We start from the raw sequence: 144,179 nt of genomic DNA, 5'->3' as shown, positions 1-144,179 counted from the left end.
GGTACTATGTTTAGTTGGAATGTTTGTATCTTTTAAATCAGTTGAAGGGCTTCACGTGATGGCCATATTCGATTTATTTCATAATTTAGAACATTTGTAAAGTGTATTATTAATTTACCATCGATTTATAAAACAGTATTTATTTTCTTTAACTAAAATAAGAAGGCTAATGAGTAATGGAAGTATCTGCTCTTGTTTCCTGTAGCTGCCAGAATCAAATTTGAAATATGCTTTGTGATCTTAGATGGACCCTGTTACTTGCCAGACATGGTCAAACCAAAGGCTTTACTACATCCAGTCCACTGCAGACTGCAGGATCCAGTCATCCAATTTGCCCATGCTCTTCCAACCCGATCACACGGCAATTCGAATACGAATTTTACGAGGTGGCTATACCAATCCATACGACCTCACTTGTACAAATTTGTATGATTTTTGCACATGAAAGGTGTCCACATCTCTAGATCCATGTCTCCTCATCCCTCAGTGGCAAAATGAGTACTCAATCACAATCAGATATATAGTTAAAGTTAATTTCTATACAAACTCTAACAACAACAAAAAGTTTTGTATTTTCAAACCTGTATGACTTTCTTCTGTGGAACATAAAATAAGACAGTTTGAAGAAAGTTTTGGTTTCACTTTTTGACGGTCCCTTTAACACATTCTGTTGACTATAAATAATGTTGCACCTATATGTCAACTAACTTAATAAGATTGTCAGTAGAGTATTAGTAGACTGCTAGTGTTAGGGTTAAAGGAGAACTCCGGCGCAAAATGAACCTTTGGTCTAATTACACATTGTTACCTAGTCAACCGTTATATGAGATTGGTTTTCATGATTATCGAATGTAAATAGTTTTATCTCTAAAAACAGTTTAGCCTATAACGCTAGTATAACGCTAGTATATGGGGCATTGAGTAATGACAAATAAAAATCGCTTGTTAATACCACTAACAAGGCTCAAAATAGCCCCACACTGACACGGCAGCATAATGAGGGTCCCTACCTTCAAACCGAAGCATTGAGAACTTTGTCAGTGTCCAGACAGTTTAATAAGAATATATTTTATACATACAGTCAACTTTGCGTATACAGGCAGAAGCCATCTTTGAAAAACAGTCTATACCAGTCGATCTACGAACGCCGATCCAAGTGCGCTGAACTGTGTAGAATCTCATATGGTCCAGCGCACTTGGATCGGACCCTCATTATGCTACCGTGTTAGTGTGGGGCTATTTTGAGCCTCGTTAGTGGTATTAACAAGCGATTTTTATTTGTCATTACTCTATGCCCAATATACTAGCGTTATACTAGCGTTATAGGCTAAACTGTTTTTAGAGATAAAACTATTTACATTCGATAATCATGAAAACCAATCTCAGATAACGGTTGACTAGGTAACAATGTGTAATTAGACCAAAGGTTCATTTTGCGCCGGAGTTCTCCTTTAAGTCGTCATGTAGTTGAATGTTCAAAAGGGACCATCCAAATAAAGTGTTACCAAAGTTTCAACTGTTTTGTCAGATTAAAAGTTAGTGTATCTATATGATGAAACTGTCTTTAAACACATACATTTCTTTTTAACATGAATTTTTGAGATTTATATTGATAAAACTGTCAAAACCACAAATAATAACATTTAGAAACCCTCACCTTCTGTTGTAAAATCACTGCAATGCTTTTGCATTGGTTCTTATTGGAGGTTCAGTTTCAGTACTCCATTACAATCTCAACACTCGCTGTAAGAAATCGACTGCATAAAATATAAATGTATGTAAATGCAACATGCTCTTATTTTGGTCCTGACAAAATGGTACGTACAGAACAGTCTTTTAGGTCTGGAAAAATATGTCTCGCAGAGCTGTATTTATTCCACAAGCACAACAGGCAGAGGCAATTTAGTAAGCTTAGCCCTGAGGAGCATGTGAAATCTCCCAGTGCAGCCGCACACTGTGTCAGATGTCTCATACTAATGATGAGCAGTCCATTGAGGAGTGCTCTGAGCAGAAGCTAGAAATATCCATGCCTCACCCTGCCACGGCTCAATATGTCACCGCCGAAAGGAGAGCAGAGCCTGAGCAGGGGGTGTGAAACTGACCACTACCCTGCATGAGAAGTGGGCCGCTGCTCCGCATCCCCTAAACACACGCTGATTAACGCTCGGACAATCGAGGCCGTGGAGGCCATGAAAGGCTTAGCGAGACGTGTCGGCCGATGATTCTGTGACTTATGGCGTTATATTTTTAAATTGCCCTCTCCAGAGCATCTGATAAATCAACACAGGTCATTAAATGGTTCATTATCCTCCTAATGTGATTCATCAGCGGTAGCGGCACGGACCGCATCGACGGTCCGGCGAGCAGCGCAGGCAGCGGCTCTGAGCCGAGCGAGAAGACAGGAGACGGCACTCTCATGCTGATTTATGATGTTCAGAAGCAGAACACCGGTGGATAGGTCGGTCAGATGGCGCACAGGTCAGAGGATGAGTAAGTGGAAACACTTCTTACTTTCTAAGCACACACACAAGCCTGTTTTCTGTTAAATGCGGGGTTATGAACAGTGTATGTGTGTTGAAATGCCACTTTGATACAGACAAGCAGACGTATACAAACCTGGCTTCTCCTAAAGATCTGGCTCAAGCCTGTTCAACTGAATACAGTGGAATAGGAACTGACTTTAGTAGCTCTTGTTATTATAAATATGACAAAAATAGTGACAGCTTTCCTCCATTTCTAAATGACCCATGTGGTCATGGTCTCTGCTGTGTTCTGTTTGTGCTGCAATTTAAACAGCCTGCCACTGCTCAGAGGATGAACTCTAAATTTCTTGCTCTAAGGGAGGAAACCGTTCAGTCAGATCCTCAAACATTCCGGTGCCATTAAATCATTTGGCACATAAAAAGCTCAAATTAATGTTTTAGTGTTTAACACAGAGATCATTCTATTGCCAATATCATAGATATCATAGAGAACAAACATCTCTCTGTGTTTGTTAGTCTGATAATCTATGTAATAAGATATATGTAAAAAGTATAAGTCAAATACAGACAGAATAGTGCCACTGGCCCACTGATCTGGGGGCAAGGAACATGTCACATAAACTAGCCTGATCTCATTAGTATTCATAGCTATTGGTACATAAGTTTAAACAAACATTTTGTGTTTTATATGATGAAACATGCAACATAAACAGATTGACAGCACCTAAAATATAAAGTATTTGTTATGATTTTTACATTTTCCAAAAGCTGTGCAAATGTAAGCATTGTATATTATATTTATGTTATAAATGTATTTGTATTGTCATAAGTGGACCGGTCCTCCCTCACTGATGCACTCCCTCACTCAAACTCAAAACTACAATTCCCAGCATTCCTTCTGCTTATCACCTGCACATACTTCGCCATCATCTGCACTTGATCAGCACGCTCATCACCACGGTATTTAAGCACACACCTATGGGCAGAGTCCTGCATGGGTCCGATTTTGTAAATCCACACCCGTATGGGTACATTTACACGACAACGATATGCTTAAAATGGAGACGTTTTTCCTTTGAGTTTTCCGCGTACAGACGACACCATTGTCAAAACGATCCCCATTCACACGGATCCGCGAAAACGACTAAAAACGCTGTATTCTGCTGCCAGGCCATTAGATGGTGATGAAACACTAGACTGAACATGCAATACGCATGTGCATGACATCATCGTCTTCAGAGATTCACATTTTTGTTGTTTGCACGGAGACCGGTTTCAAAAAAGTTTGCGCTTTCAGGCACCCAAAAAGTCTGGTATCTACTAGGTACATTTTACTATTAAATTTATATTTTTGAGCAGAATGATGACAGAATTGTATTTATGGTAACACTTTATATTACAGCCCGGAAAGTGGGCTACTGGTTAATTAAGATGAATTTACAGCGTCATTTTCGGTAATTATAGTGTACCTATAAAGTACTTACATACTGTATAATGGGAACATTATGTAATGCTTTGGGAATAAAGAGGTAACAACCAGGAGAATGAACAATATATGTATATATATATATATATATATATATATATATATATATATATATATATATATATATATATATATATATATATATATATATATAGTGCAGATGTTTTAGTTTGGTCTTATAAGTTTCAACTAAAACTATTGCAATTTTTTAAGATACTGGGGAAATGTACTCTTGTTCCATGTAGTTACAGGGTAAGTGGTGCTTTACCCTCTTGTTTCACGTAGTTACAGTTGTTACAGGGTAAGTGTGACATTGCGGGCCGTAAATTAAAGTGGTGCTTGTTACCCTCTTGTTTCACGTAGTAAATAAAAATACATACACACAATCTTATATCAGTGACTCGGAAACCTTAAAGGGATGGTTCGGCGTAATTTCAACCTATGGGTCCTTTGCACCATGACCTCGAGCCAAACACCCCCCCAGAAGCTTTTGTTCCCTTGGTTGAACATTATTAAAGTTAGAACTTATTTAGAGATGTCAGCCGAATGGCTTAGTGCAGGCGCTAATGGATCTGAATGTTGCATCTCGTAAATTACCCCACTAATAATACCTGGAATGGTACCAAACTTGTACAGTAGTACAAATAGGTTCTGTACTCATAAAATGAGGCATTGTAAAGTTTGTAAGTACATCAGGAGTTTATTTAAATAACACTTGCCTGATGGCTTATGCTACCGCTAACAGGGACGTCGAGTGATTTGCGAAAAGCCCGTAGATCTTCAGTGTCACATGATCCTTCACAAATTGTGCTCATGAATAAATTATTATTATTATCAATGCTTAATATTAAAATGGGAGCATTTCTTTGAAATAGAAATCTTTTGCAACATCGTAAATGTCTTTTGATGTCACTTTTGATACATTTTAATGCAGCTTTTGGAAAATTGTGTGTATGCTAGAACCATACTCAAATAACTATGATTGCTGATGAGATACTGCCTGCCTGACCACAATTTGCCCGCTAAAGAAAACAGAATATGCCCATAATAATTGGTTTATGTCATTGGAAATTGTTAAACAGCAAATAATGTGTTGTTTCTCCAGCCCAAAAGAAATTATAATGATATAAACGTACTCACACTAAGCTCCAACTGCATTCCAAAGAAATGCAATAGAGACATTATCTCTTTCAGAAAAAAAAACAAGTGTGTAAAATAAAATAAAAAGACCTGAAAAGGGATGCACATGGAAATCACTATTAACTTGCTTTGTGTATACCTCAAAACCAGTACTTCGTATTGACTCTGAAGTGCAAAGACACAATGACAAATATTCTGTATTTAATCACCCTCTAAACCCCCAAAGCAGAGAGTGTTACTCGATTCAGGGGGCGTCCTGTATGAGAAAGTGTCGCTCTTAAGAGCAGTCAAGCTTTAAAATCATATGAGCCTTTCCTGTCTGGAGAGGCTGTGATAGAGGGTGGTCATTATTCAGTGCTAGTCTGGATTTTTAAGTGAGCGGTTGGGCAGTGTAATTTGAAGAGGACAGACTAGTTTTAGTGGATTTAAAAAGGTGAATTAAGATGTTTCCTGGCAGCCATTTGCACCACATTGCCAATTTCACCCCCAGAAATATTACCTATTACTATTGGGAAGCATTAGAATTGGCTTCTGAATACAAATGTTGTTGTGCTAGTTGTGTCAGGCACACTTATAATCGATTTGCCTCTTAAAACTTCCAGCTGAAGTAATTGTCGCAGTAACATACTATGTGCGCTTGACAGCAATTCAATTTGTTAAGAAAACATCTGCCAAGGCTAATTCAACACTGCAAATAATGTAACACTGGGTATTGCATTTTCTCTCAAACAGGTCACAAATGCTTGTTTACTCAAGAAAATAAAGACTATCTACAGGAGTTAATTTTGTCAAGGAAGCAACATCTTTATGTTGTAGACCAAGCTTCTTACATTGCAATTTCTGAGGAGTTTTTTATCTTTTAGACACTCAAAAAAAGCAGTTCAACTTTTAAAAACGCATCAAAATCTTGTGTGTGTGTGGGGTTCACTATCCTGGGCATTTTAAAACACAAAAACACGTTCTGTGTGAACATGATGATACCTACTCTGAAGTGATACCCCACTTCCTTACATACCACTCCAAGTTATCCTAGTCAGGAACACAACTAACAAATGCTTAAAAACAGCAAAAACAAGGACATTGTGTCTTTGACAGAATAATTCAGTGTTAGATTACTAAATACTGAATTATTTTGAGTGTCCAGCGGGTTAACTGATGTGTGATTGTGCATAATATAGCCCACAGCATTTGTTACCAATAACTCTGATTTGGGCAACTGACTTACCTTCCACACCTCGATTATATGCCTGCGCCCCAAATATTATTCTTACTTACATGCTATTCCCACAAAGCAGTTTGAGCTCAATTCTCAGAGGTACACTAGTAAATGGCCCGTGCGAGTAATGAGGAAGAACTCGCATCCATGCATATTTAAGAAAGTTATATATTGCGTCTGTCACCTTGACTAGATGAGGCACATTATTCCAAAATGTCATGCAAATTCCTTTTATCCAGTTTCCCTTCATATAGTCAAATGAGAAGAGAGCTTTCCTACCGCTGTCACAATTTCTTTTCGTCCATGAGTGGGACATTTATTCAAAGCATGCCACATATCTTGCTCACTCTCAATTTTCATTATTTGCTCTATTTCAGATTGTGACTCAGAACATCTTCCTGCATATTAAGAGGCTGCAAGTACTGCCTGCATTGTATGTAACAGTAAATTCCAATCAGCCAAGAGCCCTTATCTATAAGCCAACAACCTGAGGGATAATACTCTCTTCCACATCCCACCCTCCTCTACTCACTTTCTCTCATTTTCCCTTTATTTACTTCGCTCTGTCTCCAAGTATTCTTTTTGTAACTATTTGTATCTAAACAAAGTGTAAATCCATTCTGAGTTTCAGCATTGCCGCTTAGTGGTAGCACTGTATTTAAAACGTCAAAAGCACCATTGGAATATTGTGCATGTTTTTAGATAATCTAATAAATAACTAACTGAAGGGCTCAACAATAAAGATTGCCTGCTGGCCTGAGGCCAGTGTGAGAGGGATTTTGGGCAGCGGATGAAGCGGCCACTGAAAATGTTACATTTATTGATCTTGTACATCCATTTTTATGCCTTGCAAATGTTAACATGTTTTTCTGTTATGTATATATGTTTCAGGTATAAAGTAAGAAATGAATACTTGTATTCAGCATGGATGCACCAAATTGATCAAAAGTGACAGCAAAGACATTTATAATTTTGCAAAAGAAAATGTTCAAATGAATGCTTCCACTAGGTTTACACTATAATATTAATCAGCACAACTGTTTAACATTGATAATAATCCAATTTATTTTTCTTTCTTGAGCACCATCAGGGTGTTGAATGATTTCTGAAGGATCGTGTGACACCGAAGAGTGGAGTAATGGATGCTAAATGCTTTGCCATCACAGGAATAAATTACATTTAAAATAGATTAAAATAGAAAACAGTTATTTTAATGTTTAATGTTCATCTTTTTACTGTATCATGTTATCAAACATACACAGCCTGTCACGGTGTGGGTTTTGTTCCTTGTTGTCTGTCATGTGATTCCCTGTTTGCCATGTGTCTTGTTAATTGTCTGATCATTGTTCCCATGTGTTTCTGATTAGCCACACCCCCTTGTTATCTTGTTTAGCTTGTTTGTCTGTGTATTTATACCTCTGTGTTTCAGTTGTTGGTTGTCGGTCGTTGTTTGCTGTAGCTGTTTCTTGTTCCGTTCTGTTCTGAGTTAAATAAAGTAGTGCGTGCATGTGGATTCTAGTGATGGGCAGATCGAGGCTTCGTGAAGCAATGAAACAGTTGAACCAAATGGTTCATATTGTTTCGAGGCTTCGAATCAATCCGACACCCGTCTCCACGGTGCCACCTAGTGGTCACTTGCAGGTGTTGATCTGAAACAACCTTGACGAGCCATTAAAATTGTTGTTGTTTTTTTATTATTGTACTTTTCTAATATGTGAATCTTGTAACCTATAGGCTCCTCACTGTGCATAATGTTATTTTGGTCCTGCAAAATGAATATTAATAAAATAAATCAAGCCACAATGTCTCGCTTTTTTAGATATTTTTATTCAAAAATATTAATTTCTCTGCTGTGGAAGGACATAGCCTACTTCTTTTTTTACAGATAATTTCTCCAGCCTTTGAAAAAATCCTCTCACAAGGGACACTTGTTGCTGGCATACAAATATATGTTTTAGCCATGACATACTAGGAAAGATTACTGCCGATCTCTCTTTCCAGTAAGTTAGTGGATCATGAGTTCTAGGCAAATACGCATCGTTGATGTATTTTTTCACTTCCACTGTGGCATCAGCTGTAGCATTGTGTATCATCTGGGTTTGATGGATATGAGTATCAAAAAGTTCCCATAAACTGTCCTGTGTTTACTGGTGTTGATGTTGATGGGTCTGATGTTGACATTTCTATCCCTATCTTTAATCTATCTATGTATCTATCTATCTATTAATCTAGCTGTCTATATATATTTATATCTATGTATCTATTAATGTGTCACTATATGTATACTCTGTGTCTCTAGGTCAATGTGTTGTGTAAATTTAAATGTAAGCCTAAATATAACTAAACAAATCGCATTATAAATTCACCAAAAATTCGCTATCTCAAAATCAAACTCCTCTCACAAAAACCCACGAGGTCAATATGCGTTGATTTCACTTTTATACAGATGTGCGATCGTGTGGTCTGTTCCCGACGGTGTCAATCAAGCGCTGATTCGGCGGATCACACCTGATGAAACACTTGTGAAACACTTCGAGGCTTCGTTTGGCCATAGTCACGTGACATGGGTGTTTTGAATCACGCTTCGGATCAGTGTTTCGAAACATCTGCGCTTCGGGATCTCGCAAAGCTTCGGAACGACTGTTTCGCGTCAGCCATCCCTAGTGGATTCGCTCTCCGCTTCGTCCTTGCCGAATCGTAACAGAACGACCGACCAAACGATGAATCCAGCCGCAGCTTTGGGGAGTCTACAGCCAAGAAGGCGGCCACGCCTGATTCTCCTTCCCAGGATGGCCGCTGCCACGTCATCTGAGAGATTGTCTGCGCACAAGATGGCCGCCGCCGAGCCAGTGTCTGCGCACAAGATGGCCGCCGCCGAGCCAGTGTCTGCGCACAAGATGGCCGCCGCCGAGCCAGTGTCTGCGCACAAGATGGCCGCCGCCGAGCCAGTGTCTGCGCACAAGATGGCCGCCGCCGAGCCAGTGTCTGCGCACAAGATGGCCGCCGCCGAGCCAGTGTCTGCGCACAAGATGGCCGCCGCCGAGCCTGAGCTCCACGTCAGCCCTGCCGAGCCTGGGCTCCACGTCAGCCCTGCCGAGCCTGAGCTCCACGTCAGCCCTGCCGAGCCTGAGCTCCACGTCAGCCCTGCCGAGCCTGAGCTCCACGTCAGCCCTGCCGAGCCTGAGCTCCACGTCAGCCCTGCCGAGCCTGAGCTCCACGTCAGCCCTGCCGAGCCTGAGCTCCACGTCAGCCCTGCCGAGCCTACGCTCCACGTCAGCCCTGCCGAGCCTACGCTCCACGTTCTTAACGTTACGCCTGCCCAGCCAGAGACTCTTCACGTCACGCCTGCAGACCCAGAGACTCTTCACGTTACGCCTGCCTAGCCAGAGACTTTTCACGTCACGCCTGCAGACCCAGAGACTCTTCACGTCACACCTGCAGACCCAGAGACTCTTCACGTCACGCCTGCCCAGCTAGAGACTTTTCACGTCAAGCCTGCCCAGCCAGAGACTGTTCACGTCATGCCCGCCACGCCAGTGTCTCCGGACAAGATGGCCGCCGCCATGACGCCTGAACTTGTTCCTGTTCCTGAGCCCGTTCCTGAGCCGGTGTTTGAGCCTTTCTGGCTGCCTGAAGGGTCGTCTCCTCCCTGGCCGCCGGAGGGGTCGTCTCCGCCATGGTCGCCCGAAGGGCCTCCTCCGCCCTGGCCGCCTGCACTGCCTGATCCGGCCTGGCCGCCCGAAGGGTCGTCTCCGCCCTGGCCGCCCGAAGGGTCGTCTCCGCCCTGGCCGCCCGAAGGGTCGTCTCCGCCCTGGCCGCCCGAAGGGTCGTCTCCGCCCTGGCCGCCCGAAGGGTCGTCTCCGCCCTGGCCGCCCGAAGGGTCGTCTCCGCCCTGGCCGCCCGAGGGGTCTTCACCGCCGTGGCCGCCCGAGGGGTCTTCACCGCCGTGGCCGCCCGAGGGGTCTTCACCGCCGTGGCCGCCCGAGGGGTCTTCACCGCCGTGGCCGCCCGAGGGGTCTTCACCGCCGTGGCCGCCCGAGGGGTCTTCACCGCCGTGGCCGCCCGAGGGTCCTGCTCCGCCGTGGCCGCCCGAGGGTCCTGCTCCGCCGTGGCCGCCCGAGGGTCCTGCTCCGCCCTGGCCTCTTGCACAGCCTGCTCTGCTCTGGCCGTCTGTCCAGCCTCAATCTCCAGGCCCTCTTCCGCTCCACGGGCCTGGCCCTCCATCCCTCCCCCGAGTCCGCCTCCGCTTCACCGCCCACCTGAACGTTCATGTTTTGTTTTTTGTCTTTGTTTTTTGTCCCTTATGGGCTTCAGGAGCCGCCCATAGGGGAGGGGCTATGTCACGGTGTGGGTTTTGTTCCTTGTTGTCTGTCATGTGATTCCCTGTTTGCCATGTGTCTTGTTAATTGTCTGATCATTGTTCCCATGTGTTTCTGATTAGCCACACCCCCTTGTTATCTTGTTTAGCTTGTTTGTCTGTGTATTTATACCTCTGTGTTTCAGTTGTTGGTTGTCGGTCGTTGTTTGCTGTAGCTGTTTCTTGTTCCTTGTTCCTTGTTCCGTTCTGTTCTGAGTTAAATAAAGTAGTGCGTGCATGTGGATTCGCTCTCCGCTTCGTCCTTGCCGAATCGTAACACAGCCTTGGTGAGCATGAGATACTTCTTTCTTTAAAAAAAAAATGGCTTAGTGATAGTGCTCAAAACATATGTGTTAAAATCCAAGAACCAATCAGTATGTTTTTAAAGTTCATTTTTAATTATAATAATATAACCATACAAAATCATTATTAAAAATAGAATCTTGATCTTTCTTTTTTTGCTGGGGCCAGTGAAAATTATGTCAAGGGCAAGTAGAGCTCAGAACTAAAAACACCTTCGTGAAATTTGTTAGTTTAGAATGTGCCCTAAAGTCAATAAAAAATGTCACATGACATAAGCGTTTTCAGCGGTAACACTTTATATCGATAGTTTACTTTAGATATTCTACTAAGTAACTTTGCAGCTACATGCCAACTAACTCCCATTAGAGGATTAGTAGACTGTCTGCTTAATATCTGCTAATACTTTATTTTGTTGGTACCCCAAGACCTTCTACTGACTATAAGTAACTTTGCAATTACACGTCAACTTATTCTACTGACCCAAACCCTAACACCTAACCCTAACCTAACACTCTACTGATAGTCTACTAATAATCTAATGAGAGTTAGTTGACATGTAGTTGATATAGTATATAGTTAGTAGAATGTCTAAAGTGGACTATCGAAATAAAGTGTAACCTTTTCAGCAGGAGTCATCAAGCTCCACAACAAAAGAGTTATTTAGCAAAGGCACAGGCATTACATGTCTTGCTGTAAAACTGTTAGCCTCTGTCACCTTCAGAGAGTGGGGGCAGACAAATAATAGCATGAGGTAATGGTAGTTGAGGATTGTAGGTCACACTTTCTTAGGTAATAGAGTGGACTGATGCAGCAGTGCCTTTGTGTGAGCCACTGGAAATGACTCCTCAGCAACAGAAAAGCCAATCTCTTTCAGAGCATTTAGCCACATTGCGACAGCGGAAGTGATGCCATTCATTCATGCTGAAGCAGAGACTGTAGAATGTATTGTGGCAGGAGTGTCACTCGCTCCGGCTAGTCTCTCAGTCTCGCTCCGGCTAGCCTCTCAGTCTCACATCTCAATTTATCAAAGGAACTATGAGTAACCAGAGCACAGAGCAAAGGCAATGAGAAAATATGTACCTAATATAGCTGAGTCATGGAGAGGAGAGGAGAGGAGAGGAGAGGAGAGGAGAGGAGAGGAGAGGAGAGGAGAGGAGAGGAGAGGAGAGGAGAGGAGAGGAGAGGGAGGGAGGGATGAGATGAGATAGAATAATCCAGGATGGGAGTGTGTGCTGCTCAGAGAGGTATATTAAAAGGATAGTTCACTCTAAAAATAAAAATTATGTCATTATTTACTCACCCTCTGTCACAATCTCCAGTCACTTTACCATCACAGTCACCTAAACACTACATTTCCCATAATCCCTCTCGGCTCACACAATGTTTCTATCACTTGAGGCTTTTATCTAAAATTAAACCTGTCTTATCTCTTAAGCACTTTGAGCATGTGATTCACGCTTTTATTTCAACTCGTTTAGACTACTGTAATGCACTTCATATTGGCGTAAACTTACTAAAGACTTACAATAGGTTGAATGACACGTCTGCCATAGCCTGACGGGGTCTGTAGCGTTTTTAATCGTACTTTTAAACTTTGGGTTTCGGGTAGTAACCGGCGAACAAAGAGAACTACAAAATTCGACTGCTTTACGGCATATACGTCACTTCCACCACCACCCCCACTTCCTTAAAATCGGACATGCGAGCCAAACTAGCGTTTGTTTGCCAAATGTTATAGTCATGGAAGAAGCAGCACAGAAAAGCAAGAAAGCAAAGGTTTTGTCGGAGGAAAGCAAAAAGAGGAAACGAGAAAGTGATCGCATTAAAGGCAGAACGAGGATCAACATTGTTTCTCTGTGGCGTGAGCTGAAGGAGGAGGAGGGGTGCCCGATGCCACCGTCCCGGTTCTCCAGGGATTGTTCTCTTTTTTTGAGTGACAGTCCCAGAAAATTCATATTCTTTCACGGGACACGAACTGTCCCGTTTTTTTGTGAAAATGTACTTCTAAAGTAGAATTTCCTGGTTTCAAATTAAACCATTTCCGTCTACTGTTACTGTGTTTTCTTCATAGTTGTGTACAGTACATCCAATCCTGTCTCCGTAAACGGGTAAAAACCATGGTAAAAACGGGTAAAACAGTGGATTGGCCAATGCCAGGCGTTTACTTTTATTTGTTTGGAAGCTCAACTTATCGCCTAGCAACTGTCTGTGCTGTCGGTCGGTCGGTCGCGCGCGCGCATCAACACACATCCAAGATGATACAGTGTGAGTTTAGTTGCTAGCTAGCTTTTTAAAAACTGTCTATTTACATCTATTGTGTGAAATGGGGGGAGAGACGGACGAGGAGGATAACACAACAAAATCGGATGAGCCACCAGTGTCAACGAAAATACTATTTACAACCTGCAACTCAGACCCCAAAAAATAATAATAATCTGAGTGTACCGGTTTTTCACAAATCAAAGGTGGCAACCCTATCGACCGATGCGGACTTTCAAATATCAAATGAAAGCCTATGTCTAAAGGGCGTGTACAAGTTTGGTAGGGGCTACATTCTTGCAAGTAAATACATAAGATGTACAAAATCATATTTTAGGATACCTAACATGTCTGTGATATTTGTTTATTTGTCTTACCTCAAGCTATAATGCAAATCGATTTGTAAAATTTGCAGATTCATCTATGGTAGCTTGATATTATAATATTGACGATATATGGTTATTATATCTACCACTCAAACATTGCATTGAAGTATCATATAGATTCAGTAAAACGGTAACCAATAGACTAGGCTACTATAATGACGCTGGCTTGTAAACGTAAGCATCGCGATCAATTGTCGTTTGAAAAAAAATAAAACCCATGAAATTATATTCATGACTTGCTGAAATATATGCCACTGTACCTGGATGAAGACATTTCACACGCGACGCAAGCAGAACACCTGCATGTGAACTCCTCCTACAGTGTTCAGGGTTATCATGGTTGTCAACAAATGCACGTGCATGTATGACAGAGTTTACGACAGTAGTAGAGGACAATACTGTTTCCCAACTCTAGGGGGACCCCGAGAGCAAAAGTTACCTGGTGTTACTTTAAATAACTAAATGGTTTGGCTCCTCGCTACATCTCAGACCTCGTACAAGTTTACACCCCTTCACGGTCACTTAGGTCGATTAATCAACTTCGGCTGGTCGCTCCAAAAACCAGGTTAAAATCCTGGGGTGACCGCACTTTTTCAGCTGCAGCCCCAAAACTATGGAATTAGCTTCCTCCACAGGTCAAATTGGCCCCAACCCTCGAATCTTTTAAATCTCGTCTTAAAACTCACTTGTATTCCCAGGCTTTTACCCCAGCATGAGAACTGTGTGATTGTATGTTGACTTATGTGTTTTATGTGCTTTTATGTGTTATCCCTTGTTCAGCACTTTGTAAACCTTGGTTTTTTAGATGTGCTATACAAATAAAAATGGATTGGATTGGACACATACGCACACTTCATAATCATCCGCACCTGCCATCATTCACCCTCATCAGCTCCACTCCATTTAATCAGTCAATCCCCTCGTCAGTTTTATAGTCTCGTTGTTGTATACATGCTTCAACTTACCTGACCACTTAGCTGTTGGACTATCCACATACTGATGCTAGATTTCATTCACCAATCATCTGTCTTCAGTCATCCATTTCCCATATCCAGTGACTCTCATGATCCCCACCATAGATATTATATAGAGACTAGATGCCCTATTGGCCGCTGGGCACTGAGAAATACGGCCGCCATCTTAAACCGGTCGTACTCCTAGTTTCGTTGCTTAGCAGCAGTCAGATTCCAGAGCACTGTGGAGCATTTTCCTGTTTTAATCGGCGGACCAGCGCAAATAGGGCCCGGGATTACTTTTAACAAGTAAATTTTAACATTACCGTACTTTTGGTTGTATTGTGTGAATAGAATATTACCAGATAATTGAGAAGGAGCAAGGATCTTTGATATTACTGTACTGAAATCTGTAGACCTTATGCCTCGGACTCTTGGTCCGTATGAATTAGCTCAAATGATCTATAGGGAATTTTAATAACTAATCATGAATATGATTAATATTCTGCATATTACTTTACATTAAATTATCGAAATTGAAAGTGGATTATATGAATACATGAATAATCAATCACAACGAATTATAATTCCTCATTCATATATCAATAATCTTACTTAACTTCGATTATGGGATAATCTTTAAGGGAAATTAATGTAATTATCAAATCGTCGTTCGTCCAGCGACCAACTGTCAGATTAAGTGATTAATTTCTCAATAAAGCTATCCTTTCTTATAAACTCCAAGAAATATTAACCTTCTGGCCTTGAATATTAATTTTCCTGTGTTTATAAAATTAAACTACTTAATGTAGTTAATATTGAGCGCGCTGGCAGCTCTTGGATCTTATCTCATTGACTCGTTTTACAAGCATTTCCGGGAAACAGTTGAATATATTGTTTTAATAAATGCAAACTACAAAATATAACGGAATACACATAGTGATTATAGTTTTGTACATATCTTACATGTGGACAAACAAGACGAATAACAGATGAGAGAGATAAAAAGAGAGAGAGAGATTATTCTGCTTTAAGCTGGTGCTCTTTAGCAGTGGTAACGCACACCTCGCACGCGCGGGGAGCGATTTACAGAGGTTTTTGGTCGTGCGTTTGAGAGAGAGAATAAGAGGGAGAGAATGAGATCGAGGGCCGGGGCGCGCTCGATTTGAATGCGGAACAGAGAGAGAGGGAGCGAGGGAGAGAGTGCTCTGGGGCCCGCGCTCGATTTGATTGCGGGACAGAGAGAGGGAGATAAAGAGAGGATGAGAGAGAGAGAGAAAATGGTCACGTGTGACCATAGAACAGCAAACATTACAGACCTTTGAGAGAGACATCAATCAAAACAAACCTTAAAACATTAACACTCGTCAGAGTTGGATACTTGCAAAAAGGTTCGTTTGTGTGTGATGAGCTGTGTCCAGCATGCGCGTGTTCTCGTGTCTGAGGCGCGTTCTCCCGTGTCGTTTCGGAGCAGGGCGCGTGCTCGTTGCCAGAGCACGTTTCCGCGGGAGCTTTGAAAGCTGGTTGCAAGGGAAGTTGCTGAAGGAATTCAGGCTTCGTTCGCTCGACAAAGGAGAATTTGAAAATGAAACAAAAGAAACTTTATAAAGGAAATAAAAAGGACGGACTCCAGAGGAGTCCGATCGCGGACTTCACATGATGAGCAGACGAGGGAGCAGGGGAGAGAGAGAATGGGAGAGCGTTTTTGCTTTTAAGGAATGTAAGGATACGCCTTTTCCTGGGACAAGAGCGAATCGGATCCTCTGATCTAGAGCGGGAGAATGTTCCTTTGTTTGTAAAGACACACCCACTCTGACTATGTCCTGTGAGATCAAATTTAACATTCATATTTAGAAGTATGGTATTTCCTAGAATAAATGCATATTATTGTGCCTTGCAGTCAAGATTCAACTCCGTTAGGTCTCAGGATTTAAAATAGTATCAAACATCTTCGGGTTACATTTAGGAATACAACATTTGATTGTTATGCATTAGTATAGACATTTTAAAGTTTAATTAATACATGCTATAATTGTAAACTGAACCCAAATCTGTCATGACACATAAATGGCAACACATAATACATTTGGTAATGTTTTAAATATGAAACGTTTAAGGAAACGTTTGTGTGTGTGTGTGTGTGTGTGCATACATTCCAGAGGGACTATGGTGGAAGCCCTTTCCTTTGTGCCTTTGTGGAATGTGGTGTCACGTTACATGTCTCTTCGTGTGTGTGTGTGTGTGTGTGTGTAATGGAGAAAGAGACAAAGCTCTCGTCCGGTCACACAATGAATGAAGTGTTTGTGTGATTCACTATTAGCTAATTTGGTAAGCATCTGTCATTTTCAATGTTGCTACATATTCCCCCTTTTTGTTCGATTAAGTCAGGGGATGGACTTCATCGAACAACAACTTAGCACAATGGATGACAGGTGGTTTCAAGGCTGTTGGCTCAGCTCACATGGGGTTGAGGTGGTCGATGGTGTGGGGTTCTGTAAGAAACCGCCGACGCGGCTTTGTGAGCTTGGCTGTGGATGTTCACATCTCGTTGAGTCTGGCACAGGGTGAAGGCCAAGACGAGTGTCGGTGCGTGGTCGGTGACCTTGGAAAGATCCAACAGTAGCAGCTGCGGTCCAGGTTTGGACACAGGTGAGGTATTCAGGCTTGGCGGTTGCCCATGCTTGGAGGGCTGTGTTGCCAGGAGCAATGTTCGTGAGTTGGGACCCCCTTTTCTCAAACCAGAGATCTCCTTCTGGATCTAGGGTGACGTTGTAGTTCTTAAAGGATGGGAGTTCCAGTGCTGTCTGGTACTCTTTGCTCGGAAGATGGTACCCTGACAGGTTACCGAGGTGTGAGATGGCACCTGTCAGTACTTGAGTCGGCATACTCGGGTTGAGCAGGTTGACACGGCTGGTTGTATCATGCTGTTCGTGAGTGACAGTGGCTGGGTGCGCAGGTGTGTTAGCCAGCCATCGTTCACCTACAATCTTTGCTTGTGTTTCTGTGACTTGTGTGCGAGGCTTAGCTTCAGCAGGGCAGCGTGTGTGGCTGACCAGGGGTTGCAACTTGTAGATTCCTTCAGTGTTGTCTCTGAGGACGGGCTTGCTAGGGCAGAGAGAGTGACTGTCTTTGGTCAAGGTGCACCCGTGCAGGTTTGAGGCCGGGTACAGCAGGGTGTCGCTGTCGTGGTAGGCCACTACGTCTGGAGTGCATATCTTGAACTGGGTCCTGCTTTTCCAGGACCCGATGTTGACAATGTCTTTGAGCCTGTAGGCTCGGTTTGACTCGATGATGGGTAGGTTTAGGAGAAAACCCACTTCTCTCTGCTCGGGGTTGACGTGAAGTGGGGTGGCGCAACCCAGAGAGTAAGCAAGGTGTGTTTGTAGAGGGTCAGCTGGCGTGGTGATGCTGGAAGCCAGCACAGTTCGCACAAGGCTTAAGGGTTTCAGGTACGGTGGGATTGCACCTGTGGCTAGGCTGTCAGTGGAGGAGCTAACCTCCCACAGCATGTCTGTCGTTAGTGCTGTAAACAGCGGAGTCTGGGCAAAGTCTTTCTGGAAGATATTAAACAGCGGTTTCATTGAGTTCACAGTCTGGTTCGCTGCGTTGACACTGGACATACCAATGTTAAACAGAGTTCTGGCGGCAGCTACGGCTCCGAGCAACGCTCCCAGGAACCGTTCGGATCGGTGGTTGGTGCTTAGGAGTCCTGATTGTGTAACAGTCACTTTCTCAAGTTGGTTGAGCATGTGTTCGACCTTGGCCTTGGCATGCGAGAGGGAGTCCTCTGTCCGTTGGGCACTTGCCCAGATGTATGGGGCTGCGGTGCTGGGGTAGTGTGCTCTGTAGAGCGGGCGGGACTGGATGAGTCGACCATACACTGGCTGAGTGTAGGTTCCGCAGTCGGTGATCAGGAGTCTCAGTTGTTCTCTCGGTGGCAGCTGTCCTCTGGATGGCTGACAGCACAGCATGACGACCCACAGCAGCAACCTGGTACAGATGACAGAGAGAGAGAGAGAGAAAGGGAAGGAAGAGGCAAACGAGGGTTGTCTTTGGTTGGACAGGGCAGTTCTTTTGCTTTGTGGGTGGCAGCTAGGTTTAGCTCGCCTTGGCCCATGTTTTGTCACATCTTTCTGCCAGCCGGTCGCTTGCTTCAATGTCTCGTCAGTGACTCTGGTGTTGTGTTGTGCCGCACATGATGCATCATAGATAAACATTGGCATGACCCCCCTTTTGCAACTGTTCACCACAAGCTTTTGCGCTGTGATGTCAACAGGTGCAGAACCCGTAATGTTGTCTGCATGCAGCGTGTGCATGTCATGCAGCGGTTTGAGGCACTGGCTGTCAGTGAGTTTAGACGGCGTGCAAGGGTGGCAGGAGGGGTATAAGTGGTGGCAACGCAAAGTCTTTGTTGTGGTGTCAGAAGCCCGCATGTCCGCTATGTTGGGTGTTGCAGACAGCGGAGCCCGCGTAAGCGGGACAGTGTTAGGCCGTGTAGCCTGTAAAAGTCTTATGCAGTGTGTAGTCGCTGCAACTGTGAGGGCGGGTGGGTGGGTCGGGTGTGACCACCGCTTTCCGTTTAGTGCGCCAGGCTTGGCGCGGGCATGAGTTTGGTCATGTGGCTGCAGGTCAGTCTTGACCTTGGCGCAGCATTTGTTAAAGTCTTTTGTGGGCTGGAAGGTGCAGGGTAGCGAACTTGAAACTTGACCTGTTGCTAAGTCTGTGTCGTTGTGACTGGCTGTGGGAGTTCCCATGAACTGTGTGACCTGGCAGTCTGGCTCTGTGGAAAGTCTCGTGACCTCTGTGATCTGACAGTCTGGCTCGGGTGGCCTGTGTGACTGGATGGGGAGAGGTTCTGGCACTTGAGCCCAAAGAGTTCGCTTTTTGAAGTCCAGTAAGGGCTCGAAACGATCCAGCAGGTCTTTGCCAATGATGAGTGGATGAGTGTTCATTGGTGAAACGTACACAGGGTGAGTCAGCGACATAAAACCTATTGACAGGTGGATTAGAGTTAGCTGTTCGAGCCGGATGCTATTTTGGCTGTATGAATGCACATTTAGCTCACAAGTGTGGGATTCAAAAGTTCGATTCTGTCTCTTAGCTTCGACTTTGAGTCTTTTGAAAAGTTGAGATGAGATCACAGTGAGGTCTGCTCCTGTGTCTATCAAGGCTTCAAGTTTCACTTCCTTCTCCAAAGTGCAGGCTAGGTAGGGTTTCCTGGTCACCCCCCTTTCAAGAAGGTTTCCCAGAAACTGTGGCACCGGGGCTGTTGTTGTCAGCCGGAGTGAATGGTAGGTGTTGTCAGTTTGTGATGCAACAATGAGTGAGTGAGTGGAGCTGCTATTTGGTGATGTAACAGCAAAGTTCATGGGTTGCGATTTGATAACAATGTCTGGTGGGTTGTCCCCGGGAGGGACGTGTGGCTTGCTGCGGGGGCAGCTAGCCGGAACAGCACTTCCTGGGACTTTGTGATGTTGGTCCCAGGTGTGATGTGTTGTGCTGTTTCGTGTAGTGTGTGCAGCTGTCAGCTGTGGTGCTGGAGCGGAGCTGTCACTTTGTGGTGTGACAGCTAGCTCTGTAGTCTGTGGGGGACGAGCAGTGTTCGTGGTGCTTGGCTCAGGCAGATGGCAGTCAGACAGGGTGTTGGTTTCAGTTCTTATGCTTAGACATAAGATGTCTGGTTCGTCCTTGTCTCTCTTGCGATGTTTCTTGTGAAGAAACTCTTTCAGCATCCTCACGATCTCTGCTGTCTCCGACGTGGCTGCACTGTGTTTTTCTGGTGTGCGATGAGGCTTGGGCTTACCAGTAGCATGTCGAGAGGGGTTCCAGGGCCGGCTTTCTGGGCTTGGAGTTCTGGACGGCGGGTGATGCTGGTCCCAGAACCTCTTAGAGCGCTCGCTCCGATGCTTTGGATGAGCACCGTCACGGTTGTGCTGCCCTTTGCTGGCTTGGAACGGTCTTGACTCTCTGTGGTAAAGTCTGTGACTGTGGTGCTGTTGGGCACCCTCTGTGTCTAGCTCTGAGCAGTGCTCAGAGACAGAGTCGATTGTGGGGTCTTTTACAGTCTTTTTGGAAATAGTCTTTTGCTTGGTGTAAGCTTTGTGGACCAAGTCACGTAGCTGTTGAGTGGACATGCTACGTGGACAGGCCAGAACGCCTAAGTGATGACTCACTGTGGGATGCAGATTTCGGAGGAACAGCGTCCTGAAGTTGACATCTTCTTCCATACCGGGCATGTTTCGTGCTCCGAAGTAGGCGTGTCGGAGTCGGCCGTAGTAGGTCTGTGGGTGTTCAGGTCGGGCCTGTTTGATGTCCATGGCGGCGATGAACCCCTGATCTGACTCTGGATCAGAGAATTCACGGATCAAAGCTTGTCGCAGCTGCTGGTAGTCCCTTTTGACAGTCTCTGGTTGACGGTCTAGGAAGCTGCGCACGTCACGGCTAGACGTAATTCTGAGCAGGTAAAACTTGTCCCAAGCTGTCACGTTGGCGACAGTTTGCAGGTGAAAGTCAATGTCTTGAAGGTAAGCATGTACATCATGGCCTCCTGCAAGGTTTGGAGTGAACGTGGGGATGTTTCTGGCCAACTTGTCAAAGTCTGTGGGGGAAGGGCTGTGGCTGGGGGCCCAATCCGTCTGGAGGGGATTCTGACCCGTTTCAGCTCCGCCCCCGTCAGCTTTGGGAGCCGTGCCGCGATTAGCGGTGAGTGTTCTCTGTGAGGCCCCCCCCCTTTCTGCTGACAGGGGTTTTTGTTGGCTGGCTGGTGATGTCTGGAACAATGGGCTTTCGCCCCCCTTTTCAGCCCTGGGTTGTTGGCTGAAAGGTGCGTACCAGCTGGTCAGGGGAAACTTTGTGGTGTGTGTTTCCCCTACCCGGTCACTATTAAGTCTGTAAGAATGTCTCAGTTCTCTGTGAACAATGTCAAGTTCGTCTCTGAGATCATGTCTCTGCAGAGTAAGCTCATGGATTTCAGCTCTGGCCACCTGTAAGTGTTTTTCACAGGCTGTGGCTTTAGCGTTTTTGTCTCTTAGTTCAGTCTTTGTTCTCTCGAGGAGAGCGTCACTTTGTTGGAGTCTTTCGTCGAGGTCTTTACGGGTTTCTTTCTCCGACTGTTCTCTTTGGTCTGTGTCGAGGCGAAGATCTTGCAGGGCCTTTCGAAGTCTTTCTACTTCTTTCTGTAGCTCTGGATCTGTGGCGTTCTCTTTCACGGTCTGGAGAAGAAGCTGGTCAAGATGACTTTGGGTGTGGGCCTGGTTCCTCCGGGCCTCCTCTGCTTGAAGCTTTAGCGCTGCTGCTTCCTGCTCCAGGTTGATGTGGCTCCTTTCGCTGAGCCGTGCCTGGGCGACGAGTTTGTGTGCGAGGCTTCCGACGATTTTGGCCCAGTCCTTGTAGCTGTAGCTCTGTGTCGGATCGTGGGTCCTCAGTTCGACCAGGTCGGTGTCCAGCTGTTCTCGGCTCCGGGGCTCTGTGTCGGCGGCGTCTCCGGGCAGGAAGTCGGTCGTCATGGCTCTCAACCACAACTCGAGTTCGTCCCACTGGGCAGCCATACTGGACGGCCGTGACCTTGGCACACTGTAGGCGAGAGAGAACACAGAACACACACACAAAAAGAGACCAATGCAAGTTCGTTTTAAGGTTGACGAGCTATGATCATACGGCTATGCCATTTATGAGAATTTTGGGGCTAACTGATGCCAACAGTTAGACAGTTCACGGAGCCAATTAACTTGGGTCGTCTGAGGACCTGCACTAGGGGTTGTGACGAGCAGTAGCCTGGCGGGTCACGTGGTGGCCCCGGCTGCTGGTGGTCACTCCACTACTTAGTTTCCTTGATGGCTCTCTCAGGTTACTGTTTCTAGGTGAAATGAAAGAAACAAATCACAACAGAACAAAGGATAGAACAGATCAAAGTGAAATAAAATCAAACAATAGTAACACGGTATGTGTCAGAGAGAATAAGGAGGCCTAAGCCTATTACCACTGCCAGAGTTTACGATAGGGCCTACAGGTGAGTGGGGGCTATCGGGGTAGAAAACCTAGGAAGATGGTGAGGCTTGGAGAAAAGGATAGGGGCCAAACACTTAAATGACCGGGGAATATCTAATATTCTGTGGCTTATACTAAGTGTATGGGTTTTACCTTATTTAGTCTGCCTGGGGTGAAATGAGGTCACTCAGGAGGGAGCCGGCGGCGCGGTCAACCTTCTTGACGGTCCCAAACACTCGACCACAGTGGACCCGGGCCCTCTGTTACTCTGTGTACCACGGTGCGACCTTCTCAAACAACTTGCGACCTTAAACACAACCTGGCAACACCAAGGTGTCAACTGCCAGACAGCACGACAAAATTGGGTTTTCCCTGGAACCCGGCCCCTGCAGCAGGCCCTGGTTCAGGTAATTGTCCCGAAATTGCCTTGTGTGTCAGCTGGCGTGGTTGACTTTACCCTTGGAGTGCTAAATTGCTGATGTAGCAGTTGCGTGCCGCCCCAATGGTAAGAGACAGAAGAGTCCGAGACTCACGCACGGCCGGTGTCGGTCGTGACGGCCAGGTGACCCCGCTCGCTGGAAACCAACCAGAGATGACCGTCAAATCACCACAGCGCCCTAGGGAGAACTACACATAAACACACAAAAAGGGGTAAACAGGTGAAAGTTAAAGTCAATTAAGGCTTTCTTGTTTAAACCAAGTTTAGTAATTATGTATGTAGAAATAAAGGCAAAGGCTTTGAAATAATGATAAAACAAAAAAGGGAATTATGATCATGTTGGTGATTATCAGAATAACCTAACCTAAAAGAGATAAGAAAATTAGGAATAAAAAAAAATTTAATAAATTTTTTTTTTTTTTTGAGAAAAAAAAAATTATTTATAAAATAAAATAATGGAAAGACAGGATGACCCCAGAAGAAGAGACAGGCCGCAGTAGTGGGTTTGTCCCACAAGGGGGCGTATCTCTTTTCAGTGGTCAACCTGGTTGGACAGACAAACTCATTCAAATTAAATTCAAACTGGTTTTAGATTCAAATTTAAATAAGCCTGTGCAGAAATGTAAAAATCAGAGTGATATTTTATAATAATCCAGATGACGTTAAAGCATCAGTAATTACTATGAAATAATCAGAAGGGAAAGATGAAATAAGTTCACACTTCAAAAGAGTGAAAGGGGAAAAAGAGTGGCACCGACTTAGTATCCACAAGGCCACGCGGTGGCGCTGTTTCCTTCTAGTGGATGACAGTGGCTGCCAGCCAAACAAGATTTAAATCCAAAATTTAAATCTGATTTAACTCGAATTTAGATAAGCGTGTGAGGGAATTGAGAACTCAGAATGATATCGAATAATAACTTAGATGCATTAAAGTATCAGTAATTATTATAAAATAATCAGACGAGAAAACAGAAATAAAGCAATTCACACAGAATTGGAAACAGAGAAGCGAGTTGAATGAACCGCTTTAGCGGGAGGCGGCCACTGGGTGGCGGACTTCCCTCTATGGGCTCTCAATGGCTGGGCTGGGATTTAATTTAAGTTTTAATTCACCTCTTGTTTGAACCAAACTCAAAGTAAATGTACCAGTCACAAGCAGGAAAATTGTCTAACACAAAATAATATTCGCACGAGCAAAGCTGGAAATGCCAATAATTATTGAGAATTTAGACATAAGCTAATTCACTATTCATCATAGAACATTTGAATTTAGCAGTATGAGAGCATTATCTGAAACGGCCACGAGATGGCGTAGTCGCGCTCATGCAGGCTGACGTCAGTGGGAGGCGGTGCTCACGCAGGGTGACGTCGTTGGGGCGCGTATTTTGAGACTTGAACACCTAAAAGGACCTCTGGTGTTTAGTCCGCGGAATTACAACCAATTTTAAATGTGACTCTAAAGAGCTCAGAGCGTTCAGCTCAGTCACGTGCTGATTTTCTGTAATAGAAATCACAAAGGAAACAAGATCTCTACAGATCTTCGGGTGCTATACTGCACAAGAGAGAACGTGTCAGGACTTCTTCACTGCACTTATTACTCAAATGTGAAAAAACAGGAATTATCATCTGTTGTTGGGTTCCCGTAAACATTTAACCACAATAGCACTTATGATTTAAAAATGTCTTAGGTTTACAAAATGGGTAGCTAATCCAATTTTCGACCAGGAGTTATCGTTATTTTAACGATCTAATATTATTATTAGGCCTATTATCGAAACGGAGGAGACTCGCTCTGTTCCAATCTACCGCGTGAACAAAGAAACTCGTTTGATTTCAAGCGGGCTAAAGCAATATTAATTACAGGCTGAACAGAGATTCTTTTCTCTAGGACATTTACCGGTATTGTCACTTCCAGCGTCTGTTAATATGCTTGAGCTGAGCTGGCTTCTGCGCCAGTCAGTTCTTCAGTGAGCGCGCGTGAGTTCGCACTAGGGCGCGCGCGTTTCCTCACTGAACCGCGTGGACTCTCGCTGGAGCGCGCGCGTGGGTAACACAATATTAAGAATGTACAGTCCGAGACATGTACAGAGATTCTGTTCTCTTTACCGAAACAATATTAATATAATACATCGAAGTTTATTTTAGCAATTAACAGGGGCTGAAAATGTTAAACATATCTAGCAGGGTCAATTTGCTTTGACTGAGATCGGCTTCGTGCCTTCTATAACACTCCTTCAGTGAGCGCGCGTGGTGGGCTCTCGCTGGAGCGCGCGCGTTACATTAATACACAATATAGACAGACTGAAACTGATTTGCTCGTAAAAACACAAAGTTTGAGATTGCGCGTAATTTTCTCCACCAAATAATGTAGACCTTATGCCTCGGACTCTTGGTCCGTATGAATTAGCTCAAATGATCTATAGGGAATTTTAATAACTAATCATGAATATGATTAATATTCTGCATATTACTTTACATTAAATTATCGAAATTGAAAGTGGATTATATGAATACATGAATAATCAATCACAACGAATTATAATTCCTCATTCATATATCAATAATCTTACTTAACTTCGATTATGGGATAATCTTTAAGGGAAATTAATGTAATTATCAAATCGTCGTTCGTCCAGCGACCAACTGTCAGATTAAGTGATTAATTTCTCAATAAAGCTATCCTTTCTTATAAACTCCAAGAAATATTAACCTTCTGGCCTTGAATATTAATTTTCCTGTGTTTATAAAATTAAACTACTTAATGTAGTTAATATTGAGCGCGCTGGCAGCTCTTGGATCTTATCTCATTGACTCGTTTTACAAGCATTTCCGGGAAACAGTTGAATATATTGTTTTAATAAATGCAAACTACAAAATATAACGGAATACACATAGTGATTATAGTTTTGTACATATCTTACATGTGGACAAACAAGACGAATAACAGATGAGAGAGATAAAAAGAGAGAGAGAGATTATTCTGCTTTAAGCTGGTGCTCTTTAGCAGTGGTAACGCACACCTCGCACGCGCGGGGAGCGATTTACAGAGGTTTTTGGTCGTGCGTTTGAGAGAGAGAATAAGAGGGAGAGAATGAGATCGAGGGCCGGGGCGCGCTCGATTTGAATGCGGAACAGAGAGAGAGGGAGCGAGGGAGAGAGTGCTCTGGGGCCCGCGCTCGATTTGATTGCGGGACAGAGAGAGGGAGATAAAGAGAGGATGAGAGAGAGAGAGAAAATGGTCACGTGTGACCATAGAACAGCAAACATTACAGACCTTTGAGAGAGACATCAATCAAAACAAACCTTAAAACATTAACACTCGTCAGAGTTGGATACTTGCAAAAAGGTTCGTTTGTGTGTGATGAGCTGTGTCCAGCATGCGCGTGTTCTCGTGTCTGAGGCGCGTTCTCCCGTGTCGTTTCGGAGCAGGGCGCGTGCTCGTTGCCAGAGCACGTTTCCGCGGGAGCTTTGAAAGCTGGTTGCAAGGGAAGTTGCTGAAGGAATTCAGGCTTCGTTCGCTCGACAAAGGAGAATTTGAAAATGAAACAAAAGAAACTTTATAAAGGAAATAAAAAGGACGGACTCCAGAGGAGTCCGATCGCGGACTTCACATGATGAGCAGACGAGGGAGCAGGGGAGAGAGAGAATGGGAGAGCGTTTTTGCTTTTAAGGAATGTAAGGATACGCCTTTTCCTGGGACAAGAGCGAATCGGATCCTCTGATCTAGAGCGGGAGAATGTTCCTTTGTTTGTAAAGACACACCCACTCTGACTATGTCCTGTGAGATCAAATTTAACATTCATATTTAGAAGTATGGTATTTCCTAGAATAAATGCATATTATTGTGCCTTGCAGTCAAGATTCAACTCCGTTAGGTCTCAGGATTTAAAATAGTATCAAACATCTTCGGGTTACATTTAGGAATACAACATTTGATTGTTATGCATTAGTATAGACATTTTAAAGTTTAATTAATACATGCTATAATTGTAAACTGAACCCAAATCTGTCATGACACATAAATGGCAACACATAATACATTTGGTAATGTTTTAAATATGAAACGTTTAAGGAAACGTTTGTGTGTGTGTGTGTGTGTGTGCATACATTCCAGAGGGACTATGGTGGAAGCCCTTTCCTTTGTGCCTTTGTGGAATGTGGTGTCACGTTACATGTCTCTTCGTGTGTGTGTGTGTGTGTGTGTGTAATGGAGAAAGAGACAAAGCTCTCGTCCGGTCACACAATGAATGAAGTGTTTGTGTGATTCACTATTAGCTAATTTGGTAAGCATCTGTCATTTTCAATGTTGCTACAAATCGTAGCCAGCTAACGTTAGCTAGGCTATGTTTACTGCATCACTCGGCATGGAGAGGTTGGGTAAAGTAATAATTACAAGAGCTTCTCGGTTATCAGATACAAGCATTCAACGGCCCTGTAGTATAAACATATATAAATATAGGTTATTTGTGTTTGCGCACGTGATATCAGGAAGCAATGTAATAACGTTAACGTTAGTTACCTGTGTAATACACACATGACGGCGTCGGCGATGCGCAAATCGAGTGTGTGTGTGTGTGTGAGAGAGAGAGAGAGAGAGAGAGAGAGAGAGAGAGAGAGAGAGAGAGAGAGAGAGAGAGAGAGAGAGAGAGAGAGAGAGAGAGAGAGAGAGAGAGAGAGAGAGAGAGTGTGTGTGTGTGTGCGTGAGAGAGAGAGAGAGAGAGAGAGAGAGAGAGAGAGAGAGAGAGAGAGAGAGAGAGAGAGAGAGAGAGAGAGTGAGTGTGTGTGTGTGTCACAAATCATTATTGTTTCTTCAACTTATTAAAATATCTTACTTTACTGCAACTCTGTTTCTGCTTCTTTATCATATTTATAGTGTGTGATTTATAAAATACCTTATATCCTACATCACATATTTTGATTTTGGACGTCTGGTCACTTTATATCTTATATCAGAATATTATATTACTGTTAAGCCTACTATGAATATTAAAATATGCCGAACCATGTGTCCTGTATCATAGCTACATGAATGACATTTGCAGAAAAAAACCCCGCATGAAAATCAGTTCGGTATTCAGTGAGATATGATTAATTAAATGCGCTGACAGCTCATTGCACCTGCCATACAGATTGCACTGAGTGGAGCGGGTGACCGGTCTAAGATGGCGGCCCCACGGCTCGACCGCGCTAGTAGGCAGTAGCGGTCGATAGGGCGTCTATCTTATATGATGTCTATGATCCCCACCACCTACATCACAAGAAAGAACTGTTACGATTCAGTTAAGTCTATGGAAACTATCTGACTGCTTCACCTCTTACCTGTTATCCTCACCAGCTGCTATTCTCCACTCCTGCAAATAAACTCACCTTTGTATTTCACTGATACCTGTGTCGTCCTCGTCTGTTGCTGACACCTTCATTGTCTTTATGCTGCTTCTGTGGAAAAAACGTTTAGTTTTTTTGGCCAAACAATAAAATATTGACTGTATAGAGTGAACAAATCTTTATATATATATATATATATATATTGTATGTGTTCCACAGAAGAAAGTCACAGGTTTGGAACAACATAGTGAATAATGCACTAATTTAATTTTGGGGTGAACACTGCCTAGAGCTTTTACATTAAAAATGTTTGTCCGTGTGACTAAAGTCATGAAAGCCATACAGCACAGCACTTATGACGGTTGACATGCAACATTCATGTTTTTCCATAAAGCTCTGGGCCAAAAGATCACTGTGTGAGCTGGTTTGATGAGGAAGATGGGGTCTCAGCGGAGCTTGGAAACATTTACATCTGTCTCCTTTCAGACATTGTGACTCTCCTAGCCACTCTCCCAGGGGCAGCGCAGTGGAGACTGAAAAAAATGACAAAACTCAGACAGACTGAGTGGTCGCTCTCTTGTGGCAGTGAGAAGAGCCGCCCCTCCACAGGGACAGATTAAAGCTGAGTCCCCCTGATCGGCCCTGTCTTCCTTACCGCATATCTCAGCCCTCATCTAAAGTGACACAAGCCACAATTTCCTTTACCAACAGCGCTGAAACTCCCTGAAATCACCTTGTGAACCATTCAAAGCACCATCAGTTTGCTCTCTACGAAAATAACGTAATGATTTGCAATCAGAAGTGTTACATAGCAGAGATATAGCGTTTCTTTATACTGCTACTCCATGTCAGTCAGCATGCATCATGTATACATTCTGCTGTGCATGAGAATCAATCAACTTACATTTTCCAGTTATTTTGATTGATGTGTAAATACAACACCGACTCGCATCAAAAGTTGGTTGTTATTCAGAATAAATTTATTCTAGATAAACAATTCTAAACATAATATAACAGTTACAGGTGCTGTCCCGATACACCTCCTTTTCTGCCATGTGTTGTGTACACCGCATACTGTTTCAGAATACATCTCCAGCCGGGATTACTCATGTTGTCTCACTCTATCACAACGTCCAGATTTTTGTCCCAGAACGAGGGTTCAACAACCCCAAGCCGCATGGACGTGCCAATTAAGAACCAAAGCAGAACTATCCAGAGGCCAATTAAGTAGCCACAAGGTGCCTTTGAAGGGTCCGCTGTGGAGCTGTCTCTCTGAGGACAGGCTAAGCAGGCTCCATTACAGCAGACAGAGACTGAACTGATAGCAGGGATAAATGATGTGAGACCCGTAGCACCGGGAACTCTGACTCTGATAAATAAACATGGTTAGATCTCTGCCATTGTTTAGTGTGGCAGGAGCGTGGATGGCTCTGAACCCACACAGCTAACCAGCAGCAGAACACAAGCTCATGAATAAGCCATGAGGAATGCAGCAGGGTTAGGAAAACATGTCCCTCTCTCAGAAAAAGAAACACTCTGAGAGCAGAGACGAGGATTGTGTGTGCCAAAATATTCAGTGCGTAACATAATGCATCGTGTGACAGTGGATCCACAATCCTCCGTGCTAATGGTGCGTGCAATAAGCCTATTATAATGTGTGTGTTGTATACAATAGTTTGCATGCAAGCGGCCAGAACTTCATCTCAATTACTTCTAAAATTCCGCCTGTGATACAGTGACAACACCTAGTCTCAACTGCATCACCTGAAAGTTGCTGGGAAAAGAGGTGCTTTACTGCCCCTGGTGGTGAAGGGAAAAGTGCCACCTATCCTGTTGTTCTCACACATCAATGGCTGTCCTTGAGCTCCTGCACACGCTTCTCACCTGCACGGATAATAACGGCAATGGCAATTTATTGAAAATGTGATTCAATTTAAAGCTTGGTACTCAACACCGACTGCCCTGTAGACAAGATGGGAAGAATATTTGAGTGCATGTGATAAAGCATAGACGTACTGTACTTTAAAATATCTTGAAGGATAGTTCACTTGTAAATTTAAAGGGCACCTATTATGGAATTTTGAAATTGACCTTTCATGTAGTGTGTAACATAGATCTAAGTGAACAAAAACATCCTGCAAAGTTTGAAATATGAAAGTGCACCGTATATAAAGTTATTGTCTTTCAAAAGTGAGAGTCGACTCTGAGTCATTTTTATGAATCGTTAGAAGACCGAAGCTTTTTCTCTGACTAGATGACGTCAACTTGTCAAGTTATTTGAATACGATACGCCCACTTATTGCGCTCCAAGGCCAGGGAAAATATCATGGCGACGAGACGCTGTGTTCTGAAGTGCGACTCAAGACAACTTTTTTCATCTGCCCAAGGAGGAGCATTTGAAGACTAAGTGGCTACAATTCACTATACCACATAAGTATAGTCCGAGCCTTGTGGTTTGTTCGCGTCATTTTGAAGACGATTGCTTTTTAAATGCAATCAAACTGGGATTCGCGAGCCGGCTGATATTGAAGGAAGGTTCAGTTCCAAGTGTATTTGCATCAGCTTCCTCCTCCGTATCACAACCTGTAAGTGTTATTAATAATTTTTGCTTTTATATTTTATGTAGCATGCTTAATAATTATTTTGTTTGTTGTGTAAGCACCGTTTAGCTTCTAGGTCTTCAATGACAATTGTATTGAGATATGTGAAGTGTTTGTCGTTGTTTTCGGAGTTGTCTAAAGAATAGAATAATACCTCGTAGTAACGTAACTGCATTTTTCTTTTTGTAAAAACATTATGTTTATGCATCGGGCTAATGCAAACAAAGACTGATTGTGCTTTTACAATATGAACTCTGGCCTATGCTCGCTAACATTAAATTAAATTCTTTATCTTATTTTTCGTTTTTTACTACAAACTACAAAGCAGTGGACTATCATTATTATAACACAATTTAATTGATAAAAGCATCATTGCACTCCGTGTTAAAAATAAGTATTATCTCTGTAAACACTGCTGGGTCATCTGACCAATCACCGCAGATTAGCGTCGCGCAAAGGAGGGGTTTGAAAAACGAGTCGTTGAACGAATCATTTGGGAGTCGGTGAGCAAATCAGGTAAAAATAAATGCATATTATACGAAAACAAAAGTGTTTTTTGTCATTGCATGCATGTAAAACTGTTGTTGGGGACTCCCACAACAACATTAGGAACATTTTAAATGTCATAATAGGTGCCCTTTAAATTCTGTCATTATTTATGTAGTGTTAAACCTATGACTTTTTTGTTCTGTGGAACACAAAAGAAAATATTTTATTTTTAAAGTATTTTTTATTTTTTATTCTTTGGTTCATATATGAAAACCCAATGTTCGTCAAAATATATGTTATGATTCACACACAAAAAAGAAAATCATGCAGATCTGGAAAGAGGATAAATAAATAGTGACAGAATTTTCCTTTTTGGGTGAACAATCCCTTTAAGAAAAGTAAAGCATTGAGTTATTGTGAGGAGCCTTTAGCACACTTTACCATAAGCTAGTGAGGTGGAAAAGAGACAAGTCAATATTGTAGTGTTCAAACAGCGAGACACATGATGACTGAGCGGAAAACTTGGGAGGGGAAGTGGTAACACAAACAAGAAAAGTCATGGAAAATGGGACTTAAGAGAGAAGGACTAAGAGTAGAGAGACAGCTAGAGCGATATTGCATCCTCATTGCAATAGCTTCAATTTGTTATAGGCAAAAGCTGTAACTGCGGTAACTCAGACAGCCAGTGCTGCTCCTTTATTCTGTGTTTAATTTTGGGAGCATGCTGCTCCTGTCAGAAATATCTCTTTCAATTCAATAGATTGCCAAACAACAACAACTGATATTTTACATCATATAAGTGATCAGTAGTGGTAAACAAGAGTGGTTTTGAAACAAATATTCTATATAAGAGATAATGAGTACCTCTTTTTTGAAGACCTTCCTTGACTGATTTCTTACATTCAAATATTGTGAACTTTATTCACATTTTAAGGATTGGAAAGTGGAAGAGAAAAAGAATATAATTTTGAATTCCCATTTGCCAAAAAAAAAAAAAAAAAAAAAAATCTACTATTGCATTTGTGCAACTTTCTGAAATAGGAAAAAGACATATATAGGCCATTATTGATATTATATATATAATTGAATACAAAGTATAGTTTTATAATTCCAATTATTAAATAACATATATAAATTATAAAATCATCACAGATCTAAAACACCAACCAACAGCAAACAATAGTGGTTTCTCCAAACATTTCAGTTTGGAGTTCACTGAATGAACAGGCGTTTGAAATCTGAACAAGGCATCTCGTTTGTGAATGAACCCTGTCATTTATATGCATAATTTACCTGTGACAGTCAAAACATCACCAAATAGTAATTGGGCTTGTCATTTAATCAAACTATTATGAATGGAATACAAAATTACAGGTTTCGTAATCCTCAATATAACCATGTAACGAATTAATAACTCCATAAGCATATCCAACTTTACACTTACACACAGTTTACTCACCTAAAGCATATTATATTGTTGGGTAACTTATTACTAAGTAATTTTTATTTTACTCAACAGACTTTTTTACATGGAATGCAAGAACAATGCAAATTAACACATTTTACATAAATATAATATAAAATATGACATTTCAAACACTATTAAAGACAAGTAAACAGATTGTATTAAAATAAGAACTACTAATTAAAGACAAGTAGCAGCACAAATAAACACAATAGAACAAAGATATAAAATAAATATACAGTGCTTTTCAGGTTTTCCAGGTAGATGTAACACTAGATACAGATTAGGTTAGGTACAGAATTCGAATAAAGTAATCAAATGTAAAATAACACTCTTCACTGTATAAATTAACTATAGATAGATCATTTTGGTGTTTGATTAACATTAAAAACATAGACAGAAGCCGGTATATTAGGCTGCTGTCACTTTAAGACAATGTTTAAAGCCTGAGAAAGTGACAGATGGCGCTCTCAGACAAGTGGAGGTGTATAAAGCTCAGCAGGCAATGAGATTATATCTGTGCTATACTTATTGTTTTACCTCTAACTCAATCACAGGCAACTGAAATTAAAGACATTTAGTCGCCTATAGTATGAAATTTGGTCACATGTGTGGGTAATTTACTCGCATTAGAGTGTTGCATTAAATACTGTATAGACTATGCAACAATTCTATATAAAACAATAGTGGGTCATCAAACATCAAAATTTAACATCTAATTTTAAAATGTGTGTTTGTATTAACCTTAAATACACCAAACCTTACTTTGGTCAGTTCAAGAATAAAATTAATACAGTTTTGAAAAAAATCTCTTTTAATTAAAAGAGCAGTTTCATGTCTATCCTTGTATTGTTCAATGGCTATATGGGATTTAGAAAGTAATTAGTAATAAGTAACACAATACTTTTTAGAAAGAGTAATTGTTACAGTAATCTAAGAACTCTGTTGAATATGTAATAAGTAGCTAATGAATTGCTTTTTTTAGAGTGATTTTCCCAAATATCAGCTCAATATTCACATTGTCTCGTGTTTAAGATATAAACTATCTCACAGATAATGCTGGATATACAGTATAGTATATCCGAATTTACCTGCATTCACACAGTACACTCAAATGCATATTATATATATAGCAAAATCTCAACTGCTTAAGTAAATGTGACCACAACTTAATGCATGAAAGTAAGATATAAAAATTAACATTATGATTTTCTGTAAAGCTGCTTTGAAACAATGCCTACTATGCAAAGAATACAAATAAAATTGACTTGACTTGAACTTGACTTGTTTGCAGAAAATTTTATTTTTAATGGTACATTAAGTACTATTTGTGCAACTGTAATGTAAGAAACTAATACTGACACAAATCAAAAAGATAATTGAACATGAACTAATTCATGTTGAAAAAGTCCCACGTGGTTGTATGTGTGAGCTCCAAAAAAAGATTTTGAAAAGACCCTTGCTGCCAGATCAGTAGCATCAATGTACCTACATTTAAAGGTATTTGGAGCCTCTCCCTTTTTCTGCACTGAGAGAGATTGGTAGCCAGTGTCTGATCTGTGCTCATTGATCAAGCTTGAAACAGGGCCATTAGTATGCAGGTCCTGCCCCCAGACACAAACCAGGGGAGAGAGCGTCTGTGCGTAGCCGCTGCGGATGCTACCGCTGGTTCTATAGCGCACACTATCCTCCAGAGCAACGAGTCTTTGCTAATGAAAGCTGACTGCACTTTCATATAAACGCTCACGCTCAACAGCTTTAAGCCTCTACAGACACACGCTGAAGCAGACAGTTATACACGCCCAGAGACTTAAATACACACCAAATTGCTCTCCTCTCGATCTCTCTGACACATATGCATACACACATTAATCCACAGAAGGAGGGTTGAAGGAGACAGTTTGCCAGGCATAAGTGGAGGAAGCTATTCTACAGTGCTTGACAAAAAGGTTCAATTTCCTTCCATTTAATCGTTAACCCAAATATAGAAATGGGAGGCACTTTATCACCTTGCCTCTTCACTGCAATCAGATCAGCCACAATTAATGCTTATCGCCGTCTGTCTGATAGCTTGTCTTTCATTCTCCTTTCCTTTTTCTCTCTAACAGTTAAGGAGAGCAGTATTCTTTGATTACACTAACCTTTAGATTCTTTAAGGTTTAATCTTTAAACAGTTTGTCTTCTCCCTAGATCGGTTTCAAATGCAAAATGGACCGCTTGAAACCGGTTGCCCCAATGACAACCTCAGTGTGTCTGTAATTCATCCACAATGATAAGGAGGCAATCAAAGAGAGAGATATATAAGCACAGAGAACAAGTGCACTTATCTACGATAATGTGTGCACAGAAATTACACTGGATGCAAAGGCACAGAGTCTCAAGAAAAATGCAGTCATACAGACAGTCCTCATTTCTCACAGCCTATTTTTTTTACAACACTACACATCCGTTGAACCTTCTGTGATGAATTATTAAATCACAAATGAAAAATAAAAATAATACTTTTTAAAAGTGTTACACATGTTCAATGCAACTAGTAAACATTTCAGTGGTTTTGTTTGTTGAATTTATGACTAAATTAAGGGTAAAATGTAAGTTTGCCTTGTAATTTGTGGATGTACTGTAAACGTTTATGATGCTTAAATCTTCTAGTAAATTTGAAGACAAAAGAATTTAGCTTGTTTAGTCATGAAGGACTCAGTGTTTTTGAATGAATTGGTTGACTGAATAATTCAATGACTCATTCATAAAGTCTGCTGTAACAATGAAACCGAGAGAAAGGGTCAGTGAACTAATTAGTTAATGATTCTTTTGAATCCATTCACCAAAAGTCACTGAAATAAGTCAAAATCAACACAACTAATTATCATCAATAAGGATTTTAATATTCATTTTGATTATTATCAAGTTGAATTATTGAGCAATAAACTTTGCGGTAAATGTTTAGTTGTCATGGAACAGAAGTGTGAAGACAAAAGGTATCAAAATTTGAGACACACACACAGGATGTAAACAGATAAGCAACTGGCAACTTTATCCACTCTGAAGCTTTGTTTGGTCACATGCTTTTTCTGCTGATGATTTGTTAGATATGGTGGAGAAAACAAGTCCGACAACCTGATGCCGCTAATGCGCATTGTATTAAAAGCTTCGAGTAATTAACCATTTTTTGCTATAATTTGATGAAAGCCTCAAACGTTTCAGAAAGTCTCGGTTTCCCATCACTACTGGAAAGTAGATTGTTGAGATGATACTGGCCGGGTAATGAATGTTCTTATCTGTTTGTAGTTGGAGATAACAGGTGACTGGAAGGCTGGCTGGCTTGAAGACGAGATGAACACAGAAGACTGAAGAAGACGTGACATTTCGAGCCACGATCGCACAAGAAAGTATTCACAGGTTGATCGCCAGGTACGTTTTCAAAGATGAACGACGAGACCAGACACTTTGATGTGGAGGCAAATAGTATTCTAAAATAAAATTAGTACGTCCCAAATCGTAGTATGTTGAAATTAGTGTTCCAAAGATACCCGGATGGTCTATTTCCGGTCAGAATCCGAAGTGCATATCCGTGAACACTCTAATGGCTAATATTGCGCACAACCCATTGCGTGTTGGACGAGTATTCGATTGGAACTACAAATACGAGTGAAAGGTGTTTAAAGGGGTCATGACATGTTTTTTTTTATTTTATTATTATGTTCCCTTAGGTGCAATTATAGTATTACTATAGTTTTTTTTACAAAAAACTTTTAAAATGTAGTGATTTATGACCTTTTCCCACCCTGTTTCTCATCCTCTGATTCAAACAGTCTGTTTTGGGGGTGTTTCCCCTTTAAGAGTTCAGTGTTAACGCCCACTGTTATGATTGGCTAACATCAGTGCCTATGCATCAATTATTAACGCCCCCAGCCAGAACATTTGCGGATTCAGCGTATTTAAAAAATAGTTGAAAAGTTTTAAATACATTACTTACAGTTTGCGTCGTCGTTGTTAAGCCCAGAATAGTCGGCAAGGACTTATCTTTGAGCAACAGTTTTCTGGCAAAGCCAGCATCATTTTGGGATTTGTTCTCAAAACAGTCATCCTTCAAATGTATAGAACAAACGCTTAAACTAACACTGCCGTGACTGAGACGTCCGCAAAAAATAAAGTGCATCCATTTTTCCCTGACGACTGGATCTTTCGCAGCGTATTCAAAGATGTTGTTTGTCCACAGCCAGGAACAGCACATCTGTGGCATCGTAATTTCCCTGTACACAGACCCACTCGCTGTCCGTCGACTGAACACTTGTGAGGCGCGCAGCGCGCGGGCGCGACAAAGATACGAAATGAGCGTAGTTGCCTTGCGCTTTAAGCGTAGTTGTCTTGGCTGGAGACGGTCTATATGCAAACGCTGGTACGTCACTTCGTACCGTGACGTCACTTCTTACCATGGATCCAGAACGAGCTGTATTTAGAGCTTGATTAAATAAATGATTTGTTTATAATGGGGAGGAAGTCTTAAGCTATGAAACTTGCAGGACGTTTTAATGGTACAAAGACCTCTTATATACCAAAAGATCAAGGCAAATTTGGTTTCTCATGACTGTCATGACCCCTTTAAAAAAAAAAAAACTACACACATGGAGGACGCGCGAGTCCGGCGGTTGTAGAGAGGTTTAGATAAAGGGGTTTTAGAGATTAATTATCAGTGTCTAACCTGACGAAAATGTATTTATTCAATGTTGTCCACATTATATTTAATCTGCTGCAGCATTGTGAACTATTGTAAAGACACGTTTAGCCATTAACTTTTAAATGCATCATTATTCAAATTGCAAACACATGAGGAGAGTCTCTGCATGAAAGACCGACTGGCAGATCAATGTGCTACATTTCTCTCTGAAACGGTAGGAAATTAAATGAGATTGAATGGAGGATTTTCACTGTGACAAGATGATTGACAAGGCAGTTTACGGTGACAGGATGCACGCAACATATCTGTCGGTTAAAGATGGCAAAGTAGTATGTCCCAAAGCTTGCCTACTCTTTTACTACACACTTATGTACTTTTTCTTTGAAAAAGAGTACATACTTTTAGGGTGTAGTATAAGTAGGCGAATTGGGACGCAGCATTTGATGTGGAGGCTGGCAGCTTAAATGGAGTGGAGCTGATGAGGGTGAATGATGGCAGGTGTGATTGTGAAGTGTGTGCAGTTCTCAGGAGGGATGATGGGATATGTAGTACGAGGTGACTGGTCTGGTGACTGAGGATTGTGACATTAGGTAATGAAAATCATGCTAAATTAATGTTTGCAAAAATAAAAACAATGACATACAGTATACAGTCACATAGAATCGTGAGAATGAGTGTAAAGTTATAATCTATGATGGTTTAGCTGTAACATCACACCCTGAATGGTTAAAAAATGTATTTTGAAGATCCACTTTAATGAACAATATGCATGAGGCACACAACTCAAGCAAAACCAAGCAAGTAATAATGAAAAAAAAAAATAGAACTAATTTGCATTATTTTAATATACCAAGCAATCTTGTTCTGTATTGTAATTGTGTAGCACATGGAATATATAGCTTGGCTTTACACAGAGCAGTGTTGTTTTATCATCAATGATAAACTATTTTAGTTTTTGTTAACTTTTTTTTATTATAATTTTTTTAGTTTTCACTTTTTTTAAAATAAACTTTTAGCAGAGGTGGAAAGTAACGGATTACATTTACTCGCGTTACTGTAATTGAGTAGTTTTTTTGTGTACTTCTACTTTTTTAAGTAGTTTTTAAAATCTGTAATTTTACTTTTACTTAAGTACGTTTTGTTTGAAGTATTGTAATTCGCTCCATTTTTAAATCATATCCGTTACTGAGTAAAAAATTAATAAAATAATAATTTACAAGGGAAAAAAAAATCGCGCTCCGGAAACTACTACATTGATTGAAGGGCGGGAGAACCGTCTATGGCGAGAACAAACGCGCAAAAAAGGTGATGCAGACCCAGCTAAAAGTGAAACGCTGTCGAATTCTTATGAAGCGAACCATATGGGCAGTATGTGAATACTTTAGATGTAGGAAAAACGCGTGGTTGTCCTCGAGGATAGATATCCAATTTGCAAAAAATGTGGACGCAATGTGGCTGCAAAAGGAGGAAACATAGAACACCATCCATCTGTGCAGATAAAGGTAACTTATGTCCCGTTTGCAGAGTGAATCCCCGAATTCAAAATCCAAATGAAAATTCAATTTACATAACGCAGGTTCCACGTAAAACACGCAATGATGTAGGCTATATGAATAAATTGAAAGTAGAGCTGTGCAATAAATCGCGACATGGTCTCTGAATATTAAAGCGCAAAAAGACTGCAATGTAAATATGCTTGTTCTGCGTGCCTCTGTGTGAATGAGCTGCGTCGCGTCTGTAGCCTACTACATACTCAAGTATGCCTGATGCTCATTGTGTTTTCAGCGTCTCACAAACAATATGAGGACATGAAATAGGCTACATGAACATTTAGAGAGCTGCTCTGAGAGAACGCCTAATGAGCATTTTCATCATTTTATTTGAGAAAAACCATTGTCAAATACACTCTAAAACAGGTCTTCACTAGAACCCGTCAAAATAAAAGTTTAGTGTTACTACACTGTAAAAAATGTGGCTGCGATTAGTTAAAATTTGTTGAGATAACTTAAATATCCAACTTAACCAAACTAAACTTAAGTTAACTAAACTTAATATTTTAAGTCAAGCTTGAACACATACTTTTTAAAGTTGAAACAATGTTGGATTTTAAGTTGTGCTAAATAATCGCAGCAATTTTTTTTACAGTGTAGGAGAAATTATGATAGAAATAGCCTACCGGTTTATTACTATTGTATGCCTACAATAGAACATACTTCTCAAAATAATAACAACAATAATTTGAATTTAAAAAAATTTAACATTATTTAAGGAATATCTTTTTTTGGGTCCATGGTTTAATTTAATAAATCTGTTCGGCAGAACTTTCCCAAAAAATAAAAGGATAAAGTTTACATTTATTTGTATTAATAAAATACATTTTCTGAATAAAATACATTTCATAGGATTATTCTTAAACATTTTAATATATTATTAATGTTAAAAATAGTTAATCTAATGGTCATTGGTCAGTTATTGAATTTAGTTAATTAGACATGTTTTATTGAAATTTTAATAAACAAAACAAACAAATAATTTTAAGTTTGTTATAATAAAAGCATTTGTTAAACCAAAAAACTGTTTTCATTCATTTAACTGTCATTTTTTTAACTGATGATAATAATAATAACAATAATTTAATGATACCGTTTATTTATTTATTAATTGATTAAAGGGATAGTTCACCCAAAAAATTAAAATTAGCCCATGATTTATTCATCCTCAAGTCATCCTAGGTGTATGTGAAATTCTTCTTTCAAACAAATATCGGAGTTATATTAACAAATATCCTGCAGTGAATGGCCGTTTCTGTTTTGAAGTCCATAAAAGTGCATCTATCCATCATTAAAGTGCTCCTCACGGCTCCGGGGGGTTAATAAAGACCTTCTGAACCAGAGCGATGAATTTGTGTTAGAAAAATATCCATATTTAAAACTTTACAAAGTAAAATAACTAGGTTCCAGAACATAAATGTGTGTTGGACTTAACTTACATCTTGTGAAAAGGGGCATAATAGGTGCCCTTTAAGTCTAAAGCGCAATTTATGCGAGGAATGCGACGTACTGCTGATATTTACGCTATGCCATGACGCACTACGCTACTTTGACGTCATAAATTGCGTAAGTTGTGCTATAGACGCAAGTAGACTGCGTTTGGCCGGAAGCTAGAATTTTACTTTGTAACGTTAAATATGGATTTTTTTTCTTAAACTCATTGCTTTGCTTTAGAAGGCCTTTATTAACCCCGTATGGAGCACTTTTATGGTGAATAGAGGCACTTTAATGGACTTTTTAAATATAACTCTGAAAGAAGAATGTCATATACACCTAGGATGACTTGAGGGTCAATAAATCATGGGCTTATTTTAATTTTTGGGTGAACTATCCCTTTAACAGTAATATTTTCGGAGACATTGCCATACTGTGCAAATCTCATACCGTTACAACCCTACACGGGAGAGCCCCCCACCCCACCCCACCCCCGCTGTTAAAAAAGTAACTAAGTAACTTTTACTCTGAGTAAATTTTAAATGAGCTACTTTTTACTTTTACTTGAGTTGATTTTTAGACCGGTACTTTTACTTGTACTTAAGTAAAATTTCATTGAAGTAGTAGTACTTTTACTTGAGTACAATATTTTATTACTCTTTCCACCTCTGACTTTTAGTATATACACACACACACACACACACACACACACACACACACACACACACACACACACACATATAAACATGTACTTTGTATAAAGTAATAGAAACCGAAAAATGTATGGTTTTAACGATAATAGCCCTGACACAGAGGTATATACAGTTTAATCACACCAGTGAAATACTACCAAGGAAGCATGACTACTAAATCCATGTTCAATATACAAGGGCTAATAATAGGTCTATTTACATCTTCATTGTAAAAAGACAAAGGCAGCAGTGACCAATCAACCAATCAGATGGAACAAAATTCCCTGCTATTATGGGTTCAACAGGCATGTGAGCAGCGGCAGATATTCACCTCACATCCCACATGCCCTGCCACCCTGGCATAATAGCTTTTACAAGAACAATATTGCCAAACATGACCTGCACATCATTGTCTCTGACCCACCTAACAGTGCAATTAAAGCAATTTCAACACACAAATGCTCCCATGAATGACGGTATAAAAAAATACCACATCCAACATTGCTAATTCACTTTGCCTATCGCATGACAGAAAAATAATTACTAGCCCTGTTCTCACCTACTAGACCTGGGTATTTAAAAGACTTTGTTATTACTATTCACAGAGATCACATAGCGAAATGTTGTGGGATGCAAGAGGAGCGTTTATTTAAGTGCTGAGGCTTTTTTAACACCTCTACAGAGACAGATTAACACTTGTTAAATGAACAAGGCTGCCGGTACCCCCTGCTGCAAGAATGGAGCCCGAGGTTCCACTGCTGTTCAAATGTGTCTAATCTCACCTCCTTAACTGCTTACTTTACATGACGCTTCTGCTCATTGACTTTAATTTATGTCTTGCATTTTTTATTAAATTTTTTGCTACTGCTTTGATTAATACAGCTTCATGCCTCTGAAAATGGGTTCCAGTGTAAAGAGAGAGAGATACTTGTTGAGGGAGATGGGAGGCCTGCCATCTGTAGATCCATTACATTTCCCTCTGGCTTTTTTTTTTTAAACCCTTCATGGTGCAGTTCCTCTGAAAAGATTAAAGTCATTATAGCAAAATAAACCCCAACAGGGTGATCAAGATCTGACACGGAGCAGATGACTGTATATTATCACACTTATTACACAACAACTGACCAAATAAATAAACACTTTGAATTGATTTGTAATAATTTTAATTATATAGCTTTGGCTGTAGAACATACAGAAAAAAATCATCAGATGTCTTTTACTACAATCAGTAACTTTACAGCTTGATGATGCCAGTTGCGTTTGTATGAAACAAAAGACAGTGATTATGAAAGACATGAAAGTAGCCATTTCAGTTATTTTTTTCATCCCACCGCACACACTGCTTTTCCATGTCTCGCATGGCACGATGTCCACAATGTGTTTTCATTCCACTACCCTTAGTCATTTTTAATGCAAAAATAAGTAATGTTTGGACAGCCCCTTATGTAATGAGCAGTCTGATATGCAGTTTTGCAGTGGACAACAGCAAACATTCTGACCACTGAACGTTGCGTTTGACCAATCAGAAATATAATGTGTGATAAAAAATTGTTAATAAAGACACATATGCTTTTAATAATTTGAAACACTCAACCTCTCAAGTCAAGAGATAGGTATTAATCCAGGCTTGTTGCCATTTGAATGGCTTGGTGGTTAAGAAAGGCATGATTTCATAATACTTTGTGTTGAGAAAAAATAGAAGAGAAAGAAAAGGCCTACAAGACATTCTTCAGCTATTACAGATCCATGTACTGTAAAGATACAATGAGCAGACAAACTGGACCGAATAAATCAAGCTGAAGAGTTTTAGACCACTGCGTATGGACTAGAAAGTCATGCCCTGAAGTCTAGGGCCATAAATATATAAAACAACCACCCAGAGACAAATGTGTTGCAACATCCATTTCAGACTTTGCAAGGGACACGTGGGATGCATGTTCAAAATGAAATGGAAGCCTGGTTGAATGTTAAGTAACCAAACAAGATATACTTCAAAATGCAGATGTAACGGTTTGGTGTGGAACTGCATAAAAGAAAAAGTGCCTCTGAACATTTAGTATAGTATTAGTATCCTCCAATGCACTGTGCTGAGGGACTTACTTTTCTGTTGTTTTGCTCTAGTTCTCTTTTATTTTGAATGCACCGCTGCAGAATCAATCTGTACCATGCCATGTGTTTCTTGCGTTTTTAAGGATTGTGGCAAAAAGATGTCACAGAGTAATCAAAGCCTGTGCTACACTATTAAAATGGGTATCAGCAAGAGGCTTGCTGCAGGATTATGTGAGGAAAATATTTGGGTTGATTTTTCTTTTCTTCAAAGGTACAAGTTCACAACTGTGAAATAGAAAAATACAAAAAAGGTCAAATCCGTGTCAGTGCAATGGGCTTTTTTCTGCTGTAATAGTTTCAATACTGATTTGACAGGTGTGTTGACAGCTGTAGTCGATGATAAGAAAATGCTCCTTCAAATCCAGTCCTCTTCTCAAATACTTCACTAGGTTTTCCAAGAACAGATAAGGACAATTCAACCCACTCAAACTGACTATTGTGTCGTGTGCGTTCACAATGTCTGTTACAATGACATTTAGGAACACACTGTTAATATCAATTTAGCTGAAGTTGTTCTCCAACTGCTTCTTGACCTATATGTCATGCCGCCTTAAAAATGAATAAAATTGATTCATATTATGTACAGAACATTCTGCCCATGTTTTCCAAATAAGCATAAAACAATGCTGGGTAGGTGGCAGCTTTTTCATGTCCCACGTTCCCATTGAAGGCTGAATGAAAGAGGTTGTTCACAGAGAAAAGAAAAAGCATCTTAAATTCTTTGTCAATTTGACACACAAAAGCGAACTGGGAGTTGGATCTGTGCTGGCTCACCACAGCGCTGATATGACAACTCTCCATAACACCGTGTAAGATGCCCTCGTTTAACACATTGTGTGTTTACATCCATCCCTTCAGCTCGACTCCCACTGACAGCTGACAGCGGCACAATGAACACGGCGCATTAGAAAGCACACTATGTACTGCAGCTGTAGCATATTCCCTCTTCTCTTTCAGACTCTCTAAAATGTTATCTATCCTGCAATGAGGCCAGGTGGACCGCTGACTTATCCATTTTAATGGAGGGGAGAAAGCTTCTTTCCGTGCCTGTATTGCAAGGATGGATTTTTATGATAGCATCAGTGATGTGGGCATGTCTTTTGGCACTCATTTCATACTGTGATGATGAGGTTCATCAAGGCATATGCCAGGAAGTCAGAAGCATTATAAAAGACAGGTCACTGCGGTCTATGCTGAATTAATACTTTCCACAAACATTTGTTTTTTGTATAGAAATACCTCCATAAGAAATGAACTCCGTAAAGTTCAAGTTTTAGTGGGTGTTTTTTAACCCTTTTTTTGTCACATTAACAATGAAAAGCTTGTCAAATAATCTTTTCTCCCTCCGAAGAACAATCTAGCAAGAACAAAAGACAGGAAAAGAGCATGAATGACCTTTATGTGTTATATTTTCGAAGATGAAGTGTCAGAGATAAATGCTTCTGCCGTGCTCTTTATAAAATTACAAAGGTTTCAGCAGGAACTATGAGAAACTCTGAATCAATGGCAATGACATACAGAGGACAAAAGAAAAAGAAAGCTATTCCGGCCACTTCGGTCCTGTCAGTATGACCCGTCCATGTGGAAAGCATCCTGTTCCACAGACAGAATTTCTCTAGAGAAACATAATAATAAGGAAACATCATCTGTGGTAACTCAGAAGGCCCATTCCAGCAAATTCACCAAAATGTGTTCTACAGATGGCGTCTAGATTATGTGTCTCAGGTGGGGTTTTTTTCAGTCGTTTTTTTCTGACAGGGTTTTGCATCATTCAGAATTTAATTGAGAATTCCTATTCATATAAGAATCCTGAAAAAAAAATGAGTATGATGTCCACAAAAATATTAAGCAGTACAAACTTTTTCAACACTGATAATAATGTTTCTTAAACACCAAATCATTATATCGGAACAAATTCTGAAGGATCATGTGACACTGAAGACTGGAGTAATGCCTGCTGAAAATACAGCCTTGCCATCACAGGAATAAGTCACTTTTTTATTGTAGGCCTAACACAGTCTCACCCCAAAACGTCACATACTGACGGGTCTTGACCATACGTCAACATACGACGAAAAGGGTACCCCTATAACGTCCATGTGTGACGATTCGGGTATGGTTGGGTTTAGGTATGCGTTAGGGTACCGCTTTTACAATATTACTCTTTTCACTGTATGTTTTTAACAAAAAAAAAATCTTAACAAGCCTAAACTTTTGACTGGTAAAGCAAAGAAAAGGAAGATGAATAAAATCCTTTAAAATGAAGAGAATGTTATGACAATATTTGTGTCAAAATAGACTTTAAATTGTTGGCTTGACAAAACTTATACAGATTTCTCACAACCCTGCTGAACATACCAGTGACACACCAGGGATGTATTTGTTATGAACGGGCAGAGGTGAGGGAAGGAGGAAAAGAGCATTTGTGGAAAACAAACCCAATCTGCCGTATGACAACAGAAATTAACATGAGTCCTTAAAGAGGCTGAAGAACGGCTGACACTAAGAAGCTTGATTGACTGGTTAACCAGCTGTAAATCAGATTCATTAACACACAGGACCTCGGGGGTCCTTGTAGGCTTCTGCCGCGCAAATACAACCTGGCCAGTCAACAGACTGAGAAGGGACACAACCCTTCAATGTAAGAATTCACTGGTGTCCCATTCTCTGAGTTGAACAGTCACACAGATGGTTGAGTGTGTCATATGCACAATAAGTTATAGTATTGTTATTGTATGCCAAATATGGTTTTCTACATGTAGTGAGAGAACGAGAGAGGGAGAGAAACAATGGAGGCGGTAAACAGCTGTCAATGCTTACTCTGTGGGTCTACTGAAGGCTGGACACTGAAATATGCACAAGCAGAGACTAGGGATGTGCAAGACTAACCGACTAGTCGATTAAACGAAATTGCTGCTGCTAGTCGACTTGGAAATACGGTACTAGTCGATTACTTCTTTTTTTTTGCACATTTAATGCTGTGCTTTATATTTTTTTACAAAGACTGTTTAAATGTTATGCCTATATTGTAAAAATTGTGTATCAGCAGACTTCAGCGGAAAACAAAATAATTTCATTATTTTACCTCAGATTTTGCATGGTTTCGTTTTCTCTCTGTAGCACTCGTGGCGGGTTCAGATAAATTTCCTTTCGGAAGATGAGCGAGGTTATTTTGTATTTTGAGTATTCAGGCTACACAAAACCTTTCAGTTTTCTTTGAGTGTCATGCCAAAACAATCAAGCTAGCTTATAGGCTTGTTATACTACCAGTTACGAGGGACAATATGGTATAAAATTGTATATCGTATTAACATCCTAATGAAGAAACAAATTCAGAACGATGATCAATTCAAAACCGATGGAATAGAGTTTATCAACAAAAGCTTCACATCGTTTCCTCTCCTGGGTTGACATTTCATTCGGCAAACGTCAGGCAGTTTTTATTTATATGCTGTTTATTGTTTGATGTTCACGCTAATTTACTAGTCGCCTAGTCGATTGCAAAATTTCCATTTAAACGGTAAACGTAATGGTAGTCATTGTGCACATCCCTAGCAGAGTCCCACCTATCCTACAAAATAAATGCATTCATCCCCAGCTGGAGAGTAAGTAAATAAAAGGAGCCAACTTCCTTTAATTTCATTCACAATTTTTCATGTACAGTGTCAAACGCACCAGGTGTCTATTGATAAACCAATATCAATGAATCACTACTTTAAAAGTCAAAATTGGTTTAGAGAATCGTGCAATTTCACTGGTATTTGTTCTGACTAGTGAAATTTTGGTATCGTAAAAACTAAGTCCTGTCAGATGATTGGCAAACACCCTTTTGCATATCTGCATATGTCATTAACATAAGCAGATGGCATTAGCAGACACGCAAAAGGAAGACCTTCAACTGCACTTGTTAAATGACAGCACCTCAAGTGAGAACCAATTGTTAAGATTTATTCAAATGTCCTTGACAATCTAAAGAATGTCAGACTGATGGTTGAGAGCCAGTGGGCGACAAAAACAAACAGCGGCTCGGAATGTGGCTTTCGGTCATCTCACAGGCTCCAGTGTCGCTCAACCGTGTTCAAATACCGCTGCGGGCCTACGGAGACACGCAGACTGATAGGAGAAGAGATAGAGAGTGACACATAATGTGTATGGCATATTCATCATGCCAGAGTCCCATCCATCTCTGCCCATATCCCCCCGTCGAGTGCGAATAAGTGACTTTGCTAAAAATAGACCGCTCGAGAAATAACAATCTGAAACTACAATGAAACAACAGCCACCTTAGTCACTGTCTATTCACCGGGACGATTTGTCTCACTTCCAGCTGCTAGGCCTCAAACATATCAGAAGCGGCCAAAGTCCTTTTTCCTGCTGACTCAGAAATATGTCTCATTATTTACTTGCTTCAGGTTACGAGGAGACTAGAGGCTTCGGTTTGAATATTCCTTGTGATGCTGCTGGTTGCTGATGTACACAAGCTGACAAAAGCATTCCTGAACTTAATACATTACACTTGCTTTTTAAAAGGGGGAAAAATATCAAATTTAGCTGCAGCCTTCTGGACTAGCAGCAGACAGTATGTATAAAGTATATGGATACTTAAACACACACACACACACATAAAAAATGGGGTCCAGAATGATTGTGGATTTTAAAATGCAAAAGAATTCTAACGCAATTTAAGCTGTATTGGTTCAGACAAAAAAAGGGGGGCAAAATCGTGTTCAGCCTCGCCTCTTCCAGCACTCGACATGCAGCGCCTGGTCTTTGAAATCCCCAGCCTCGATTCGCTTCTTCTCTGTAATTCCCATTAACATTGCAGTGAGTAATGAGTCTTAGAAGATTAAACATCTTTATCCCCCCTCACACTCACAGAAGAGTAATTATCTGAGCAGTACAGTGATACGTTATCTTCAGCAATGACAAGAAAACAAATAAGCCCATGTACGGTGTGCGGTCGCACACGCAGACGGGAGATATAGGCGAATGGTCTCTCGCTCGTTTCTGAACGGACTTCCGCAGAATCATCAGGGACCTGGTGACCGGACAGTGTCTCGCCGAGCCTTTTGAAGGATCGCTTCGGATTTTTACTTTTATGCTTCCACTATCCAACTGTTTTGGAGCTTTGGTCATTTCTAAATATATTTTGTCCATTTTTCTTGGTTACCTTTCTTCAGCAGAGTTTGTCACAGGATGTGTAGTGACGACAAAGACTCATGATCTTGAAGCACACACTTTCATCCAATGCAGAGCTTTCAAGGTATACATTTATCAATATGTGTGTTCCCTGCGAGCCCATGACCTTGGCACTGCCAGCACCATACTCTATTAGTTGAGCTGTGGAAACACACATTGCATAATTAAAAATGTTTATGTGATTGTTTTGTGATGTTTTCTTGTCTATGTGTTTTAATTAAGTCTGGGCTTCCTGAACTTAACTGCATACACATAATGAGAGAACGCAACACAATTTCAGTAATACCCTACTTACCTTTATTTCCCTTTAAAATTTAATTAAATTTTTATGTACCATGAATATTTTAGGAAAAAAGTAAGCATGAAGGTCCACCCATAATCCCTAGACACAACTGTCAGTGTAGGCAGATCATACAAAAACATACAAATGAGATTTGCCAAATTGTGTAAAGTTGCAAATTGAGAGTTTTGCATTTTTTACATTATTCACATCATCATAATAAATCACTATTATGCATCCCACATCCTCTTGTGTCCTCACATTATTGTGACCCCGACCTGGTCCACTCAACAGAATGGCTTCCATTTTGACTAAAACAAAGACACCTTTCCTACTGCCTTTAAAGGTAGTTTCTAAGTCTTTTCCCCACTCTGCAACCTTAACACACTATCTACATTTGCATCTCTGAAATGGAAACCTCTCTCGCCTCCTCTCTTTCCTCCTGCATGTGTTCCTTTCCCAGCTTTCTTTACAAAGAGCCGGCATCTCAGCTGGAGCTTTCCTCCGCGCATACAGAGTCTGATGCTCCTGCAGGGAAGGAGAATTCTCCTTTCTGCCGCCTCAACAGAGGAGCCACATCAAATGGCAAACACCACCACAGGCTGCATCAGCTTCAGAGAGAGAGAGATAGAGAGCAGGAAAAAGAGAGAGAGGGTGAGATAGAGGGAGAAAGAGAGCGGGAAGCATGTTGTTGTGATAAACTGTGCCCCAGCGCCAGCTTGTTTCTGCTAACTTGTGTCTGTGCACTATAGAGAGATGTGAAAATAGATGCACATGGTTTAGCACTATAAGGGTATATGTGACCTGCTACATCATTTTGAGACCCATAAACACATTTGAGTTTTATGCACTGAATAGTCTATGCTTTCTAATTGTTTCTCCAAGATGTTATTTAATAGTATTTAAATTTGAATATATTTTTAACAGAATTAGATTTATGGAAACAAACATTAAATAATCAAGACAGCATTTAAATTCTAAAGATCTCAAACCATATTCAGACTTTTGTTTTTGTTGAGAGAATTACATTTTTTACTTTTTTTATCAAACATGAAATAACCATATAGGGCCCTATTTTAACGGGCCCTATTTTAAGTATCAAACGTGAAACTTTGTGGGCGGATCCCGGGCGCTATTGCAATTTTACCGGCGGGATAAATGACTCTTGCGCTCGACGCAAATCTAAAATGGGTTCTGAAGTAGCTTTATTATTCATAGGTGTGGTTTGGGCGTAACGTGAAATAAACCAATCAGAGCGTCCTCTTACATTCCCTTTAAGAGCAGGCGCGCTTGTTGATGGATTTGCCAGGCGCACGTCAGAAGCGGTTCACAGCCGAGGAGACAGACGTTCTCGTCAGGGCCGTAAAATATAGAGAAGTGACAATGTATGGGGATGGGAGAAGCCCACCCAAATTAGGTTTGGGTAAACAGGCGTATAATTTGGGTAAATCTGTAAACTAGATTTAAGCCTATTTTTTTCACATCTTCATAAAAACAATGATTTCCCTCGTGTGTTAATATTTTTCCTTGTAATAATGTATGATTTGCAAAAATGAAACCTGCTGTTTAGATTAAAGAATCAAAGGGTATGCGCGTTGTTCACACGCTACATAATGGCCAAGCATGCGCACTTAAAATAGCATATGACTAACGCGCAATGCGTCAAATTGTTTTTTGAAACTGCAAAATAGTACTTGGGAACGTTTGCGCCGGAACACACTTCCTCTTTTCCCTGAACCGCCCCCGGGAGCGCAAGTTCATTCCCTAATTTACCGGCGTGCGCCTGTGGAGGGAAAAGTCCGCTGTGCGCGGGTGCAAAATAGGGATGATACATGTGTCGGTGTACAAAGTCAATTGCGCTGGGTGCAAGACAGGGCCCATAGTGTTGTCATACTGGGATTTCTAACTTTGATACAATACCTTTAAAAAAAAGTTACGATAAGCACGATAAGCCATGCCATCATGGCTAGAAGCATCAGACCAATTGCAACAATGAGCAGACATATTAAGTTCATTTCAGACAAAATGGCTGAAAAATCATACAGTCACTAGTAATTTGATTTAATGGGCTTCCATAGACTTCCAGAGCAGAATAATAATAAAAAATAATAGGAATGTCAACGGATACAATAGGTGCTTGGCCACTAATAAATATAGCCACAAGAGGCAATCATTGGGTCAAGCACCAATGGCCCATGTGGATGATTACATGATTCAATTGAAATGTATCTTATTCACATGTTTTTTTAGCAAAGTCCAACTTGAATCTTCACTGATAGTTTGATGAAACGGGTTACAGCAACACACATCGAAAGGTGCATCTGATTTCCAAAAGAAGTCATTAATATAGTTATTATCCTGTAAATAGAGTGTTTGTGCTCTCTCTCAATTAAAAGAGAAGTAAGAAAAAACGTAGGTAAAAAAAAATTAGTCGAAAGATGTGTGATCATAATATATGGTGTACTGTATGTGTGTACTAAATGTAAATGAATCATATGTCATAGGACAATTCACACTGCTGCGAATGAGAAGATATTTTTAGTTCGAAACTTTATTTATCAAAATAATTTAGAAGATATTTTTAATTATTCATGTGTGGCCTTCTGACCTTTTAAATTGTGTATTTATGAGAACTGTTGTGCTTAAACTGGTCTAATGTTATGTAGAAGTGAATCTAAAACCAACACTTGTTATATATTAAACAAATATATAAAACATGAAATATTTTTGTACAAATGATAGTATATATAATATATATATATATATATATATATATATATATATATATATATATATATATATATAATTATAGTAAAAAAAAAAATATATATATATGTATGTATTGCTAGAACCATCCCTAGATGCTGTGTGCATAATTTGGTGAAGATTGGACTATAATGGCCTATAGGAGGAATATACTTGTAGGCCTTAAGTCAATGATTCAGGGAAAATAATTAAATAATTTTGCTCCTACCCCTTAGGGTTTCATGATTGGGGCCATCCTGCCAAGTATGGGGTCTCTACGATTTACGGTCTCTTGCGACCATTCACTTTTAGGTCATCAGAAGAAGAAAAATGGTAAGGAGGAGAAGGAAAATGAGAAGGAAATGTAAATGGAGAAGAAGAGGAAGATGATGATCATCAATACAAACACAATATGTTTCCAGTACCTTTGGTGTTTGGACCCATAGATATATTGTCACGGTTGTTGAATGCATTGCCTCTTCTTTGTCTCGTGTCTTTGTTTGTTTATGTGTGAGTGGGCGTTGTCCCACTCACGTGTCTTCAGCGCTCCAGCTGATCGCCATCATCATCATCATCATTCACAGCTGCGGCTCATTTCCTCCCATATACATATACTCACCTCGTTCTCTGTTCCAGTGTCGGATTGTTTGTTGATGTTTGGTGGAGTCTGGCCGTGTCCCGTGATCGTCATTGTGTGTTCCTGTTCCAGAGTTTTAAATTTATAATACAATACCGGTATAATTAACCACATTAAATAATTTTTTGTTTGTGAAGGTTATAATTAAAGTGATAATCTGAAAGCGGACACTTTGTTCTGTTAAAAAACAACAACTGTTTGCTTATCGCATTTCTTCTCAATGACAGAGTGTATCACAAAGTATGTGCTCCATCAATTTTGGCTTTGTTATCTAATGTCAGCTGGAGAAACTACTTCTACAAAGATACGCCTGACATTTCTGGTTATTATTAGACCTGCCAAAAGAAGTTTGTCACACACAGACAATATAGCTGGCAGAGCAAACCACCCTGTGTGTTTTACACTTGTGACCTGAAAGCGCTGCTGTAATTAGCCAGCAGCATCAAAAACACATCTTAAATAGATGGAGCAGCATAGTGAAGCCTGCCGCCTGATTCCTGACATCCAACAGCACTGCACGTGTCAAAGAGGTCTCTTTATTGGCAGATACACGTGTCAGAAGAAGAAACCACAAGCTCATAATGATAATTACCCCTTTCACTGTGCCACATGTCTCCTTTTCTAAGTGCCAGAGCTATGTTCTTTCCACTTACAGTACACTGCCTCGAGGTAACAATAGAGTAAACTGGGGTAGACCAGCATGAAGGTGAGCGGAGGGCCGGAGCCAAACACTATGGCTAATTAATGAAGGTATACGCACTCACTGCTCAACATGATGCTTGCCCACCCAGTGTTAATAAGCTCTGAAAGAAGAATGACTTCTGCCCTGGATACACTGGGACTACATGAGGCAAGTAGAATAGTTGTACAAAAAAACTTTTAAAGACTTGTTCACAATAAGACCAATAACATTCATTTTGAAAAATATACATCGTTTTACATGCTCAAAAGCATCACGTAAATATTCCAACTCAAAATGATAGATGAATTATAAAGTCTATCGTTGTGGTTGATTTGGCTGTTTATCACTTGCCCATGGTTTTTGGTGAGAAATTTGTTTACAATTCACAATTTTTTCCTGGCTATTTTAGATTGACCCCTGGGAGTTCATGAAACAGACTACTAGATTTGATAGAATATACATTTTGTTTACTTCCTTTCAGAAAATAATCTGCCAAAATGAAAGTTATGAGTTACTGCTTGCATTACTCCTACATGCTTCTCTTCATTCTGGATGCTGTGCACTACTACACAGAAGTTGGCTAAATTGGCTGTGTTTCCACACTGTTCTATGCCTGGTAAACAAACATCCAAGCACAAACGTCCGACATTAATGACACTGAGGGATTTTTTAGCGTCAGTCAGTCATATGCACTGAAACTAACACATACTAAGATTGAAAAAAAATGTGAGTGCACACGTACACACACAGCTAGCACAGCAATAGAAATGCCTCTGGTAAAGAAGTCTTCAGTAGGCCTGTTTCAAACCATACTGTCATGAACTGCTCCAAGAATTTAGGTCGAAGATCCAAACTCAGCTTTATTGAGGGTAATCCATAATCATAATCCATAAAACAGGCATAAGGTCAAAACCACGGGCAAACAGTGAAGTCCCGAGAGACAGGCAGAAGATCGAAACCAAGACACAGGGAACCAGGATAACAAAAGAATGACAAACAGGCGGAAGTAATCAGCACATGATGAGTCTAGGCAAAGGGTTATGGGAAATATTGTTCATGAAACAGAAACATTGTTCAAGGAGACAGGAGGAGTGCCCTCTGGTGATTATCATAGGCACTCCAGCTGACAGACGTGACATGCTCAGCTAGTGACCCTCAAGGATCATCACGGAGTAATTATTGAGTCCATAACAATAAAGTCAATCAGGAAATCTGGGAAGTGCGTAAGATTTGCGAGGTCCAAGAAGTCACTGGTGTGGTCCTCAAGTGATCGGTTCTCTTGATGAAGTCTTATGAGTCTTATTGCTGGATCCATGTTTGGTAAAGTCTTCTACCACGTACTGCTCAGAGACACAAAGGCTCCAAGTGCAGCATTTATTAAAGAGCACTCCAAAGATTAAATCCAATAAAGGGGTCAAGAGGTCATAAACACAGGATAAACAGTCCAAACATAAAACAAGGTCCAAGACACAGGCAAACAGTAAAGTCCAGGGAGACAAAAAGAAGATCGAAACCGAGAACCAGGATAACGCTCAGAAATGCAGTGTGACACTAAACAAGACTTCACAAAAATAGTGAATTAACCCACAGAGTTTAAATAGGCAAACATAAACGAGAGAATGACAAACAGGTAGAAGTAATGAGCCAGGAAAAGGGTTATAGAGAAATGTTGTTCAAGAAAAGAGACAGCCCTCTAGTGGTTATTATACACACTCCAGCTGACCGACGTGACATATGCTTAAGCAGTAAATAATTGAAGCAACAGCATAACAACAGCAGCCTCACATTGTGCGTTCACTGACAGCACTTAAGTAAAGCTTTGTAATAATTGCCTATGGTTATCTCCCAAAAATATATTTGATTATGTATGGCTCTGATCATAGGAAATATTCAATATAGTGATCCAGAAATTGATTATCTATACAGAGCGGTTTAGTTAACAAAGTTCGGGAGGAGCACGTACAGGTAATCCAACCAATCAGTGCGAGAGGAGACCTGTATATATAGCTGTCCCTCAACTCAAGCCAATTCTGAGCTCAGAGCGCTACACTCCGACAGCCCGCCAAATATGCATAAGTTATCATACATCACCCCAATCCTACGTTCTCTGCATTGGTTACCAGTCTGATACAGAATTGATTTAAAAATGTTATTATTTGTTTATAAATCTCTCAGCAACCAAGCCCCCAAATACCTTTCTGACTTAATTGTCACTTACAATCCATCCAATCACTTAGATCAAGAGATCAAGAGATCAACATCTCTTGTCTGTCCCATGTTCTCGCTTATAATGCAATACATTTTAAATGTACTTTATAAATAAAATGTGATTTTATTTGATATATAATCTGATTACATGCAAGTGTGAGCTCGTGAATTAACAGTGAAATCTAAGACGTACGTACGTATACACGACAGCGATGCAGAAAACACGCAAGTTTTTTTTTCCGCATACAGATGAAAACAAAATCATCCAAGTACACACGGATCTGCAAAAAATTACTAAAATTGTATTATGCATGCTAGGCCAGAAGTTGGTGATGACATTTAGTAAAAAACCACTACGCACCTAAAGACTGAAAGACGTACAGTAATGTGCATGTGCATGACGCCACCGGTTTTACACATTCGCGTTTTTGTATTTCTATTTTTATATATTTTAAAAAGTAATTTATTTCAAAAGTTCAAAAGAACAGCATTTCTTTGAAATATTAATCTTTTGTAGTGTCACTTTTGATCAATTGAATAGATCATTGCTGAATAAAATTATGATTGTCTTTCAAAAAAATATCTTAATGACCCCAAATGTGTGGACAGTAGCGAACCTCAAAGTTAATTATTTGAATAGAAAGTGTTTACATGCCTGTGAGCATACTGGAATTGACTTATTTAAAAAAATACAAACTTTTCACTCCAGTATTTTCTGCTACTTTATAATAATAAGCCTCATTTGCAAAAGAGTGTGTTGATAAATAGATCTAAAGTGCTTTTTACACCATATTTTCTGCTTAGTTCAGTGCACTATGGCTCAGTGCTGAAACTCTGGACCTGCTATGCGCTTGTTAATATGTGTACCAAAATAGATATGCTCTGCTTTCACATACTGTGTGAAAAAGGCCTTACCTTTAAGGAGCACAAAATGTGTCAGAATGGATCAAAAGCATGAGCGAGTTGAAGTTAAAAACCAAGAAGTTGTACTCATGTTGGTAGCATTTTTAATTTCTCTCAAGGCTCATATTTCACTGTTGTGTCTGAGGGTATGTCCAAACAGAAGGTGATGGTTTTCTGACCTCAGAAGGGGATGTGGCTGTCCTCCACCTCAGGCCTTTGAGTCTAGATCCAGCAGATGGTGATGGACTCGGGGTGTTGACACCTTAATGAGGGCAAATGGAGGAAAATATCAGTGGGAACAGAAAACCCTGCCAGGAGACAATCTGCAACAATCAGAACCGAAACAGCCTGGAATAGAGTGTTTGTGCCACAGTGGCCCTTGCTTGAGGGCAATTTGTAGAAAAAAACATTAGCTAAAGTTTGAAAGAATTGTGCATTGCTTATTTTACCTTTAAAGACTAGCATCAAGAATGTATGTGTTTACATGTTGTTTTAGATTGGTTTGAGAAGTTTAAATAACAGTAATGCAATAACACTGTGAAAAAGGAACACAATCCTGAGGTTATTGTATATAAATGCTGAATACCACTGGAGACAAAGAGGCCTGCAATAAGTTGCACATAAGAAGAATCCCATGGCTCACAGCTTCCCCACACTGCATGTGTTGTGGACAAAGTCCAAACACACAAACACCAACCCAGCATACTTGGATTTTTATCAGCAGCTCTGCAGGCCTAGAGATATTCAATGTCCTTTTTGGTGGTAAAGCAAATGTTTTACTATAATTGTCACCAGGAATGGCCCGTGGGTATGTAAGACCCTAGGCGAGATCATGAAAATGGGTCCCACTGGTAGATAACTATACATAAACTGTGCATAAAGGTTTATTCAGCGCAACACATTCAATGTAAACAAACAATAATTGAGGAATGTGCACAAAAGAGAACAAAGGCCTCAATGAAAAACGATTTTGTCCAAGTAAAAAGTGAGCAGTTAAATCAGGTAAAATGACAAATGACAACAAACTATACAAAGACCTCTTAATGAGCAGATCTTTGCAGAAAAGTTAATTGCTCATATTTTAAAATCTGTGTGACTTTGCATCTCTACATCGAAAGGGTTTGATTATTTACTCTATATTATTCTTTAGAAAAGTTTTAACCTTGGACAAGCGGTTTTTCTCATGCAAAAGTGCCATTAAAGTACCATTAAAAAAAGAACAGCAGAGACGACAAAAATAACCACAAAGTGTTTCCATTTTTTTCTGCATTTCTGTTGAATGTGAACACTGAGCAGTTTTGAGCAAGGTGTAGAATGAATAAATTATACAGATTGTTGTGTTACTATTATTGTTTCACAGTTTGCTGCTATTATTTATGCTGTTATTATATTTGCGGTCACTTTATATTCAACTAGGCTAATGTGTTCTCTGGTTGTCACTAATATTGTGGATTCTGTGTGAAATGTGTCTACGCCATTCTGTTGGGTTTGATATCACCTTTCGTCGTCGGTTAGGAACCTGGGTGTGCTCTTTGATACCAATCTTTCATTTGAAAGTCATGTGTCTAGTATCTGTAAAACTGTACAACTAAAATGCAGAACAATTAGTTCATGCATTCATGACATCAAGGCTAGATTATTGTAATGTTTTACAATAATCTTAATAAACAATTAATCAAATTGTATTAAATTGCTTAATAAACAAACTACAGCGGGTCCAAAATGCAGCAGCTAGTGTTCTCACTAGAACCAGGAAGTATGACCATAGTAGCCCGGTTCTGTCAACACTGCATTGGCTCCCCATTAAATATTGTATACATTTTAAAATATTGCTGCTGATTACTTACAAAGCACTAAATGGTTTAGCTCCCCAGTACTTGAGCGAGCTCTTAGCGCATTATAGTCCTTCACATCTATTGCGATCTCAAAAGAATATCAAAATCGACTGCTGGCGGTAGATCGTTTTTCATATTTAGCACCAAAACTTGGACACGACGACAATGCAGTCCTGAAGTGTCAACTAGTATCTTCCCTATGGTTGACCTGCGTCTGGACCCATCCCAACGCATCCTGAAGTGCCAGCCTCATCAGCCCTGTGAAGGCCTCATCGACACGACAGCCATCGGCTGGTTCCATCCAACCAGATGGAAATGGATACATAGCCTACTCAAAATGTTCTGATCCAATCTGACTTAATGCTGCCCACATCACAATCATACACTGTTGGTTCGTTGGCCAAAGGAGAACTGGCCCTCCTACTGAGCCTGGTTTCTCCCAAGGTTTTTTTCTCCATTCTGTCACCTGATGGAGTTTTGGTTCCTTGTTGCCTTGGCTTTGGCTTGCTTGGTTGGAGACATTTAATATTCAACAATATTATTGATCTGCCTTACTTAAGGTGGACGATGACGCAATTTTCTTCTAGAAACAAACTTTGTTGTATTATTTGATTGTAGTTGTACTTTGATACAATCTGTATTGTAAAACGCGCTATATAAATAAAGGTGACTTGACTTGACTCATGAAAACATGCAAACACACAGCAAGTAGAACAGACAAGTTAAGCTAAATATATTTTTTAATTATTGTACACCCTTAAGAGGGTCACCTCACACTATCAGGTAAGGCAGATTTTTTTCTTGGTTAACTTCTAAAGGCCAATTTATACTTCTGCGTCGAACTCATGCTGTAGCTACATTGTGTGTGTGTAGCACGGGTACCCTACGGCGTACCATGACATGCACCTCTCCAAAAATGTAACAACGTGTCAATTTTACGCAGATCGCAAGCGCTGTGATTGGTCTGTTAGAACCCCTCCCTCAGGTTTCACATGTTCCCTCTGTATGTGTAATTGCACGTCAACACGGACAACGACGCAGAAGTAAATGAAAACCAACGCGTAGCCTACACTACAGCATGTGTAGCACGCCCGCCGTCTGACTGGCAGTGCTGCAGTAAGTTTTCTGTTTGGTAAAACAATGAGACAGACACAGTTGTTATTTTTTGTATAATTAAATCACAATATATTGTGTCACCTTACATGTGACCAGAGGTGGGTAGAGTATCCAAAAACTGTACTCAAGTAAAAGTACAAGTACTTCTAGAAATATTTACTCAAAGTAAAAGTAAAAGTAACAATCTTAATAGTTACTTGAGTAAGAGTAAAAAAGTATCCAATGAGAAAACTACTCAAGTAGTTAGTTACTAGTTACTTCGGATCATAGGCCGATATATATGATAAATATATAAAACTATATTATTTAGATATTTTTTATTTAAATTACTATTATTATCATAATTAGTATCCAATGAGAAAAGTATCCAATGAGAAAACTACTCAAGTAGCTATAGTTAGTTACTTCGGATCATAGGCCTATATATACTATGATATATATATATAAAACATGATATTATTTAGATATTTTTTATTTAAATGACTATTATTATCATAATTAGATAGGCTATCTTTGCCACAAAAACAGAAGAGACAAGCATTATTTCTGCCATCTGTAGCCCGAAAATCATTGCCTATCCTTTGGTTTGTATAATAGTAACTTATACAACTACAGTTGGATTATTAGACAATGTCGAAATATAGTGTATCTGCAGAGTTTTGCATTTAAAGGCATGTAAAGGGAAACATTGACACAGAGAAGAAAGAGTTAAAACTCTTCACATGTGCTCGCGCTGACCGCTACTGAACATCTGAACACAAACGACGATCAAACGCACATCGACGGATCTTCTTCTGTCTGTTCTCCAAAATGTAATCAAATGTATATTTCTGCAAGCATGTTTAAACTGGTCAACAGTGTCTAAGGCAGGCAAAGGCATTCGTTTTCAAGTTGAGTTGGCACGCCACTGCGCAATACACACACATTACCGCGGGATGGCGGGTGTTCATTTCATATGTGGACAATGGTAGCTTATTTATTGTATAAAGTAATGTATATGTCCAAAAAAAACGGGTAATGTCATACTTTGAAGTAGCTATCATATCGTAATAATCTATTTGGTTGTAAAATGTATTACCTGAATGAAATTAAATCGAATATTCGTTCCACATGATATATCATCCTCAGCATACGAAAATAATAGAGATCTTCATCGTTGGCAAAAATTATGCATTTGCAGATTTGCTTTCACTCGACTGTACTGTAGGTCCACGGCCACTTCATCCAACGCTCTTGATGTTCTTAAATCTTCCTGTTACGACTCCGAGTCGAGTGTGAATTGAAAGCGCTTCAGACGATTCAGTGAGTGCAGGAAACTGAACAGATCATACAAACTGATTCGCGAACCGATTTAGACAGATCTGCCCACTTGTTTGATGAAGTCTTTGAACAGAATCGACTTAAAAGAGTGATTCATTTGTGAATTGAGCATCGCTCATGCCCAGAAAAAAGATACAGCGCGCTTGGAATAAACTACGCATTTAACAACACGTATTGCATTAAAATAAAGTAACGAGAGGAACGTCGCTCAACGTAACGAAGTAAAAGTACCGTTTTTTTATTAGAAATGTACTCGAGTAAAAGTAAAAAGTACCCACATTTAAATCTACTCTTAAAAGTACAATTTTTCCCCAAAAATACTCAAGTAAATGTAACGAAGTAAATGTACTTCGTTACTACCCACCTCTGCATGTGACTCACTCAAACAAAACACCAAAAAACATGTGTTGCATCACTCTTGTAAGTTTTTCTTCTTATACTCAAGTATTTTTCTCAGATAACTCAATACTTTCCCCCGTAAAACATACATCTCAATGTATTACAGTCTCTGCTGTCTGTGCAAATGTGTCCTACTAATTACTAAATACTGTATAATAGTAGAGCGAACCATTGGTTACACCATGTAACCATTTAAACTTAAAGGATAATTCCGGTATTTAACACCTTGAGTCTATATTGTAGTTTGTTTTGGATGAACAAGAGTGGTGGACAACATTTTTTTGACAATGGTTCCTCTCTCGAGTTTTTGACTATAATAGAATTGGCCATGGACCCATTTAACATTGGAGTCAATGGGCTCAAAAATGTCATTAAAACAGCCAATAATGTTTGTTTACAAAACTGTTAAACTCACCGAGTGGTTAGTGGTGTTCGTTGATGATTATAAACAATATATCGTCGCAATATATGATTCCAATCCGTTTATTTTGCTATAGTGGAACTATTTTTTCAGACACTTCAACCGTGTAACTTCCGCTCAATATTTGAATCTGAAGCGTTAGCACACTCCCGACCACTTGATGGCGATAACCGATGTTTATGTCTCGCGGGACACTCACGGTCACAGTCGAGTTCAACTTCAACTTCATATTGCACTGGTCAGTGGTCACGTCTTTCAATATTTTCAAGGTTTTGTTTGTTTATTTCGCTTACTCTCCCGGAGCACAGTTGCTCTGCTCGCTAGCCTTATGAGAAACGGAAGCGAGCAAAAAGACTACATCGACCAAATGTAAACAGCCCCCTTTCCGTTTCCGGTAGCGCATTTATATTAATGAGCACTCAGTCCTTCAACAGAATTCAATGGGATTTTACAAAATGACGAATAAAACACGACAGAAACTGTACTTCGCAACACTTTTTGTTTCTGGTCCCATCAACTAACATCACTAATCACTCGGTGAGTTGCACAGTTTTGTAAACGAACATTATTGGCTGTTTTAATGACATTTTCGGACATGCCCATTGACTCCAATGTTAAATGGGTCCATGGCCAATTCTTCTATAGTCAAAAACTCGAGAGAGGAACCATTGTCAAAAAAATGTTGTCCACCACTCTTGTTCATCCAAAACAAACTACAATAGTAGTTAGCCGGAGAAGGTGGCGGTACTTCGGCGGCGGTTTAAACTCAAGGACAACGAAAGCTACCGAAGGGTGTATGTTTCGTCAGCGAAATCACACGCTGAGCGTCTCATGGAGTTCAATTTTAGGACTCTGCTTAGAGAGATCCCAGCTGCTAAAGACTACTATTTGGCCAACAATGGACGGCTAGTAAAGCGTGGTCAAGCCAGGGGCACGGCGGGACCGACACCACTGTCTTCGGATTGAAGACTTCATGACCAGCCTGTAAGTACGGACTATATTGCTTTAGTTCATTGGAACGTTAATGGATGGACGCTTGCAAATAGTAAGTTAAGAGCGCAACTGCTTCTTTCGTTTGAACCAGGAATTATTTCATTAAATGAGACTCATTTGTCCGCTCTTATACCTGAGCTTCATGGATACAGTTGGATTGGACATAATCGTGTGGCTCATAAAAGGGCTGTCAAAGCCTCTGGGGGTGTGGGTGTATTCATCAAAAAAACTATTTTGGACAATTTTTCTGTAACGATTGAGGACAAGACTTATGACGGAATTCTGTGTTTGCGGTTTGAGCACACGAGCTCACAATATTCATTTATTTTGATTTCATGTTATTTGTCTCCTGAAACTTCGACATGGGGCCGTAATGCTGACCTTTTTTATGCACATTTATTGTCTTTGATTTTTACGGTTGAGGCTGATTCTGTTTATATTTGTGGGGATCTGAATAGTCGTGTTGCTCACCACAGAGATTATGTCGATGAGGATGATATTAGTCCTAGAGTGGTGTTGGACACGGGCTTGAACAAGCATGGGGAAAGTTTGATTGATTTCCTTAAAGAGTCGAAATGCTGTGTGGTTAATGGAAGAATAAACCCGGAGTATGATAATTTCACTTCTATTTCTGTTAGGGGTAAGGCGGTAGTTGATTATATTGTGACGAGACATGAAGATTTAAGAACATGTAGTGAATTTAAAGTATTCACTCCATTTGAATTATTGGAAAGAACTGGGTCCCGAGGGCTAATAGATGAGAGGAGTAGACCCCCGGATCACTCGATGCTTTATTTACGTTTTCAAACAGCAGAGATGTGTATAAATTATAGTGCTGATATTACATCACTTTGTAAACTACCAATAAGAAACATCAAGGACAATTTTCTTTCGTCTGAAACTTCTGATGAAGCCTTAAAAAATGTTATAGTACAATTAGACAAAGGCGGGGAAGCACAGGATACTATTGATTGCTGTTATGAACTTCTTTGTGGGGTTTTGTATGGGGAAATGAGTCAATATGGGTCAAAATTGTATGGAAAACGGGCACACAAGAAATGGTATCGAATTAAACAACCTTTTTGGAATAATGAATTACATAATACATGGTCAAATCTTCGTGTGGCAGAGAAAAGTTATTTAAAATGCAAGGAGCCTGTTTTAAGGAAGAGTTTGCAAGATATATTTAAAACCTGTCAATATGATTTTGATAAAAAACTTAGAATGTATAAAAGGCGTTACAGGAGAGGTAAAGCTTTTGAAATAAAGATTTTTCAAAATACTAATCCACAGAATTTTTGGAAAGAAATAAATAAGCTTGGACCAAAGAGGAATAAATTAATTCCACTTGAAATAGTCACGGAAAGTGGGGGGTCAGTATTCGAGATAGATAAAATATTGGACAGATGGGAGAAAGATTACAGAGATTTGTACACTTGTTCTAGTTCTCACCAGTTCAATGATGCATTTCTAGCTGAGATATGTAAATTGAAAAATCTAATTGAAATTGGATCTGTTATGTTGGAAACACCCTATCTTAGTAGTGTGCTAAATAATGATATTTCCTTAGAAGAAGTTCAGAAGGTAATTGATAGAACTAAACCTTATAAAGCTGTTGGTGTGGATGAACTTTCTAATGAGGTTCTTAAATGCCCCAAGTTGTTAAATACTCTCCACATGTTATTCCAATATTGTTTTAAGAGTGGGACTGTTCCCTCTGTGTGGTATAGTTCGATCATCAAGCCTATTCCAAAGACCACACATGCTGACCCTAGAGTACCATTGAATTATAGAGGAATAAGTTTGTTAAGTACAGCATGTAAAGTGTTTTCTGGTATTCTTAACAACCGACTAAGTGAATACATTGAAACTAATGGAATTTTGGTGGATGAACAGAATGGGTTTAGAAAACACAGAGCATGTATTGATCATATTTATGTTTTATCATCTGTCATTAGAGCAAGGTTGCAGGAAAACAAAAGTACTTTTGTTTGTTTTGTTGATTTTAAAAAAGCTTTTGATTGGGTTAACAGAGATTTGTTGAAATATAAGTTACTTTCTATCGGTATTACAGGTAATTTGTATAATTCTATCAGAGCTCTGTACAAGGCTCCAGTGGCCTGTGTGCAGATTAATGACATGAGGACAGGATGGTTTCCCACTCCATTTGGGGTTAAGCAGGGAGATGTTCTTTCACCCACTCTTTTTGCGCTTTTTGTGAATGATTTGGCTCAAGAGATAAAGTTAGCAAATTTGGGTATAGACATTGATGGTTTTAACCTCAGTATTCTATTATATGCAGATGATATTGTTGTTTGCACCGATGAAGAAATTAAACTACAAAGAATGTTGGGCATTATGAAGGATTGGTGTAATAAATGGAGACTTTCTATAAATGTGGATAAAACACAAGTTGTCCATTTTAGGAAACCATCTGTGTTGCGCAGTGAATTTGATTTTTTTTTTTGGACAAACCCAGCTTATGTACAGCAGAACTTATAAATATCTTGGTTTCCTTTTTCACGAAAATATGACATTCTCAGAAGGGAGAAGGGTTTTGTCTGAGTCTGCAGGGAGGGCCCTAGGAGCTGTTATTAATAGGATGAAACTTTGCCCTGAAATAAGTTATTCAACATTTACCCAGCTGTTTGACAGTATGGTGGGATCTATTTTGTTTTATGCAGCTGGGGTCTGGGGCTTCGAAGATGCTCCTGAATGTAATAGACTGCAGAGCAGGGCTATGAGGTGTTTCCTTGGAGTGCACAGGTTCACTACTAGAGCTGCGCTAGAGGGAGATATGGGTTGGGAGCCTTGTATGGTGAAACAGAAGGTGGAAGTGATAAGATTGTGGAATCGTTTTATAAAATTACCTGAAGATAGACTTACTCGGAAAGTTTTTGATTGGGATAAAGCTCACAATTATCCTTGGTCAATGGAGGTCCTTGGAATACTTACATCAGTAAAGCAACATTATATATTTACAAATACTTTACGAGGTGATATATCTCAGGTCAGGCAGCTGTTGTTTAATTCTTATAAAGAGCAATGGCAATGGCAGGTGTTAAATAAGCCAAAATTGAGAAGTTATGTTCACTTTAAAAATGATTACTCCACAGAGCCTTATGTTAAATGTTGGTTAACTAGATTCCAGAGGTCTTTGTGTGCCCAGCTCAGAGCTGGGGTGTTGCCCTTGCAGATCGAGGTGGGGCGCTACAAGGGTGTCCCAGAAGAGGACAGATTATGTGTTTTGTGTGATTTAATGGTTGTTGAGGATGAATGGCATTTTTTGTTTTTTTGCCCGTTATATCATGATTTAAGAACGGGTATGTTTGAGAGAATTCAATATAAAAAGCCTGATTTGTTTTGGATGACGGATGGGGATATGTTGAATTGGCTTTTTGAAAATGAAATCTATAGTCTGGCTAGATATGTGGAAAAAGCGTGGAAACTTAGGCAAAGAAATTTATATCCTGACCTAAATTGACGTTGTCTTGTCTTGTTTTGTTTGTTTATATTGTGAAAATGATGGTAATGTATTGTGTATGATGTTCATCTTTCTATGTTCTTTGTTTCATGGTCATCTTTGTGTTTAATTTTTGTTGTATGTCATTAGTGTCTTTTAAGCCTATTTGGGCTGGGCATGTAAGTGCAAGACACTTTAATAAAAAAAAAATGAAAAAAAAAAAATGAAATAAAATGAAAACAATATAGACTCAAGGTGTTAAATACCGGAATTATCCTTTAATTCCTATATACAGTACAGCAGCGGGTATACTTTATCAAAAGATTATTAAAACATATTATAAAATCCAAATACCAACAGTAACCTATATAATCTAGTATGCAAAGATTATATATAATATTCAACAATTACATATACTTCAATCTTGAACCCCTGGCGATTGCTCAAAACATCGCTATTTATGCAATAAACACAATTATTAAGCTATAAACATTATAAACATCACATTACTTTGGGTATTCAGTCTGCTGGAGCCTCTAACCATTCAGATTATTTTATATTAATACCAGGCCTGACGCGGCACGTCCGCGAATGAAAAGTCATTTTTATAAACACAACACCATCTCTATTAAACATCTTAACTCTACTCAGGAAATGTGTATCACACTCCTAAAACAGCGTACACGCTATCAACATGTTGTTTCATGTTTTTATGTCCAAGGTGATTGATTTCACCCACCTGTTTGGTAAAACAATGAGACGGACACAGTTGTGCTGTTATCACGAGTCGCTCTTGTAATGGCGGCTTCTTCTCCGCGACTCATAGTACCCTCATAGTCTCCGATCAGCACATTGTCTCCCCCTACTGTCCACTGAGGGTATTACGCATCAAAAGTCCAGCATATTAACAGTGATTGAAACAATATCATAAACACAATAAAATAAATCAAGTACATGAAGAAGAAAATAATAATTCCTGTGACTATACAGGGTGTCACACATGGCATAGGTCCGACGCAGAAGTATACATCAGCCTTTTAAAGGTTTAAATCAGCGATTGTGGGTGACGTCAGTTCTGTTTGTGTTTGAAGGGAGAAACAAACCAAATTAGCTCGCGCCCCTCCCTCCCGTTTCGTGCATCATAAAAAACGATCATGCACGCGCATTTCTTAGCTACAGCTACCCAAGTTTAGTCGAGCTTCGCTCATATTATTTCAAAAAGGATATTTTTACACACAGTTCACATCCAAACAAGTCAGCACTAGCAGCTACTCACCTGTCCAGAAGAAACAGTGCAACCTCGGCGGCGTCCGATTAAAAAATAGCCTATATAATACTATTATTATTTTTTACTTTAATTTCTTTCCACCGTTCAAAACCCTTCCCGACAGAGATACGTGTCTTGGAATAAACACGATGGTATTCCCTCGCCCTAATCCTCCTCCTCTTGGGGATTGACTCAGCCATGTTCAATTTCTCTTGATAGACGGCTTCTTCTTCAGCTCCGACTTCGCATGCAGCCGTCACCGTGCACGAACGCAAAACCTCACAACACCCAGCCCCTGTTGGTGATTGGTTGGAACACTGTTTATTTTGGTTTTGAGTGGTTGGTGAAACCAGAGCCGTCAAAGGCTCTGGGTGAAACCAATTGTTTTTGTGTGCAAATCTCAGCTGCCTAAAGAGACGCGTTTTTTTTGACAGAGCTGCTTATGGGGCGGGCAGCTAGCGGATAATTAGGAAAGATTAGATGAATGTGATCATTTATGTTTGGGCCTGAAATCGCTGATACAACCTTTAAGCGTAATATTTATACAAGTTCTCCACCTCCTAGCCTACTCTTAACAGCTGGTGTCGTGATATAAAAGAGAGTTATATAAAAAAATGTCCTGGGTCTTTCAAGCTTTATAATGGCAGTGAATGGCCGTTTATGTTTTGGAGTCCATCAAAGTCCATCCATCCATCATAAAAGTGATCCATGCAGCTCGGGGTGGTTAATAAAGGCATTCTAAATGTTTATAGTGTTTTTGTTATTGTATATATGTTATAAGTTATTGTATCAAAATATATATTTTTTATTGTACAAAGAAAATATTTATCAATTAGGCTGGAAAATACATTTTCACATTTGAATTTAAATGTTGTGTCCTTGTCTTTATTATTAGCCTACCTACCGTAACATTGTAGATCCATTTATTTTTAGATTTTGTATTGATTATTAAACTTATTTACATACAGGGCTGTAGGCTAACGGTATGAAGCTTTGACGTTTCCTAACATTTTTTCCATGTCTTTTCACGTGGTGAGTGCGGTGGGGAAAAAAATTTGACGCAAAACTTTCCTCACATAGAGAGGCAGCACCTTTAGTTAAACAGTTAACAGTAAACAGTTGAGTTTTACCGTTTTCGAATCCATTCAGCCAAACTCCGGGTCTGACGGTACCACTTTTAGCATAGCTTAGCATAGATCATTGATTCTGATGAGTCCAGTAGCATTTCTTTCAAAATGACCAACGAGTTTCAATATTTTTCCTATTTACAACTTGACTCTTCTGTAGTTAAACCGTGTACTAAGCTCGACAGAAAATGAAAAGTTGCGATTTTCCAAGCGATTTTCCAAGCCTATATGGCTAGGAACTACTCTCATTCTTGTAAGAATCAAGGAACTGTGCGGCCGTACCATGGGTGCAGCAGGCGTTGGAAAACAGTCTCGACCAGTCAAGCCACGAAAGCTGGTCTATAGGTTTAAGTCACAGTTCAGCTCTCTTAGCACGGCATTTGTGGCTCGACTCGAAACTCATGAATAAATAGAAATAGACCATCTTACAAAGGTCCCCAGAATGTTGGGAGCCCTAGGTGACCACCAATAAAACGGGCCGGTCCTGCCTGATTGCCACAAATTGCACTACATGGAATACTAATACCTCTCAGTACTCATGTCTATGACATTTAGGTCTGTGCTGGCCTGTTTCTCTGCAGGCGAACATTTAGTAAAAGAAGAATCATTACTTCTCATACACTACTCAGGCAAAGGCTGTTAATTATTAATGAGCTTAAATCCTACAATCATGAAAGAGAATGAATTCATCTTGGTGAATCATGTCTTACACAATGCCATATCTCATGGACAGTTAGCCTATTGGGACAAAATTTTGCTTTTTGTACTACTCGATGTCCTAGACGTGTTAAATGCACCAGTATTTTTGGCACCATTACGTAAAACAAAGCTAGACAAAATCTAAGACCATTACTACATTTAAAGAATCTGCTCAGTGTTTTACCTATTCTTTCAAAACAAACAGGGACTAAACCTGTTAAAATGGTGCAACAGTGAGAGGCTAAGATCTTCAAAGAGCATGAAACACAACATCGATTTCTGCTATTTGATATGTCAAAAATTATATTTTGGTTCCTCAGACAGCAAGGCAGGGATGAGAATAAAATAATTGTGTAAAGCTGAGAGACGAATGAAGATAAAGGGCAAGTGATTCGGTTTGGTTAGGTGTACAGAGATCTGTGGATCTCCGTATGCAGTCATGTATTTACTAGCTAAATCACAATTTTTGGGGGTTCTTAAACCAGGCCTGGTCTCCTAACTCACATTTTGTTTCAAATATTAAATTATTAGATCACATTTGTATCACCTCTCACAAAAAGTCACAGCTTCAATTACAAATATGTGAGCACAGGCAGATCTTGCAGGAGCCCATCAATATTTTTGTCAAATTTACACCTGACGCTGACTAAGCTGACACTGACTTGACAGAAAATTGGTAAAATATATAAAAGAACTCTTTCATTACAAAATATTAGGACCCAGAATTTGACAGACTTAAAAAGTCATCTAATAAAAAAAATAACAAAACTTTAAAAGGGGTCAGCTCAGAAACTGAGAACTTTAGAGCACTCAAGACAGCCTTTGAAGGGAAAAAAACTGTAATTTGTGGCAGGATGGGTACTCTAGATTCCAGAGCCAAACTCATTGAACTCACAGCGTGAGCAGTAATGGAAGTATACACATTTTTCCGCCATCCCTGGCTGCTGTCCCTCCTCGGAGATGATGAAGACAGGGCTGATGGAGAGAATGGTCAGGGCGGTGGTGTTGAGGGGGTGTGCATGTCGATAGCATCCAAAACACACTGGCAAGAAAGGCAGACTATGAGCTGACAATAATTACAGCCTTTAATCCAGAACAACAGAATCAGACCTCCCGCCTCGTCCCGTGCAGAGTGACAGATGGTTTGAGATATTGCAGTCATTAAAGCTCGGAAACTCTGGCAAAGCGATTCTCGAAGAGTGCGCAGACTTCATTGATCGGAGCACGTGCAACAAGCTCAGCCTCGACACCTAACACCTGACCCCCCTGATCTAATAATAGAGAGCCAGCGGTGGTGGAGTGCATGAGAGAAGAGCAATCTTATATTCAGAAAATATATTTAGGTGTCTGGCAGATTAGGGTGGTTGAGAAAGGTTTTCTTTTAAGACCTTCAATGGTGTTATGCTTTCTCTTGTGCTCTGAAAATACTCTGACTCATTATAATGGTGTGAAGTCACTTATCTTGAGTGGCCAGCTCCTTTACAGATTTGGCAATAACAGTCTTCTGACTGGACGCTTGAGCCAATATGGAGATTTAAATGAAAGAGTCCATAGAGGACTCAAACCACTCATCCACTTTGGCCTGGAGATAATGGGCCACCATCTGTGACAGGTTTTCTCAAAGCTCAAAGCTGATCGCACCAAACATTACATGAGGAACTGATGCCCCATTTTATTTCAGGCATATTCCACATGATTGTTCTACTTCAAACAACAGGACAAATGGATTTGGAACTTTTGCTTTGACCAGTGTAAACAGCCTCAGGCTGTTGCAGTGTCTATTGTAGACACACCCTGGCTGCATCCAAAAGCTGAAAAACACTGCCTCCGCAGGCAGAATACGGAGGTAGAAAGGCAACAAGGCACGTCCAAATCCAATGACCCTGTCACATCCTGTCTACTGAGAAACCTTCATCTGATGAATTTGTGAAGGCAGCATGGATGTATCCCACGCTGCCTTTGATATCCTACAATCCGGTGCATTTTGTGACAGTTATTGAGCTAAAAAGATATGGCATCTAAAAACTGCGGTTGGTGGTCATTTTGTGTGTAAATGTAAATTTTGTACCTATTTTTACCATGTTTGATGTAATTTCTTGTGAGAAATTAGGATATATACCGTAGTAATTAAATATTTGCTTAGTTGTCACCAAAGCTATTTTGTTGTACACAGGGCCGGATTAACCATTAGGGCAAATGGGCAGTTGCCCAGGGGCCCAGGACATCTAAGGGGCCCTGGGCACCGTCAAATATTATGTTAGATTAGAGGTGTGCGATATCACGATTTTTGATCGTGGACGATTAAAATGTCTCCACGATCTGCTTTTGAAGAAATATCGTATGATCGTGCATTCTATCAGTTTGCAGTTCTGGCGCCTCCGTCTCAACATACTGTACAGCGCAACGTATATTCACATGAAATGCAGAGGAACGGGACACTGTAGTTTATAAAAATCAATTATTTGCATGTGCTTTAAAGCCTTGCCGGTTAAACATGTCATTCGCTGCTGATGCGCTGTTCTAACGGGCGCTTTTCTGAGCGCAAACACCCGACGCGCGCATGCAATAAGCCTGTCTAACATGGTTACTGGACTAAGTTATCTTTCGAGTCTTATTGCTCTAATACTGTCAAATACACACAAGGTTTACATAAACAAAGTTGGTTATGTCTAAAGTGAAAGAATTGTAGAAAAAATTAAGAAAAAAATCTGATTGTCAAATGTGTGTATATTAGACTCGTTGCGCGCAGATCTTAAAGTGACAGTAGCCCTAGCCCTAATAGTAAACATGCTGCCTTGTCCTTAAAGGGATAGTTACCCAAAAATAAAAATGATGTCATTATTTACACACTCACTCTCTAATGTTGTTCCATACATGTATTAATTTCTTTCTTGTGCTGAACACAAAAGAAGATATTTTGAGGAGTGTGGCTAACCGGGCGGTTGCTGGTCCCCATTGACTACCATAGTAGGAAAAAACTATTATGGAAGTCTCTGGGTACATCAACTGTTTGGTTACCCACATTCTTCCAAATAACTTTTATTTTCAACAGAAGAGGGAGACTTATTCGGCTTTTAAACGGCTTGAGAGAGTAGGCTAAATTATGACAATTACATTTTTTTGGAGAACTATCCCTGTTAATAAAACAACAAAATATTTCATATCATTTAATGACTGGTCCTACAAGTCATTGTGCCCAGGGGCCTCTGAACTCTTAATCCGGCCCTGGTTGTACAGTAGATCATTAAAGCGTCATGTTGCCTCTCGAGTCTGTTGGAAATCAGTCATGTATACCTTTATGCACAAACGCTGCCTGCAAATTCAGTGCCTGATAAGTCAGCAGCTTTCAAATGCAGTCCCTGTGTCCGAACTTCCCTTCTACAACAGTATGTGAAAAGAGCAGTAGCCTACCTCTAAATACATGCTGTCTCACACATGACGTACTATATCCTATATACACTTCGTATTATGTTTAAAAGGTTATATTGTCATCCCGGAACAGAGTCTGATACGGTGGAACTTTTTTCTGCTATACAAGTTAAACAGGGATAGTTTTATTTAAACTCTCACACTTCAATAAAACCTTTTAGCTTACTCACCTGGTCACTGCATTTTCTCTGATCGGATAGCTATCCGTGAAAAGACCAGGTGTAAATACCCTCCCGAAGCGCTTTCAAAATTTAAATTCAATCACTCAAACCACTTCAGAAGAACACATTCCAAACGAAACTGGACATGTGTAATGCATCTGGTTGATGAAACCACATAGGTGTTACTGCCAAAATGGACAAAAAAATAAAACATGTATAGGCTTTAGTCTGACATGTTATAGCCAGATTTGACCAATTCACCCTCCTGTTGCGGTCAATTTAAGATCGGAATTATATTTGTTTTGATAGTCAGTTGCCAAGTGTAACGTTAACTGTTTTAACAAATCAGATTGCAATACGATCAGTAAAAACACATGAAGTGACAAGCGTAAAAACAAGTTACATCTTCGTAAGACACTGAATTAGGCTACTGTTCCATATTTGGCCGAGTGCAAGGCCAGGTTATCAAAGTGGTGCAGATATTCAGACGAACAGCAGTGTGATAAATTATAAAACAGTTCAATAATCAATGTTAATACTGAGTAACTTACATTTTAGAAATGAATATTGCTGGTTACTTTGTCTCTTTATGCTCCGCCAAAGGAAATGCTTGAATGCTTCAACTGAAATCGATGCAAGAGCAGCCGTGGCGTGTTTCGCCAAGATATCCTCCCTGCAGCAGTAGTGGCATTTTGTTTTTATATTAATCTATATTTGAATCATGTGAGTGTCACTTTTCACCACCTATTGGCGCAACGTAATAATCAGTGTAATCAACAGAAAGACTCAGAAAAATAGCTACAAATAGGCTGCACACTGACTGTCTGGATGGACCACTCAAATAGTGAAAACATCCAGTGAGTGCATGCAACAGTTCGCATTTGAGGACTGGAACTAACTGTTGTATAAAATGATTTGAACTACTTACAATTAGCATTCTTCATATAGTAGGCTACTAATAATTATAAAGAGTGAGAATATTAATTTGTCTGCAAACGACAATAGAGTGGTGCAGGTATGACATCAATTTGTAGGCCAAAACACGGAACGAATTAGCTTCTGGTTCCAATCTGAAGTCAATGGGTTTTTTGAATGAGATTTTGGTTAAATGGCTGAAATGAGGTCTGTGGTCAATACAAGCACAATACACATGTTTTATTCTACTACAGAAAATGCATCAATATTACCACACTCATGATTCTTTTAAGTTTTAAGCTGTTATCTGTCTTGAAAAAGACTGTTGCTAACAGTCCACTTTTTCAGCCTCATCATGCATATAATTGTGCTCTTATAAACTATTCTAATTCAAACTTTCTGGGAAAATGTTTTTAGATAAAAACTGAAAGAGTTGTCGGAAGCTTAGTAATGGTTACATTAAAGTCGTGGGATCGTGGTGTAGTTCGTTTATAGCCCAATTAAGCTTTTTACTTATGGCGACTGCATTTAGGCTTCAAAATTCATTAAAGTTGTGTTCATCTGTGAAAATGATCTTGATGGACAAAACGTGCAAGTAGCCTATCATAAACTTATGTTGATCACAGAGCTTGTTTTTTGTGACAATCCAATAGCCTATGAAAAAATCCAATTGGGTATTTTTTTATTGAGGCAACCAGGGTGATGCTAACAACTGCCGATTTGACTACAGAGAGACGTTATACCTGCACCACTCTATTTAGGTCAGGCAAGAACACACAAAACAAAAACCATCAGACAAAATTTTGTTTCTGACTTTTTCAGATCTGTCACTCACTTCTTGAATCGCTCTAGCTCCTGTTCAATACCTATGTCCAATGTTAATAGAGTTCAACACAGAGGTAGTCAAGATGAGAACAACAAACTTTTATTTCGGTCAAAACTTTATATAACACAGCCTCTCTCACTGTTTTTAAACAGTGTATCCTAAAACTCCAACCTCACGAGAAGGACGGTGCTCCTTGAAATTTAATTAAGACAGCACTGCTAATTAACAAGACTGTATTCACCCCTCTCTTGTATTTAAAGTCTACACGAGTAGCTTGTTACTCTAGCATTCAAATGCAGCATCACAAACTTTGGAAGGTGAAACACCCATGTCATAAATTAATGAGCAACTGGTAGATATTGTAGGTCACCTTAGTATTGAGGCAGAAGACAAGGGAGAAAAACAAGAAGGGTGGTGGTTTACAGACATAGGGGACGCTTAAACTAACTGCACCTTCAGTGGCTTTGACAGTCACCCTTACCCCAAACAATGGATGCTGCCATTGTTCCCTGGACCGCTCACCGGTCTGAAGGACACGACTTCAAAATGGGACACTTTTTAGAGTCCTCCATGGCTTCAAGCTCTTGCTTTAGTCTGTCCAGAATGTGACACCTCACTTGAAGATAAAACAATCGCCACAAAAGAAGCCTGTCACTTCTTTTCTTTTCCCCTCCATTTCTGTTGCATCTAAAATATGCCTGAAGAATCAGTAGAAGGAAAAAGAGAAATCAATAACCCCCAGGTCCTTTTTCTCCTTCAAAAAGAAAGGTGTGTGTGTGTGTGTGTGTGTATCTCATCGATTCCACTCAAAGACTTTGACCTATACAACAAACACAGATATCTTGTGAAACTAAGAAAAACTTATGAATGGGTTATAAACAGAAAGAGAATTTCTTATCTCCCATAAGTCTCCTTAAAGAGAATAGGCCTTAACTACATGCTTGTATGTTGCAGTTTAAAGCGACAGTTAAGTATAAGAAGGGACAGTTAATTATGATTCATAAATAAATTTGGTGTACTACTGAAATTGACATGGCACTAAAGGAGGGTATAATGATGGATAACTGAACAGACAAACCATTAACATTCTTTAATTATTCTCCGTCTCATTTTATTAAATGAATGTGTATTGTTATATTTCACATTAATGCACTTCAAAGATCTCATAATGCCTTTTTTGCGGTTCATTTATTTCCCCATTTAAAATAAATTAGCCTCACTGCTGGTTTTACAGAACAAGTTTGGCTAATGCAAGTCAAACTAGTTTCTTGACTTAAAGCGTAAAAAGGTTTACCTTGAATTTTCTGTGAATTATTAAAAGTTTTTTTTTTGTATTAATAGGAATACAATTTTTAGTCACAAAAGGAACCCCTATACACCAGCAAAATCAGTTACTCTATGCTTTAAAAATAAATAAAAGTAGACTACATAAAAGCAGATATTTGCCATTTGGGACAATAACACTTTATTTCTACAAAATAATTAAGAGACAATTACAAAAAACAATAATACTGCTTTCATCCTTTACTTTTCAGAGACCAAATGCTTTTTAGAGCTTATTAGTAACAATAGTAACCATTAAACTAGAATGTGGAACAAAACATGAACTCTGTGAACTCTCGAAATATATATTTTGTCTGTGAACATGTTTGTTCTAAAACATGAGATAGTGTGAACAGAGCATTTCGAAGGTGCTGCTCTTTTTGTGTTATTATATGTACAAGTGTTTCAGTGATTAAATGCTTTGATAAACAAAAATGTTATCCAAAAAAAAGGTTAAAAAGCTTGGACAGGTTAAAAAGAGACATTTTTAAAAAGCCTACACGTTTTAGCACGCATTTAATTCATTTTGCATTTCACTCACACAATGAAATGAATCAAAATCTCTCAAAGTAAACTTGCAGCAAAATTTAAGAAATAACAGAATAAATAGTTCAACAGTAAAGTGTGTCTGTGCATGTCTGCCATAGAGAAGCCTTCAGTACAGGAAGGTACCAAAGCTGCCCTTGCCATTGAGCTTGAATTGATTTCCATGAATGGAAATAAACATTTCCTGTGAGAGTAGATTCTCATCAGCCTGCATGGCCCCTAGTGCTTTTATCCGGCTCTTCTGAAGCCCATGTTTTTTGGCCGACGTGGCAACCAACTCTTGCTTGATGGCATCGTTCCCCTCAGTGAAGTCTGGAGGGATGGAATGGCTATGCTTGATGGCTGGACACTCTTCCACCACAATGATGGGCACATCAAAATCATCATCATCCTCGTTCATATCTGCCTCTGGTTTTACTCCTGTGTCCTCAGATTCTTCCTCTTTCTCATCTGACAAAACAGAAGAGACAGGCTTCAGAATAGATTTGGTTTTAAATTGTTTTTGGTGATAGGATTTCTAATCTAGAACCTAAACAAAATGTGATTCAAAACTAGATATAATTGGGAAAACAAATAGCGATAAATCTCAGTTGTGAAGCATGTATGGGTTTGAAACGCCATGAGTGAGAGCGAATGAATATACATTTTTGGGCAAATTATTCCTTTAATTCCTGACCAAAAAGCAGGCAGCTCAGAATGATGCATCAACACAACATGCTCTCATTCAACTTTACAGCAGAGAGCAATATGAATGGTTATAGTCAGCCTGAAAATGATAGGGTACAATAAAAGAATGTGTTTGAAACATCTACGACTCTGCCGTAAATGGAGGGCTTTTGCACTAAAACTGAACCCTGCTGTTCCTAGAAAAACAAATGACGCAAGGGACAATTGTAGTGTAATACTAGACAGAGACTTTCATTTCCTAAATTCAAAAAAAGAAAAAGAAAAAAAAAAGCGTCTTTAGGAAAGCCAGGTGTTACACTACGAGCAGTGTAAAACTTTCTTCACGCATTGCTATTCGACTTGCTGATAGAGGCCAGAAAAGAACTATAACATAACCTACCTTTTCCTTCCAATATGTTTTATATCTATTTGAGGGCTGAATAAGATAAATCTATTAGTTCGGAATTCCAACTCTCAAACAAAAACACACGTCGACAAACTGAAATACCTCTCTTACATAAAAAGGGGTGCCATTTAAACAATGCAGAACAGAAAGTCACTATGCCTATGCGTCCATTACACAAAGGCAGATGATTAGAAGCAGAAACAAAGGAGCCAGAGGGAGAAGTAGGGTCTACTTGTATTTTAAAGCCGAGGCGCCTTCTGCGAAGCATATTTCAGAAATTAAGCACACTGCGTTTACAGCTGCCCTTCACTGAATGTCAAGCGTATTTCCGTTCTTTCCTTTTCTCAAAACGGAGCTGGCTGAGAGAGGGAAAAAAGCCAATCTTGCTGAAGAAAAGTACCGTGGGGATGGCAGTCATTACGGACAGGCCTTCCAACAGCCCCAGGGGGGGATTTTTGACAAAAATTTTATGCAAGCGAATATATTTTCCGCAGGAGAAAGTAGAGCACTTTTCGCATAGTCGGACTGATTCCTGCGGGTTCCTGCATGAGCTATATAGGCTTGTGACGTATGCAGGCACACACAGAACCATTTACATTAATGGTCGTGGCCTATTTAATTTGTGACAAAGAAGATAAGATGTGTGAAAGCAAAAAAAAACATCAAGGTTACAAGGTTAATGGACTGGCCCTGGACACATGAATGTATTATTTATGTACTGTAAATGTTCCAAGGCGGCACATTTTCAAATATTTCCCAATAAATGACAAGAATTTCTGCATTTCAAAATTCAGCATAAAAAAACATGTGAATGAATCGTGCCCCTATTATGATATTTTAAAAGTTCCTAATTTTCTTTGGGAGGTAAACAGGTTAACATGCATCCAAGGTAAAAGAAAACACTTTAATTGTCTCATAATACGTTGCACCATCACCTCTTTTCTCACGGTGTCTGAAATGGTTCGATAAAGGATAAACCTCTGCTTTCCGAGAGCCTACACTGCTCAGATTGGTCAGATGACCCAATCTGCTTACAGTGCATGTTGGAAACGAAACGCTCATTACCAAATCTGAATTTCAGCTCTGGAGGCTTCGAACAGTAACGATAGCATAGGTTTTACCGTGTCAATTCAAGCCCGAGTCCTCATCCTTTGGAAGCGCATGCTAAGTGGATTTGCTTTCACAGAGCAGGAATCGGAGAGTCTACTCAACATGTCAACAACACAAACCAAACTTTTCCAGGCCTCAGCTACAACTACAGTGTTTGATGGCAGGTCAAAGTAGACATTGTTTGCCAATGAAGACCATAGAATGACATTATGCATATTCGTTACAAACCTACATAGAGCAGGGCCGAGAGCTGTGGGAATGGTGCAAGGCCGTTGGCAAGACAAAACACGTCCAAATGATAAACTTTCAGTCTATGATGGTTAAATTTAGTAGTTAATCCGCGAATCACATGCCACAAAAGTTGTTTTGCTTTTTCATACAGCTTTCTTACACAAAACATGTCTTACAAATTTTAAATCAATATATTGTCTTATCTGAATGAGTATGCAGGATGATTTTCACATAGTTTTGAAGCAAATATTCGAACAGTGCTGGTCCGTACGGATCGCGATCCGTTGCACCACTAATGTATAGACATTTCATCACCCCAAATTACATAGTAAAAATTTGACCCTGTCAAAAAAGGTGCAGTACTTTCTGCAATTGGGTTGGGTCATGTTTACACCTTAAACGAACCGTACCAGAGAGCACCTCTTCAGCTGGGTCTCGGTACGGTTGTTTGGTCCGCACCTGAGTGCGATTGCTGTATTCACCCCTGCCCAAAAGATCCGCACCGAGGGGGGAAACCAACCAAACAAAACAGGTGTGAATACACCCTTAAAATCTCAGGGGGTACTTCACAAGTCAATAGTTTAGGTCAAAGGTGTTACAGCTGACAAAATAAAAAGTTTGGGAATTACTAATGTGGAGTTTGAAAACTTTAAAGATTACCTTTAATTGATAATGGCAAAAGTAATTAAATGTAAAAATAAGGGGAAATGAGCATGTGTACTATTAAATATCCAATATTGACCAACACAAATCTCTAATATCAGCTAATAATTCAAATATAATCCATTTATCATGCTTCATTCAGTGTTGTCATTTTTGAAGCTTGACAAGCTGGACACTAATCAACAGAAGCTGTATAAAAAGAGCTGTGAAAAGATTCTTCAGAGTTGTACTTTTTTGCTCCAAGAAAGAAAAGTAACACTACTTTAAAAACAAAAAAGGGGGACATTTTCATTTAATGCTTGCAGCAATTTGTCTGCACAAAACCTAGAGCATATGTTAGAGTTTCTACATTTTCAGGTGTTGCTAGGTACTTCAAGATAACCGCTCTAAATTAACTAGCTGGTGTTAATTTGAGAATATGCCCTGCTTCTGTTGAGCTGAGGCAGCAGGAGCAGACAGAAGAAGAGAGAGGCACCTGCGGCAATGGGCTCTGGGGGCAGATCCTCCACGGTAGCATCACCTGGCTTGACCAAGATAACGCCGTAGCCTTGATTGTTGTGGATCACGTTGTTCACCATGGTGATTTTAGGCATGGCATCCAACTCATCTGCAAAATCCTGCCAAAGGGGAAGCAGAGGGTGGTAAACACGCAGCATGCCTACACAAATGAACATGCACGCACGCACACACTCACATCTCTTTTTGGCCTAAGCAATGTGAGGAAGAATGAAAGACTGAGGTTGGGAAGGCACAGCGTGTACACAAATGCACAAAAGCTTTAGGAAGGTAGATAAAATCCAATTATTCCGCTAGAGTTAATTACGGAAAAATTCTTTTGGGATGCTGCTACCTGTGTGTGACTCTAATTTGCTCTCAGGTGAAACACTAACACTGACTTGAGAAAGCGATCACATAATACTTCAGCTCATGAAACACTTTCTCAATTGAAGCCGATCTGCAAAATCTTCCACAAAGATGTGTCTACAACTGCAGGGTGCTCACTGGCTTTTCTGAGCTTTCCTCTGAACTGTGTGAGCGTACTGACCTCTGGTGACACAGCTTAGAGCTATTACCATCAAAGACGCCCCATGGCGGCCAGTGAAGTCCCACTCCACTAACGCATTAAAGGGGCTAACTTCCCTGGAGGTCTTCTAAATGCATTAATCCACTAAGGACATTAATACGATACCAAGACAGCTCTGCGGTTCGCCTCTGTTTGGTCAGGTAAAATACTTGCTGTTGCCTGGGCAACGATTAGCAGTAACCAGGAGCTAGACGGGCTAATCTATAGGCATTTAGAAGAGCAGAAGCTCATCCATCTTGCTCACCTTAATCAGGATCCCCTCCTTGCAGTGATGGATGCCGTTGCCCACCAGACTGCATACACTCCCAGGGTAGATCTCCACACCGGCCCCCTGAAGCAAACACACAGCGACCATCAGAACAGATGATAGTGGTATTAGTAAATGAAGAAGAGGCTCTTTAGTAACATGGTTGGTGGTAAATCAGTCAAAGAATGCTGCTGGCGTGATCTTTCACACCTGTATCTCATACTGTAATAACTAGCGTAAAGGATAGATGATGGAGCTATACATTCAAATAATTAAACTTATTTAAAAAGTGAAGAAGTCATTTTATGATTTCGTGAGGTACCGTGTGCCAGTGCAGCTTACCTTGGAGCCGTACAGGTCACACATGTTCATGGAGAGCTGGGCCGCCGATCGCACTATCACACCTGTGGTCTCACACTGCATCACACAATTTTCCATTTCCAGCTTCCCCTGGCGAACACCTGATGAAAGATAAAGGGTGACAAATTGAAAAGACATTGGAGGACGGTGGCAGGACATGCAAGGAGGAACGGTTTCCGGTCACATATAAAGGTTGAAAATAGTGCTGGGCTATATTGAATATACACAATACAAAATTAAACAAAATTGACAAATCACAGTGATTTTTAAGACGTTAGATTAGATCCATGATCTTGATTTGCGAGTATGAAAGTGTTAAGACAGATTTTTAAATTGCATCTTTTATTTAAACTTTAGCTGCAAGAATGGCAAGTTTTATTCATATATAGAATCAGTTCAAAATGTTTGTTTTGATTGATACAAAACTTTGGTTCAGCAAAAAAAACTAAAAAACATCATACTGTAAAATATTAAAATAACCTATTTTTAGAAAATATTCTATTTTAAAATGTAATTAATTACTGTAATACAAAGTTGAATTCTCAGCATCATTACTCCAATCTTCAGTGCCAAATTATCCTCTATTATTATCAATGTTGAAAACAGGTGTGCTGCTTGCTGCAGAATATATTTGTAGAAAACATTACATATATTTCAGGATTTTAATTTTTTGATAAAATAGAAAAAGGTCAAAACATCAGCATTTATTTAAATCAGCATTTATAGAATTTTGCAACAAGGTTAAAGTATTTACTGTCACTTTTGAACAAATGTAATGCATCCTTGCTGTGCTATGTATCAATTTCTTTGACACACACACACGTATTTATATATTTTATATATAAGTCTGAAAAATAGTTTTTTTTTTAGCTATCGCCCAGCCTTAATACTGTAGGAAAACATGGTTTTGGAAACAAGCAGGATATCTAGCCTAGTGGATAATAAACATACCTATTTCTCTGTCCAGATCAGAAATCCCACAGGAAACAAACCTTTAGTGTAGCTGCACACGGGGATACAGATTTAAAAGCTCCCTAGGCTAGACATGCCAGAATGGCTCACCAATGAAATGACAAGGAAAACATAAAATGACTTGTCACTGGCCAAATGAATGCACATCAGGTCTCGGGTGGATATACTGCTGCCCATTCAACAGCAGCAGTCCCTCAAGACTCTTTGACAAACAGCTGGAAAGAGGGGAAAGGGACAGGCCAATTTTCTTTAAGACTCACACAAGATGCCTTCAATGGCGTCGCGCTGTATGAACTTTAGATTTGAGAGTTTGACGTTTGCCCCCGTTGACTCCACAAAAGAGTCACCCTTGTTACGCTTCTCGATCACCACCTCGTCCGGCAGACCGTATCCTGAGGGAAGACAGGGAGAGAAATGGCTTTGGAAAAAAGTGCTTTTAAGACCAACCCTTAGATATTTGCCAGACACTTATCCAAAGCAACTTACAAAAAGCAAAAAGAAAAGTATTTTACAAAATAAAATAGAACCAAACAAGATGCAAAAAGAAAGTGAAAACAAGAAAAAAAGAAAAATCACAGCAGCGAGATTTTAATGTTGTTTAGGTCTCTTTAAATAAAAATACCCTTGTTATAAAACAGGCCAGTGATGGCATATTTTCGACAGTAACAAGAACCTGTTAAAATTGCACTCTTTGAATAAAACATTTTCTGAACCTGCATGACAAAAACGCAGAAGGGAAATTGACAGGCCCTTAACCCTGATGGATCACTGTCATTTACCACTATGCCTACCATCCAGCAAAGAACATCTCATTATAGCAAAGCCTCTCCATAAAGGACCTAATTTTCTATGGAAATTAGACCGTCTCTCAGTCTAGACACATGGTTTCCAAGTAACAATGTGGCTAAATGACCATCAACTATCGTGTTGAGTGAGTCTATAGCAGACTGATGACTGAGAGGTCAGCTTAGCACCATCTCAGTTTGAGATAGTGGTGGCAGGTCAGCGAGAGCAGCGGTTCAAAGCCGCAGAGTTTGACAGCCCAGCTTCATTACACACTGCTCTTTGACAGGTGGTCCTGAAGCAGGCTCCTTCCAGAGTTTTCGAACAATGCTCAGATGAACTTCAGCACCCTGGTCAGCTCTCACACACACTTCTTTCAAATGCCAAAGGCTGAATATAGACCAATAAGGTCACAGCACTATCCACACTTCTACGCCTGCATGTAACAAGAGTGGATTTGGTGGAAGATCTCACCGTAATTGACAGCAGTGGGATGCTTTAAATGGGGAAAACACAGAATCACACATTTCCAGGATTCTAAGAAGCGGAAGTAGTCATAGTTGGGTAAAATTATATAGTGGTGAACGGAAACTACTGCAACAAACATAATTTCTGCATTCCCATTTGCTCCAATAGCAAAAGAAAATCTATTCTAATCTAGTCTATTCTAATCTATCTATTCTATAACTCACGCAGCAGTGTTAACTTGTTTTCTGCCATTTACAAAATAAAAAAAGTAATAACCCAAAATAGTGTTATAAATTTACATTAATATTTCTAAAAATAAAAAAAAGAAATCTATTAAAAAAATATTATACAAAAAAATATTTTACATTACCAGTATATATGCAGTTAATAACTGGAAATGTATCATCACAGTCTGTGAAAATGGTCTTTATACTTTTATAAAACATGCAAAACAATTTACTGCTCCTTCAAATAATCTCGGCGATAAAGCCATAGCCTGAGACAGAGAAGAGGCACGTGTGACATTCTCGCTAAATACCAAAGAGTTCTTTTATGGTAATCTGGCAGTGGTCTAATTGAGTTGCTCTTCTCCTGTAGTAGAGCCAGCAGCCGGCTGAGTGTTATCTCCTCTTTCAGGGCTTCCCTGACGCTGCAGGAGGGACTGCCAAGCACACAAAACCTCCATATTTAAACAGCGGCCTCCAGGCCTCTCCTCTTCCTCATTCGACTTCATCACTATCTGACTTTGCAGGTCACCCATTTGCATAAAGAGACTCGACCCTGACCCTGTGCTCTCTCTGCTCGCTTGCCTCCACATTCCTCATGAATTAATTTCCGCCTCCCCATCATTGGAAGATGGTTATTGTTCCATCGAGCTCAATTACCTCGGAAAGCTTCCTAATATCACGCACCGATTGCGGTGTTCATTTTATACACATCCAGGGAACCATTTTGACAAACAAGGCATGGTGCCAGACTACCGACTTACTGTTATGAAGCATGCTGTTTCACAAAGCTTTCTTAAAGGGAAAAGAATAGTACAAAACACAGGCGATTTCCTCTGAAGTTTAGATGGAGGTGGATGCAAAAAAAGTAAAGTACCAACTTCCAATCAATTTGGATGATATAGGTAAAAGTCTCTACATCACACTGCAGCTAAAACTGGCCAAACCATTGATTTAGACATCACTAATGTCATCCATAAATTTTTTTTTTTTTTTTTTTTGTAATTGTCCTTACAGAAAACTATCATATAGATTCAGAATGCTAGAAATTTGACATAAGTCTTAATTACTTTTTTGGATTTTTTTTCATTGAACTTCAATTTCATTATATTGAATTGATTCAAATGAACCCCTATTAGTTTCCATGAAATTTGCCAAAAATCAACACAATGAAAAAAGGAAATATGTAAAACTGAAAACCTCTATTGTGGCTTATCAGATGACTAGAGAAGTCTTGCACACATCACCAGAGAAGTCAGTAGTTTTCATCAGAAGGTCCAGTTATGACATTTTGACAAAACATTACTAGGTCAACAATATTTTGACCAAAAAAAATTGAACAATTCATCTGTGAATACGTTTCAAAAAGATCTATAACATGGTGAGTCATGTGATTACCTTCAACCTCGATAGAGTCGACGAGACTGATGGAGCTGGTGATGATGTAAAGGCCCGGACATATGATGACCACATCGCCCTCATAGCACGCATTGACCGCAAGCACCGGGTCACTGTGAAACTGGGATCAAAACACACCACATTAGTCCAACTCATCTTTATCCTGAAGAGAAATCAGAAGAGACTGTAAAAACAGTCTGACACACGCACACTTAAGTGGGGTTGAACAGAGGCATGCGAGCACACACATCTGCACCATTTTAACAAGTTCTTGAGGGATAAACTGGCTCACAGAACAAGAGAGATCAAACATGAGCTAGTACAAGAACACTGCACTTTACAAATCCTACATTACAGCACATTGACACATCAGTGATCATATAGTCCTAACAACTGCTTTCCGCGCAAACCACTCTTTAATCGCACTACTCGAGCAGAAGACGGAGAAGCGAGCACATGTAAGATTATACTGGACAAACTATTCACTGAGACCTAGCAGGCATAGAATTATACTAGCACAAGTGAAATCAATGATACGATTTTTTTAAGAGCTCTGAGGCGTCCAGAGCGCTCTCACCCAGATATTAACCTTTAGGAGGTAAACCCAGGAAATTAAAAGACAGTGATCATCAGAGGCGATGGGAGAGAGGGGCATTAATATCAGCATTTGTGCAGGATTTGCTCAACCTGCCTTGTCTGAAACTACTTTATTTAAAACGATCAGACCATCCCCCATCAGGATTCAGCTCTTGAAATAGGGGAAGTGACCTTTACCAATTCAAATACCATATTTCCCACCCAAATGTCCAGTCATGGCTTAAAACGAAGAGGTTCTCCCATTCTTTCACAGTCCAGATGTCATTAACCCCTCCTAAAATCCCCATTTACAAAGCCAGTACAGCTGAAAACAAGACCCTTATCCTGCAAAGCGGCGTACTACAAGGTCTTCTGACCAGCATGATAACTACGCCCTGAAAAAGAGAAAGGGTTATACACACCTGCACTTCAAACTCTTCACTCGAATAGTGGGGCATCAGTTTGTCAGTTATCAAGCTTTGAAGCTGGTGAACTGTGGCCGAGGCAGATACTAAGTGGACCACATGGCCGCCGGCAGGACGTGGCCCCTTTGCCCTGCATGACTGCTGACCAGAGTTCACCTTGTAGCCCAGAACATACCTGCAATAGATAAGCAGGTGGCGCGGGTAAGCAAACCAAAGAACTAACAGGCACACATGCTCAAACACAGCTGTTCAGATTAACACGTCTTTGATCCCAGTGGATCTGAAATCTGGTAACTAGGAAAGACTGATGATTAATTATGGAGCAGCGCGTATTGATCCTGAGGTTTGGAAAACATAAAGAAGTCAATACTTCAAAAACCACGAATGCCTGATAGCAATATTAATCACATTTATACTCATTATGTTTCTCTCCTGATTAACCTGGGGGTTGAAGAGCAAATGTGGGCACAAATATACATGACACCTCTCAATCTCAAACACACACAGCAGTAATAATAACCTGAGCAGGGGGTTTTCAATGATACGCAGCTTGCGCTTAAGTGCTTCCAGCTGCTCGTACATGCGCAGCCCTTCCACCATGGACACATTGTCTTGTTCAGACTCGGAGTCGCTGTTCAGGTCACTTCTCAGGCTGGAGAACTCCTGAAACTTCCCTGAGCAGAGCGCCAGCACCGAGTGATACTCAGCGACAAGACCAGCTGGAACACGATCCTCCAAGATATCATAGTAACTGTGGAAAATACATGAAGGGACAGATGGGGGAAATGAGAGAGACAGAAAACCATGATCTTATTAAAGGTGATGACGAATTTCTGCATTACTAGGCGCACCATAAAGAATTGCATTCAAACTAAAGACGTCACAGGTGTGCCATTAAATTTGTCTGACATCTTCTCCACTATTGTTTATGCCAATGTGAGTTTAAAACTAGATATCCCATGCTTAAATTAACATCTAATTTCATAATGACTTTAAAAATTCCAGGAGTAAATATATTTGGATTACTCAAAGCAATTTATAGTGTTGTCTTATAATGAACTGTTCATTACTGAGTACACACTGCCACCTGGTGGTCAGCTCTTTTATAACTAAAACAGTGCTTGCTTGGGATACTACTAGACTTTGATGAACTCTGTTTGTTCATGCTTCAGGGGAAGAGATAGGGCACACAGAGGACACTTACAGCCTAAGACGAGGCTCCACACACCGAACAAAGTAATCAAAGTCATCATCCTCATCTTCCTCATCCCACTTCCTCCAGATATGCTTATAGAAAAACCTGTGGGGATTAGACAGAAAGGTGCAAGAGTGAATGATGGGAGGGGAGGGGGAGAGAGACAGTGTGGGGGAGATGCGAGTAACAATGACAGGTAAACCTCCTTAACCAATCAGTTCAGTATAACGAAAGGAACCTCATCAGAATCACAAACCAAACTCGTATACAACTGCAATGTTTGCACAAAATATGGCAGATTTGAATATCAAATGGCACATTCCATTAAATATTTAAACGTTTGCCTACAGTACCTCACCCACATGTTTGGAATATTTCAAGCTGTATAATTAACATTAACATTAGTTAATGTATTAAGAACAGTGCTGGGTAGAAACTGATTACATGTAATCTGGATTAAGAACTTGTTATTAGATTACATTACTCTATAATAATTTAAAAATACTCGAAATCAGACTAGTTACTTTTCTACTGATTAGATGTTATTCTCACAATGGCAGTAAATTATTAATAATTCTTTGTTATATTTTTAAATTTCCTTTCTAAAAAAGCCTACTGTTTATGTTCAGAAGGTCTTGCAGGCTTGTGGAATTGCACACATAGACAAGATAGTGATGTGCCTATTACTGAAAACTGAGAACCACACTCAGCATTTGATCACTGATTTACAGAAATCATTTCACTTTTAAGAAGCGTTTTCTCAACATTGCATATCTAATCAACTCCTGACACACTAATTATTATTTTAATGATCACTCAGTGAGTCATTTAACCATGCATTACTGTTTTTGGAAGGCATTAAAATACAAATTCATATCATTTCATATTTACATGCAATGCAGGAATTCCCCAACTTTTTTTGTCAGCTGAAACTCTGTGACCATATATATTTACTTGAATACCTTTTCAAGTTAGGTCAATAATAATAATAAAATAAAGTTCACGGTTCTCTGGTGGTCGATTAAAGGGATAGTTCATCCAAAAAATGAAAATTTCATAATTTACTGACCCTCAAGTTGTTCCAAACCTGTATAGATTTCTTTGTTTGTCCTGCTGAACACAAAAGATGATATTTTGAAGAGTGTGTGTTACCAGACCGCTTTGGGGCACCATTGACTTTGATAGTAGAGAGGAAAAAAAAATACTATTGGTGCCCCAGAAATGTTCAGTTTCCCACATTCTTCTAAATATCTTCCTTTGTGTTCAACAGAACAAATACATGATACAGGTTTGGAACAACATGAGGGTGAGTAAAGGACAGAATTTACATTTTTGGGTGAACTATCCCTTTAATGGTCACATGACATTGAGGTAAACAAATATTTGTATCTTTACATGTGGGTGGAAAAAACACATGCAGATGATCAACTTTCGTGACAACGCAGAACAGGCCCAATCGGGTAGTCTTTATTGAAGAGCCCTGAAAAGGAAAAGAAAAACAAGTACATTTAATGGGTTAACTAACCTGAGGTGTTCCAGGGCCAGAGCAGTCTGATCAAAGTCCCCAGACTCATCGTAGACAACCATGAGCTCCAGAAGAGGTACTTTATGAAGTGTAGCTTCCAGCAGGGACTTCATGGACTCTTCAGTAAGATCACAGCTTCTGGTCTCACACTCCATTGGTAGAACCAGCTCCACCTTTGCCTTTAGCTCCTTACAATCAACGTCAACAACCTACAACAACAATCCTCAGCCTTTTAAACATAATTTTGTGTGAATGCTTCAATCATACGCATTGACCTTTTGGTTTCTTGACAGTAAATACCCAAAAAGCACTTGCCACCATATGCTTCAATGAACTTACTTCAACCAGCACGTCAAACACATCAGTGTGCCATATGGCCTGCCAATCACATGGCTCCACTATCTTCTCCAGGTACTCAGCGGTGAAGGCTTCAACTTCAGACGTTTTACAGTCACCTGTCAAACATTTCGGGTTTTTAATTACACATATTGACTCGTGCATTGTTGTGGATGACTTTCAAAAGAGTTTGAATGGTTACCCAGCATGTAATCTTGATATGCCTTGAATCTCTCATAGTACAAAAGATGATCTGTCTGGAAGGTGTCCAGCAGTTTTCCATGTCCTGGCCTCTCTGCTCGCCTTAAATAAGTACAGGGTCTTTCATCACAAGTCAGATAATGGGTGCCGCTGTCGTCATCATCATCTTCTTCTGTCTGAAATAACTCTGAAAACATCAGCACTGGCAGTTCAGTAATGTGCCCTACAGACCCACACAACCAAATGTGTTTTGGCCAACCAAATGTAAGTAAAACGTGTGACATTCGATTAACTTTTTAGGGGTGTGTGAATGGCACATGGTAACTTGACATAATGGAGGAGTTCAGTGCAAATGACAATAAACCACACAGGCATAGCGAATACACATCACAAACCTTTAGAAACTCGGTTATGGTTTGGTCTGATCTCAGTACAGAGAGTCTCTGTCTCTCTTTCCGTCTCTTGGTTGACATTATGATCATGATCGTTTAGTGGATTTTCGCTGGTCAGCTGTATGATGATTTCAACGCTGTTTTCAGTCTCAGCGTCTCTCACCTCCTCCGGCTTTGAACACACAAGCTCCTCTGACATCACTAAAGATTAAAACTTTAATCTATCTACAATAAACGAGGTAGATATCAATAAAATGTATTTTGTTAACTAGGTTAACAGCCAACTGACGGTCGGTTTCCACCCTTCACTTGTATTTTCAAACGCTACCCGGGCTGAGCAAAGAGCCCAATAAACTCACAGGGCGGGGCAATCCGAAACATTCTTTAAAGGGACAGTGCACAGTTAAAACCTTTAGTGACCATGAAATTAAAATTGACAATACGTGTTTTTTTAATGGAATATTGCTTCATTTTTTTTTTATTCATGTGCCCTCAAAATGTTTATGATTAACATATAGTATTTGGTTAACATAACTTAAGTTATTCATCGCTGCAACTTTAAGGCCAATTGGTGGATAAAGACATACGACATAAATAACGTTACTTACTTGTAAATATACATCTATTTGTACACTACATTTAAATGCATTTTAATATAGAGGACCAGTGAAACATAGCTGAGCTTTAGCTTCTTGACGTTCTCTTTGGTTGTTAGCTAATACTTTTTTTTATTTTAGAAACCATCCTTTCTAAATTAACTGTTAATAAATAATATTTTATGACCCTGAGAAATCGAGAACTAAATCATCCCTTTTCACGGTGTTATTATTGTTATTTTGGAGTTTGGACTGCAATTCTGTGGTGAATAATGCCGTGCACGATTTCTTCGGTCTGAATCGGTGATCATCAGCTCGTCTGTCCTGTCTGTCACATGTGATTCTAGCCGCAGCATTTTTTGGATCCTGTGTGTTAGCTGTTTTGAACTATGGAACGTAAGTTTTATGGTGGTATTATATTGATCAAGATCCTATTAATCTTATATTTTTTAATGCATTATGTTGTGACCATCTTGGATCCTGATTCTGTTTTAAACATACATAACTGTAACATTAAGGTAATTTATCAAGGAAAACAAAATGAAGGACAAGCGTAATATGCCCTATTTTGTCTTTTTTCACGTTCACAGATGTGGTGCAATCTTCGATCCCATCAAAGGAAAGCGCTCTCTTGGGAGTTGAGGTGATTTCACTGTCATTCACACTAATTTCTTATTCAAGCTGCTCCGTTGTTTAGAGCCAGCTTTTTCGACGTTCTAATTAATGGTCTGTTAAGCATGTCATAATGTATAAATATGAATACTTATGTTAATTCTGCTAATGTGTGAACTATTAATGAAAAAGTCGAATTTTTGGGGGGTCTCTGGGTGAGCTTGGGGTCTCTCTGGATCTGTAAAAGTTGGAAATCATGAAACAGTTGATTGTTGCAGATGGGCTCACACTGTGTATGATGTACAGAAACTTTAGTCAATAAGATTCTGAATGTCACTTTTCACAGTCTTCAACCACAACCAAAGCGGAGGCTTTTACCAAAGCATTCCTGAAAAATAGCCTTCCCCAAATGAAAGATGCAGCCATTGAGGACATGATGTTGCGCAAGGCGGTAGTACTTGAATTTAAAAGACCGAAAAAGAAGGGAAAGAAAAGCAAGGCCAAGGGACTGAATGCCAAAGAAAGAAGACAGCTGAAAATATTCCAGCTCAAACCTGAACATCAAAAGTCTGTATTAGAGGTTTCATTATGTTTACTCTTTCTCCTTGAATCATGCATTACATTATATCAGCAAAACTTCAGCTTATCACTAAAATCATATGTTTTTGTCTATGGATTTCATTGTAGATATGAACTCTTCTTGCCTCTGCATGAGCTATGGAAACAGTACATTGAGGATCTGTGCAATGGATTGAAACCAGAAAGGTCATAATTTTAGGAAGATGCTCTTCAGAATATCTGGCTCATGGGTATAATTTCAATTCCAGTCTTGCTAACGCTCCATGAATGTGCTGCCTGTTTCTTTTGAACACAGCAACCCACAGATGATCCAGCAGAAGCTCTTGAAAGCTGATTTCCATGGTGCTGTCTTGACAGGTATAACGTCATGCATATTTGAAAACGTCTGCACACAAAGGCACACATTTTTGGTTTAGTGGCAGTATATGCAGATTTCCGATTTATTGTTGATATTTTGAGCGTAAAGTGGAACCTTATGTTCTCTCATTTTTTCCCCCATAGTTGTCAGATCAAAGTGCCCTTCGTATGTGGGTCTAACTGGCATCTTGGTGCAGGAAATGAAGCACATCTTCAAAATCATTACAAAGGAGGACAAACTAAAAGGTATATACATATGAACTATAGGTTTCACAGCATTTCATGAATGTGTGAGAAATGAGTGAGTGTGTCAAAAATGCCAAGCTTCTGTCCACTAGATAAAGGAAGGAGAAGCCTTTAGGTGCAAAAAAAGTAAAGTTTTTCCCCTGTGCCTTTATGCGTTGTGGTAATCAAGTCAAAGTAACATTTATGTAAAAGTTTGCCCATCAAAGTCTGTTGTCTTGCATGCAGCTGTCGGGCTGTTTTATCATTGTCTACGCTGTTTGGCACAATATATACCAGTACTGACAATAACTAACTATTTACATCTCATTTTACGTAAACTTTAGCATATCGCAAAATGCTGTATGGAACACAAATGCACTTAAATTCTAAGAATGTGCATAAAAATGTATTGAGTATGTGTTTTTTTATCTGGTAAGAAGACATGCACACGAACTATGATAGAAACGCATTTAAAGAATAAATCCCTCAATGCGCAACAAAGAACTCGTGTGACTTTGCCTCAACAGAGGTTGTGATTGGATAGCTGGAATTAGCTGCAGACCAATTACATTATACTGCATCTCAAATATTGGTTCAGTTATTCTGAAATGCAGAATAACTAAACCAACATTTAGTCTATCATCAAAATGGTTAATAATGCCCTTCAGTAATTCCCTTCTATAAATTATAGAAATATGCTCTTCAGTAATTCCCTCTGGATTACTGACATTTCTTCCCTCCTCTCTCTTTCTCTCTCTCTCTACAGTAATACCGAAGAGGAACAGTGTGTTCAGTATGGAGATTGGTGATTTCGTAACTCACATCTATGGCAGCAAGTTTGAACTGCGCTCCAGTGAGCGGTCAGCAAAGAAATTCAAAGTAAAAGGAACTATTGACTTGTAATGGAAAGTCTTAAACATCGTGTCAATTTTAAATGTGAGCTGATACTGGAGCCTGGGAGACTATGAAGAGCAGATGCTCAGTCATTATGGATTTGGCCAAGCAGGAAACTATATTGGGGATTTAGGAAGAGTAGTAGCGTTTGACTGTCCACCAGAGGGAGACCTTTTTCTTTCTTTTTTTTGGAGAAGATAGGAAGAATAAATCTGGCCTGTCAGTTCTCACTTTCTCTCTCGCTCTCTCTGTCACGATCTCTGGTATCTACCACTTCCTTTTATTATATAAAACTCTGGTTATGACCTCATTTAGTCACCAAGGGTAGTCGGCACTGCAAATGCAAAATGTCCCATTACTTCTGTAATAACATTTTATGACAATAGATCCACAAGTATGTTTAATTTGCACAATTATTCCCCATGGTGGGAGGTATTTAAGTAAGTTCTCAAATTAAAGTTGTGTAAAATAAGCAGAGTATTGTTAGTTGAATGAGCAGGATCTCCAGTTCAAAGTGTATACTGAGGGGAATTGGTATGATTTTGAAGTTATTTGGTTCCGTTTCAGTGCTGTTTATTTTGTAGTATTTGCCTGCTCACAAAACGAGGAACTTGTTTGTCCCTCCTCGAAACAAGGCCTGATTCTTGGAGACTTGTTAAGTGATTTATCAATGCCTCTTCTGGTAATGCCAGGGAATTTCCACATTCCTAGACACAGAACTGGTTTTGCAAATAAGTACGTAAGAGTTTGTTACTAACTGTATTGGCTTAGAGAAAAAAAAAACTGGATTATTTGGCATTTAGTGCTTAGAACTTAGTACAGAATTTGGCAACCGTGTTTGAATTAATTGAAGGTGAAAAAACATTGACTGCTTATGTAAAAAACGACAATGATGACCATTCTTGCAAATACACATGAAGTCCTTTCATCATTCTGATGTGCAATGTCTTTTATGAGAAGAGAGGTTCTTTACACTTTATGTCTCCTATGTGGTCAATGTGTAAATAGGGTTGTATCATAAGGGTGTGCACTTCCTTTAAACCACATTTTATATTTGTACAAGAAATATGTAGCCTATTAATTGTCATATACAATTTCAGGTTATGTGTATTAAATGGCTGTGCCATGCTCATATAACAAGCCTGTTCTTTGCAGTCACTTTGCATATTTTTTTTCTGTAAAAAAAAAGAAGAAAGAAAAACTTGTTAGACTGGCTTTGCCACCCGATTGGTTTAAGGGCCAAAGTTCTGTGGTTGTGTTGACGCTTTTGCTTAATGAATCAGATAAAGAGTTCTCTGCTATCTGAGCCCATACTGTTAATCAGATGAACAAATGTTTTTACTCTCAGTAATATCCTCTTCACATACAGTGGCCAAAATTGACATCTTTTATAAAAAAAAGATTCATGCCAAATTGTGCAAACATTTTTGTCCAGCCAGTCACACAGAAATGATTAACGCATATAAAAACGAGAGAACCAACAAAATATTAATAACTGACTAAGTTGTAGTCAATGGATGCTTTTTTATGTGGGTTTTTTTTTTTTCTATGCATTTTTGCTTATAGTTAAATAAAGTGTGTGGCTGTAGTTTGCCTGTTTTGCCGGGTAAATACCTTAACCGAGTTTGGTGTTTTACTCTTCCCTCATATTTAAAAAATATATAAAACACATATATCTAAAATATTTTCCTCATATTTTGATGGTTTGATCAAACATGTAGGGTCATTGCCTCTGGATATTGACCACTACTGTACTTCCTTCATTGAACTTGAAAATAATTTAATGGAAAAAAATCTGAACGGGAATGAGAAGATAAGGAAATGTTAGTTATTGTTCTGCAAATACTACGGAACTTTTTACTACGTCATGCACTGCACCTAAATGCATTTTTTAAATACGGTACTCTTCCAGCCTGTAGTTAGGTATCTCATATTATGTTTCTTCCACATAGTTTCCACATATTCAAGCAAAAGTTTTCCCCCTTTTTAAATGTTTATGTGCAAAAGCCTCAGCTATGTATTATTTCCCTTTGAAGGGATATGAGGAACATGTTTTTTGTTTGTTTTTTCGGGGGGTTTTTGGTTATGAAATGTCATTGACTATTCTAGGACTTGAGTTATGCATCAGTAGTGTTTACGTCAAATACCTGTTTGCTTCTCAGATGTGTGTTTTTTTAGCTGCCCTTTTAATACAATCAATTTCTTTGACAGAAACTTTGCTTAAGTCTTTGAACGAGCTCTTCTGTGCTCTAAATCACTCACAAACTTTTAATAATTCGATCATCTCTATTCGTTTTTTGCCAAATATTAGTTGGATTAATGCATTTTGCAAGACATTGCATTATTTCAGGCTTTTCTTCTTCAGAAAGATCTTTATTCCTCCCCATATTGCATTAGATCTCTGAATTGCTTAAAGCTGCCGTCGGCAACATTTTTTTTGATCAAATTCAGTGAAATTGACTCTATAATCCGACAGAACAACATAAATAAGGTTTTAGAAAAAAAAAACGAGCTTCTAACTCCACCTGGAGAGTGTTATTTTGTTTTGCAAAAATCCACCGCTCCCGGTTCATCGGGTCTAATCAGCGCAGGGGTGTGTGAGATCTGACTGTCAATCACAGGTCGTGCACAAATCACAGATCCCCCTCCCTCGGGCGGATGTTACAATATCACATACACACGACACGCCTGAAGTTCGCCTGAAGATTGTACGAAGCATGATGGCAGAGAGAAAATCTAATAACAAGCTTCCAATTCCTTGGTTATTGTTATCTATGGATAGATTAGCCAGGGCAGCCACCTCCGAGTCTATGGTGTTGATCGATGCTGAAGAGACGGACGCGTTCACAGAAAATCACGTACACACGCACTGACGATGGGCGGGTGCTCGTTGGTAGTGGGGGAAGGGCATGAGAGTTGTAAACATTGTCTAAGTCCACTCAATCTGCCAGACTTGCCGACGGCAGCTTTAATAATGTGGAACAAACTTTCCATTTACTTAAGACATGGCAAAATATTGTACAAACAGTGAATATTTGTTACTTTACAAACCTGTCTAAGATTGAGACCAGATATCTGAAATAAAGATATGTAAAATAAAACAAAGTCGGAATGTTTATTGTGCTGACATCCTACTGATATGTCACTTGCATAATCAAGTGTTCATTAAACAGATTTTAATAGTTTTCATTTTAGTGAACAATATCAACACATTATTTTTTTCAATCACATGCACTGTGAAATAAATTAGGCAGGCGAGCAAAAATACAGCACCGATAATACCAGTATTATCATAAATGTTCAATTTTATTTGATGAACATGAGGCCTAAAAATGTCATGACAGTGTGTATATATATATATATATATATATATTCAAATGCTCATATTTTGTGCAAGTGTGTCTAGAGTACATGTCTGAGTTTGGTCAAGAACAAGGAAGGTAACACTTAGAAAATAGTAGCAGTTCTGGAATTTCCCCTTTTCAAACAGGAAATACAACTTATGACACTGTATAAAAGGTCTGTCTCAACCAATCTGCAAAGAGAAAGAAGTGATTTGTAGTGCTGAACACAGAGGAGTATTTTCATAAAGTTTTTTTGGAACGAGGGAACTGCGAACAGATACAAAGTCTGTTTACCCAACAATTCACTGCTTTCCACGCCAATCAGGTATGTGGTAGCTCCTTGGTGAAATCATTATTAAGATGTTCAAATATTTATTTTATGTCTATATTGTATAATTTTATTGTATAATTTTATTTTGGGTGAAACCTTGACTTGAAGTGTTGGTTTGAAAGTACTGTAAAAAAACAACAACACCGGTACATTGAAATCAATTTGACGTTGTCAATATTTTTACGTTTTACAGGCAGCAACAATGGATGATCTGACCTTTGCTATTCAGAACCGTGAGCGAATCAGGGTGGTGGCGAGATCTTTTGGCCGCGCTGGGAAGATGCTTCTAAAACCCGGGCGTATTCTTGTGGGAGAGGGCTGCTTGTTGAAGCTGTGCAGGCGTGGACCCAAACCCAAAGTGTTCTTCCTCTTCAACGACATCTTGGTCTATGGTAGCGTCATGGTGCCCGGTTGCTGGAACAATAAGAAGAAGATCGTTCCTTTGGAGGAGGTGCAGCAGGAAGATATGGAAGACGGAATGGCCATGGCCAACCAATGGCTCATCCGCATGCCACACAAGTCTTTCTACGTGTCGGCAGCCTCGCCTGAGGAAAAAATTGCATGGATGGGGCACATTGAGAAGTGCAAGACCCTCCGCATGCAAACTAAGGGCCTCCCCACTGACAATGATGCAGATAAGTTTGCTACCACCTGGATCCCTGACAAGGCTTCAGCCATCTGCATGCGCTGCACAAGGAACTTCAATGTCGCCACTCGGAGGCACCACTGCCGAAAATGCGGCTATATAGTATGTCGAGCTTGCTCGAAGAGCCGGGCCTTGATACCAAACATCTCTTCCAAGCCCGTGAGAGTTTGCCGGAACTGCGTGAGCAGCACACAAGAGGGAAAGGTGCAGGGACAGAAGAGAAAAAAGGTAAAGCACTGGAAGAAGAACTCCGTAGAGGAATCACCAACACTACCTGAGTTTGAGACGTCCAGCGATGAGGATCTCGAAGACAAGAACGGGTACCAGGTGCCCACCAAGTGGTTCAACAACCAGTTGGAAAAGGAGGATTACTCCCCATACTGCTACATAAAGCCCATGCACATGAACCCTCCCCACACTGGACTCTGAACGTGATGTGAGCAACTATTATTATGAACTATGCTGAAATTGAACATATTTTGCAGTTGACCACAGATGCACAGAGACGGATACCAGCAGTTATTAAGTATTTTGCACTAAAGTATGAGTTACTACGACTTCTGTTTTGCTCTTCTTTGTATTTGTATATATATTTGAATACTCTATTTTCATTGTATTATAAATGGTTTGTATTAGCATATCGTGAGCTTAGAATTATAAGGTTCTATCTCCACTTTTGGTTGAAATTGAGTTTTTGACATAATCTGATCCATTAGGTGTTTATTAATTTTATTTTTGGAAAAAAAAATATTGTTATTAGTTATTAATAAAATAAAAATGTTCCATCTCAGTTTTGCCAGATGGAATGTAAAAACGTTGATGCTCAATATCTCAGAACTACCCTAAACGGAGATAGAACCTTATAATTCTAAGCTCACGATATGTATAAAATGAACCATGTGACTTTTGCAATCAATATAAAAAAGCATTATTTTAAAATATTTTGGTATTGTATTAAATACTTGGTGGGAAACACAAACACACACCAGTTTTTGTAAATGTTTGTTTATAAACCGAAGAAATAATTACAACATTAACAGTGTGGATCATATTAAATTCAATATTTTCAATAGAAGCATCCTCACTAAAGACAGCTTCTTACTGCAGACCTATAACCTTTAAGGGCGGAAGATATAGTGTTATCAGAGTGGACAGTGACTGCTTCTCGGATAGATACAATTGCAATAAAAATAAAAAACATTGCATCCTTTTTTGGGACATGATTTCCGTATTGTAGAATAGGTCACATGACTGTAACTTCTAATGGACCCTTTTCACAGACGCATTTCCCAAATAACTAACTTCATTAATTTATTGAGGTTTTTAATATTTTCATTTAAAACAAATAATGTACCATACTCTGCAATGCATTAAATTACCCTGGCATTAAATTACAAAACATACTCACACACACAATTCTACAAGGTACGATAGAGTGACATGCAGCCATTAAGAAATTTGTTAAAGACGAGAATGAACAGAATGATAGTGAGACATAATCCAAATTATTATTAGAGGAAATAAACATTTGTCAATTTATTTGCTATAGCACAACAGAGAATCAAGAAATGAGGCCATCAACTTAATAGCACATAATGTGAATTAGATTATAAATAAAACTTGTAGCAAGACTCTTTTTACATTGGGGGATTGTAGCAAAAATGTCAATACAGCAGCAATTGTTAAAGGAACACTCCGACTTTTTGGGACTTTAGCCTATTCACCTTATCCCCCAGAGTTAGATAAGTCCTTACATACCTTTTTCATCTCCGTGCGTGCTATAAGTCTGTTTGACGCACCCACCGCTAGCCTAGCTTAGCACAAAGACTGGATGTAAATGGTTGCAGCTAGCATTGTAATCCAAATAAGTGACAAAATAACGCAAACATTTTCCTATTTACATGTTGTGATTTGTATAGTCACAGAGTGTGCAAAAAACAGTCACATGAGACACAGACATATTTTAACCGTATAAATACTGGGAACTATATTCTCTGAAGGCGAAGCACTGCTACTTGGGCGGAGTGATAGCCGCAGTTTTGTAATATTGAAATATTAATATTTCAAAGTAGCCTATGTGTGGTTAATTAGCATTACTCTGTACTTAAATGCATAATTATACTGTAACAATGACACCCTAAAATAAAGTGTAACCACTTTATGTGTGATGTTTCATAATATGTTTCCCAAGGAGCATAATTTTCAATGCAAAGAACCATTTCAGCTAACACAGTCTCACCCCAAAACGTCACATACTGACAGGTCTTGACCATACGGCAACATACGACGAAAAGGGTACCCTTTAACGTCCATATGTGACGATTCGGGTATGGTTGGGTTTAGGTATGCGTTAGGGTACCGCTAGGAGGCGCTGCTGGTGCGCTTATGTCTGCGTCTCATATTGACGTTATAGGGGTACCCTTTTCGTCGTATGTTGACGTATGGTCAAGACCCGTCAGTATATGACGTTTTGGGGTGCAGCATAAAAGGGTTCTTCAGGAGGTCTAAATAGAAGTTTTATATAAGTAAAGAAGCTCTACATAACCATCTATTTTTAGATGTGTACTAACAATTGATTGGTTGAACAAGTCAAACAAAGTGTGTTGATTACAAAACAAAAACAGCCATCTTGCATAGGCAATTACTCTGAAAGTGGTTAGAGATAGCATACTTTCACCAGGGCATGCAGAGCTGAAAAGTCATAAAATAGTTGAGTTGTGATGTGCACATACAAGCTGAGCAAGTTTTCTGCACTCATAAGAACTGTGGTGGGAGAAATAGAAACAACTCTTTAAAAAACACCTTTTTCTTTTGCATATAATTTCCATGACTTTTTGGCACACTGGAAAAATGTGTATTTACAGTAACAAAACCAGCGCATCAGGTGAGATCAACTTTCACACACATCCCTGTTGTTTACTTTCATTGGACATGATAAAATAGAAGAGGAAATCCACAAGTTTGTTCAAATGCAAACTACTTGATCAGAGACTCATTACCAAAGAAAACTACCAAAGAAACACCACTGTCTTACTGTACAGAAACTCCAACACATCACAGTCTTAGAGCTTGATTGGGAACTAGAGAAGCAAAGTTCATTATATGGTTTAAAGAAAAGCTGTGTCTAAATACAAGCTCCATTTCTTTGCATTACAAACAAGACACTATAATGTCTTCAATAGAGCTGCTTATAGCTGAATTGAACTCATTTCGTAATACAACCCTTTACTGTCAACACTGAACTGACTTCAGCTGAATAATGACATTATTGCCTTTTTCAGAGTTGCGTTACAGCAGAATTTAATTATTTGCATCATTGATCATTATTTTCCTGTTTATCACTGTATTGCATAAAGTGCTATATAAATAAAAGTGCTTTTGTTAGTTTACCCAAACCTCAAAATCCTGTCATCATTTACTCACCCTTATGTTGTTCCAAACCTATGACTTTTGTTGTTCTATGGAACACAAAATAAGATATTTTGAGGAATGTTGGTGACTTCCACGGTGACTTCCACTAAGACATATCAAAAAAAAATAGCCACAGAGGGAAGAAAGTCATTCAGGTTGGAAATTACAGGAGGGTGGGTGAAGTTTGAGGGTGAGTGAAAACATGACTGAATTTTATTTTTATTTATTTATTTTTATTTTTTGGTGAACTACTCCTTTAAGGTAAGGTCTTCATTGAGTGCATGTAGATCTAAAAGGGTTTAATGTGTCTTTTCATGTTTTGCCTGAAAGCATGCAATGTGTCCCATTTAGACGACAGACAGCGAATGCATACACCTTAATATGAGGAAGTAGCTGTATTTTTCTTGGCTAACAACTGAGGTTATACAACCACCTTGACAACCCTTTTGTACAAAAAATAAATGACATGTCAGCACCGAGGGTTTCACTGCATTCTTGTGTAATGTTTGAAGTATTTCATTTGATTTGTTTGCACTTATATTTGCAGTGTGGTTTTCACCTCTTAAGTCTGTTAGTTCTCACGGTGTGTGAGTGTGCTCTGTAGCTTATGACATCAGAGAGGCCATTCTAAGAAAAGCAGAGACCTGCTGCTCTCCAGGAAACCATATGAATTGTACCACAAACAACCCCCTCACACTAAATGCATCTCTAAAGCACGCAGTGTGTTTATCGTGTAATTTACACGCGAAAGTGATTTTTTACGTGCATAGGATACGCATGGGTTGGTTAGGGTAGTGGTGTGGGGGAGCGTGTGTATTAGAAGTTTGGGTAGAAGAGTGAGACACTGTGGTTCAATAGCCAACCTCTTTTCAGTTTAAAATAAATTTTGTAATGAGAAAAATGAATAGCATTTTCTAAACATGAAAACATCCTTAATTTCTTGGCAGTCCACATACCTCTTATAATGAAAAACTCAGTCGATACAACACCCACCAAAGCAAGTGAACTAGTGGACTTTCCTGGTGTGAATACACCCTATAGGGCGGGTGTATTCACACCAGGAAAGTCCACTAGTTCACTTGCTTTGGTCCGGACCAAATACAATGTGTGGTTCGCTTTCACACTGCCCTTTTTGTAAGTGAACCAAAATGTGTAAACAAAACCACTCGTGTGCTTTCTAAGGTCATTCACCATGGAAATTCTCAAGCAGGGGTAAAGCAGGAAGTGCAAAATCAGGCTAATCATGGAGATATTTCGTAGTGCAATTTTTATTATTTTACTGATTTGGTAAAGCTACTAACGCAATATGAAGAAACTAATGAGCATCATGCATTTGCTATTTAAACAACATGATGCAGGACATGAAAATGATTTCTGTTCCGGGCTGAAACTAGCAAAAAACACTTGCGTCGTGCCTGGCTCTTCATTGCCCCGGGGGTGTGATAGGGCCTGTAATCTCAATCTACATGACAAAACCAAACATGACATGCAGTGTGTTTACATTCCTTTATTTTTTGTTAATTACTTCATTAGGTACATTAATACTCTACCATGAATTATTCACTGATTTTAATACACAATAAACCTTGTTGTGCAGTTAAAGCTTCAATTATTATTATTTTTTTTCATTTTCCATTAACAGTTAAAATAATATTTCTGTTTTTTACACAGTAGTACTATAAAATAAATAAAATAACATTTCATAACTGTATAATACTATACAGTATTATTAAAAATCAACGGTGTAATACTGTACTTAAACATGGTAAAAATTACAGTAAAATAATGTGTTTAATTTTACAGTATACTTAACACTACTGTAATGTTACGGTAATTTTACTGTTGAATGAAATACAGCAACTACTGGATAACTGTTGCCAGTAAGTTACTGTTAATTTGACAAGAATTGTTTTACAGTGCAGCATAACTGTTTTTAACATTGAAAACAATAAGAAATGTTCTTGATTTCTGAAGGATCATTTTATATTTATTATACTTGAGTAAAAAATCATAAAAAAATCTTGCCGGCCCAAAACTTGATTGGTTGTGTATATGACGTGCTAGGTAAAAACAAATGGAAAATAAATTAAGGATCTTAAAAGAGCATGTGATCATGGGTTATTCCTGCAGCAGTGAAATACCGCTGTGTTAATCATGTTACAATGTGTTACAGAGAGGTTCAGGATCTTTAGTTTGTGAAAGTTCCCTAAACAGCTTCAACAGTCTCTTCAGTATGCAGGTGTATTTAATAATCAAACAAAAAGGTTTACAACTTAAATCTCTTCAGCTCAAAAAAAAAACTAATCTTCTTTGTTTCACAGAGGTACATGTCCTTTCCCCAGCCAAACACACCGTTAACAGTTTCTCACACACAGTTTAGAGCCTGCTGCGGTCTTATTAGCTGCAGCAGCTGTGCTCTCCGGCAGCTTCGGTTCTTGCTTCAGCCATGCATCTGAGGGCAATGTGTCTGCCCTCTAGAACACATCTCATGATGCCACACATTATATATTGCACAGAGTGTAGCCTTAAAATAACATTGAACTATTTCATCATTTTTGTGAAAATAGTATGTATTATTGAATCAATAAAGACATTGTCATTTAAGTCACTGTTATATTGATTAGTGCTCTCTTAGGTAAACTCTGCTGTTCATCCAAATTCTCTATATATAAAATACTGTAAATACTGTATTTTCTGCTGTAAAATACATATAGCAAACAAATTGATTTTAGCATAAATGATAATAAAAATGCTGACTCTGCAAAAACTTCGCAAATATCTCTATCCCATGTTTTATATTAATAGCAAATCTAAAAGTTAAATCTACTAAAAGATTGTTCACCAAAGAATGAAAACTCTGCCCTCATTTACTCACTCTAACGTCATTTCAAACCTGTATGACATTCTTTCTTCTTCAGAACACAAAATAATATATTTTATATTACGTGCTTTCGATCCATACAATGCAAATCAATTGTAAACAAAACTGTTTGCTTACCAACATTCTTCAAAAATATATTATTTTATGTTCCACAGAAGGAAGTCAGACGGGTTTGCAAAAACATAAGGGTGAGCAAATTATGTACTATTCTTTTAACTGTACTGAAATGGTACATCAGGTGGTTTTGATTTCACATTTCGGAAAAGATTTGCTGGATTTCTTTGAGTATTTTAAACATTTACTGTGAAACTGTTACTCTGGTAAACTGGATTAAAGAACAATGTCTGAACACCTAGGCCTACAATTTTTATTGTAAGGAAAAATAAAAGGAAAAACACAGATTTCAAAAACAACAACAACAAAACCTAAACTAAAAAAAGCTTCAGGTACTATAGTCAAACATGGCTTAGACTAAGCAGGAAACATTAACCCACTATTTTTGTCCATACTCCACTTTGGCTCCAAGCTCTTTTGTGGCAAACGAGATTAAAGTAGTAAGCACTCGCATCTGCATAGAGGAATTACCCATTACTAGAAAAATGAGTTGAGCCAGGTCAACCCAATCCAGATTGCCCAGTACTGCCATGACGTCAGAGTACAGTTTCTTCTTTTGTTGAGGAGGCATCTCCATTATGATCTGATGAAGAGGCTGGAATTTATCATTAGTCATCCACCATCCCACAGCACCTCCCAGAGCACCACCTACATAATACAATAGATCATCAAATTTTAAGTTGTTCACTAAATGTTCTCTGTATTTTTTTGTTTTGCAATTCCAACTTTTTCTACATGCTTTAATCAAACTTCCTTAATTTTTCATATAGGCCAACATTGTGTTTAGATATTATTACAAAAAGATCAACATACTGTTTTTAGTACCATTGATTCATATTTTGAATTAATTTTGAATAATTGTTAATTTTTTTATAGTATAAACTAGAAATTATAAATGTAAACCGGTATTATAAATATTATAGACCATTATAGAATAGTTCCTGACTTCCGGTCCTTGATTCTGATTGTTAAGCCACGTTGTAATTATTATTATTATTATTATATAGCCATGTTGTAGGGTACTCTACACACATAAATTACTTGATGTGCATTGAGGAAATATTAAAATAAAATATCTTATGGACTAACCGTTTTATAAAAAGCAATACGCCCAATGAAGATGTGGTTTACAGTGAATTTAGAACAGCAAAGGGGGGTATTTAATGCTTTATTTTAGTAGCCTACATAAAGTTAAACTAAATAAAAATTATTGTATGAAGAATTAAAAAATTGACTTGGCAATATAGCTGAAGTCAATTAAGTTGAAGTAGGTTTTGTTTATATTTTATTTTAGTCAACGCTGGCGCCAGATAACAATACACAGTTGTTTATAGATATTATACCACCACCTTGTGGTTAAGAACTGCAGTAAGTCAAAGTTTGTGGATGACAAAAAATTAAACCAATACATACCAATAAATATACCGGGTGGCCCTCCGAGTAGCCCCCCTAAAAACGCCCCTCCGCCCGCGGTAGCAGCTCCTTTGGCTGAGTGCTGTACTGCTGCTTTAATCTGCCTGCTATCTGATATTTTACAGCAGAGCCCCATTACATCGTCTATTTGACGCTTCATTGTGTTGTGTTCAAAAGCACTGCCTGGGAAGGAGAAAAATGTATCAAAGAGCTGTCTATTCTCAAATGCAAGTTGATAACACTGCGCAGAGTGTCGTAGGCCTAAACGGGTTCTAACAAACAAGACTGTAACTGCAACTGTCGTAGTTGTGATACAAATCAAAGTAAATAATGTTAAAGCTACAATTATATAAAATATGTACATTCCCATGGCCTACATCTGCTTTTGACAATATTTAACAATAGGCACGTCTTGTAAACTACATCACAGCTTTCATAAAACTTTTGGTAGGCTATATTACCTCCGTTTCTTCTGTTGACGTTATTTAAGATAGAGAAAGTGAAAGTGACATCACTTCCGCTCATATAAGCATCACTTTGCTCTTTGCTCCGCTGCAATTACTTTTAATTTGATATCCATCGGAGCATCACCTCAACATACAATTGTCGAAACAACCAACAATAGGCCCACCTGTTGGACAAAGTAGAAATTACAGCGAACAAAAGGTGTGTGTGTGTGTGTGTGTGTTCTAGGCTAGATTGTGCCAGAATATTATATATTTCTTTTGAGAAAAAAATAAATACTTACATTATAATGAACGTCAAACCCACGAGGGAAGGATTTGTTATTTTTTTATTTAAACCACACAAACTCCTTGAATCCAGTAAATGTTGTGTGTGTGTTATGTTGTGTGTGTATTCCAAGTCCAAGTGTGAAATGTCCTTAAGTCTTGGACCACTCCGATGAACACAATGTTTAATTTTAATAATATATATATTATATAAAATAATATAGGCTATTGCCTAATAAGTCCGGGTCAAAATGACCAGAGGGAAGGATTAGGGTTACATTTTACATGTGACATCAAGAATGTAAACAGTAGCGAACTAGCAGCAACCACATTCTTCTAGATTCCCAACACTGGACTTATAGTTCTACCAAATAGCCCAGTGTTTCTCAACCATTTTTAGTCGCGCTACAGTTTCTTATACATCAGAAGATATTTTAACTATAAATACACCTTTATCACACTTTTTGCTAACAAAATGCCAATAGTCATTAGTTTAAAGTCAATAGTTAAACCTAAGTAGGCTAACTCTGTAAAGAAAACCCAGAAAGTTATATACACTTAAAAGGGTAACTTGCAGCGACATTCACCCTCAGGGTTCAATCTTCAAACTTCACATCAGCTTTGAGCTGGGTTTTAGTGTAATTGAGTATAGCAGCCAGAACCTGCTCCTGTAGAGTGGTATTCCCGTTAACTTGAGCTATTAACTGAGTGAGGTCAGTCCATTTCAGTGTACCCATTACTGCCATGATATCAGAGTACAGTTTCTCCTGCTGTGTAGGAGCCAACTCCATGATGATCTCAGGAAGTGGCTTGAACTGGCCACTGGTCATCCATCCTCCCAGCACACCTCCCAGAGCAGCACCTGTAAGCAATTTAGATAAATAAAACCAATCTATAGCACCATCTTGTGGTTAATAAGTTACCTAGACGTTTGAGGATTACAAGAAATCACGGGTTTAAACATTACCAACAGCTATACCAGCTGGACCTCCGATCAGACCTCCTACAAAAGCACCTCCACCAGCAACTGCGGCTCCTTTCGCCGAGTTCTTAAATGCTGCTTGTATCTTCTTATTTGCCGAGATTTCACAGCAGAGTTTCATTATATCATCTTTTCGATTTGCCATTTTGACGTCCTGAAAATATCAATAAACAAGGAAGAGGAAAAATTGCAAACGACACACAAAATCTTTAATCATTTCGGGTATTTTGGAGCCCTCGGTACTTTTCATGTTTGAGAAAATATCGACGCCCTGCATTTAAAAAAAAAAGTCTCTAGCCTCTCTAGCTTGATAAACTACTACTTAACAAGGCTTCGCAGTTCTTACCTGAGTGTCTTTCTTTAAACTCGAGCAGGTTTTAATTGTAAAGTTACTTTCGGTATCACATTCAAGAATTCCTATTTAGCCAATGCACTTCCGCGCGCTTAATGTCTAAACATTTGAATAGGCTAGTTGACTGTATTTCACTAGTCAGATGGACACAAAATAGGCTACGTGTCAAACAATCTATTGAATTTATTTTCAGGTCGTTGTAGTAAAACGAATTTAATTAAATAAATAATAAATGTTAACATTCTGTAAAATTGTGACACTGAAAACATTGCAGGAAATATAAGTAGCCTACATATTCGACGATAATCATTTAAAAGTAATAATGACTGCATTCTCAAGCTGAGTCATTCAAACCTTCGTTGATACCGTTATGGCAAATTATATCATTTCCAGCATCAATCAATTTCAGCATCAATCAATTTCAGCATCAATCAAAGGTTTGAATACCAGTTTGGAATCATTTACTATTTTGAAAGCAGTCTCTTATGCTCATGAAGCCTGCATTTATTTATCAAAATACAGAAAAATAACAGTGATATTGTGAATTATTATTATAATTTAAATTAATGGCTTTCTATTTTAATATAGAAACTTGACATACAAAGCTGAATTTCCATTACTCCAGTCCCAGTGTCACATGATCATTCAGAAATCATTTTTATATATTTATTATCAATGTTGAAAACAGTTGCGCTGCTTAATATTTGTATTATTTTTTATACAACTTTTATGGCATTTTTTATTTTATTTTGATGATGAATAAAAAGTAAAAATAAATAAATAAATAAAAACAGCATGTAAATCGTCTGTAACAATATACACTATAGGCTACCTTTCAAAAGTTTGGGGTCAGTAGTTTTTTCCCCTTTTTTGAAAACAAAAAACCTTTTATTCAGCAAGGATGTGTTAAATTGATAAAAAGTGATAAAAAGATTTATATTGATAGAAAATATTTCTATTTTGAATAAATTATGTTCTTTATAACTTTTTATTCATCAGTGAATTCAGCTTTGCATCAAATAAATACATTATATTTTCAAGTATATTAAAATAGAAAACCATTATTTAAAACTGTATTAAAATTTCACAATTACTGTTTTGTTTTGTTTTTTCAGAATTTTTGATAAAACAAATGCAGGGTTGATGAGAACTATATACTTCTTTCAAAAACATAAAAAATTGTAACGTGTTTCAAACTTTTCACCTGTATATATCCTATATAAAAAAGAAAAAAAAGTTTATTGGTTTAAACTCTGTATCATTTACTAATGATATAAAATATAATTAGTAAAACATATCAAATTAATAAAATAATAATCCATCCCAAAGATGATATATATATATATATATATATTAGAGAATATATTTAGCCACAGACACGACATGCGCTTTATTAGAGCAACATGTATTGTACAGAAATAGCTAATGGTTTAAATGGCACTGGTATAGAAAGAGAAGAAGAAGGTTAAGAGGACCCTGAACAGGAGTTGCAAAAAAACATGAACATGAGTACAAAAGCAACAGGATTATCTAATACATAACCAAACAGGAGCAGGGCTGCGTTCCAGTTCCCTATGTACTTGTGAACTTCCCTATAAGCACGTCCTCTCGGGGGGATCCCTGCCGCCATTTTGAAGTGCGTTCCACTTCGTAAAGTGGACGAGGGAAGTTGGACAGACCATCGTTCCCTCAATTTTGACAGAGGGAGCGAGTACTTCATATACACTTCAGGGACATATAGCCTATCCCACAATGCAGTACGATGGTGACGTCACCACAGATCTTGTCTAATCACCACCACAACAAACAACTTACTCTATGATATATCAATTATATATTTTTTTTATTTAAAACAACCCAAGCACACCTATATACATTTGGATGCTGCATTAAACAAATTCTTAAAGGGGAAACATTTTTTAATAATAAATCAACTCCATAGCTGATTCCAAGTGATCAAGGGCTTAGGACGTTCCAATTCAGCCCATTGCAGTTTCCGCCTGTAGTGGGCACTCGTGCAACGCAATGACGTACATCCGAGTGAACGAGGCGGAGGGAAGTTAGCAAGTGAAGGGCATGACAATTTTTGACTGGAACGCAGCCCAGGTCTTGGAAACCCTGGCTGTTGACATTAACCCTTTAGTGGCAATTTTTCATACTGCACTTCGGCCTTGAGCTCTTTCGTGGCATACTAGAGTATAGCAGCAAGCACTCGTTCTTGCAGAGTGGCACTGCCCATAACCAGAGCAATGAGGCTAGTGGCATCTATCCAGTCCAGTGTGCCCAGTGCAGCCATGACATCAGAGTACAGTTTCTCCCTATATTTAGGAGGCAGCTCCATGATGATCTCAGGAAGAGGTTTAAACAGGCCACTGGTCATCCAAGTTCCAATGAGACCTCCCAAAGTACCACCTATATATATCAACAGATTCATACGCAGCATATTATTGATTTATCTGTTTATATTAAAGCTCTACTTATAAAGCTTAATGATAGTATTAAACTTTTTTTAAAAAGTTGTAACAAAAATATCAGGGCTATCAAAAGATTAAAATAATTAATCTTGTGTTTATAATATCTGTCTATACTATAACATACATAACCTATGTGCTTTTAATTCTCTTTTGGTGTTGATGGTGTCGCCTTAGTGAAAGGGATGTGCGAAAAAATAAAAAAACAAGACAATATAACACCACCCTATGATGAAAGTAGATGAAAGTTTGTGGATTGCAAGCGGGAAACAGAGGCATGATCTTACCAACAGCTATACCGGCTGGGCCTCCAACCATTCCCCCGACAAAAGCCCCTCCACCAGCCGCTGCAGCTCCCTTTCCAGAGCTCTTCACTGCTGCTTTCATCTCCCTGCTGGCCGAGACCTCACAGCAAAGCTGCATAACGTCATCCACTCGCCCGCTCATGGTGATGATGTCAGAAAAATAATAATTCCCCCTTAAATGAGAAGAACTGAAAGTCACGTTGACACTCAAATGCTTCACGTGCAGCATCTGAGAATATAACAGGCCTAGTTACTGTTATATTCTCAGATGCTGCACATGAACTGGCAAAGCATTTGAGTGTCTACGTGTGTTTCAACTCTTGTCATTTCAAATGATTTCATGATAGCAACTATTATCACGGACATTATTTATATTTCACAATCTGCAATCGAATGATGGGGAAATAATATAAACTAAGATACTCTTATGACAATTGTGAGATATTCGACATTTTGGATTACACAATATTATCTTTAAAAATGTCATTTTAAAACAAAACAAAGTCTATTTCAGTACTGTTATAATAAATCATTTTGATGTGCATTAATATGATAAAAATATATATTTTTAAAGAGCTTACCTTTTGTTCTTTAAAGAGGAGCTGTAGCAACGCCTGTTAAAGTCACTTTGGGTGAAATCAGAGTGGGATTGCTCAAGTTACTTGCACAATTCTGGAGCCTGCTCATCTGACGGGGAGCCGAGCAGATTGCCTTGTGGGTCCTCTCGCTTTAATTTGTGTTTTCTATCTCTCTATGACAATATCAATATGAACACACGGCACATGAGGCATCATTGAGATTGCAACATCCTATAGATTAGTTTATGCATTTACTCTTCAAGATCCAGTTAGATTACTGTAGGCCAAAATCCCAGGCCTATATAGCCTAAATCATTTGAAAATGTTTATCATAAGGTTGGTCTTTTCTGACATTTTGAGATTAGAGATAAACAAGTAAAATAAGGAACTATTGGCTCAGGTGATTCAATACTGTCCCTATACTGTTTTAACCTCTAGTCCCATAGGGATAGTTCACCCCAAAATTATAATTCTTTCATAATTTACTCACCCTCAATTTGTTCCAAACATGTTATGAGTTCCTTTCTTCTGTTGACAGATATTTTAAAGAATGTTAGTAACCAGACAGTTGACGGCACCAACTGACTTCCAGTATTTTTTTTTTATACTGTAAGTCAATGGGTGCCGTCAACTCTCTGCAACATTATTCTTCAAAATATAATATTTTGTGTTCAACAGAACAAAGAAACTCATACAGATTTGGCACAACTTGAGGGTGAGTAAATGATGACTTTTAATTTTTGGGTGAACTATCCCTTTAAGTCACACTACCACCCTCCAAGGGGACAGAAGTTGTTAAAACATTGTTTGTTTGTTTTAACAACTTCTGTCCCCTTGAAGGGTGGTATAGTGTGACTTAAAGGGATAGTTCACAAACAAACAAACAAATAAATAGGCTAACAGGAGCAAAAGGGTGATGCAATAAAGTAAAAATAGTTAATCAAAAACACTAAATATATATATATATATATATATTTTTTTTTATTAAATTGGGAGTGGTGATGAGGATGGCATAATAATTTTAAACAAGCAAATTATCACAATAAATTCATGCACTAATGTCTGTGTTGTCAGTTAGGTTGGTTAAAACAACTGCTCTCAGGGCAGGCTACTTGACACTAATTTACGATTAGTTGAGACAGCGCTAAAAAAAGAGTTACAGACTTGTGCATTTCACTTGTGTTTTAATTGTGTAAATGCAGCACAGTCAATTTGACATAGGCTACATGTGCACAGAAGGAGATGCAAATCTTCCAATCAGCGTCTGCGACTTTGAATAGATGCCTGTTTTTCTATAGTAGGCCTATTGTATATGAAAGCCTATCTGTGAACACCTGTGAGACTTCCGATGTAAACAAGAACATCCGCGTACGAATGCCACTGACATGCCTCATGGGTAGAGCTTGTTGACGTCAGGTCGAGTACAGTCAAGAACAAGGGGGAGGAGCCTCGGGTACATAAACAAGTCCAGACTGTACACCGACGGCAGCGACTACAACACAATTTAGATCAAGCTGCAAAAACTACGTTTCTGACAATAAGGTGGGCAAAACTAAACGTTGTTATTTAGATTTTACCGCATCTTTCTGAAATGTCAAATTTGTGAATGTGTTTTGTTTCTTCGTGTAGATAACTTCAGCTAATTGTTTTGTAGCTATTTAAACACTCAAATCTATTTAACGTTAGACACTGTTGATTAGTTTATCCCTTGAAAATGTCTGAAAGAGAATATAATATATAGGCTAACTTAGACTACACAAAAGCAGTTTGCCTATTATTATTTTGTTGCTCCTTTATATCATTATAGTTTCTTCGATAATCCGAAGAAATTATTATTGTTGTGTTTATGGTAGAGCTACTTCAGTTGCTTTAAATAAATGTACAGTACATTCAGTGCTTGACTGTAAACAAGTCTAGATGCTTTACATGGTCAGGGCTACAGCTGATCACTCCTTCCTGTCCCACTTCTGACGTATATTGGGGATAATTTTAGGATATTCAAAAATAAACATAACAGTGTTGAAATTAGGCTAGCTTTAACTGAAATTATATATATATAATTTATTAATATATAGCCTAACCCCCCAAAAAACTACTATCAATACACATCGTAAAGTCGTAAAAATTTTACATTATTAGGCTACTAGCATAAATAAACCAGCTATTTCATATAACGTTTAATTGTAGCCTATTTAAAAGGGAGCTACAATTTAATTCAATTACATTTTTGAAATGTTATGCTGGTACAAACAAGTTTTCTTTGTAATGGATGCTATTCAAACCTGTAAAAAGAATCAGGTCTGTGTCTGTACAGTGGGCTCTCACAATTAAGTTTGCAATTTTTCTTTGGGAAATTTGCCTTTAGCAGAGTATGCCGACATGCCTGGACATATCTGATCCTGTACAGGAGTCTATATCTGAATCATATATGAATTTAGTAAAAAATAAAATAAAGAAGCTAAATTTAGAAAATAATTCCAGACAGTGTTAAAAATAAGTGATCTGTGTAAAGGAACACCATGTCTCAGTTCAACCAGCTGGTACATACCAAGTGCATCAGCTGAACCAGGCTAGCAGAACATGACCTTACATTTATTGTTACATAAGGCTGTCTAATTTGACACCTGAAACATTCTGCACGGTACTTTCCACCAACAGCTTATATAAACAGCAACAGCAGATATTTGCATGCTAAATATGCTCATTACAAAATCTTTTAGTATAACTAAGGGAAAATATTGCAATGGAGGTCAATTCCTCTAGAGGGCAACATAACTCTTTATTTTTATTTTTTTAACAGGTAGCAGTCTGGCTAAGGCTAAACCATAACAGAAAATGATCAGCAGAATCCTTGCACAGCTGGTGGGAAGAGAAGAGAAGAACAGTGATGTTGCAGAGGAAACTGATAACTGTGCAAACCTCCTTGAGTTTGATGATGGAGAATGGGTCATCATAAAGATACATGGTAACCAATTATTGATAAAAGTTCACTTTTGTCAGTTTAGTAATTGCTGTTAATAATAATCACATTTTATAACGCTTAAAGTGTGAGAGTCATTACTTACATTTCTAGTAATACCAGTGGTTTTCAACCATGGGGCCGGGGCCCATTAGGGGGCCTCAACAAACTTCCAAGTGGGCCTTAAGATGACTTTATTATTTAAAATAAGACAAAACGCGCATTAAAATAAGCTAAGCAATTAAAAACTAAATATTTCTTAGTATTTGGTTGTTTTCATAGGGATTAGGGACCTTGAAGTCAAAAAGGTTGAGATCCACTGTAATAAACGATAGTGACTGAGGCAGTTCACTGAACACACATTGACCTTTTGTAACATTTTAAAAGCATGTCATGTTGTCGCAGTGTATGGGGTAAACTGTCAAAGAAGCAATTGGCCATTAAACAGTCTATTTGAAATATTCAGCATAATTAAAACAGTAAAACAATTATGAAACAAAACAATTCATGAAAAATGCAAATGTTAACATTAGTAATAAATATATTACATAGATTGTAATAAATAAATGATATAAACGTGTAACGTCTAAGAAACGTGACAAAAATAAATACCCTTGTACTGAGTTAGGATCAGTTCAGTTTCAGTTCAAATCAACCTTCATAATCTTCAATGCATGCTAGTGTGGTTGTATTGCGTTCAGTTCTTTATCCAACAGCTATAGCAAAGAAATTTAGATATAAAAATAATAATAATAGAAATTTTCATAATAAATTCCACTGACAGAGAAGCTGCACATGTTTAATTCTGATTTTAAAACTTATAGGCCTGGTTTCACAGACAGGGCTTAGATTTAATTAAACTAGATTAGATTAAACTAGGATTAGACCTTAGTACAATTAGAACATTTAAGTAGCTTTTATTAAAGTGCCTTAAAAAACATTACTGGTGTGCATCTTGAGACAAAACAATGGCACTGACATGTTTTGACATAGGACAGTGCAAATTGCTTTCAGTTAAGACAGCTGACACATGCATTTTAGTTTGGGACTAGGTTTAAGCCTTGTCTGTGAAACCGGAGGATAGTTACTGAGATATCATCTTTGTGGCAAACACCCCTCTGTGACAACTATAGCCTCAGTATCCCTTATTGTATAGGTTACTCATTGGGCCTGTGCAAGAAAAAATAATAATTTGCCACTTGAATTTAGGTGCCGACCCTGCTTTGATTCATGCCTAATTGGATCATTAGTAATGTTGTTGTCTTAAAGTAATTTAAGCTTTCTGTGTAGAGAACCAGTCACTTGGCTCAGCTGACACAAGCATTCTTGAGAACATGTTAATCGAGCACCCCAGCATGTCTGTGTACCAGATGAGGCCCGATCAGGGAGACCTCGGTTCGGATGAAGAAACAGAGGACGTGGCTAGGTAAGTTTAAAGACAATTAGGCATTTTCAGCTAGAATAATTTATTCAGCTAGAATTGAGCTAATATTGATTATTTAAGCAACTAAAAGCACACTTGCAATGTACTTACAGTGTATATACCCACAAAGGTACCGAGTAGTGTAAGGTAACACTTTAGGGGTTAGTACTACCTTGTTGTGTCTTTATTACAGTAAGTACATAATATGTTGTGAAACAGAACTGTAAAAGCTACCAATATTGTGAAATATTTTTTACAATTTAAAATAATCGTTTTCTATACTTCTGTGATGGCGAAGTTGAATTTCCAGCTTCATTATTACTCTAGTCTTCAGTGTCACATGATCCTTCAGAAATAATTCTAATATGCTCATTTGCTGCTCAAAAACATTTATCATTATCAATGTTGAAAATGTTTGCTGCTTAAAATTATAATATAAACCATATTCAGCATACATTTAAGGCTGCAATCTTCTGTGACATTATAGTTGTTGTGTTTTTAATTTTTCCAAAAATATAAAGAAAACACATCCATTGATTTCACATGGACATGTAACCTATATTTCCAAGTTGTAACTGTGGTTATGTTGGCTTGTGATTTGTCAATCTACCCCTTTAGGCCACTGCCAGTCAGCCGTCACGTTTCTTGGCGGTTAGCAGCATGGGGCAGCCCCTTGCCCTGCAGCACCATTCTGCTCTCAGTGCCGCGTGCCAGAGTCTATAATGAGCACAGGAAGCTGACCCGCGGCGCCCTCAACAGGCAAAACCTCGCAAGAACACGCTATTCACCTTCTGAGCGCCGTTATAGCTACTTCAAACAGCCTGCTCAGCGCCTGTACAACAACTGAGAAAGATCAATTGCATCTGAAACCACTGAACATAAAGGATTTGATAAGTGAATAGTGGTTTAAGGGGGTATGTTCGCAAATTAGGATATGAAACCATTCCCCTGTAAGACTAGGATGGATTAAGGAAAATGTTTTATTACATGCAGTGTGGTATTATTATCTTCAGGAAGAATTCTCACTGACAGTGTGACACTGAAATAACTCTTGTAACAAAATACAAGTAATATGCATTATTAGTCCTTTAAAGTTTTTAAGCAATGTGATGATGTTTGAGTGCTTCTATTTTAGCTTAGCTGTGACTGGAGCATGTGTATTAAAAGAAAGAAAGAAAAAAAACATTGTTTGAAAACAGCTCAGTGTTGAAGATTATACTGTACAAGGCAATGCGTTTTTTCATCAAGTATTAAAGTGAAATTGTATCTTAATGTTACTCGCATGACAAAGCGATATGTTGTGATTTACTGTGATTCTTTGACTTTGTATATTTAAATGCCTTTTTGGTGTTGCTTTTTTTATCTTCATAAATATATATGATAAAACTTTTTAAAAAGTGACAAATAAACATTGTATCTTCACAATTGCTCTTATTTATTTAGCAATTTTAGTCACCACAGTCACTCCCGAAGTGTGTGCATCTTCCACATGAACCGTTTAATTCTCTCAGCATCCACACCATTTGCCCAGTGGCCTCCTTTCTTGAAATGGGTGCCGATGATCACGGCGCTTGCTTGAAGGTATTGCTCCACGTTATCATGTGTTACTCCAGAACCGATGAGAACAGGGATCCGTACAGACTGGGTAACCTCTGTTAAAACAAATAGGACTCAAAACATGAGTGTGAGGACATCTTTCTGCTACATGCATGCATAAAAATACAAAAACATGTTGTTCCTTCATTGTAATGAGGATTTTGGCAGACTGTGCCTCATCCTCCATCTGACAGCTTCCCTAGTCCAATGGATCAGAACTAAGGAAGGCAATAGGCACAAGTCCAAGGTAGGCAGCAGGGCAGTAGCAGACTAGACTGGGCCTGGTTTTTCATGCCTATGTTTACAGCCTTCCATGATCACTAGCCATCTGGAAGTGGGATTTAAAATAGCTGGAAGTGCTGGTGTCTATGTTAGCCCATACAAGGCCATTGGTTTTGGGGCAGGGCAGGAAGCAGGCCATCTGCCCACACGGGGCAGTCACCAGGGCCAGGAGACTGTGCAGCATCTTCTCTATCCAAAGGACATCACTATCTTTAAGCACTTACACACATGGCTGCATGGGCTCTAATAGATATTAGAAGCAGATTAACTTCTAAATTAGCAGATGTACCTTTGCATAGGATTGAATGCAGAGAGTGTCACATAAGTGTCCAGTTTTAACACTAATGATTCCTGGACTTTGCACAAACATATAACCTTGGACAATTGGGGTCTGTAAGATTTTGTCCCCCACGTCTCTTGTGCTGACCAAGGCTACACAAAAATACAGTAATACTGTGAAACTGAAATATTATTACAATTCAAAATATGTTTTCAGTTTTAATATATTTATAGTTTTATTTATTCCTGTGATGGCAAAGCTGAATTTTCAGCATCATTATTACTCCACTCTTTAGTGTCACATGATCATTCAGAAATCATTTTAATATGCTGATTTGCTGCTCAAGAAACATTTATTATTATTAGCAATGATAAAAACAGTTGTGCTGCTTAATATTTTTGTGAAAACCTTGATAAACCAAGCTTTGGCTATCTTTCTCTGCCTTTGAGAAAATGAAATCTCAGACGGGCTGACCTTGAATCTTCCCCGTATGACGTCATATGCAGGGGAAAGGTTACTTCCCCTTTCTCTGCTTTACCCGCCCAGAGAATTTGGCCCGCCCATGAGAAAATGAGCTACGCGAGCGCGATATTGGTTCTTCTCTTCCCAAAGTTTTGTATGGTCCAAACATTTCACCGACGACTGTTTCCTCAACTTGGGCCAATACAGAGCTGGCCTCGATGTACGTCTGAAAATAAATCGATCGAGCTACCAAGCAACACTTTCTGATGTGTAATTGTTCAAGTTCAGACAGGTAATCTTTCTCTCAAAATCGTTCAATACTGTTTATGCATCAGTAAGTCAAGCCAGTAACTAATATGTCAACTTCACATCGTTTCTTTTTGTAGGATGAAAATAATGTTATTTAAATTGTGAATAAATTATATACAGAAAGCGATCAAAGAACAATCTTTCCACACAGCGCGAGTTTTTCTGGACACTTACCAAACTCGTTATGAAATCAATGACGCGGTTACACTGCAAAAGAAGCTCTTACTGTATTTACATCATCGTGTTTGCATTGGTGAAAGCAGAGAGAGTGCAGAAACTGCGTTGCAATGATAAGATCTTCTGCTTGCTCAATGCTCATCACGGCATCATTTTATGTGATGGGAATATATCTAAATACTTTAAAAGCTTCTGACGATTCGTTAATCTCGATAGCTGTAATAATAAAAACGTATAATAGCTGTAGTAAAAGTATTCGAGAGAGTTTCACATGTAATACGTAGCCATTTCATATGCAGGCGTGTCAGCCAATCACAGCAGTGGCCGGTTACACTGAAGTCTCACACAGACACGCCCCTTCAAACAGAGCGTTCAAATCAGAGGCTAAAATCAGGCTAGGAAAAATGCCTTTCATTTCTAAATTAGGACTATTTTTTATCTAAAAAATATACTAACATTATAAGGGCAACCCAGGAAACATTAAAAAAATAATAAAATAACCCCATGTCATGGGACCTTTAAGTATATTCTGACATCAGGCAGCCAGACTCACCCCTCAGTTCCTCTGGATCAGCCTGTGCTCCAGTGGCAGTTCCTGTGACGATGACTCCATCAGAGAGGAAGAACTCGGCTGCTTGGGCTGTCTCAGCTGTGCTCACATCTGAAGTCAGGGCATGAGCACTGTAACATTATCAAATATATCACACCATAAAGCAGAAACCACAAACCACTGTGTTGTGCCTCTGTTCGAGCTCTGTGGTCAGCCAGCAGGACGTAATGCACTCAGATCACAGATACCTGTGCTTCTTCTTGATGTCTGTAAAGATCTGAACGTGCTCTGCTCCAATGCGTCTGCGGTAGCGCAGCAGCTCGCCAGCGCAAGCGTTTAACAGGCCTTCGTCTGCAACATGTGAGAACACAAACCCCTCTGCACGGATAAAATCCAGCCCTGTGGAGGGGCAGAAGTTAATATTCCACAAATGTCTTGTCAGAGAATACCTCGGTTTGAAATGGCATTCATGATAGCTTGTACAGTCATGTGAACACCTGAGGCCAGGGCAACAGCCAGTGCTGATTGGTTTGCAGCTGAAAGAATCTGAACACCGAGCGGCCACGATGGATAAAGTCCCCTGACTGCTGCACACACAGCTGTCATTGATGCGCACACTTCTGGACCCACCTCAAGGGTGTATGGAATATCATGCATGTTTTCAATGATCAGCCCATCCTGTCATACAGAGAATGATCTGAAATGAGCATTCACACATTGAGCACACTGATGTATCTGACAAAAGAGAAATCTAAAATCTGATTTTACCAAATAAAATTGACCAAATAGACTGGTTTGATTTAATAATTTCGTTCAGTCACATTTAAAAGAAAATGGAAAAATATCTCCTATTGAATGCTAGTTATGACCATTGCAGGCACCCATACTGGAAATAAGCTATTGGAAATCTGAACACTGATCTGACTTGTTTCCATGAATCAGTTTAATAATCTGATTCAGGTCTTATTGTATGTCATTAAATAATGACGTTGTACTAGACATCATGGGGTGACATTACATACTCTAAATGAAACATTCCAACAAAGCATTTTTCAACTTTTTCAACTACAATTTTAAAATATTTATTGTAATTTTATGTTCATGTTAAGGGCGACGAGAACTATACTGATGTTGACACCAATGAACAATAACATTGTTTATTATAACTGCCCACTGCTGTCTGAGCTTTAAAGTCCCCATGGTATCAAAATTGAAGTTTTTTGGCTTTTTAGTATGAATACGTTAGCCTTACTGTCATCTATAAGCTAGTGTGCTCCAAAACAATGAAAACATTTTGCATTTAGAAGATATAAGCATTCAAAACTTACAGTCTCTCACTTCAGCCAAGATGGATAAATGATTTTGATGACATCACTCTGCACTTCAGCCTCTCAACAGATTTTCTGTCCAATTAAATGCTCTCTAGAATCTAAAGTGTCCCGCCCCCTATATGATAAATAGACACTGAAGCTATGTTTAAAAGCGATAAGGAGATTAGGCGGACAAAACGGTTAGAGAATAGGAGGAAACTGCAGCTTTACCAAGCTCAACGACTCTGGCTGAACTGTGATATAAACTAAACACTATTGGTTATTTTAAAAAGGGGGAGGAGCTGATCGATGTCTCACACTGTCTTCCTGTTTCAGTGGAAATTCCAACGATATCGTTCCCATGTGCCGTTATCGTTATAGTGATTTCTCATAAACACGATTATTATAATTATGGTTAACATTATGCTAATACACAATAAATCGGTTCACTTCAAATGTTTTCGAGTCATTACAAATCAGACATGTCGGATAAAAATAAGGGTTAAACAACACTTTTTAAAACACAACTTTTCTCAGCACAGATATTACTTATGGAACAATAAGGATATTCTCTACTAGAATAAATTATTTTTCTTTGACAACTGGTTCAAAAACCTTTTTTTTTTTTTTTGGATAGCTTTTTAACTCACAGGGCAGACTTTATAACTATTTAGATTATTTACAGAAATATAAAATTCCTTTAACTGCTAATGAATATGCTATTGTTTTCAATGCAATTCCCTCCGGAGTGTCTTTTATGTGGCACGGTTCTACATTCCCATGGCCATGTAGGTTCTTTGAACCTATTGACACAATCGGAAATGCTTTTCTGAAGAGCAACAAACAAATTATTATTACAAATCTTATTTTGTAAGAGACTTTTCTTTCTGTTTTAAAGATTTCTTTAAAACATAGGCTACATAAACAAAAACGTACTGGCTCTAAACCTCTCTTTTCTCTATTAAAAGTTGAACTTGACAAGTAGGCCTAACATGGAAACTATCCAACGCTCTGTTAATCTCATAGCAATGAATCTCTATTCATCCTTTTTGTTATAGGCCTACATTTATTGCAGTGTTCTTGTTTTTGTTACCCTGGCAACTTATTTGTCTATGTATATTTTTGTATTCTTTGTTTTGTTGTTTCCATATTTATCTCTATTGGTTTAATGCACATTTTTAATACAACTAAATAAAAAATAAAAAAATCAGACGTGTCGGAGATGATTCTCGGTTCAATGATTCAGATGACTCGAGAACCGCTCGGATCAGTTTATGAATCGTTCAAACCGATGCCAGGCATAGGCTACAAGATTCGACACTAGTAATTCATTGAAAAGATCTGATTTAAAAGAATGATTCGTTCGCGAATCAATACCGCTAACAATATGGCGATTATTAGAAAGAGCAAGATTATTATAATTCGACACAAAGACATGTATGCAAATGATACGTTTAACTGTTTTGAGCCCATACAAGTCCTGCGTGGTGGTAAATTTCCGCCTCTCGACATGCCTCCTCTGTGATCTCAGAGACAGTAGCGCGGTTCAAGGGGGTTCCTGCAAAACAAAATAGATTAAAAGTTCAGTCTTTCCTATGATCCGTTTGTTCTCCCGTCAAATGCGTTACCTGGCAAGGCTTGGACGTGAATCATGCCAATGACATTTGATTTTAAGCGTCCGAAAAGATTTAAAAACTTCATTTCTAAAGCCAACAAAAAAACAGATTTGTGTTCTTTTTGATGGTCATGTGACTGAGTTGAGTCATGTGTCAAAGGTTAACTGACAGAAGCGTGGATCTAATGACAACATCCATCTACATATGAATCATCTGAACATGTAAAAGATACACCTCTGATAACATTTTAAAACGCTGCTGTATATTGCAGTTTTGTGTATTTCTAAGGGGGGCGCCAGTCAAATACACTGAAACTCATTTGCCTGCGTTAACCTAGCAATGTAACAAAATAATGCGTTATATCAGATTGACAACACTTGAGATCTCAAACGGCCAACAGAGTACAACCAAAACATTACATTTCATGTCTCACTAACACTATAGCGCGATTACATCCATCTCTTTAACATGATCACTGGGATTGTTTACTTCTCGAGCCTGCTAGCCATGTGCTCAACGCACTTCCGCTACCTCAGTGCCGTGACGTCACCAAACACACGCCTCATTTTGCCGGCAAAATTTTCATGTTTCTAAACTTAGTTTTATTGAGCATTATATGTTTAAATAAGAACGCCTGGATATCGCATGCTCGCTTCGTGTCGGTGTCAATCGCACTACAGCGGTATTGATCGCACTGCTTCGCGGTTGTTATAGCAGAGCGGGGTTTTTAAATGACCCGCGTTGACGGCCCCTTTTAACGACTGCTGGCGGGTTATAAGACAAGGCGCAAAATAACTGGCGCCAGCTCAGAGCGAGCGGACTGCGGAACACATCACAGCTTAGCCATATGCTCCCTTACAGACTCTTTGATCAATTTATCTAAATAATGCCCTGTGTCACACCATCCTAACTTTTGCGTTTGAGGATATCCGTGGAGAGAACGCATTTTCAGAGAGCATCATATTAAGGTACGTGCATTGCACAATAATTTGGTTATTGTTAAAGATCGATAAAAGTGACATCAGACAAGTAAGATGCACTACAAGGGTTTGGGGAAGTAAACTTTACAATGTTGGATTGCAAAAACTTTAGGTTCTGTTGCTAGAGCGGGTTCAATGAAATGAGAAATAATGATTGGGCTCGGCCATTTTCCGACTCCCTTGGGTTGAGCAATGCAAACGTGTAGTTTTATTTAAAAAATAATAGAAATATCGGCATGCACTTGGTTTACTTTGAAAATATAGACTTTAAAGTGCACATATCTGTGGTTTTGAAGTGATCGGTTTTGTTTTTCGTGTAGTTTTGACCTCTTGAACATTGTGCCCGGTTCTACTTCCCCGCGCCCAAAGCGCATTGTGAAGATTTAGGCTAGCACTACATGATTGGGGGTTGGGATTAAAAGCCACAAATCGGACATTTTTGTAAAGTAACACTTTTTTCTTTTAGGCTCTCGACACTCTATAAGGTCACACGCGTGGATACCATGCCAAGCAAGAAAGTGTAAGTTTCACTTTCGTGTCTTTAAGGCAGTTTTGACCATCAGTGTGCATGCATGGAAAAGTTGCAGCAGCGAGTTGGCCCAGTTAGTCACAGCGTTTCAGGCCAATGTGGAAATGTAACAATATAATTTTTCGACGCAGGCTACGAACAGAGCAGATTAACACTACAGATGAAGCTCCTAAAACCAATTCTGTGCGTCCCAGGAAGAGGAAAGCAGACGTGGCTATTGTAAGGAAGCTATTCAACTTTTTATAATGCGCCTATATTAAAAACATAATGAGTGATAAAGTGTGTGACAGTTTTGTTATTGAATTCACAGCATTTACAAGATGTAGATGAGGAAATCACAGAGATGACCAGAAAGAAACCATGTGCATCCCAGGTATGGATGAATCCTGACTGTTGTGTGTATTATATCCATAGGCCTCACCAGGCATCTCATTTCAGTGATGCTAAACCAATTGCTACTTTTATTTTAGTCTTTTCTGTGGTTTGCAAAGTGGTGTATGATACTTGCGGTCTAAAATGTGCTGCAATTATTCATATATACAGAGACATCAAATCTAATATTAAGGCCATAAATATGTCTTAATCACAAGCTATTTCCAAAAAAGATATTTTTTAAAGATGCACACATTTACTCATTTGTATGTTCAAATGTTGAAAGTGCATATTTGTTAAGAATTTCACAAATCATCTAAATGATTTGTCCTATGTTTTCACTTCAGAGTGAAATTTGACAAAAGTTGAGTACGTTAGTTAACATTTCTTTCATAAAACCGTTGCCAAATATTGTTTAGCTACTTATCTCACCTCACACTCTTCCTCTGGTAAAAACTGAAGCGCTACGCTTGAATTCATGTTTAGTGTCTGTGAACCGCAATGGCTGCAGCCTTCAATGAAATTTTGACATTTGGCAAGCACTGTTAGACCACTGAGGCAGACCAGCCTACAAATGTAATATTTAAAATGTTTTGTAATCGTAACGTCAAACAGAGCAGCATCAAGAATATTACATACTGGAGGGGTTTGTCCCTCTCAATGTCTATAGTGGTTACGTAGTTATCATTGCTGCCTATGCACACTTTAGTATAGTGAGTGGTTAGGGTAAATGTCATGGCTTGAATTTACACAGGAAGCTTTATTGTGCCATGGAAGGTCCTTTTCAAAATGCCTTTGAAGCCTGTCGTAGTTGCAGAGGGCGGGCTTTTGTATTTGTTTATATCCGTTAGAGTTTACCTTTTTTTTCTTTTTTTCTTTTCTCATCGTGTCCTCTTGCTCAGGCCTGCTGGAATCCTGACACTGGTTACACAAGCCCATGCAGGCGGATCCCCACACCTGATGAAGTCGAGGAACCGGTTGCTGTTGGCAGCATGGGATTCACACAGTACGCATCAGAAAGCATTTTCATCACCCCCACGCGCTCTACCCCTCTGCCGGCCCTCTGGTGAGATTTGACTTCCCAAACTGCTGATTGACATGACTTAATGTTTGCCAATAGATTAACTTGCGTGGCGAGACATCTTTGTTGATCCATTCTATGATGACGTACATGAAAAAGTTAACACGTTCCCCTGTAACTTCTCACAGCTGGGCAAGCAAAGATGATGTGTGGAACAACCTGCTTCGAAAAGACAAACTTTACTTGAGAGATACGCACGTTATGGAGAGGCATCCAAATCTCCAACCCAAAATGAGAGCGATTCTGCTGGATTGGCTAATGGAGGTTTGTAATCATTGTTGAACCATTCACACGTCTTAATCTAATCTCATTATGAGGGGTGGGGACACCGCAAGTTCCTTCATTCTTGTCCAAACCAAGTTGTTTACAAAGGCTGTTCCTCAAGTTCTCAGGTTTTCTTATAATTAAAAGCTAACTGCAAGTAGAGCCCAAAGTACACTTGAATTTCTATGTGACCGCTTCATCTGTTTGATAGCGTGCGTGAGCACAGGGTGAATGCGCACTAGAATGTTTTGTGTTAGTAAAGTGTCTGCAGCATTTCTCTCCAGAAATGAAAACATAAAATATATTTTTTGTGTAAACTACAGTTTCCTGTATCTCTCACACAAGCACTCATGTCTTGTTGCCCTTTCTAGAAATTTGTTTTTCCATCTCATTAATTTATATTCAAGGCGTATGTGCGAGCTTAGTGTGCAAAGTATACGCGGTTAGAAAAATCTTGCTGTGCTCATACAGGACACGCGTGCTGACGACGAAATGTACCTTACACTGGCGGTGTAACTACACATGGTCTGTCAGATCAATGTGTACCGAACAAATGAGTTTTAACCACTGCGTGTGCAAAATGTCTGCATGTGCGGAACTTAATTTGAAACTCCGATATAGGATGGGGAATTACAGTTAATATCAATCTAATGTTGTTGTGAACGCATCTGAAAAATAACTGCAACGGCCCTCTACAATGTGAGTAAATCACTTGCAAATGTGATCAAATTTCACGCTAGGGCAGGGATGGGCAAACTCAATCCTGGAGGAGTTTAGCTCCAACCCTGATACAACTCGCCTGTCTGTAGCCTTCTAGTAATCCTGAAGACATTTATTAGCTGGTTCAGGTGTGTTTGATTCGGGTTGGAGCTAAACTCTGCGAGACATCGGCCCTCCTGGACCAAGTTTGCCCATGCCTGCGTTAGGGTGACTAATGTCTATCGTTGGCCATTTGCTGATAAATTGTTAGATTTCACTCGCCAGTCAGTTGCAGGCCATGAATAAGTTTAGCACATAAATATTTTTTTACTTTCCTGCATTTGTACGCTGACTGAGTGCTTTAAAGTTTCACTCTCTGAATTTAAAGCGCGCACTTCATATTCATATCGATGGATGCGCAGCGTATTTGACGCACTGAAAACTGTAATGTGAAGGCGCCTGGCTCACTGTCTCTAGGCTGGGCATATGCTCTGCATTTCTCACACATGCAGAGAGAGCGAGAGTCTTCAATGCCACAAATAATAATAATAATAAAAAAAAAAAAATTCATTTGGAATAATTCAGCGTTAAAGAACAAGCAGAAGCCACTGCCGGTTCCTTCGGTAGTGGGCGGGAATAATGCACAAGCGGCAATCTCATTGGCTAGCGCTCATCTATTACGTCCGCTTTTTGTTTTCAGTAAATCAGTTGGAGCAAACTTTGACAATGTAATAATAATTCAGGAGCTCAGCAGCTTGTTAGCAGTAGTAGTATTTTATTATTTTACAGAAACACTAAAAAATCAATGTGTCAAGCATTACCACCAACCCATAAAAAAGCTTGATTGACTGTTTTGTTAAACAGTGTAGTTGTTGTTTTAAATCAGCAGGAAAAGTACACAATCCAATTAGTCGTAAACATGTTTATATGGTGGGAGAGGTTTTTTTTATTAGACATGGGTGTTACAGAAGGTTACATGCTGTGCTTGCGTGCATTGCGTTAGATGTATAAAAAATGTATTGATATAGCTTTATTTAAACCCCGTTTAAATAAACTTAACACATTTTTATTAGTAGCTGGTTATAATAAACGTCACATAAGTGAGCAGAGACACTAAGACAAGTATCTTACCTGACGCTGATATTAAAATGGCCAGTCTTCAAGGTATTGATACTCCTAGTGCATTTGCGTATTTTCACATATCTATGTATATTCCAAATAAATACATCTTTACCAAAAAAGGGCAGTCTTCGCAGTTTCTGCGATTTTCCTCTATTCATTTTAGTTTTTTTTTTGTCGGAAACCATCCATATTGAAATGAAATGACAGCATGCGAAAGAGTAGTGTGCAAACGGTAGGTCAAACGCATAAAGATAAGCGTTCGTATAATACGATATCGGCAATCACATACATTCACTTTGGGACAGGCTTTGATTTCTCAGAAGAATGCAGAGTTTAAAGTGATTTTTGTTCATAAGCACTGAAATGTGTAATGGTGATCTTTGGCACTGACGTCTACTGTCTTTTTAGGTTTGTGAGGTGTACAAGTTACACAGAGAAACGTTTTACTTGGGTCAGGACTACTTCGATCGCTTCATGGCCACACAAGAGAATGTTCTTAAAACAACACTACAGCTTGTAGGCATCTCATGTCTCTTCATAGCTGCCAAAATGGAGGTGAGTTTTACTTTCAGTTGCCCTTGTACTTCAGCCTGAACCTTTGATAAGGACTGTAATATCCTATCAGTGTAATTCCATGTTTTTAGAACGTTTCAAAGTTAAGGTGCAGCACTAATTAGACATTATGTTCTTTTTAAAGGAAATTTACCCTCCTAAGGTGCATCAGTTTGCTTACGTCACTGATGGGGCCTGCTCCGAGGATGACATTCTTAGCATGGAAATTATCATCATGAAGGTAGTTTATCATCTTTTAACATCAGTACAGTGCCTAGACCTGCAGCCCTGCTGCTTATATGGTGTTGTGGACTACTGTACTCCATATTTGTTGTTCTTTTTCAGGAGTTGAATTGGAGTTTGAGTCCTTTAACCCCAGTGGCTTGGCTCAACATCTACATGCAGATGGCCTATCTAAAGGAGACTGCTGAAGTTCTCATAGCCCAGTACCCACAGGCTACATTTGCGCAGATTGCAGAGGTAAGACTTCACAATTAATCGTGTTAAAATCACAATATGGTGTCTGACTATATTTACCGCAAAAAAGCTGTGATTCTGCATGTGTCGTGTCCTGCAGTGTGAAGGCCTGGCACTCTTTTGTTTTCTACTACACATACCACAGGTGTACATGGTGTTTCTGATTTTATCTTTCTCTGAGCTGCTCCCAATATATGAATGCACTCTTTCAAATTCTGGGGCTTTTCTGTGAAAATATGCTTTAAAGGCATACTAGTCTAATTAAAAACTAAAAAAATTGTTTACTTTAATTTTTTCTTCTGCTGTGGAACATAAAAGAAGATATTTTGGAATGTCCTTTTTTAAACCTAAATCATACAAGTTTTGGGTGAACTATCCCTTTAGGAACACGGCTTTCATATTCATGTGATTTGACTCGTTTCACTACAAGTTACTATTATAAATTAAATAAAACCTTGTTTTGTGAACGGAATAGGATATTGTAGCTTTTTACCAGAATTTAAAACCTATAAGAATATATAAAACAATTCTGTGAACACACAGAAATTCCAAGGTCTTTCTTTAGTTTTTCGTCAAAGGTGTTGAGAGTTGAATGTCAAGGATCTACAGCTAAACATATTTGTATGGTAATTCTAATAATCCAGTAAATAAAACCAAGTTTTCTGGGTTTAAAAAAAACTGTCTAGAGACAAAAAGCATCCCTAGTAATACTTCCTTGCTTAAAGTTTTTGCATACATGTTGAACTTAAGCTGATGTTTCAGGCTTCTTCTTTTTTCTTTGAGCTGATGCCTCTCTTTTTACTTAGGATTTAGTATCTTATTTTGTCTGTCTTTTGTTTAGCTTTTGGATCTGTGTGTCCTGGATGCAAGAAGTCTGGGGTTCTCTTACAGCATCCTCGCAGCTTCTGCACTCTTCCACTTCTCTTCTCTAGAGCTAGTGATGAAAGTTTCAGGTATGATTTTAAAAAACAAACAAACAAACTTCTCTTTTGCTTAATTAAATGGAGCATGTATGTTACAAAATGTAAATGACAAAAACGTATATTTTGTTCCAGGGCTGAAGTGGTGTGATTTGGAGGAGTGTGTGAGATGGATGGTCCCTTTCGCCATGTCTATTCGTGAAGCGGGCAGCTCAGCCCTCAAGACATTTAAAGGAATAGCAGCAGATGACATGCACAATATCCAGACCCATGTGGCTTACTTGGAATGGCTGGTAAGTTTTTGCATTTGAAGCTAGACCACAACTTAATTTTCTCAGGCCAGTTTTATATATGCACACTCGCACGCACAATGAAAACTTGGGCTTCAACACTACTGTCTATCTTGTTCTGACTAAAGCATGCATTTGCCCAAGCCACAACATTTTGTTTCTTTCATTTCCTCTTGCCTAAAGTGTTCTTGTTCTTCAGGGGAAGGCGCACTCCTATCAGCTAGTGGACATCGAGAGCGGTCAGAGGTCTCCGATTCCCTCTGGTGTGCTCACACCACCACACAGCAGCGAGAAGCCCGAGAACACCGTCTCCTGACTTCCTTTAATGTATGGAATTGAATGAATTGAAGTGAAAATCAACAAACGAATGGCATTACAGGACAAACCCAGCTATCAGTTCACATGCATTGGCATAAGACTCAAAAGACCAAAAATGTCTAATGCTTGTTTTTTTTTACGAGACTTGAAAGACATACTTTTGTTTTTTTTAAATGGTCCAAAGGGTCTGTTTTGTTTTATTTTATCATTTTTAGTTTACAAATGTAGACTACCTGCCAAAATCTCAGAGCTGTAACTGGCTCTGGTTGCTGCTAAAAGAGGGTGGGACTGGAGCAGATGGGAAGATGACCACAGAGATCCCCACACAAATATGGGCATGGGTTTCTGTTGCTCAGGTTGCCATTTGGACCAGCAAAATCCTGACAGGTTGTCACGGGGACTCAAGTCTCCACTGCCAGAAAGGACCAGAGAAATCACCAGCTTCAGAAGCTTGGACTCTGTTTTTATATTTAAGATTTTCGCTTCCTGTGTGTTTGTAACCAAATTTGACCATTCACTTTTTATAGGTATGTTTTTAAACGAGATGCTGCTACATTTCTCTATATCTCTAAATAAAGCCACTGTCTCAGACAGTTTTTATGATTACCATACTTATTTGTTTCTTGATGTTTATAAAATACTACTCAACATGTACATTTTATATATACATGGACCTTATATTATATTCTAATTCACTTTTTATATTTTAAAATAACCTTTTGTGAATATATATATACTTTTTAAATGTTTACAATTAACATTTCTGAGATGAATGCGCAACCAAAGAGGAAAAAAAAAAGTGCTTTAGATGACAACCATTTCATTTACTAACAAGGCTACACCCTGTAGTGCAACGCATTTAACTTCATGGGGAAAACTCCAGTGTGTAATTTGACATGCATGTACAGAGGCAGTCTAATTTTGCTTTTAATGGAACTGGAATGGTTCTTATATTAAGTCGTCTAATTACCAAAAAGCAATCTATGCAGTTTGGGAAAAATATGTGCACTTGCTGGCTGTTTTACAATGGGAGTCAAAAATAGCAGATGTACTGAAGTGTAACATCATGTATGAGATCTATGAAACAAAATGGTGAACAGGGCCTGTAATGGCTGTCTCACTCGTGCATCTACATACACAGTGCCCTCTGCTTGCAGTCTGAGAACCGAGTGTTACGGAGAGACCAAGGACATGATCCACTAGATGTCAGTGTGATGCTTTGTCTGTCACGATCAGAAGGCTGGACTTGAGGTCTGTGAGCTCCTCAACAGCTGCTGCTGAGACAAGGGTAATTCATTACATTGCACACTGACAATCGCTCTGCTGCCTTGGTCTGGCAGTGTTCGGGTGCTGTGTTGGTGACTGGAATCTGCTTAAGGCAATTTTGGTTTGGGCTTTATTATTTCAGTTGAAAATGGCAAACTGTTCAATGTGATTTGTATTGAAACATTACGCACGTACATTGTTATTCTACAACTGACCGTTTTAAAACATGCAATGCAGATCGGAGTAATTTAAAAACACGTTTTGTGGCAGGTTAAGCAGTTAATAACAAAAGGTGAGATGAAATAGATGAAAGCTTCTCAACCTTAAAGGGATAGTTCACCTAAAAACGAAAAATGTGTCATTACTTATCCTCAAATTGTTCCAAACCTGTAGTTTCTTTCTTCACACACAAGATATTTTGAAGAATGTGGTTAACCAGACAGTTGACGACACCTATTTACATAGTAGGGAAAAAATAATACTATGGAAGTCAATGTGTTGTCAACTGTCTGGTTGCCAACATTCTCCAACATATCTGTGTTCAACAAAAGAAAGAAACTCAAACAGGTTTGGAACAACATGAGAGTGAGTAAATGATGACAGAATCTTTGGGTGAACTATCCCTTTAACGATCAGTTAGCGCCGTTTGTGTCCCTCATGCTAGATCCTAACCTTACTGAGGTTTACAGTGATTGGAGTCCCACGTCACTGTTCTGTATTTAACATTGTGGCAGCAGCATGGCTACCATGCAGGACTCTTAAAAGAGCTGTATGGAGGTCAACGTTGAAGAGGAGGAGGTGGCTTCCCCCAGCAGACAGACCCTGGGGGCCAGGGGGCCCTCAGGCAGGCAACAGCGCAACAGCTGTTATGTGCTCAATGGCCCCTTTTGTTCTCCCCGCGCAGACGCTGGTGGCAGCAGCAGCAGGTGCCCATTGGATGATCTCCCAGCCATCACCGCCAAAAGTCACACCTAGTCGCAGCTCTGTGCCCCCTGTCTGCCACTAATATTCATAATGCCGTGGACTATTTCGACACGATCCAATAAAAGAGTTCTCAACAAAGTTCTGGTTAAAATATGTGAGAAATGCTGATTATATTGTTTTACATTTTGATTTATTTCGTTATTTAAGAACGTTATGAAGCATTTTTGTCCACAGGAAGAAGCTAATAATCTTGGATTTCAGAGCATCTGCTATTGGTCTAATGTCTAAAATATCTGTGTTTAAGATCTAAGGCCTGGTTTCACAGACAAACCTGGATTAGGCCTTAGTTTAAGTAGCTTTAAAAAACGTTAGCTTTAGGAAACTTTACTAAAACATTACTGGTGTGCATCTTGAGACAAAAAAATAATAATTAAAAATGGCACGGACATATTTTAAGATATGTCAGTGAGAGTTGCTTTCAGTTCAAACATGCATTTTATTCTGGGACTAGGCTTAAGTCTAGTCTTGTTAAACCAGGGGTAAGTCTATGGTCTGTAAGCCACTCCATGCCAAACTGTAGCAGACGCAAGAAGGGGTTTCTTTTCAGACAAACAAAGGGTAAGCTTTCCAGTCCTTGAGTGAATTGCTTGTTTGTAATTGTTAATTGAGTAGTTCAGGTGCTATCAGGGTTGAAATGTATAATCAGCCTACATGCATTAATGAGTATGTGTTGTGTTGTTCTGTCTCCTGTACGACACGGGGTGGGGAGTAAATTGTTGTAGATAATTCATTTAGATGACTCCATTTTAGGCAAAATAAGCGGGCTTTTTTCGGGTTGTTAGTGAGCCATCTTCATCAAAAGCCCCCTACGGTTCTAAGAGGTGGCGGGGGCTAAAAAGCTATATTCACACAACTTTTCTTCAGTTCAAATGAGAAAATTCAATCTTCACTGTCTCATTTTTTACCTAGAATAGTTCAGCTAATGGGGTGATTGTATGGTTTTAATACAATATTGTTACAATAAAAAGAACAGGATTAAGTGATTTCTTTATATTATAGAACAGTCACAGAGCAGTTTAATAATCCTTAATATCATACAAAAATAGCAAGACTTTATTCAAATAATGTATCATTTATAAAATCAGGATTTTCTTGCTAATATATATAATATACTAAATTAAATGAATGCTTTTATTATTCATATTTTTGAACATTAAATAAAACAAACATGCTTATTCAAAGGTAACAGCAGTGTAATCTCAGTTGCCAGTCAAGGCTGTTAAAAAAGAGAAAAAGATTACAGAATAAAAAAATATACTTTATTGCCCCCGTATAGAAATTTTGTTTCGACCCCATGCTGCTACAGAGACACTGAACATTAATGTTTTTATAAATATGAATGTTGAATAAATTGAAATACAAAAAATATATACATTTTAAATAACATATTTATATATTAATAATGTTACTGTTGTATTTTGCGATTTGTTGTTGTTGTTCCTATTTAGAGCTAAAATCCCACGACCGTTTGATGTGTAACACTCAGGTAACGTCAAACAAGGAACAGGCAGTGGCTAATGCTAGTTCATTTTTTTAACCCTATTATTTGATTATTTATGTTCTTAGCTTTCTTGGCTACAAAAAAAAGTTTCTCGTGACCTCATTCTCAGTACTATCTCACTTATTAAAAACCGCTATTTTGTTTAAAAAGTAAGATATAAATTTAAATTTTCACCACTCTTGTAGAACTCAGTCTCTCATGAGCTGTCAAACTCAACTGTCACGGAAGCTTTACCGCCTGACCACGTGGCAGCAACTTTGTTTACACACGTGACTCGCTGAGTGGCGCCCACTTCGACGTCATCAACAAAAGTCGAGCTAGGGGTGTCGGTTTGAGCTCCGTCATGCGCAGAAATTCAAGTACAGTTGGAAGAGATTTTAGCGGGTTATTTAAATACACCAGGTTAGTTTTTCCCCCATCTATTGTCATCAAATGATATACATGGTATTTTAATGCAGGGACCCATGGGTCATTGCGCTTAAAAAGTAGGTTAGTCAATATTTTTCGGGTTTTATTAGGCTACCATTGACACATTTCAAACATTTTGGGGAACTTCAGAAGGAAAACTGCAGTAACATTCAATCATGCTTTTGATTCTAATCAAGATTAATCGCATTTTAACAACATAATTTATCAACTGACTTCCAGTTGTTTTTGCCAGGCATAACAGGAAGTTGAATTGAGATTTTGACTGGAATGATAGGAAAAGGAATTTACAGAATTGCGTCAACAAAATGGCGGTCTGTAAAATGAAATTAACCTTTTCATTAAAATTATATTTGATATTTGAATATCAACAATCAACGCTTAAAGTGCCATATTGTCAATAGGCATCTATAAATAATTAACATAGGCTATATTGTTTGTTTAGTTTATGATAATTGGTATATGTTGATTTATGTTAGCTTTATGTCAATTTCAATCTGAAATTCCAAATCCTGTGTGCTACCTCAATTCAAATGCAGCAACCCTTTGATTTATGTAAAAAGGTCTGAATGTGTAATTTGTGAAACATTTCCTTGTACTGAAATGATCCTGTTGTTGCAGCAACCATGCTTCAAAGTCTTGGCATATGCAAAGCTCTTGTACCGTACAGACTAGTATTTGACATATATTAGCATATACCTGTCCTGAACCCTGAATAGATTCGCCTTCGTCTTTATGCGTGTTTGATTTTCCCGCCCCTCCCTCTAATACTCCCCCTACTGTTCAGTGCAATATACCCACAGACTGCAGTGGAAGTTAATGTAGGCCTATAGGTTTGTTTGTGATAAAATGGTATAATGTCATCTGGAAACTTATAAGTAACCTAGAACCCATTATACCTTTTCAAACCAGATTCCTTAGTCTGTCAAGATCAACTTTGTTTAGATGCATTTCCACAAGAGTTGTCAGATGTGTTCTCTCTAAACAATGGCACATTCTGTGAATCTTATGAGCCAGAGAACAACTGTTAAGCCTGTTTTTAAACATGTGCAGTCCTTCTGTGTTGAATGCAGAAGAGGTTTATGTATGTGTTGTCACATTTCTTCATTTGCATGTTATTTGCTTGTGAATGAATTGCATATGTCCGGGTGAGCTTGCGTTTGCCGCCCCCTTATGGTTAAACAGACAAACTGCTCCACTGATCCGGCATCAGCTGGGCTGAGCTTACCCCAGCTGTCTCTGGGCACTGCTCCCAGTCTATTTAAAACAAGAAGAGGAGGGAGAATATAATCAGGGCTCATCTTTGTTGTATATCAGATTAAGAGGAACCCTTCGTCTGTTCTATGGGGGTGGACAGTAATTTTGCTGTTTTGTTTGCTTGCAAGACAGCGTGATATTTCAAAAGTATAGGCCTACACACAATTGACAATCTTTTTTGCCGCAGAATGAACAATTTGCGGTTCTGTGTTCTGCCTCCTTATGCTGATTTCTTTTAATGCTTAAGCATTTAGAGTAAAAAGATTTTGCGTAGTCTCTGGAAGTCTGAAAATAAATGATCTGATGTCTGAACGGCAATTAAATTTCATAAGAACGCAAAGGCCTCCCACCCCAGATTACCTGATAATAGAGAACATCAGGAAAGATCTGTGTAATGTAATTATGTGTGTTTTACTGTAATTGTTGAGCTTGATAGCCTCAGAAAAGAAGCTGCGGGCTTTTCGTTTTATTTGTGTTTTGATCATCTGGGACCTCTGTTCCTTTTAGGTATTATGCCGCTGTGCGTGCGTGTGTGTGTGTCTGTGTGTCAAGTATGAGGGCCGTTTCCTGTCGACTCTGCCGCGTGTATTCTCTGTTCATTGTAATGCCTTTAATTAAAGTGATTTTATTCACAGGCACACAGCTGGCATCGGCGACTTTCCATTAGGCATCTGAGTGGCCGCCTCGCTGGTGGGAGGACCCGCACTGGGGCCGCTTCCTGGGGAACACAATACTAGTTTCATCTCCCCTCTGAGTTTGTTGTGTGTTTTGAATTTATTAATCATTGATTTTAATGCGTGCCTCTTGACAGTGGCAGCTACCCATGCATTAATTAATTCCTGAGATCCTCTTTTACAAAATGGCATTTAGAAACAATGCAGGGTCGGCCAGGGTTGCCTCTGACCTATAAAGAGATGTGCTGAATGCGAAATGTCAAAATTTGCTTTTATTTGTTCGTCGTTGTGGCGCTTCTTCACAGGTTTTATTGGCTCTTTTTTATGTTGATGGCATGGTGATATAAAGGCCTATTTTTGTAGCCAATGAAATACCAGTAAATAAAGTTCTTTATGATTCTGTTGCTGAAAACACTTCTTAAACTCCCCCTGCTTTGCATGTGCTGGCAAGCAGTCAATCTTCGAACGAATTGTTGGTCTTAAGTTGGGAAGAAAGGTGCTTTGCCACTGACAATAGCTAGACTGTGTTTATCCGTTCAGGTCTTAAGGAAGTATGTTAAAAAATTGCCCTCAGTGAATTGTGTGGATTAAAAAGACCGATTAGATCTCAAAGGATGCATAAGGGAGCCGAATTTGAATTTGGAGCAGGATTTGAATGCATTCAAAGTCTCTTTTATTTTTTTATTTATCGAAGAAGGGGGGAAAACACTTATTCATCCATTTAAATGAGTAAATAGTCTGTGCGCTTGAAAAGATAAAAGCTGTGCTCATAATCCGTATTGACACTCGGAGATGCGGAAAGGAAGATTCCTAAGACCCTTCCGCACCCTGCCCCGCTGAAAGGGCCTGATCCTCATTCAGGTAGCAGACCTAATGCTAAAGATTTCCTGACAGATTTCTTTCACTGGATTGATCAGGACATGTTGCTAGTAAGCGAGCGCGCCCGGAGAGACGTTTAGGGGGGTGTTGGGTTAGCAGGTGCTTATCACATGTCTCAAGGAGCTTCTGCAGCCTCCGAGAGCCTGATTGTGTCTGACGTCGTTCGTCGTGCTTATGTGGCAGAACTGTTGGAGATGCTCGGTTGTCCTGATACGAAAGCCCTGCAGATGTCTTCTTCATTCTGGAGAACTTAAAGGGACAGTTTGCCATAAAATTAAAATGTCATTTCATCATGTCATTCCACACCTGTATGACTTCCTTCCTTCCGAGGAAAGGCTTCTTTGTGTTCTGTTCTCCAGTTTGTATTTCCACAGCATGAAGGCAAGATCTTATGGATTTATGAATGAACCTCACGGTTTCTTCCCGGTTTACTGACGTTTGTTATGACATCCACTTCAAACAAACCCCCCCCCCCCAAATTTTTATTTTTTTACAATGCTCATAATAACATTCATTAACTCTACAATAAGTAAATTCACCAGCCAATTACTGTTCGACAGCGATGCCATATACAATATAGAAATTTGTCAACTGGTAGAGATTTTGGACTATCGTCTCTATCGCGGTTACGCTCAAGTGACGTTGCTGTGGTACACAGTTGAGTCACGAAAGCTTATCGTTTGCATGCGCTTTTAAGTATTTCGGTTTAAAAACAAGTGACATTAAACCAGTGAAGCGCATAGAGCAGTAGGCAGCGAAATACAACTCATTTCGCGATATGCGTGTGCTGTCAGAGAGACGGTATTCAAATAACAAATTCACAATATAGTTATTTTTGCTTTAAGTTTGTTTTGGATTTCTAAATTTCTGATACCATTGAAATTTCATAATTATTGTCACCATTTTCAAAATCACAACAAACTAATATATTATGGCCGTGACAATAATTATGAAATTTCAATGGTATCAGAAATTTGAAAATCCAAAAAAACTTACTTAAAGCAAAAATAACTATATATATATATCATTATCGTGGAATAAAATTACTCATATTGTGATATAAGAATAGTCTGGCCAGCCCACATTTGGTTTTGAAAGTATTTTTCCCATAGGGATTAATAAAAAGTCTTAAATTAAGAGTTACCTTCAGTACCTGATGTGAATCACAACATTGCAAACTTTGATTTGAAGCATAAAGGTATTTGAAAATCAAACAAAAAGTCAAAGCTATACATTTTAATAATGGAACAAATTACCACTTTTCCAAGAAGTATTGTAAATGACTAAGTTTAGGCTAATAAAAAAATATGGAGTAGGCTATATTTTTTTATATAATATCACAAGAATGTATTTATTTAGCATCGGGAAACTGACTGTCATTTGCAGTGCTTCTTTGGGTCTTTTGGCATGGTTTGCTTGTTGCAAACTGGTGGACTTTTTTTTGCAGAATCATGGGTAATGATGTTTTTTCACCAGATATTTAGATTTTTTTAAAATAATCATTTGAAATAATCCAGACTGATGGCTTCAACAAAGGATATGCCAACCTAGGCTCACAGCAGGTCTGTCTGTCTTTAAAAGTTTATAGTTATTATCATTCAAAATCAGTTCCCCTATGGAGAATATATGGGGTTTTTAATTCCGAATCCTGACTGTTGCACTCTTATTTACTTTCATTGTAGAAAAAAAAAGAAAGAAATGCATTGAAAAACACTCCTCAAAATATCTTTAGTATTCTTAAGAAAGAATGTCAAACAGGTTTGTAACGCCTCGCTGTAAATGTTGCTTAACTGGCCTTTTAATAGCGTGAATGTGTGAAGGATTCTCTCAGGATCTTTTGACGATCTCACCGATTGATATCATTACAGTCAGCCATTTTCGCAGTGTGCCTGTCCTCACCATTTTTCCCACTCTTGTGTGTTTAAGGACCTCCTAAGCTCTGCTAGCCACAAAGCCTAAACGATGCTGCCCTTTCTTTTTTCCCTCCATCTCTAAAGAGGGAAGAACAGAGGCAGAGCGCGAGAGAGAAAGAGTGAGCCATCGATCAGTGCCGATCGTTACACGGCCCCGCACCCTGCCTCTCATTGTTTTTTATCTTGTCTCTCAAGCAGGGTGAACCCTTGTTGCCATGGCATCCCCCACACATTGGCAATGGCACTTCAACCCTTTAGCTTAATGATCTCTTGGCTGATAGCCTACTTGTCAGGCTGACTCGCTCTGTCAAGAAGCAAGGAGGATATTTGAATCGCTAGCATAACCATAACATCTCCTTACAAGCTATTCCCACTTTACTTTTACAAAAGCGGGGCAGCTTCTTCCCCCTTCGCCCCAATCACACACACGTATATTGGCCCACATTGATTTTTTATTTCAGACTCCTTGTACTTCAGCATTGTACAAGTCTCCTGATGCCGAGCAAAATCTTATTTTACATGGAATGAAGCCAATTTCCATTCATTCTGTGTCTTTTTTGTTTTTTAGTCATTACTTTAAACCATCACAAGCGCTTGCAGATCAGAGCCGGGTGAAGGATTACCGTTCATATAAATAGCTGGCATTGATTCGACAAAAAGAGAGACTTCTCTGTCATTATGGAGACAGAAAATCCTAATTTAGAAATGTGAACAAAAACGCTGAGCGTTCAATTCAATTCAGTAATCCTCCATATTGCATGAAATCAGAGGTGTCGTGTTACAATGCGCAGTTTAAGTCAGTGTGGAGATTTAGACAAAAGGTAGCGCCTGGAGCTATATCATGATGTACTGAGCTAGAAAATGTGTTCTTAGTCAGTGTTTCATTTCATCTCATTCAATTTTTTTTTCATATTTAGAAGTACCCTCTCTGTTACCTTTTTATTGGGGTATATGTACAGATCTCATTTAAATGTATGCGGTTAAGGCCTTTAATATTGAATCAGAGACACAGAACCGTGGATAGGCCCTCGTTAATTAACGTATTTTCCTTTTCTGGCTCGCTCACTGTTTCTTTCTCATTGTGTCTTTCAGGCGTGCCTAATCGTACATGACTTTGAGGAGACGATGTGCGCTGCAATCCCAGCACGTCGTATTTGAATATGGACAGAAACAGATCAGACATTAGCCACTGCTATTGATCCTCAAATAGGGGCCGAGCTGTCTGTTTTGAACGCCGCTGCCTGGTCGATCCCATCTGACCTACTGTTCACAAGGTAAAAAAAAGAAAGAAAGAAAGAAAACAAAACGGGGAAGATTCTGCTCATAATTGGGTTGCGGCTGCAGTTGCTATTTTCATCGACATGAGAGGCTCATCATCTCCAATAACCAGTATCATAAGATGGAGAGTTCAGACTGCCTCGTTGTGCTAAACGAATGTTACACAAAGCCTGATACTTCTCTTCGAGAATGTACAGGCGCCGTGTTGTTGATAAATATTCTAGGGCAGTAAATATCAACATACACTATAGTCAGTAAGATGTATAAAATATTTAAACATTGAATATTATAAGAAGTCTTTATTCTCACCAAGGCTGCATTTATTTGATGAAAAATGGGGAGAAAAACTGTAATATTGTGTATGTATGCACACACATATATATACATATATATATTTGAAAGAAACATTTCTTTTTATTATCATGGTTAAAAAGCTGCTTAAAGGGGTGATTGAATGTGATTTCACTTTTCTAAGTTAGGTAGTGTGTAATATTGATGTTTGAGAATAAACAACATCTGCAAAGTTACGACGCTCAAAGTTCAAAGCAAAGGGAGATATTTTCTTTTAAAGAAATTGCTTTTTAAGGACTACAACAAACGGCTGGTAGGGACTACACGACATTCCTCCCGGGTTAGTGACATGAACCCTAAAATTTACATAACCCCCGCCCCTGGATTTATAGATTATCTAGACAGAATATGCTAATCAATGACTAGAAGATAACTACACATAAGCTACATAAATTCACCAACTAATCATTCAAAAATTATTCTTGAGTCTCTCCATCTTTCTGACTTCGGTTTGAACATAAAAGGCTAAAAGTTTTCAGTGCATGTCTGTGAGGTAAAAGGACACAAGCTGTTGTAGCTCCGCCCCCTGTGCTGGGAGCAGTAGCTCATTTGCATTTAAAGATACAGACACAAAAACGGTGTGTTTTTGCTCACCCTCAAAAAGGGACAACTTTAACATGCTATTTAAAAATAACTGTGGGGTATTTTGAGCTTAAACTTGACAAACTCTGGGGACACCAAAGACTTTTTTTACATCTTGTGAAAAGGGCATTAGCCTATACCACCCCTTTAATATTTTTGTGGAAACCGTGCTTTTTTTCCTCAGAATTCTTTGATGAATAGAACAGTCGGAAGAACGACATTTATTTGAAATAAGAATTTTTTTATACTTTATAATTTTTATTTTTACTTTATAATATATATTTTTTATAATTAATATACTTTTTTGGGTAACAATACAAACGTTGTTTTTTTTATCAATTTAATGTATCCTTGCTGAATAAAAGTATTAATTTCTTTCAAATAAAAATAATCTCTGATGCCAGACTTTTGCATGTTACTGTAAATATAATTAATACAAAAACAGCTCAACTCAGTTGATTAACATATAAACATTACTCTGGCAACATAGTACTGACATTATGCTGAGCTTGTAACCAGATTCATATTGAAAATACAAAACACAAACCACTCTTGGCAAAATGTTATAAAATAGAAAATAAGTTTACATTGCTGGAAAAATGCTGTCGGATATCGTGTTAAACGGCATTACAGCTTTTAAAAATTATTTTCTGTTTCTCCATGCTTGACAAGTCTCCATGCATGTCAAGTGTAGGCCACCTGATTTCCTACCAGCTGTTGTTATTTATGTATGCATTTTAAATTTGTCCGAGCACACATCTTCAGATTTTAGTCCTTCGACTCTGATGCGGTGTAAATATTAATGGTATGAGATATGCCTGCCGACAGCTTAGGTAAGGATTATTTAAAGTCAGATTTCTATTCGTATCCTTTGGTATGAATGCACGCACTACTCGCAGGTTTGTGGGATTCCTCTGTCTTGGACTTTTTGGGCCACAGCACACTAATGCATAAAACGTTTTATTTGAGTAGATCAGGGAATAAACCCTACCCAGTATGTTAAAATGCCCTGATTTATGCAGGATGCTTGAGACAGGGGCTGCAGATCTTCTCTGTTGCTTTATTGCATTGGCCATGTGCAAAGCCTTGCATGCCTTGCAAGTTGCAATTCAAATTCTCTTTACTTGTCGAACCTTTTTATGCACTCCTCAACTAGTTAGTTGTGATTGTGACAAGGAACCACCCATCCAAATGAACCCACTCTGGTAAAAGCACAATTTCGTACTTCGTAAACCTTATTTTTTCATCCAGTGTAAGGAAACCTTTAACTAACAGTTGAGTGCATGAAGTGCACAATATTTCAATTTTTTTCTTCTTAGTTAAGTGCATCATCTGGGTATTTGAAGTGCAGTTTTTAAGGACAACGAAAAGGACAAAGAAATCAAGCATAGCGTTAGTTCTGACAGGTCACGTCAGTCATACTCTCATCATGACTCTCAGCTGATCCACGTCCATCTCTAGGAATACGACGCCTATCACAGCATCCCTATATATGGCCCATTCATTATCAGCAGCTTTATTGCTTTATTATCCTCAGCTCCTCCTCTCGTCCTCAGTTAGGACTTGGCATTCTGATATTCCTTTTCAAATCAGACTTTCATTTATCCTGATTTATGTTGTCACATTAAGTTATTGTCATTAAGAACATTAATGATATCTGCAATACATTTATATTGGTTCTTTTCTGTTTACCCAAAGGGGGTTATCGCTGTGGGGCAGGGAGTTCTTGCCTAGAACGGAACCACACCACGGTCCAAACTGTATTCTAATTGTTAATCATCTTTGACAATAATGGACGGAATAGTGAACAAGCATGCAAAATGTAATGCACCTCTACATTTGTCTTTTCTTACTTTTTGAAGTGTGAATATGGGGCAACGTTGCTTCATCCAACTTCTCTGCGTCCCTTTGAGCTCCTGTGATGTCCACAGCTGGTTATGAATAGTCTGTCAAGTAGAGAGTTGAATAAAGTCAATAAGGAATAACTTCTCCCATTACTATTTGAGGCGGTTAGATGATGGATGCCTTGCATTTACCGCTAAGCGCTATAGCTAAAGCACTTATAGCCACTTTTCAACCCCCAGACAAGGCAAAAGTAAGCTTGACTTTTTATCTGCTTTTATCCCTGTGCATATTTGCCGCCTTTAAAAAAAAAAAAATCCGTTTTACTATTTTATCCTCCCATAATGTGATATAGCGAGCCAAGCACTTCCTGCATATCATAAGGTATTGAAAGGTACAATTGAATTAGACAAAAGAGCTCTGAAGGATGGAGGGTACTCACATTCTCTTTTTTTGCTGTAAATTGACACTGAAATGGTCTGTCTCACGCCCTCTCAGATGGATAACTTGCATATTAACTGGCTTGAAGCAAATTGTGTCAAAATGGGGCAGAATGCAGTAAATGAGATATCTATCGCTTCAGATCGCATTTCCTCTCATCAGTGGCCTTCTTTATTTCCTCACTCCCGTTAATGGGAGTTTATGACGTCTGCTGATGACCTGACCTTGACTCCTTTTCCACAGCAAATGTACTTTGTTCCACAGAACTAGAGCATGGTTAGTATCCGCCAAATGAGCCGTGAAATTTGTGTTGCAAAACATCCCGCTTCTGACACCTGTGAACTAGTTAAATCAAGGGGCAAAAGCTTGTGGTTCCTTCTCTTTTTTTTCTGACTTCTGACGTCTTTCAGCTTATATTTTTCGGAGTCTTAGACTTAATCAGGGCCTCTCGTCAGATTGAGACTGTCTGGGAATATCTAACGCTCCCAAAAAAAGAAAAGCTTTGAATATACATATGATTAATAATTAATTCCATACTTTATTCCCCTTTGAAAGTTATTATGCAGAATAAATATTTCATTTGAGTACAAGTCTTACATGACAAGTGCGCTAAGACAAGGGATAGTAATGGCACGCAGTTTGACAAGTCTGTGTAGGATTGCGGTCTGAGAGTTGGCCTCCATTTCTTATAAATATAGCATTCAAGAGACGCCTCTATTTTTGGTCATTTCCCATGAATGAATTCCCTTTTCCGACTCCTTAAACATTAGTGGCACAGAGTGTTTTCAGATCAGTCGTTCGCGAGGGTTATGTTATTAGCAAGCTTGAATCGGAGCGTCTCTCCCTCATGAATTGGTGAAGTTGTTCCAACTTTAGATGGCTTGATCTGTGGTGATGTGGTTTTTGTGCTTGTAAATGTGACAAGGGTTCCTTCTGTTTGAACTGGCTTGTTGTCTGTTGATATCTGTCTTACACCTCTTGATCCATCTTTCTTTCCTCCTCGTCTGCCTCTCTGTCTCCATCTTCTCTCTCTCTCACACACTCTCTCTCTCTCCCCCATTTCCTGATGTGCCGCAGAGAGACACAATTATCCACTTCATTTGAGTCGCCGTGATAATGGTTGGCCCAGCCCTCTCGGGGAAATAGGTAGCAGTAATTGTGAATGGTGTAATGAGTGTGGAATTGTGAGCGTGCTGGGTGACACCATTAGAATCGACCCGCTCCTGACCTCAACCCCAACAACAAGTGAGACCCCCAGCCCTCAAAGCACAGCAACTGCACCGCAGCCATTTCGCTTCTCGGACAATTAATCCCAGCCTTGCTTCCATTTGTATTCCCACTGTTCCTCTCCTTCTCACCTCCTCTCCACTGTGAATTTTGACACACTTAACTGTGCTTTTATCAAGTGCAGTGCAATAAATCAGGCAGGATGTGACTTTTCAAGTTCCCACTGACATGGAAAACATTTGAAATATCAGGGAATTCTGTAAGATTCCATGCTTGGAAAAAAATCATGAAAATAAATGAAATGGTAGCACTTTACAATAAGTTTCAGTTTTTTTAGCATTAGTTAATGTATTCGATTTCATAAGCAGTACTTTTACATAATTTATTATTTGTTTTAATGCTGATATCTACATACACTATGGGCCAGATTTACTAACCGCTTGCTCCAGCACAAACCATCTTTCAGCGTTAAAGAAAAAGACAAGCAGTGAAACATTTGCGCTGAATAGGCGTGGACAGGGTTATTTTTTAGGCTGACCTTATTGCATATGCATTTATAGGAGTTTCCCTTTCAGATGCAAAATTTATGGGAGTAGATTATTTAAATTAATCAATGCAAGTTGATTTACTAAGGTTTGCACTAGTCAATTTACTGGTATTTACGGCATTATTTACCACACCAAAAAAAAAAACAGACGCTAATTTGCGCTGCTCTTAGTAGATTGCGTCGGTCATTATTGAAATGATCCGGCTGTGTCTGTGTTCATTAATTTCCGCATCATCAGTAGATCAAGCGCTGAACTTTCCAATCCCATCGGCGCTTTTATGGGATTGCGCTCTCATGCTAATTTTCTCTGTTTAGTAAATCTGACCCTAAACCGTTTAAACGTTTGGGGTTGGTAAGATTTTAAAGCATTTGAAAGAAGTCTCTTATGCTCATCAAAGCTGTATATATTTGATAAAAAATACAGTAAAAAATTACAGTAAAATAATAAAAATTTAAACAACGGTTTTCTATTTTATTTACTTCCTGTGGTGGCAAAGCATCATTACTCCAGACTT

The 144,179-nt window shown here is 39.0% G+C and overlaps 9 protein-coding genes and 2 long non-coding RNA genes across 16 annotated transcripts in view; 5 read left to right on the top strand and 6 right to left on the bottom strand.

Moving 5' to 3' along the window:
- Positions 1–48,892: 48,892 nt before the first annotated feature.
- On the bottom strand, positions 48,893–66,363 carry LOC306992217. Its single transcript, XR_013796239.1, has 3 exons — positions 66,291–66,363; positions 56,184–56,266; positions 48,893–49,440 (listed from the first exon to the last, which is right to left on the bottom strand). It is a non-coding gene; the product is annotated as an uncharacterized lncRNA (long non-coding RNA).
- Positions 66,364–75,050: 8,687 nt separating this feature from the next.
- On the bottom strand, positions 75,051–89,465 carry shcbp1 (SHC SH2-domain binding protein 1). The gene is made up of 13 exons (XM_079605069.1): positions 89,110–89,465; positions 88,716–88,901; positions 88,517–88,632; positions 88,178–88,386; positions 86,662–86,757; positions 85,978–86,208; positions 85,455–85,632; positions 84,457–84,577; positions 81,844–81,975; positions 80,594–80,712; positions 80,249–80,335; positions 79,396–79,537; positions 75,051–76,294 (listed from the first exon to the last, which is right to left on the bottom strand). The coding sequence occupies exons 1-13, from the start codon at positions 89,303–89,305 to the stop codon at positions 75,954–75,956; spliced, it is 2,154 nt and encodes a 717-aa protein (XP_079461195.1). The 5' UTR covers positions 89,306–89,465; the 3' UTR covers positions 75,051–75,953.
- Positions 89,466–89,520: 55 nt separating this feature from the next.
- Positions 89,521–95,461, top strand: pop4 (POP4 homolog, ribonuclease P/MRP subunit). Its single transcript, XM_079605068.1, has 7 exons — positions 89,521–90,098; positions 90,293–90,345; positions 90,661–90,881; positions 91,002–91,079; positions 91,189–91,250; positions 91,395–91,496; positions 92,242–95,461. Exons 1-7 carry the CDS (start codon positions 90,092–90,094, stop codon positions 92,376–92,378), a joined length of 660 nt encoding a protein of 219 aa, XP_079461194.1. The 5' UTR covers positions 89,521–90,091; the 3' UTR covers positions 92,379–95,461.
- Positions 95,462–95,907: 446 nt separating this feature from the next.
- plekhf1 (pleckstrin homology domain containing, family F (with FYVE domain) member 1) lies at positions 95,908–98,850 on the top strand. 3 transcript variants are annotated; one of them, XR_013796694.1, is made up of 3 exons: positions 95,908–96,038; positions 96,238–97,303; positions 97,547–98,850. XR_013796694.1 is itself a non-coding variant. In XM_079605067.1 (2 exons), the coding sequence occupies exon 2, from the start codon at positions 96,247–96,249 to the stop codon at positions 97,117–97,119; it is 873 nt and encodes a 290-aa protein (XP_079461193.1). In that variant the 5' UTR covers positions 95,908–96,038; positions 96,238–96,246; the 3' UTR covers positions 97,120–98,850. The 3 variants fall into 3 exon arrangements, 1 of the variants encoding a protein (XP_079461193.1); XR_013796695.1 differs by having other exon boundaries at positions 97,564–97,873; XM_079605067.1 differs by having other exon boundaries at positions 96,238–98,850.
- A 4,482-nt stretch (positions 98,851–103,332) lies between these two features.
- Positions 103,333–106,090, bottom strand: LOC306989242 (protein C19orf12 homolog). Its single transcript, XM_079594724.1, has 4 exons — positions 105,828–106,090; positions 104,971–105,140; positions 104,510–104,692; positions 103,333–103,744 (listed from the first exon to the last, which is right to left on the bottom strand). Exons 2-4 carry the CDS (start codon positions 105,032–105,034, stop codon positions 103,476–103,478), a joined length of 516 nt encoding a protein of 171 aa, XP_079450850.1. The 5' UTR covers positions 105,035–105,140; positions 105,828–106,090; the 3' UTR covers positions 103,333–103,475.
- LOC306989247 (protein C19orf12 homolog) lies at positions 105,694–106,667 on the bottom strand. The gene is made up of 3 exons (XM_079594757.1): positions 106,569–106,667; positions 106,208–106,376; positions 105,694–106,102 (listed from the first exon to the last, which is right to left on the bottom strand). The coding sequence occupies exons 2-3, from the start codon at positions 106,365–106,367 to the stop codon at positions 105,837–105,839; spliced, it is 426 nt and encodes a 141-aa protein (XP_079450883.1). The 5' UTR covers positions 106,368–106,376; positions 106,569–106,667; the 3' UTR covers positions 105,694–105,836.
- A 1,275-nt stretch (positions 106,668–107,942) lies between these two features.
- Positions 107,943–110,026, bottom strand: LOC306989252 (protein C19orf12 homolog). Its single transcript, XM_079594773.1, has 3 exons — positions 109,932–110,026; positions 109,333–109,523; positions 107,943–108,986 (listed from the first exon to the last, which is right to left on the bottom strand). Exons 2-3 carry the CDS (start codon positions 109,490–109,492, stop codon positions 108,766–108,768), a joined length of 381 nt encoding a protein of 126 aa, XP_079450899.1. The 5' UTR covers positions 109,493–109,523; positions 109,932–110,026; the 3' UTR covers positions 107,943–108,765.
- Positions 110,027–112,757: 2,731 nt separating this feature from the next.
- On the top strand, positions 112,758–115,735 carry LOC306989246 (tumor protein p53-inducible nuclear protein 1). Its single transcript, XM_079594756.1, has 3 exons — positions 112,758–112,893; positions 114,178–114,313; positions 114,929–115,735. Exons 1-3 carry the CDS (start codon positions 112,764–112,766, stop codon positions 115,155–115,157), a joined length of 495 nt encoding a protein of 164 aa, XP_079450882.1. The 5' UTR covers positions 112,758–112,763; the 3' UTR covers positions 115,158–115,735.
- Positions 115,736–115,771: 36 nt separating this feature from the next.
- LOC306989228 (uncharacterized protein F13E9.13, mitochondrial) lies at positions 115,772–121,595 on the bottom strand (the record flags this gene model as incomplete). Of its 4 annotated transcripts, none has more annotated exons than XM_079594688.1 (7): positions 121,424–121,595; positions 120,905–120,979; positions 120,752–120,834; positions 118,464–118,644; positions 118,215–118,365; positions 117,970–118,097; positions 115,772–115,962 (listed from the first exon to the last, which is right to left on the bottom strand). In XM_079594688.1, the coding sequence occupies exons 2-7, from the start codon at positions 120,975–120,977 to the stop codon at positions 115,772–115,774; spliced, it is 807 nt and encodes a 268-aa protein (XP_079450814.1). In that variant the 5' UTR covers positions 120,978–120,979; positions 121,424–121,595. The 4 variants fall into 4 exon arrangements, with proteins under 4 accessions (XP_079450814.1, XP_079450812.1, XP_079450813.1 ...); XM_079594686.1 differs by having other exon boundaries at positions 121,330–121,434; XM_079594687.1 differs by having other exon boundaries at positions 121,382–121,434.
- Positions 121,574–129,107, top strand: ccne1 (cyclin E1). The gene is made up of 12 exons (XM_079594673.1): positions 121,574–121,860; positions 122,339–122,392; positions 122,533–122,620; positions 122,712–122,774; positions 123,676–123,839; positions 123,983–124,118; positions 126,348–126,494; positions 126,637–126,732; positions 126,837–126,971; positions 127,810–127,921; positions 128,024–128,181; positions 128,378–129,107. Exons 2-12 carry the CDS (start codon positions 122,376–122,378, stop codon positions 128,492–128,494), a joined length of 1,233 nt encoding a protein of 410 aa, XP_079450799.1. The 5' UTR covers positions 121,574–121,860; positions 122,339–122,375; the 3' UTR covers positions 128,495–129,107.
- Positions 129,108–132,553: 3,446 nt separating this feature from the next.
- The window catches only part of LOC306987664, a 192,072-nt gene continuing 180,446 nt past the window's right edge, over positions 132,554–144,179 (top strand). The window contains exons 1-2 of the long non-coding RNA XR_013795221.1: positions 132,554–132,649; positions 138,489–138,670. This is a non-coding gene — a long non-coding RNA (uncharacterized lncRNA). The remainder of the gene's footprint in view (positions 132,650–138,488; positions 138,671–144,179) is intronic.

Source organism: Phoxinus phoxinus (genome assembly GCF_949152265.1).
Source record: "Phoxinus phoxinus genome assembly, chromosome: 2".
Taxonomy (NCBI): domain Eukaryota; kingdom Metazoa; phylum Chordata; class Actinopteri; order Cypriniformes; family Leuciscidae; genus Phoxinus; species Phoxinus phoxinus.
This window is presented reverse-complemented; position numbering and strand designations above follow the sequence as displayed.

What these genes read in the sequence shown, in the direction of transcription:
- shcbp1 (XM_079605069.1), bottom strand. Translation starts at nt 89,305, where the DNA reads ATGTCAGAGGAGCTTGTGTGTTCAAAGCCGGAGGAGGTGAGAGACGCT. An exon ending in GTGGAGCCTCGTCTTAGGCT is followed by an intron (nt 86,209 to 86,661) that starts GTAAGTGTCCTC and finishes TATTTTCCACAG; the next exon opens with TTACTATGATATCTTGGAGG. An exon ending in CCCAGAGCCCATTGCCGCAG is followed by an intron (nt 76,295 to 79,395) that starts GTGCCTCTCTCT and finishes CTGTTTTGTCAG; the next exon opens with ATGAGAAAGAGGAAGAATCT.
- pop4 (XM_079605068.1), top strand. An exon ending in AATGGATTGAAACCAGAAAG is followed by an intron (nt 91,080 to 91,188) that starts GTCATAATTTTA and finishes TTTTGAACACAG; the next exon opens with CAACCCACAGATGATCCAGC. An exon ending in AAAGGAGGACAAACTAAAAG is followed by an intron (nt 91,497 to 92,241) that starts GTATATACATAT and finishes CTCTCTCTACAG; the next exon opens with TAATACCGAAGAGGAACAGT.
- plekhf1 (XM_079605067.1), top strand. Translation starts at nt 96,247, where the DNA reads ATGGATGATCTGACCTTTGCTATTCAGAACCGTGAGCGAATCAGGGTG.
- LOC306989242 (XM_079594724.1), bottom strand. Translation starts at nt 105,034, where the DNA reads ATGAGCGGAAGTGATGTCACTTTCACTTTCTCTATCTTAAATAACGTC. An exon ending in CGTCAACAGAAGAAACGGAG is followed by an intron (nt 104,693 to 104,970) that starts GTAATATAGCCT and finishes TCTCCTTCCCAG; the next exon opens with GCAGTGCTTTTGAACACAAC. An exon ending in GCCACCCGGTATATTTATTG is followed by an intron (nt 103,745 to 104,509) that starts GTATGTATTGGT and finishes TGTATTATGTAG; the next exon opens with GTGGTGCTCTGGGAGGTGCT.
- LOC306989247 (XM_079594757.1), bottom strand. Translation starts at nt 106,367, where the DNA reads ATGGCAAATCGAAAAGATGATATAATGAAACTCTGCTGTGAAATCTCG. An exon ending in TCCAGCTGGTATAGCTGTTG is followed by an intron (nt 106,103 to 106,207) that starts GTAATGTTTAAA and finishes AATTGCTTACAG; the next exon opens with GTGCTGCTCTGGGAGGTGTG.
- LOC306989252 (XM_079594773.1), bottom strand. Translation starts at nt 109,492, where the DNA reads ATGAGCGGGCGAGTGGATGACGTTATGCAGCTTTGCTGTGAGGTCTCG. An exon ending in CCCAGCCGGTATAGCTGTTG is followed by an intron (nt 108,987 to 109,332) that starts GTAAGATCATGC and finishes TGATATATATAG; the next exon opens with GTGGTACTTTGGGAGGTCTC.
- LOC306989246 (XM_079594756.1), top strand. Translation starts at nt 112,764, where the DNA reads ATGATCAGCAGAATCCTTGCACAGCTGGTGGGAAGAGAAGAGAAGAAC. An exon ending in GGTCATCATAAAGATACATG is followed by an intron (nt 112,894 to 114,177) that starts GTAACCAATTAT and finishes CTTTCTGTGTAG; the next exon opens with AGAACCAGTCACTTGGCTCA. An exon ending in GAAACAGAGGACGTGGCTAG is followed by an intron (nt 114,314 to 114,928) that starts GTAAGTTTAAAG and finishes CTACCCCTTTAG; the next exon opens with GCCACTGCCAGTCAGCCGTC.
- ccne1 (XM_079594673.1), top strand. An exon ending in AGAAACCATGTGCATCCCAG is followed by an intron (nt 122,775 to 123,675) that starts GTATGGATGAAT and finishes CCTCTTGCTCAG; the next exon opens with GCCTGCTGGAATCCTGACAC. An exon ending in TGGCTTACTTGGAATGGCTG is followed by an intron (nt 128,182 to 128,377) that starts GTAAGTTTTTGC and finishes CTTGTTCTTCAG; the next exon opens with GGGAAGGCGCACTCCTATCA.